This window comes from Borostomias antarcticus (assembly GCF_949987555.1).
Source record: "Borostomias antarcticus genome assembly, chromosome: 16".
NCBI classification, from domain to species: Eukaryota; Metazoa; Chordata; class Actinopteri; order Stomiiformes; family Stomiidae; genus Borostomias; species Borostomias antarcticus.
This window is the reverse complement of record NC_140249.1, coordinates 19,005,177-19,127,676: the sequence shown is the minus strand read 5'-3', so window position 1 is coordinate 19,127,676 and position 122,500 is coordinate 19,005,177. Positions and strand designations below refer to the sequence as shown.

General features: G+C 45.8%; 6 protein-coding genes across 7 annotated transcripts in view; 4 read left to right on the top strand and 2 right to left on the bottom strand.

Annotated features, from left to right (window-relative positions):
* The window catches only part of met (MET proto-oncogene, receptor tyrosine kinase), a 54,490-nt gene extending 52,836 nt beyond the window's left edge, over positions 1-1,654 (top strand). Inside the window, 1 exon segment of the mRNA XM_084450938.1 lies at positions 915-1,654. Within this exon segment, the coding sequence (XP_084307064.1) occupies positions 915-1,176 (262 nt within the window). The 3' untranslated portion in view covers positions 1,177-1,654.
* A 6,082-nt stretch (positions 1,655-7,736) lies between these two features.
* On the top strand, positions 7,737-28,614 carry LOC311319395 (F-actin-capping protein subunit alpha-2). Its single transcript, XM_084450945.1, has 10 exons — positions 7,737-7,822; positions 18,610-18,673; positions 22,420-22,471; positions 22,628-22,691; positions 23,598-23,804; positions 24,150-24,229; positions 25,536-25,614; positions 25,837-25,908; positions 26,113-26,175; positions 27,562-28,614. The coding sequence occupies exons 1-10, from the start codon at positions 7,784-7,786 to the stop codon at positions 27,700-27,702; spliced, it is 861 nt and encodes a 286-aa protein (XP_084307071.1). The 5' UTR covers positions 7,737-7,783; the 3' UTR covers positions 27,703-28,614.
* A 946-nt stretch (positions 28,615-29,560) lies between these two features.
* On the top strand, positions 29,561-77,428 carry LOC311319393 (suppressor of tumorigenicity 7 protein homolog). Of its 2 annotated transcripts, none has more exons than XM_084450943.1 (16): positions 29,561-29,681; positions 40,769-40,804; positions 57,374-57,456; positions 58,258-58,417; positions 61,305-61,359; positions 62,572-62,687; positions 62,891-62,966; positions 64,564-64,718; positions 65,632-65,729; positions 67,055-67,169; positions 68,530-68,602; positions 69,077-69,179; positions 73,177-73,327; positions 73,416-73,508; positions 75,141-75,280; positions 77,147-77,428. In XM_084450943.1, the coding sequence occupies exons 2-16, from the start codon at positions 40,783-40,785 to the stop codon at positions 77,240-77,242; spliced, it is 1,536 nt and encodes a 511-aa protein (XP_084307069.1). In that variant the 5' UTR covers positions 29,561-29,681; positions 40,769-40,782; the 3' UTR covers positions 77,243-77,428. The 2 variants fall into 2 exon arrangements, with proteins under 2 accessions (XP_084307069.1, XP_084307068.1); XM_084450942.1 differs by having other exon boundaries at positions 75,138-75,280.
* Positions 77,429-79,102: 1,674 nt separating this feature from the next.
* Positions 79,103-86,139, bottom strand: wnt2 (wingless-type MMTV integration site family member 2; the record flags this gene model as incomplete). Its single annotated transcript, XM_084450944.1, has 5 exons — positions 79,103-79,308; positions 82,850-83,114; positions 83,474-83,751; positions 85,571-85,791; positions 86,057-86,139. The coding sequence occupies 5 exons, from the start codon at positions 86,137-86,139 to the stop codon at positions 79,103-79,105; spliced, it is 1,053 nt and encodes a 350-aa protein (XP_084307070.1).
* Positions 86,140-87,421: 1,282 nt separating this feature from the next.
* asz1 (ankyrin repeat, SAM and basic leucine zipper domain containing 1) lies at positions 87,422-110,752 on the bottom strand (the record flags this gene model as incomplete). Its single annotated transcript, XM_084451359.1, has 13 exons — positions 87,422-87,553; positions 91,609-91,722; positions 91,968-92,073; positions 94,155-94,267; positions 94,741-94,797; positions 95,282-95,354; positions 97,720-97,808; positions 97,977-98,111; positions 98,244-98,355; positions 105,310-105,421; positions 106,665-106,787; positions 108,313-108,409; positions 110,636-110,752. 13 exons carry the CDS (start codon positions 110,750-110,752, stop codon positions 87,422-87,424), a joined length of 1,380 nt encoding a protein of 459 aa, XP_084307485.1.
* Positions 110,753-116,519: 5,767 nt separating this feature from the next.
* The window catches only part of cftr (CF transmembrane conductance regulator), a gene marked incomplete at both ends in the record, with an annotated part of 28,090 nt that continues 22,109 nt past the window's right edge, over positions 116,520-122,500 (top strand). The window contains 5 exons of the mRNA XM_084450939.1: positions 116,520-116,572; positions 117,289-117,399; positions 119,311-119,422; positions 121,375-121,590; positions 122,150-122,239. Of these exons, the coding sequence (XP_084307065.1) occupies positions 116,520-116,572; positions 117,289-117,399; positions 119,311-119,422; positions 121,375-121,590; positions 122,150-122,239 (582 nt within the window). The remainder of the gene's footprint in view (positions 116,573-117,288; positions 117,400-119,310; positions 119,423-121,374; positions 121,591-122,149; positions 122,240-122,500) is intronic.

The window sequence follows — 122,500 nt, the reverse complement described above, 5'->3', positions numbered from 1 at the left end:
CCTGCTCCATTTGAGCTACGGGCTGCTGTCTGTCCGTCAGTCAGCCCTTCAAGCGAGCGTTGTCAAGGAGACATACACCACAAGTAGAGTAGGTTCTGCAACTTTCGTGCGAGTCAGGTGCAGCGCTGCCTGATGGATTGTGCGACGGTCTTTTTGGCTGGCTGAACTAACACTAGCTTGCGTTAATGTTCCTCCAGCCATCTAAAAAGTGCCAATCAAAATAACAGAAAACAGCAGCTGTTACCATTATAACAGCTGCTGTTATAATGGTAACCTACTGTACAATACATCTGATTAAAATATGTCTATAAACCATATGATTTATGAAGTGCCTGTGTGGTTACTGTTTTATCCCATCCAGTTACATTACAGTTAAGCTCTAGGACTTTACCAGCCTTACGAGATAAGTTAGGCCATCTTCATAGGCCTACTTATAGGAAGGGGACAGGAGAGAGGAACAGGGGAGGAAGAAGGGCGCTCTCCGATCCCCTGCTTTGGTTTCGAAATCGGACTCTTTTTTTCACACACCACCCCACCAAGAGATCAGTTCCACAGGAAACACTGCACAGGCATTCCCACAGTTGTGGTCTTGACTGGTCTTGAGGTAAAACCCAGAGTCCTCTGTGTCCGAGAACGAGACAAGACCGAGTGAAAATGCGGTCGATTCCGAGACCGAGACCTTTAAAAAGTAGTCTGGAGACCAAGACCGGTCTTGAGTACAACACTAGCTCTAGGTGTCAGCATACTGTACAGTAGGTCTCTGGTCTCAAGGGTTAGGTATCACAAAATCACCAGCTTAAAAGCACACCTTTCCACTGCAACAGGACGAGGAAATAGGTCTAAAGCCTCTTCAGTTTCATTCTATTTTCCTACCGTTCTGCTTCGGTGTTAATCTCCCTCCTCACCGACTCCAGGTACAACGTGATGATCGAGTGCTGGCACCCCAAACCCGAGCGGCGGCCCACCTTCTCGGAGCTGGTCGCGCGCATTGCCGCCATCTTCTCCAGCTTCAGCGGCGAGCACTACATCCTCCTCAACACCACCTACGTCAACATCGACAAGATGAGCCCCTACCCCTCCCTCATCCCCTCCTCCGCCACCTCCACCTCCGCCCCTAGCCCCTTCCCCTCCTCCTCCCCCTCTCACAGCACCCTGGGGAGAGACTGCTGCACCTGAGTCACAGAGAGAGAGAGAGAGAGAGAGAGAGCGGGAAAGACGAGAAGAGAGAAAGAAGGAATGGAGAGAGAGATGAGAGGTTAAGGAAGAGAGGAAGAGTGCGGCTGAAGGAGGAGGTGAAGACTGGGGTGGCCTGCCTGGGAACTACTGTATGTAACGGCCAGACACTGGACTCTGTATGCTGAGAAGACACCTTATCAGAACACTGACATGTGCATATGTGTGTGTGTGTGTGTGTGTGTGTGTGTATATATAGTGACCTGCGAACTATGGCCTCTCAAGCATTGCTGGATGACCAGGGCCTCGATGAACTATGAGGCCGAGCTTCCCTTGAGTTCTAAGGAACTTCCAGTGACCTCTGACCCCCTGAACCCTGAGGTCAACCCTCCTGTCTCAGCCCCGGAGTATTGTACAAGACGTGAGAGGGAACTTCTTCAAAGACTTCCACCAACAAAAGCCTCTGTCACGGAAGCACAATGGCGCGGGGGGGGGGGGGGCGGGGCGGCCGGGGGGGGGGGCATCTCGTTGTCGACCGTGTGGATATATGGGGATACGTATCCTCGCATAACTTGGTGTTGAACTGGATGTGCTTCGACGTTCAGTACGCAGAGGTGGCGCGAGCTGTTCGAGGTCCTCTTCACGTCACGCGAACGCTGGAAGGACGGAGCCTGTATCGCGTTGTGTAGATGAAGTGATGCCTGTGCACTGTTGTATCACTAAACGCCACCCACACACTCACCCCCTCCATCCACACACATACACACCCACCCCACTCCCTCTTTCATCGCAGGCCTCTTGGACTGAATGAAGACGTTTTCATGCATTGTTATTAGCGTGCGGCGCCCCAGGTGATGTTCTGACCAGCCAATGAGCATGGTCGTTGCTGGCAGGTGAGAGAGAGAGAGGGGAGGAGAGAAAACACAGTCCACTGGATACTTTATGTGTGTAATTATCTTTGACGATTCCCTTTGATGTCCCTCTGAAACGCCTCGCCGTGAGTCACCTGTGTGGAATCCCCAGATGTTTCCCCAGCGAAAACGCCAGTGTGCATGTGTGGGAGTGTTTTTTGCGTCCTTTGGGTAGCCGGCGTTTTAACAGCCTGTCATAATGTGGACGCGGTAGATGCCATAACGGCGCACGCCTGACAATCAAGCTCGCTCGCTTGAACGTTCAACCTCGAGAAAGATTAAAAACTTGGAGCCGTGTTTGATGGTTTGACGATGTTGGGCATCCTGACAAGGCCACGTCAAGGCCATGTTTACCTGGCGTTTCATTATCAAACTGAATTCTAAATAACCGAAGAATTAGACTGTCAGTCATAAAACATCATTGCATCGTCATGACAGCTACAGTTTTTTGTTATTTTAAAACTAAGCTTCAAATCTCAACGACAGCTTGGCCTTGGCTTTGTGTATTTGTCTTACTTCCTTCTGAACAGCTGCTGTTTCAGTCAGTCAGCCCAGTGATGGACAGATATGAATGTTTAAAAAGTGCTGTATTCTATTTTTTATAATGCCTAAATGAGTCTCAAAGTTGGTCTGATGGAATGCTGAAATCAGTCTAGTGCCACATCAATGAACAAAGCCACTAAAAGAATCTACAATTGAACCACTGCCATATGTAAAAGAGTAATCTAAAAAAATATATAACAAAAACTTAAGGGATAGCATCATCTCTGTGGGTTTTGTCATCTGTGTATGCTTTACTGTGGTAAACGTGTGTATCTATGTGTATATTTGTTTGTGTATGACCATTACTATACTGTAGTTCTACAAACAGAAGTGGAAAAGCTGGAACTACAGTAGCAAGAAAGTTTGTTTCTTTAACTCAAAGACTCAAAGATGTTTCCAGTAGTGGTGAGATGACTTGTAAATTCAAGACTGTCCATGTATCTCTGTCCAGTCCAGTGTGTATACTGTATCTTATGACCACTTTTGTCCATGAAATAGTCAATGAAAGCGATGATGGTACATGTTACTATGTGACGTTCTCTGACTGACCCTGTGTAATAAAGCGATATTATTAGACATGCTCTATGGAATCCGTTTATTTTCTGACGTCCTCGATTTAACAAGGCGACGGATCCATCGATGCTATCCATTTCACGAGGGAGACCGATCATCTGTGAAGCGATGTTGAAACTATATATGTTGAAATGACTGCTTGTCCTTACAGTGTTGGTCTCTGTCTCATACCCTTCACATGGTGGCTGATGGGAATGGATTGTGCAATATCTACCCTCCTGAGAAGTCAGATGCTTTTTAGTTCCGTTGTGAGCAATAAGGGGAGATGTTGAAGTGATATTCAGCTAAAGGTACATGAAAAGAAAGTGAGTCTGAAAGCCTCAATGGTTGTCACATTTCAACATTCATGTCCCGTGTTTGACCAACTTTGACCATATAGACTTAGCCTTTTGTGTCTCCCCTGTTGGCTTTTTGTTCTTGGTTCCACACCCTTCTCGGCTCTCATTGGCTGGTGGTGAACTCTGACCCCTCACCTCCCTCTACCCTCTCCTCTTTCGACCTCTAGGTATTGTTGTCTAGACAAGGCTGACTTTCCCCTGACCCCTGGTCTAGCTGATAGCCCTGACCGTGGCTTTCATTACATGGCCTCCTCTCTGTCGCTAGGCGACTCTGGCTGTTGGGCAATCAGTCTATGGTCTATATGTGGGTTCCTGTAGGGTCTCACTTAAGCAGCTAAGAGGTCTTCATATGGAGCCAGATGGAACCATGAGTGCAGAGGCTCTCTAGCTATGTACTAATCAGTCACTCTGGAATGGCTGGAGGGAACCTACACTCTCACTTTCTGTCTCTCCATCTCTGTTTCTTTCAATCTTTCTCCCACTCTTTCTAACTCACTTGTCTGTCTCTCCTCTCTCTGTCTGTCTGTCTGTCTGTCTCTCTCTCTCTCTCTCTCTCTCTCTCTCTCTCTCTCTCTCTCTCTCTCTCTCTCTCTTACTCTCTGGTTTCAGCCTGCCCCCTCTCCTTTTATCTCCCCCCAATCTATTCTGTATCACACTCATGCAAACACACACACACACACACACACACACACACTGGTTCAAAGAATGAACAGGTGTGGGTTTAATGTGCTCTGAATATATCTCACATCATTTCACAGGTGTGTGTGTGTGTGTGTACAGTATGTGTGTATGTGTGTATGTATGTGTGTCAGGTGAGTCATCGTTGGAATGCATGTTGAACTGACTGCTGGACACACAGTCTCCCAACCCTCAGCTACTGATAAAGAAACGCAGCCTGACCTCACCATCACACTGGCCCACTGAGTCAACACTCAGCCACTAAGCACCTAATGAGCACTCGAGAGAGACCAGAAAGATAGATTTGAAAAGGGATAGAAAACACCTATTAATTATCAACTCCCCCTGCGTGTTTTGAATACCTCGGATGTTTTCCTTTTAGAAAGCAATCAGGTATTCCGTCCAGGTCTCGGTTTGGACAAGGATGAAAGAGTCAACTTTTAAGGTGTATTTTTAGGGAGTGCATGCCCCCTACTGACATTGAACTAATCTTGCATGCTGGTTTATGCAGTTCAAAAAGACCCCGACACAGATGTAATAGAGACCTAAAAAAGAAAAAAAAATCTAAACTTCAGTATTGCAAACTATTGACCCTTTCTTCTTTCTACATTCACTAGAAGGGGCCAAGCAATATTGAGCTGTAAGGCATCAATCCATTATTCATGACTTTACCCAGCCTTTATTAATAAGGACATCTGAAACGCATCCATATTACCTTCAGGCTCCCAGCCAAGGTCTCCCCATATCTCCCAGGTCATCCCATATAGATCTGGACCTGAAGTGAATACGTTGTTTTTCCTCCCACCATTGCTACCGAATGCTGGCTGCCTTGGCACATGAAGACTGGTATGGAAGTCTGCTTGCCATACATCTGGTAATAGCTTGACTCTAGAGTGCAGGCTGGCACACACACTCACACATCTGGAGGTATGGTAACACTCTTGGAACACATTTGTGTGGAATATTCCCATATTTAGTTTTGTCAGACAGGCATAAATGTACAGAGTTGCAGATGTTCCTCCAGAAGGCTATTCATTCAACAATCATGACCACATGAAGGTCATCATTACCCTTCCCCGCTGAAAGTAGAGTGGGGTTTGTGCAGATTATCACAGCGAAGTGCCAAGAAGCAACTGGCTTGTCCAGTGAAATTCCACATAACGCTACAATGGCTGCATTGTCACGTAATGTCGCGCGTGCACACACACACACACACACACACACACACACACACACACACACACACACACACACACGTGCACACACACACACACACACACACACACACACAAATGTGGTCATTTTGACTATCCCAGTAACACAGTGAGAATGAGGAATGTGAAGAAACAAAGGAATGCCAGAGGAGGACTGGCACTACCAGACTGGTGTGAAGTAGCCACACCACAAGGTTCAAACTCCCAAGAGGCCATGGGTACGGGGCAGTGCCCTCCGCAGCCTTGTGCTACTGTATCTTCTGCTGCCGACTTCATTTCAACACAGACATTATCAACTGGGCAGCCCAGACCAGATACTGTCTTGAGGTGTGGACATACTGTCTAACAGACCTTCTATCTCGGCCTGTGGACTTTGATGTACGGCCAAGAATAAATCTCTCACAGTGAAATTCAGAAGAGGCGGGGTTAGAAAGGACACAATTGTTCATAGCCGAAATGATACTTCACATAAAAGAATGTAGCTGTGCCACTCCTCTCAATTCCTCATGGCACTTTAATACCTTTACCGTCCAAACGAGTCTATTCAGTTTTCCGACTGATTATGATCCAAACGGGGACATTGTCACGGGTATCTGCGGGTGACTAACAAGTCACTGTCTGAGTCACAGAAGAGGCCTATTGAAAGGAAGTGAAATGATTTCTAAAGGGGCTTTGGTCCCTGAGGTAATGAGTAGCTCCCATGTCAACAGAAAGGCAGCGGCGTCAGCAGAGGCTACTCAACTTCAGGGAAGATTAGGGTGCTTTAAATCCCCTTTTGATCCTCAAGCATGCCTCATTTTGGATCGGACTCTCTTCTGTGATCACTCATCCAGTCCTTGTTCTGTCTTACTAATGTGATTCTGCACTGGATGCACTATGCTCCATGGTGACTTGAAGAATACTGTATACTGAGTAATGACTCACACACAGTATTGCTGAACCAGTTTAAATAGTTAGATGGTATATGTTCGGTGGCACTGTTTGGTTAGTAGTTTAAACCATGGTCTCAGTTACAGTAAAAGCAGTCGACTAGACATCCGTGTTAACTAGCCACGGGAAGCTGAAAGATGCATTTTAGGCCTGTAGAGAAACATATGATATACACTCAAAGCAATTTTACATAAATGTGTGATAATTCCAGTACTTACACACTTTGAAGGAAATAGTCTGCAGAAGAGTAAAATATGATTAGCTAGAGGTCAAAAGGTGTGTTGAATACTTTGATGCATTATGACAGACTGGATTGAAGTAGACACAATCCCTCTGGGCCATCTATTTCCTGACAAGGACAAAGGAATAAAAGAAAACATGGGAGAAAGACTCAGAACTACCAGGAGATGGGGATTACTATGATCTGTCCGTTTTCTGTCGCAGGTCTATAATCTAAGATTAGTCACAGCAACCTCTCAGATTACTTTAACTACACAAATACAGGAGTGGAGTGTTGGCTCCACATGTTGTCACATCAAAGGAGGGGATATATTACCATCTGTGAGTAAGATTGAAGGGGTAAACCTACTGCATAATGGCGTAATGCTCTCCCCTCACAATTTGTTTCAAAGACTTTAATGTCAAAATAAGGCAAAGCGTCTTAACTAAAAGCTGGAGTCAATGTTGTCATTGTGGGAGATTATTTTTGAAACCTCTCTCTCACTTTCAAGTCCATGCACATAGTTAAGATCTGTCCATATAGTCTCTCTCTCTCTCTCTCAATCTCTCTCTCTCTCTCTCTCTCTCTCTCTTTGTTTCTTTCTGCTGTAGATAAGAAGTCTTAATTATGGACAATGGGAATAGCAGGGAAAGAAAACAATAATAGATATAGGGACATGGGGTGCAGTTTTGACCAATGTTATGTTATGCTAACAGCATTACTATGATCGACTCACAATCACTGATACCGACTGAAACCCGTTTATGTCAGTTCCCATGATGAACCAAGTCTTGAATGCAAGGCTAGATTGCCATCTAGTGGGCCACAAAGGTCACACACGAGGTACAGTTATTGATTAAACACTGGTCACTCAATCACATATTGCACTTGTGTAATCGTAGGGCCTATAGTCTAGGCACTAACCATTTTGCCTGAACATTAATAAAATCAATTACAAAGGTTACAGTGACTGCAATTTCAACATCCTTTGCTATCTCCACATATCAATAGTTTTTGGTAACATGGTGGTTTTTGGTATCAAGGTTGGCATAAAGGTGAATTGGCCAAAATTTTAAATTGAGATGAGCACCAAAAAACACAAGAAACTGCTTGATATTGCCAAGTAGGCTAGTGGAGTTGGGAATCCTCCCATTTCATGACGTCACGCTCGGCTTCGACAAGCTGGTGGTGCCGGAAGAAAAGATGGCGGATCATGAGGAGCAGTTATCCGATGAAGAGAAGGTAAAATTGTCCATTTTATTCTCATTTGAATGCGATAGGGGCGAGAATATACAAGGCCGGGTTGATTATGTTCATGCACGTTGACGTCTACCGAAACTTGGGGTAGAGAAACAGCCGCGGATCCGGGTAACCCTCATGCTAGGCTGGGCTATTATTTTTAGCTCAGTCTCTGCCCAACTTCCGTTCCTTTGCGAATCTCAAATGGAGACTCCTTGTACGGTCCTAACTTAAAATAGGAACCGTACATAATATAAGAAATTTAACCAAGTTAAACTTGTAGTCATTTGAAGGACATCTTCAGCCAACGCTCAGCTGTAGCTGTCATTTTGTTCATGTTTGTTTTGTGTGTGTGACACCAAACTTCCCATGCAGCTAGACTAGCTAACGTTAGCTCGTAAGGACGACTGAATTTCTCGCCCTGTAGTGGTATTTTGCTACATAATGGGTTCGTAAAATATGCAACTGTTGTAGTATATACATTATTAGTTGACTAACCAGTCAGCTGTATTATAGATAGGACGATTCTTAAATTCAATGTTGACAAACAGAAGCTAACGTCAGTAGCTGGCGTTTGTTGGATAGTAGACATTTCTGCTGGAGCGCTTGTAGTTGCAATTTTACGAGTCGGTGCTATGTTTGTCTGTAAATGTATCGTTTCCTTAAAAGGGATGGTAGTAAATGAACCATTACACCGTTTGAAACAATAGTTCAATTCAATAATATCGATCCGCACAGCATATTGACGTCGTCAGAAGTGTGTTCGGGTTTTGACAGGGCAGTAGTGGGTGTGGTTCATTCTTCGTCCATCACATTAGCTAATACCAATAGCTGTTGGCCAACTTCAAAAAAGAAAAGTTGGTTGTGTGTAGAGGGTCTTCTGGGGACATGCGCCCATCATGTTGTCGCGATGTTATGGCGAGCCAGTCACGTTTTCCATAGGATTCCCCTGAGCTGTCAGCTGTCAGCTGTGTTCACAATTTCTATTGCCGCGCTGATGTTCTGTCTTCAAGCTACGGTTCTTCAGACTTGAGCAACTCAACCAAAAACAAACCATATGCCCCTGCCACTCAATCTTTGTTTACAGTTTGGTCTAGTCTAGTGTGTAGCATAGATGAACTAGTGTTGAAAGTTAGGGTTGATAGACCCTATCATTATGTCCTCCCGTCCCTGGAAAGCTTGCCTAGCAATCAGGAAACAGCTGCTTTTATCATGTTGACACAACATTAATGAGCATTTCCCCTCGCATACCAAGTTGTTCTCATGCAAGTGTTTGTCATATATCTTTAAGAGGCCAATCTTTGTCTCAGGGGAATACCTTTTTAACTTTACAACTTTTTAACTTTACAACATGTCACCATCACTGTTATTTTAGGCCAGTTTCCCTTTGGGATTGAACAAACTAAATCTGATTCTAATCTGTAAATGATTCAACAGAGAGAGGAAATTAAGTCACCGTCACACAACTTTGACAACTCCTTGTTTCACTCACTGACAGCTCCTGGCATAACCTAGTCAGTTTGCTCTCAGCGTGTTAGATGGTTTTGCATCCTCTGTATCTAAGCGCTATGCCAACCCATAGGCTGTTTGCGGCTACATCTTGTTTTGGGGATGATTAGCCTATGTGTCCTGTTTGAGTGTTTGAACTTGAACACACCAGTCGGGACGAGCAGGTTGTGAACGACTGGCCTGTAGGCCTACATGATGCCAAATAAATGGAGGTAAAGGGTTTGAGCCTATATGTTGTAGGCCTAGTTTTGTTTAGAGGCCAGGATTGCAAGTAGGAGGAAGTGCTGGTAGTGCCAACATGTAGGCATAGATGATATCACAACCAAGCCCTAAAGCCTGTGTTATACTGTTTAACACGCACACATAGACAATTGCGTGCCGCCCCCGCGACAAGTGCGCAGGGCAACACACTGGTTTAAACTCTGCACAGGCAAGTTTGCTTCACTCTGGTTCATTCCTCACTATGCTGAAAACTAAAGGCATGATGCCCCAATGTCATAGAGCCCTCACACAATAAGTATTATTGTTTACTCACTCACACTTTTTCATCTTGTTTTATTTAGGCTATATTGTATCATGACTATTGTATTGTGAACCCTGCATTGACAAGTACATGGTACGACAAATATGTACTGAGTGTATTATCCCATACCTAGTTTGATGCTCAAAATTTTGTGGGGCAGGAATACAGTCCATGCATGGGGTGACCCCAAGACCCCCGCTTAAAGGGTGGTACTCCAAGACTTGATTCAAAGTTCACAGGTCTGTGATAATGTAGAAAAACAACAATTTTAAATTCGGGACGGTCGGCCACATCCATTTTGGGACAGCTTACGTTGTATTTCGGGACGGTTTCTGGAGGATGGTGAAAAAAGTTACTATATGCAATTTGCATATGCAAATGAGCTCAGCTAAGAGCAACTCAGCAGGCTAGAGAACGAGGGATGTTGACGGCACTTTGCTACCTAAAATATAGTTGGCTAGCCTGGACCATCCACACTCAATGTCACTGTGACAAATGTCATTGTCCTCTCCCTGACTAAACATGATAGTGCCCATGTTATTATCTCCGCGGTTGCAAGTTGTTACCTCTAGCTATATTCACTAGCTAGACACCACCAGGCTATATTCGACTACAAACAATAAAAGCTAGATTCTATAGGCCGAGGGGAATCCAATGATGTCCACTTCTTAACATTTGATAATTTTTAATGACCGCTCGATGAACTAGACGTCTACCAATTTCATTCCACTAACGTTACTCTAACATATGATGAGACGAGCATCCAGGTTGAGGCAAAAGGGGAGTGTGTTAGCTAGCTAGCTAGAATTAGTACTATATAAACACACAGTATAATTACTTACAGTTTCTGCATAATTTCCACGGACAGTTGGTATTGCTTGATCATTTAGAAAGAGTTTATCTGAAAATCCTGCATTGTACTGACCCAGGTTGGAAAAGCAATCGGGCAGAAAATGGCTAGCACAAACTGCCAGTGTTTTGCCAATTTCAGCGGGAAGTTGCCATCAAAAATAAAATGTATCCACTCGGTTCTGCTGTCCTTTGAGCTTGGGACACGATCTGTGCTGCTTAGTCCAAGAAACTGGAGCATTTTCTATGCCAAGACATTATGCTAGCTAGCGGGACTTGCAAATAATGTCAGCCTTTATAGCCAGGTAAACAAACGTAGATGATTGGAGGTATTCAGATGGGGGCAGGATTATTATAATAGGTCCCCGACTGTGAAGTAATTTGACACGGGAGATTTAAATTGCTTGCTTGGACTGACTTGTTTTCTAAGGTTTTAATTTCAGCTGACCACTACAAAATAACTGGGTTGTTTCGCTTCGCCCATCAGAGCCTCAAATGTATGCAAAAACAATGAAAATGTATTTAGTTTTGCAAACGTGGACCCCTTTAAGAGCCCTGGGCTTAAGGCTGTCAGATGTGCACCTCCCACACCTCCTCAACTTTCGGTTTTGCAGTTTTTTAACTGTCTAGTACTCCACCCAGGCTTTTAGTGGCTCTTCACGCCTGGACTATTTCACGTTGCCCAATGCTCACTTTAAAACTGGCTGTATTGTGTGTTCCAGTAGTTAGCTTGAAATTGATGCTTTTATCCTAGATGCTTTTAGGGGAATGCTGTTTTTGAGAATGCTAGAACATTAGTCCATCTGTTGTGGCCTGTTTTTTCTTTAGAAATGTCCTGAACACTACATGGCTATCTCTCAGTGGTCCACCATATGGCTACAGCAAGAAAATCTATTTAGCTTCTCTCGTCCACCTCAATATGCCTCCTATGATGATTTCCTTTGGGTTAACTCAGCTGGTTTAGCCCTTTGTGCATGTGTGTGTGTGTGTGTCTGCGTATGTGTGCGTGCGTGCGCGCATATTTCTGTGATTTTGTGAAGAATGTGAGGCCTGAGGAACGCTTCTCTTGTCTGTACGTGTCTCTTCAGCTGTCAGTGAGGCAGCCTGTAGCAAAACAGCCCCAGAACAGAGCTCTAGTCAGTATGGCTTCAGGACGTCAAATCGTGAATGCGCTCAGAAGCTCTTCCCCCTCGTTTTGCTATTTTTCGCTCTAAGTGTTTTGGTGGGTGGCCCCCAAAGCCCCCAAAGTAACATTCCGAGCTGCACACACCAGTTCAAAGTGGAGGCAAAAGTCTAGGTTTTATTGAGGTAGAGCGCACGGTAATCATGTAACGTTAGCCTAAATGGTAGTTAATATTGCATGTGTTTAGAAATGGCAGGACAGTGCCTTCTGCATGTTTTTTTTGGTACCTAACTTACGTTGCTGCTTACATTCTGGGCTGGACCCTAAAACATTCAGCCTTATTGCCTTGTGTCTGCCCCATAGGGACATGTCATGTACTAGCCCTAGACCTTAGGAATCATCATGCAGTTTCTACCTGCAACTTTCCTTTTGAATTGCCTGTCCTATTAGCCCCTTATCTAGGGAGCCTAAAGACCCATCTTCATTTGGACTCTCAAATGAAAGTTGGCTTGCCAGTCTCTTTCTTCATTGTCTGTGGGTAACAAGCAGTGTCACAAATACACTTTTTGGCTCACCTGCCAAAAAATCTGAAATGAAAATGAAAATCTACTCGACAAGCAAATGATTTGCTGGCCAAAATTATAAATAGCCAGCCATAGACATATTACCGATAACAAATTAGCCTAGGTGCTGCAACTTTTTTCTTTAGTAGGCTCTGCTGGTCTGGCGACAGATTGAGCACCTCGTTGCCTCAGTCAAGCATCATACTCAAGCCATCCTCTACAAAGTCCGTTGTCATCGTAGTAGCCTATCAACTTCTCACAAAACTCCATTGACTTCATGAAACGTCTATTCGTCGTCCTTTTCCTCTGTAGCGTTTCCTTTTTATTGGTGGTTTCACACCTCATAAGTATCACCACATAACATGAACTAGCTATTAGGAGATGTCAAGTAGCTTTACCTGAAAACCAATCTGAGGTAAGCTAATTTAGTGCCTTTTCCTCACAGATCACAGCTTGTGTTCTTGACCTCGCACCAGAAGAACTAGGCTATGGGTAGAAAGAGCATAGAAGTAATACAGGGACTTTATGTAGGCTAAGCGGTTTCTTTCCAGCCATCAAGCAAGATATTGTATACTATTTTGTTTGCAATAATCCGGTTACAAAATGTATCCCACCGCTTGTGTGGCAGGTAGTCTTCCAGATTAACTAACCAAATAGAAAATCTACCTGCATTTGCCGCTCGGTGGGTGTTAATTTCAGACCCTGGTGTCACAAATTCTGATGGTTACATTAAAGGACCCCACTCTGCTTTTATTCATACTTATATTCATACTTAATTTTCCATGATTGAAAGGTGAAAGTCTGTAGTAATGAAGTGTCAAGGTTGTTTGTTATAGCCAAAACCCCACTTCAAACCATCCACTCTCAACGTTCTTGGTGTTCCTGTGAAATGACTTGGGTGTGAGGAGGAGGGTAGCATGGGTGCCATCCAAACCTAGCGCCACAAGATTAAATGTTTCACTTCGCAAAGCACCACACCTCTCTTTCACACAAAACAGCTACTTTTACAGCATACTAATGCCCAATGTGCCTCATCAGTTTGGCCAAGATATTATAATGTTAGTCAGCCAGCCAACAAATCACTTGATTGCTGAAAGCATTTATTCTGAAAAATAAAGACTTTTATGTAAAGCTACCCCGTAATTTCGCCCTCAACATTGTTTCGAGCCATTGGCTAGCCATTGTTAAGCCTAGCTGTGCTGTTCATTTTCTTCATCCTATTGCTATTTTTTACAGTCAGTCGGTACAACAGAAAGGAGTTCATTGGCAGAAGTGGGCCTCTTGGCAGATGTTGTATTTTAAGGAAGTGACTGACTACAAACACATTTTCACTCAGGGAGAGATTGTGGGTTTAACTTTCTGGGTTGTTGTACGCCACCTCAAAAGGAAGTGTGGAAACCAGATTTCGGCAGTTCTCTTTACACTGGGTTCGCACAAGGTGCTTGAAGTAATTGAATTCGATTTTTTTTTGAAAACCAAGTCCTGGTAAATTGAAAATTGCCCCCTTTTTTAACAAGGTGCTTAAAAAGTCCTTGAAATAAGCAAACCACATAGTGCGGTCTTGACCAAGGCTTTGTTCATCAAATCATTACAATTGAACTGCTCAGAATCAGAAATTGCTCAGCTTGTTCTTTTTGTTTGCTTGTTCACATTGACTAGTCAATGTCTCTGTCTCGCTCCACTCTGCGCTCTGCCTCCTTTCTTCCCTGAGAACATTACCAAAAACTAACTAAATATGCCAAAACACCTGTTAGTCCTCAGCTGTACAGCTTATGCCTCAGTTTGAGAACTGAAACAAAATGAACAGGTAAAGTATTTTATTCATGTTAGACGGCTTACTTGCAGTAGCTAGTTACAGCAGCTAGCTAGCTGACACCCTACTACTAGGAGCAATGATACGGGGTATTGCACACATTTTTGTAAGCGTGGGTGAAATGCCGGTGTGATGATTTTTTCTAAACTTCTCTGTCTGTGCACTCTAGCTGTCTTCCTGCTTCGTCTGGATGTTATAGAGCTGGCTGGTTACAAGGGAGGCAGGAACTCGCTAACGTTAACTTGATATTAAACTACAAAACGAGATCTCTGCATTTTACAAGCACCCACAACAAGTGCTTCTCAAGCCATCTTGCATTTGGCACCAAGGCTACCCAAAGGGGCTGTGTGCTATTTCGGCACCATGGACATGGACAGTGCCATGGATTTATCATTAAACAGTAGCCTGTTGATGTAACACAAAGCTAATCTGAGCACCCAGTACACAGCTGTTGATGGGCTATTTCAGCACAATGGTCAATGCCATGGATTTATTAGTGACCTGCCTTTTTTTGCCGCAATCAAAGAGTGAAGTCTTTTAAAATGAAAGAAGTGCTTGAAAAAGTACTTAAAAGTCCTTGAATTTAATTTTGTAATGTTTATATATGAACCTTGTTTACAGCAAAAACACGCCTTGCTACTTAAGACTTTCAATGGAAGCAATGTGACACTCAGGTTTTAAAACATTTGTACTTTCCTAAACAGTCAGGGGAACGCTGTTCCTTAAGCAAGCGTAAGAGAGGAGAAGTCAAAATCGAGCAGTTTGAACCCTGAAAAGATTTCACTTCAGTCGAGCAGTTTCAATGCAGTCAAAGCTTTGAATAGCTGCAGCGCAGACCGTGTGTAGGCCTACATGTGTGTGTGTGCGTTTGTCTGTCCGTGTCCCCAGGCTGTCACACAGCTGTTCAGCTGGGAGGACCAATAGAGTCCTAATGAAGTGCCGCACACTCCTTATTCACACTCAGCAGATGGAGTCACTAACCTTCTGATGAAGACAATGGCCTGGCTCATATTAACAGTGCTGTAAAAAGCCCCTATTTTATGAAAATATTGACTAGTTTAACTTTATTTTGTAGGTATTCTTCACGAGTTGTTTGTGAAAAAACTTTCAACGTTCCAAATAGGCAGTCAAAACAATAAAAAAAAAAAATCCTAAAACTGCCTAAAATCATCTTGGCTGTTGTATACAAACCCTGCTTTAGGCTAAGTATGATTCATATGTCCTTGACTGTTGTTGGAACTCACTGGTTTTCCAATGGGTTGCGAGAGGAGACGTAGGCCTATTGATGAGAATTTATTTAATTCAAATCTTGAATAAGAGCAGATTGAGTTGAAATGGAGCATACTAACAGTCCTCTAGACAGCCGATGTTTCCATGATGGAAAGTTTGTTTACGTCAATCTGGGGCATAATGAGAGGCCTGATTCAAACGTTCCTCTATAGGGATCACAGCAGCATTTCCCTTGGGAGCACGCACGCACACAAACACACATTGCTTTCCTCTAGAGTAGGTACACACGCACACATGCTAATGAACACTTATGCTTAACGCACACAGAGTGCCTGCCTCCCTCTCAACATATCACTCATTAGTAGGGATGCACCGATGCATCGGCCGAACATCGTCATCGGCCGATGTTGGCCTTGTTGACTGCCATCAGCCCATCGGCAAATAAAATGACATTCACCGATGGTAGTGGCCGATGTTATGTGGCAACAATTACGTCTTTTTTTGTTGCAAAACGTGGCCTACCCAGCTGCAGATTCTGAGAAGATCCGCGACGTAACGCCGCAAACGCACGTGTAGTTTGCTTTCAAATTAAAGTGAAATAAAAATCGGCGTTTTGGAACCAAACACTTAATTTCTTTGTTTCCCTGGCACAAAAGAGGGAATAAAAATTAAGTAAAATAAACATCGGCCATCGGCTGGATTGTTATTTTAAGCATCGGCCCAGAATTTTGCAATCGGTGCATCCCTACTCATTAGTGAGAATCAATCTGCAGCAAAGCTCCAAAAGCTCTCACACACTCCACAAATAAGGGCCCGAGGGAGACCTATACTCAAACACACTCTCACACACTACTTACCCCCTTTCCCAGCCTGTCAGGCCGTGGGGGCGGGGGGTCTAGCCTAGCCACTTCACCCTGTCAGTGACTGAGTGGAGGGGAGCACTACTAGACTCCTCAGCACATTTTCATGCCCTTATATGGTCACAAGCCACTTGGGGAAGGGAGGGGCTACCGCTGCTGTCAATTTCACATGTGACCTTAAAACAGGAAGTGTTGTGGTATTGCACAGCAGAAGAGAAGTAGGGGGCAGGAGCTAGATTCTCAGTCATACTGTACAAAGAGGAAGGCTAGGTCCTGGGTTACTAGAGGCTCAGTCATACTGTACAGAGAGGAAGGCTAGGTCCTGGGTTACTAGAGGCTCAGTCATACTGTACAGAGAGGAAGGCTAGGTCCTGGGTTACTAGAGGCTCAGTCATACTGTACAGAGAGGAAGGCTAGGTCCTGGGTTACTAGAGGCTCAGTCATACTGTACAGAGAGGAAGGCTAGGTCCTGGGTTACCAGAGGCTCAGTCATACTGTACAAAGAGGAAGGCTAGGTCCAGGGTTACTAGAGGCTCAGTCATACTGTACAGAGAGGAAGGCTAGGTCCTGGGTTACTAGAGGCTCAGTCATACTGTACAGAGGAAGGCTAGGTCCTGGGCTACTAGAGGCTCAGTCATACTGTACATAGAGGAAGGCTAGGTCCTGGGTTACTAGAGGCTCAGTCATACTGTACAGAGGAAGGCTAGGTCCTGGGCTACTAGAGGCTCAGTCATACTGTACAGAGGAAGGCTAGGTCCTGGGCTACTAGAGGCTCAGTCATACTGTACATAGAGGAAGGCTAGGTCCTGGGTTACACTGCTGAGAGCAGTAAATATGGAAAAAATAATTGAGTGCTAATGACTTCAGCAGCTAGTTAGTTTGGCTTGGGGGGGGGGCATATCTAAAAAAAAAAAAAAAACAAGGACATGGCAGGGATTTGAAATTTCACCATTTTGGTGGGAAGTAGGCCTGTTACAATTATTACATAATTTGTAGCCTGGCTTCACAAAAATGCGAAGGGTCTGGAAACTCAGTTGATTTCTGATTCCTAAGGGGCGTTACCAACAGGTGTAGATCATGCCTCTGGACACAATTGGATAGACCTAACCAATCAGCGAAATGTCTCTATGGTGCTCCTCTGTTCCGTCATCTTATTAAACCCGCCCCACATTAGATAAACGATTGTAATTGGCACTAACAAATTTGAATTTGAGCGGATTCCGTTGGATCGGTTGGATGTCCAGACTGATCTGCAGAGTGAAATCGAATGTGAGCTTGTGAAATCACAGGGGGTACCGAAGCTTAAAAAACAAGCCCCCCGTAGCGGTCAGGACGACCCTGGCTGTCTGCCATGAGTTTCTCAGTGAAACGTGGTTCCAGGTCAGGAATGGGGATGTCAGGGTGAAATGTGGAGGGCAGTGAGTCGGGGTTTCGGGGTTGGATCAGGACAGGCCTACGTGGTGTCATTGCAGTTTGTGGTGGCAATACGGGCCACTAGGCTACTAGCCTACTCACTGCGCGTTAGGCTACACACGGCTTGACATATTTTCAGTAGGCCTATGCCTATTTCTTGTCGGATGGTAATATGGGCAAACATATCAACTTTAGCTATCAAAACTAGATACCATCAAAGAGGTTATGCTAGCTTCCTGTTTCCAAATAAATGTCAAGCTTGTTTGATTTGACTGCCTACATGGGCAGCCTACCAGTCGCAATTGACAGTCAAGCGGTTGCATTTCTTATCTGCAGTCTGCAGGTTGCAGTCTTATATAAATAATTGTGTAATATTTCAAAAGTCAAAAAGCAAATAAAATCAAAAATCCATCCTATCAGGAAAATATTTTTAGGTATGGTAGCGCTCTGCTATTTTTGTCTTTTTGGGTCTTTTAGGAGGGGTGGGAGGTTCTGTTGGCGTGGCGATCTGCCACTCCAAGTTATTGGTAGGGGAAACACTGCATCATCATGGGTGGGGGACAACATGTTTACTGTGCACTCATTTGCTCTTGAAACTGTGATAGATTCCCTACTTCCTCTTCACAATGTATTGAACAAGTGATCAAATCAATCTAGATGAAGGGGAGTTTCCCCTCTTTCCTGATACGAAGCAAATGACCATATAAGGGAAAAGGCAGCTAGGCTACGTTATGGTATTTATTTACTTTGTGTGTGTGAGAAAGAACTCATCTTAGTCACCACTCACCACATGTCCTTGATTTGGAACGTAGTTAGTGTTGACTGTGACATTATGACTAAAGATTTGTGGTATTTGGTCTTTTTATACGTAGCACATGTCTAAGAGTGTCTTCCCTTATGTCTGCAGGTACGCATAGCAGCTAACTTTGTCATCCACGCCCCACCCGGAGAATTCAACGAAGTTTTCAATGGTGAGTGTGTGTGTGTGCATCTCTCTCTCTGTCTTTCTCTGCAAGTGTGTCACTTTGAGCCACCACCATGCCGCCTGCTGCCTTGCAACATGCAATGACAAAATCTGCATTATCTCACAGGAAACATTTCTCAATACAGTGTCCTGATACGGGCATGTTATGTCATTGAACTTGTAGTGCACATAGAATCAGAATTTTATTGGCAGGTAGTTTGTTCGGTCAGTGGTGTATAACATGGACAACATTGGACAGGGTGCAGGGACGAGACGGGACAGTGCATTCACGATTGTAGTGCACGTGCTGTGTGATTCTGATTGTAGTGCACGTGCTGTGTGATTCTGATTGTAGTGCACGTGCTGTGTGATCCTGATTGTAGTGCACGTGCTGTGTGATCCTGATTGTAGTGCACGTGCTGTGTGATTCTGATTATAGTGTACGTGCTGTGTGATTCTGATTGTAGTGTACGTGCTGTGTGATTCTGATTGTAGTGCACGTGCTGTGTGATTCTGATTGTAGTGCACGTGCTGTGTGATTCTGATTGTAGTGCACGTGCTGTGTGATTCTGATTGTAGTGCACGTGCTGTGTGATTCTGATTGTAGTGCACGTGCTGTGTGATTCTGATTGTAGTGCACGTGCTGTGTGATTCTGATTGTAGTGCATACAGTGCATCCAGAAAGTACTCACACCCCTTGACTTTTTCCACTTTTTGTTATATTACAGCCTTATTCTAAAATTGATTAAATTCACCTTTTTCTTATCAATCTACACACAATACCATACCATAATGACAGTGAAAAAAGTGTTTTTTTATTTTTTGAAATTTTTACAAATGTGTATATATATAATATATATATTCAAAAAAATAAAAAGATATATGTACATAGGTATTCACACCTTTTGTACTTTAAGACACCTTTGGCAGCAATTACAGCCTCAAGTCTTCTTGGATATGACCAGGGCTGAAAATTAACACCTGCCACCGGCCAAATGCAGGTAAAATGTCCAATTGGCGACTAGATTTCGGAAGGCTATCTGGGAAAAAAAAAAAAACTTTGCCCGTAGATTTTTTTCATCTACAGTCCCCTTGGCAGGTGACTCACCGTGAGCCAAAAAGTTAATTTTCACCCCTGGGTATGACGCTACAAGCTTGGCACACCTGTATTTGGGGTATTTCTCCCATTCTTCTCTGCAGATCCTCTCAAGCTCTGTCAGGTGAGATGGGGAGCGTAGCTGCACAGCCATTTTCAGGCCTTTCCAGAGATGTTCAATTGGGTTCAAGTCGGGGCTCTCAAGGGCACTCAAGGACATTCACATACTTGTTCCGATGCCACCCCTGTGTTGTCTTTCTGTGTGCGTGTCCTGTTGGAAGGTAAACCTTCGCCCCAGTATGAGATTTTCAAGAAGGATCTCTTCGTACTTTGTTCCATTCATCCTTCCCGTAACCCTGACTACTAGTCTCCCAGTTCCTGCTGCTGAAAAACATCCCCACAGCATGATGCTGCCACCACCATGCGTCACTGTAAGAATGGTATTCTCCAGGTGATGGGCGGTGTCTGCTTTCCTCTAGACGTGACGCTTGGCCAAGAGTTCAATCTTGGTTTCATCAGACCAGAGAATCTTGTTTTTCATGGTCTGAGAGCCCTTTAGCTTTTGACAAACTCCAAGCGGGCTGTCATGTGCCTTTTACTGAGTAGAGGCTTCCGTCTGGCCACTCTACCATAAAGGCCTGATTGGTGGAGTGCTGCAGAAATGGTTGTCCTTCTGGAAGGATCTCCCATCACCACAGAGGAACGCTGGAGCTCTGTCAGAGTGACCATCGGGTTCTTGGTCCCTGGCCAGAAAGCTGTAGGCAGACAGCTCTAGGAAGGGTCCTGGTGGTTCCTAACTTTCACATTTAAGAATGATGGAGGCCACTGTTCTTCGGGACCATCAATGCTGATTTAGATTTTGGGGGGGGGGCTCACATGCACTGGCAAATGCGGGTCATTATTATTTTACATACAGTACAGTAGACAGGTGTGTGCCTTTCCAAGTCATGTCCAATTAATTGGATTTACCATAGGTAGACTCCAATCAACTAATTACTTGTCTAATCACTGCAAAAGGTGCCTCAATAAAGTACTGAGTAAAGGTTCTGAATACTAATGTACATGTGATATTTCAGTTTAACATTTTTAATACATTTGCAAAAATAAAAGTGGGGAAAAAAAACTTTTTTCACTTTTTCATTATGGGGTATTGTGTGTAGATTGATGAGAATTTTTTTAATTTAATCGGTTTTGGAATAAGGCTGTAACAACAAAATGTGGAAAAAGTGAAGGGGTGTGAGTACTTTTTGGATGCACTGTATGCTGTCTCATTCAAGATTGTAGTGCACACATGCTCCATCTCCCTTGTCATATCAAGCCATCCACTTCAAGAGCCACCAGATACAGAAATCATAATCTTTGGTGTCTACACTGACGTTCGCTGTAGTCTTAGCCTGGTTTGTGTTGAACCTTTGCAAACGCTAGAAAACCTTTTGACTGAATCACAGCGATCAGAGGGAGGGCTCACTTCACTTTACAATTTAGGGAACAAGTACGACTCAAACTGTTGCAGCCAGTTCCAAATGGTGACACAGCGCTGTGAAGGGCAGACAGTTGGCAGCTGATGGCCCGTGAACGGCCATAGTGTGTGTGTGTGTGTTCATGTACATATTTAAGGGCGTGAGGGAGTAAAGTCCTCACCATGTTGATCCCTGTGTGCGTGTGCGTGTGCGTGTGCGTGTGTGTGTGTGTGTGTGTGTGCGTGCGTTAATGCTACTGTTGATCCCCCATGCCATGTCCTGATCAGCTGAGGAGTGCTGGGGGGGCAGTCGTCTGCTGCCCAGGCCTCTGGGCCACGCCAGCTCCGTCCATCCCTCTGGGATTCTCTGCCCTATACTGTGTGTTTACTTGCCCGGGTCAGACCAGTGGACTATTGGACTGGAAGGCTTTGTCTCCAAAACAAACATGTTGTTATACAAATCTAGAACTGTCCGTTTTCAGGTCTTTCTAGTTAGGGCTGGGTTAAAAAAAATTGATTCATCGATCAAATGATTTAGAATCGATTCATGAATCCCAAAATCGATCTTTTATTAATGAATGAATGAATAAATGAAGGAATGAATAGTTCGTTAATTCATTCAATGATTCATTCATTCATTTTTGGAAATCAGTATCGATACCCAGCCCTGGTATTGATGTGTTGCCAAAATGCAGTGCTCACTCCCTCAGTTGCTGAAAACATTTGAGAAAGAGTGACTAGTTGCAGCTAGAGGGACCTGCAAAGAGAAATACATTTTTTGACGCTATCTCCCGTCAAAAACCTTTCAACTGATCATTGCCAAAACTGATTGACCCATGTCTCATCCAGTTGCCAACAGCAGCAGTACTGCCCCAAAAAACGTAAATTGTAAAGAGCATAGCAGTGACACAGAGGTTGTTTATGTAGGCCTAAATTTCTCCCAGCCAAGAAGCAAGATTTGATTTCCTGCTATTGTGTTGCAACAAGGAGCCTTCCGAGATTTACTTGCCAATCTACCCGCATCTAGTGCTTGTTTTTTTTATTTGGGACCCCGTGTGTCCGTGTGTGTGTGTGTGTGCATGTCGTGTTTGTGTGCACGCTCTCTTCGGCTTGGATTGCTTTTGTGTGTTTAGCGTCGTCTGTCCACCTGCGTGTCTGTGTTCTATCGCACTCACGTTTGGTTGTGTTCCCCCCACAGATGTGCGATTGCTGCTCAACAATGACAATCTTCTCAGGGAAGGTGCAGCACAGTAAGTCGGCACTCTCTTACCATGCTACTACAAACATAATTCTTTGCTCACTTCATAAGTACAAAATTCCCAAACGACCGGAACATGTCGATTATGACAATTTTTGTTTTGTGATATTGGAAAGTCCTGACCACGGTGTTTTGTGTTCCGTTTCAGTGCCTTTGCACAGTACAATGTGGACCAGTTCACCCCGGTGAAAATAGAGGGGAATGAAGAACAGGTGTGTTGCTGTTGACCCCCAGACAGACAAAAGAACCAGGGTGGATCTCTCCTCGTTTCCTCTGGTCTTGACCGCAGAACTAAATTCTCAAAGGCATTTCATTATTTTCCCTCTTCTAGTGGACAGAGACATTCCAGACTTTGGAGACACACCCACAGTGTTGACTCTTAAGCAGGGTTCAGATACAGCAGCCGTGACGCTAATTTTAGAACGTCATGTTGAATCTTTGATGATAAATAGACAGTTCTCATTCTAATACCGCTTAAAACCATATTGGCTGTTGTATGTGAACTTGGCTTTAAATTTCACCATTAGACGATTAACAGCATGAGGACATTGCCTTATGGATGCTAATGATCCTCTCAGCCGAGCTCATGACTCAACACTGAAACAAACTGAGAAGTGTGGGACTGAACCCAGAGTCACAGGTTTGGAGGGTAACTCTGTGACTCAACCAGACACTGTGTCTTCCAGTCCTCACACTCTCCTCAGGGCTTCGACAGTGGGCTGGGAGAAATGGCTGCTGTGAATGAAATGCTAGCTAGAGATTTGTTACAGCGTTGCTAAGCTATGCAAACAGGTCCCCCTCCCTCCATGAAGTGCACCAGTCAAACTTAAGGCCCAAACAATGAGCAGTGATTTGTGGTTAGAGCACACTGGAGGAAATGTCTATATGCCAACCGGAGCAGATCACCTTTTTCGTTATATGCAGCAGGTTTTGAAATATATCCACTCATTCAAGATTTGTTAATTGTGATATGGTAAATCTCCGAAATGTTGAGGCTAACACCGATTTCTCACACTTCATCCTCTCTCTTCACCCTCCTTCTCTCTCATCCCTCCTTCTCTCCCTCTCTCATCCCTCTCTCATCCCTCCACCCCTCCTCCCGTCTTGCTTCCATCCAGGTCTTAATCACAGAGCATGGCGACCTGGGCAACGGCAGGGTCCTGGACCCCAAGAACAAGATCTCCTTCAAGTTCGACCACCTGCGCAAGGAGGCCAGCGACCCACGGCCCCACGACGTGGACGGCGCCATGGAGGGCTGGAGGAGCGCGGTGGACACCGCCGTCAGGGCCTACGTCAAGGAGCACTACCCCAGCGGAGTCTGCACCGTACGTCATGCATTCACCGCCAGCTCATCCCTGCTTGTGTTCTAACCTGACTTGTGATGTCAGCGCAGGTTCTGCCACTGTTCCTTCAGCATAGACCACTTTTAAGACCACTCATTGTCCTATTATAATCTAGGATTACCACAGTGTAGTGTGCACTGTTTGTACTGTACAGGCCATGTTCTACTTGGATATTGTGTATAGATACATTAGATAAATATAGGCCGCTGAGCTGGGTGGCTTTTATCAAAGCTTGGTCATTAGTCCACAATAGTTTTGATGCAATGCTGCCTCAGTGTGGTAGAGCTGTGAGGGTCTTTTTTTGAGATTGAATGTTATTCTCCTCAGATCTACGGAAAAACCATCGACGGCCATCAAACCATCATCGTCTGTATCGAGTGCCATCAGTTTCAACCCAAAAACTTCTGGTATGTTCCATCTTGATGTAGATGGATATTCTGTGTTAACTCTTTATCTAGCTTCCTTGTGGGCTTGAGGCACTAACAAATATTTATTTTTGAAGGAAGGATGCAATATAGGGATTCAAATGGGCCTTTTGGGAATGTTCTAAAGTGTGTTCTTCTGAGTCAGGCTGCCAACTGTCTCAGCACCACAGAACTGCTTTTGGGTTCTGTGAGATTGGTGGTCTCCATTATCTAGTTGAGCCATCCCTGATCAGGTTAAGATAACACGATAAGGACCGCGCCAATCCTCTTTGTGGGGGGGTGTTACTGAGCTCAAGGTTCTGTGAGTGTGATGATCCCAAAGCTCATGTACACGACCTGAGCTCTGTCTCTATCCTTGTAGGGAAGGTCTGCAGAGTACTTCCTATGGTAGACCTGTATCAGGGCTCAGTGGCATTGCATGAAAAACAGCGCACATTAACAACGTTCAGTCCACTATGTCCAAAACAAAGACATAGTCACCAAAGTGTGGATGTCCAAAGCTTGCTATGGGTCACCTCACTTAGGACCAGGGTTTCCTGCACAATAAATATACTTTTCCAATTCATTTATCGTTGGTCCAAAAACCGCCAGCTCCCAACGCTCTGTTTTTCGCAGTATGTGCATGTCATACACACTACAGTCCAGGGGACAATGGGACAGGCTGTGTGGCGGGGAACTGGCCATGACCATGTTTATTTATTGTGACCATGATTATTTACTGTGACATTTGACCATTTATGACTTTTTATGCTGCTAACGGGAGTGGATTCTGCTAAACGAAGTTTCTTCGTGTTTTAATATGCAATGACAAATAAAGAACTAATCTTATAAAACAACCAAATCATGTGGGTATCCAGAAAAACAGAGCTTTGAGAGCTGGCGGTTTTCGGCCGAAGGATAAATTATTTGCAGAAGTAAGTTTGGACATAGTGGACTCAACTTCGGTAATGTGCACTTTTTTGGTACCTCACAGGGCTGTGTATCACTGAGTCCTGATACAGGTCTATTTCCAGGATAGACGCACCTTACACTTAGTTGAGAGGAACCTTCAAAATACTTGATGAGCCAGACTTATAGTGACTTTCAATAATGGTTGTTTTTCAACTTAGGATGAAGAGTGCTTCAAAACTTAAAGCTCATGATTTTTTTCTTTTTAGAAAATGATTATAAATAATGTTATTATGGTATTTATTATTATTTTCATCATATTATCTGCTACATTCTAGGCAGTCCTTATTTCCCCGTATTGTGTCTCTGTTAGAAAGCTCTTGTCCCTTTCTCTTTAAAGGAATGGACGCTGGAGGTCAGAGTGGAAATTCACCATCTCCCCTTCCGCCACCCAGGTGGCCGGTATCATGAAAATCCAGGTGTGTGTGTCCGTACTCACACACCTATCCTTCACTATGCTCCCTGTCTTTGTGTTTATCCATTCACCTTATATGTGGTCCCCACCATTAACCTTACATATCTTTGTACCGACACTGTTTTGGGTTTTTGTTAACTCTGTGTGCGCGTGCGTGCGCGTGTGGTTGTGCGTGCGTGTGACTGTTAATGCAATGACGGTGTTTCTTTTCTTTGGCTGGTCATAGGTTCATTACTATGAAGACGGCAATGTTCAGCTTGTGAGCCACAAAGAGGTTCAGGAGTCCATGTCAATTTCTGTGAGTACTTCACACAGGGAATTTAACCTGTGAAATATGACCAAAGCGTGTATTTTTCCCACAGATGTAATTCTTATACCCCGAGGAGATGAGATCAAATGAATTGCTCCATACATCAAATCAGTCTCAAAAGTTCATAATTGTATTTTATTATATTGAGCATACATTTATTTTAATTACTTCCATTGTCTTCCTCACTGTCAGAACGAAGCTGCAACTGCAAAGGAGTTCATCAAGATCATGGAGGCTGCGGAGAATGACTACCAGGTGTGTTGTCACCTAGTTTCATGTACCACGTGTATTTCACTGAAGCGATCTGCTGGTTATGCTATCCAATCTAGAATAGAGTGGTGATGTGATGTCAATTTGTAGGTTGAATTGCCATTGGGTTCTGAGTCAGAAATCCCTATGGGAAACATTTATAGGAATTGCAAAAAATGCAAAAAATAAAGTCTTTGTTTAACAGAGATTTCCAGAATAGAGTACGTTTTATTCTAAAACACATCATTGAAGATGGCTTTTGTGAATTTTGATGCTGTTAGTTGAACCTGAGGTCAGTGTTGAGATATGCTAACCATTACTGAAACTGGACTACAGCAGTCAAATGGCTGCCATGTTTTTCATAACCTGAGCTAGCACTATAGATCGTGAGATTTCCCAAAATGAATAAATACCACACATATTAAAATAAAACTGGCTTAGCTAGATCAATCTTGTAATTAAGATATCTGCTGAAAAAAATAATTTATCCATGGACAGATTTATCTACTACGAATGCAAATTTCACATGCATTTTTATAGCTAGTCCAGTAGAAATGGCGGCACGTCAGAAAGACATTCGACTCATGAAGTCCAGTTTCAGAAATGTTTGGCATATCTCGGCAACATCGACCTCAGAACCAACTAAAGGCTTCAAAATTCACAAAACCCATCTTCAATGATTTGTTTTAACTTTTGGAACAAAACATACTCTATTCTGGGAGTTAAACACAGATCTTATCTTTTAGAGTTTTCTGTGAATCCATCATTTCGCCCATAGGAATTTTGCCCATAGGAATTCCCATAGGAATTTTGGACTCAAATGGCAGCGATGCAAACTTTTCCGCCTACAAAGTGACATCAGACCTCACCACTCCATAATTTCTCTACATACCCCAACTACAATACACTTGTAGTCTCTATAAATGTGTGTTGTAACACACCTAAAGTTGCAAAGTTTTCTGTGAACTGTTGAAGAAACATTCGGGAGGGACTTTGCCAGAGCTAGTGCAGTTCAAATGAATGGAAACACTGCTGAAGTGTAACTAAACAGTTCTTTCGGAGAACCTTGTGCCAGAGTTAAGTACAAGTTGTCCCGACAGTCCCAAGATGTTGCATCAATCAAGATTTTACTGTTTTTCATGTCCCCTTCATTTGAGAGGGGTAAAATCACCCACATTGTGCTACTATCCCCCACTGAATAGGTACCAGTTATGTACCAGTGATATTATGTATCAATGTTCCTGATGTATACATGTTATGTATACTCCAATGGGCTACAATGGGATGTATACTCCAATGGGCTACAATGGGATGTACAGTATACTCCAATGGGCTACAATGGGATGTATACTCCAATGGGCTTCGACTCATGGATTCATCTTTTCCCTTCAGACCGCCATCAACGAAAATTACCAGACCATGTCGGACACTACATTCAAAGCCTTACGCCGCCAGCTCCCAGTGACACGCACCAAGATTGACTGGAACAAGATCCTCAGCTACAAGATTGGCAAGGAGATGCAGAACGCTTAAAAAAAAAAAAAAGAAAGAAAAAGAAAGAAATAACCCAACAACAACAACGCATGACTGGATTGTTGTATTGTCTTTGTACAAATTACAAATTAGAAAAATGGGTGCAAAGAATGGTTTGGTCTCACAAAAAAATGTCACATTACACTTAGAAATGTCTACTTTTATTAATGTTTTTTATACAGACACATATCTGTATAATATATAATAATGATGATACGCGTTATTTGGGAAAATAGGATGCTGAGGAAATTCTACAGTACATGGGAGACAGGGCAGATTTTCATAATGCAAAACACCCTGATAAAGTAGCCTGTGTCACGTGTGCAATATTTATTGTGGTGGTGAGACCACACCTTTTCTTTGACCTGCGGAAAAAGCGAATCCAATCGCAATGGCGAAAACAAATATTTTGGATACTCTATAGATTTTGGCCAAAACAGATGAGTTACTAGGTTACTGTCCCCTAGACTTACTAAGTCTGTTGTGATCATTGGCCAATATTGCAGTCACCTTTGTCGACCACATAATGTTCTTATTTCCTTCATATTGGTACTCCCTTCACAGTCAGCCCCACATTGTGAAATATCTCACTCTTGTGCCTCTCCTGGCAAATTAACCCGGACTGCTGAACTGAACCTATTGCAAAGAGAGATGATACCCTGGCGAGCTTCATCAACAAGTCTTTAATTGCTACTTAATGTGCATACTGTTCAATTTACAATAAAACTAAAAGTATCACTCTCCCCGACAGTGCTTATTTTTCTTAAAACAAGACCAGACTGTATTATAACATGGCACATTGTAATATATACCTGTATTAAACAACCTGTCTGTCAGCTTGGTGATTTATTTCCTTGAGATTAATTGTAATTCAGTCACAATAATGTTGCATTAAATGAGAAATTTTCTATTTACTGACTCACTCATACTTTTTACCATTTGTCACTCTAGATTACAAATAAAGCAGCTAGATATTTTCCTCTTCTGACATAATGTTGAGAATAACATGTAGTTACTGTAGTAGAACTGTATCCATGAATACTGTATGTAAAGTGGACAGTATCTCAACGTGTACAATCTGCTCTACATGAAGAAGTTTGATTCAGTCTTTGGGCTTTGATTTCTGAGTGAAGAAGAACCCATTTTACAACCTTACCTGGAGAGACAGGCTGACGGATGGATAGGATAGGGAGTGACGACTCGGGAGTGACAGGGGTGCTTGATGCTGGTGGGACAGCGGGACTAGGCTACTGCAGAAGTGCTCTATTGTACGCAGAACACTTCTGCACTTGTTGAACATTTCGATTCTAACAGATCACAGATATATATATATATTTTTTTTTTTAAACGACATATTTTGCATCTATATACTTGCATATTTCAGATAAACTAGTGAATGTGTACAAACTGGGTTGTTTTCCCAATCTATTTTCCCCTCATTTAATTGTCTGAGAACATGGTGAGGTCAAGAGTATAATTGGCTGGTAGATTCAAGATCGGTTTTATTTGCCATGTATATGATATACATACACACACACACTAGGAATTGTACTAGGGTTAAGGCATACGCTGTTGCAGACGACAGAATGGAGCAGGCTTGCTGGAACAACTGAAGTATTGCATCGTCTGGTCTTGGGACATTTTTGGACTGTCTGGGGTTTTGTAATGCAATTGCTGGTGTATGTTTCACGGGTACCATTGAGATACAACGACAATCTGACCACACGTAAGCCACACATGTCCACATCATTTTATTAGCTTTATTAAATTGTTAACTGGGCTGGCTTCCTAACGTCAGTGTACTTGCTAGCATCCAGCTAGCCAGCTCGAGCTAAGTCCCTCTTCTGTGCAGACACGTCTACAGTCTCTCGCGCTGCTGGGTGAATGTTCTAACTTACTTGCTTGGAGCTTCAGTGGAAATTAGCAAATGAAATGCTACTGAGAAGGAATTAGCGTGCTTTCACGTTCAAACTTTCAAGGTAAGGTTTACTCAACATGGTATTTGTTTTGTATTGGGTGTGTATAGCGTTAGTACAGTCCTTGCCTTAGCCTCACTTTAAAAGTTTTCGGCTTACGTTAACGTTAGCTAGCTATGTACCTAACGTTAGCACATTTGAGTTTGGAGAGCTAGCTTGATAGTTAGCATGTTGTAGCTTCCCATGCTATAGGTAACCTTGTGTAGCCACCGGGGTCTTTAAATTGGTCAGCTTTTGCATATAGCTAGTTTTCTTCTAAATCAATTCGACAAAGTTAGCTCAGTCGGTAGAGCATCAGACAATAATGACCAAATCAACTATCGTCTGTAATACTGTTAGCCTGTAGCGTACAGCAAAGGTCAAGTCAATATATTTCAGTGAATCTGATAATGAATATGCGCAGTCTGAACTCTTAATTCGTGGCGTTTGCAAAGTTACCAATAGGCAGCTAACATCATTTGAGCTAAACCTAGTGAAATGTTAATTAACTTAACTTCTATTATCACAGCTCTCTGTGTGGCTAGAGGAGGTGCAGCTTGCTTTTTGTAAACGTAATACCCTTTACAGACTGATACAGTAGGAGGCACAATCTGCCAGGACGCCTCTCTTTTATAACTATATAATGGATGGGGTACACTCAGGATTAACTCTAGAAAATCATCGGTCTTTTTGGCCGAGGTGAATAGTCATACAATTTCATGGTTTAATGTCAACGTTGGCCTTTGCTGACTCCTTGCAAACAGCGGCTAGTCTCTCCTGTGGAAGAGCGCTGATGAGCTATGGAAGAATGTGCTCTTTCACACAGCCAGCTGGCGTAGACGGCCAGGAACATTTAGACACATGGAGCAAGCAAACTCAGCAGTCAGACATGGAGGGACACGTGTAGTGTAACATCTAAAGGAGTGTGTGTGTGTGTGTGTGTGTGTGTGTGTGTGTGTGTGTGTGTGTGTGTGTGTGTGTGTGTGTGTGTGTGTGTGTGTGTGTGTGTGTGTGTGTGTGTGTAACATAATGGAAGGAGACTTCTGCTGATGTGTTCATGCTGGTGTGTTCACCACATCTTAATTTTGAGTCTGTCATACATCCCCTTTATGTGGTGAAATTCAACTGACAACATCCTTTCTAGACATTACAGTATGTAGGGCTAACCCTTAGTTCCTCTTCACTACCAACTTATCATTAATAGTTCCTAAGTCTTCTAGTTCCTCTTTTCTATATGCATGAAGTGAGCCTGGACATTCCCCATCAACGAGAGTGGAGAATCGGGGAGTGTCAAGCTCAGTGCATGAAAGTGGATGAAAGCCACTTGACCAGGAGGCTGTGTCTGACAGTGTAGTGAAGAAGAGTAGACGCAGCACCCAATAGTTTTTTTTTGTCAAATAGAGAAGGGATATATAAGCAATAACACACTCTAGGTTGTGCTTTATTGTGGTTATTGGCACGGCTATGCTATGGCGCAGCACAGCCGTGCCAATAACCAAGATAAAGCATGACCTCAAGGGTGTTATTGCGTTTACAACAGCACTGCACTGTTGTTGAATATTTTTGAAAAGATTGGTTTGTACTCAATTTTGCTAAACTGCATTGCTTTCATCCTTCCGCATCTGAAATAGTTCTCCATTGTATGCCGTTGCTATAGGCAACCTAACGCCAGCTAGCTAACAGCTAATATAACACACTATGAAAGTGTGTCCCAAAGTGTCTGTCCCATTTCAACTAAAATAAAAGTTTCAATATGTTTATTGCTTACAATCCTATTACGTTGTGATACAATGTATCAAAGCGGAGTGATACTTTTACAGGTGAATTACCCATTGGTAATATTGTTGTTATTGGCACGGCTCCAAATGCCAATCACAATGTAGTTGAAACTAGGTGTTATATAATCCAGCCTGCGGGAGAAAGCACACAAGTGTTTTTGAAGCATTGAGCCCTGGGAAACAGTAAGAAGAAGAATTTTTTATTTGTCAAACGGCATGTGACACACACACTTAACTCACGTGAAAACACAGATGCATTAGGGTTGCCGATGAAATGCTTCTGATCTTCACTCATCTCGTCATCCTTCCCCCAAGGGTAGCCAGGAGCAGACAGTAGGCAGTATGCATGAGCTGTGCCTTGGGACCAACCAAGTGCTCCTGTCCATCTTTGTCACGGACGGACAGCGTTAGTTAGCGATCTGTTATTCTGCATGTTTTTCGTATTGGGTTCTTTGGGAGGAAACCCTTGCGAACACAGGGAGAACATGCAAACTCTGCACAGAAAGGCCCAGGACTTTCTTGCTGTGAGGCGACGGTACTAGGTACTGCGTCACGTTTTTGGGGTCCAGTGTCTTGCCCATGGACATTTCGGCACAATGCCAGGAGCTGGGATCGAACCGGGGACCTTGCGATCCCCACCCGGCCACTGTAGCTCCCAAGCTACATGCTCCTCCAGGCATGGCACTGACTCAAAAGAGAAGTCATGGCCTAATAATATGCGGAAAAAAGCAACAGTAAGTTGAATGGTTGAAGAGGTTTATTGGCTTTTTGTCCTCCACCTGATGAAATTGGGTAGAAGGGACTTAAGATCGACCTTGTACATTAGCTAGTTAGTTCTTGCGTTTATCCGTCACATGTACAGTACCAGAGCCCACCACCTGGGGGCACTTGCCACAGTGAATTTTCCCCATTGCCAAGTACCTTTTGATTGGTGTCAGTAAAATTATATTCATATAATCATATAATCAGGAGGAGCTCACCTACTTTCTAAATCCACAGAGTTCAGAGCTTGAGGTGTTTTCTTGCCAACTCAACTAGCTAGAAAGCCATCCCTCAGCGTTTTGTGGCTTGTTTTGTTAGGAAGTTTGCTGGCTAACAATGTCAACACTGTCGATTTTTTGTCCAAAGTTTGAGAATGTATCTTGGCTAGCTCACTGAATTTGCCTGCCTCTCTTTCAACTCCAAGGCAGTCGAGTCTCACAATGTTTACCCAAATAGCTCCATGCTGATTTGTCAGTCAAGTTGCCTGTACAATGCCGTACAGTACTTATTAGCTGTGATTGGCTGTTTGCAATAGCACTCATGTCCGTGAAGTATCAACATTTGGCACAGATTTTGCAGCAACAAAAAAAAGATACTCAGATACCCAACCCTAGATGTTCTTGAACGGTTCTTGAGAAAGCTGCAATTAATCTGCCCATTCGAAACAGGCAATGTTCAACGGGCACTAGGACCCAAGGAAGTGCAGACAGAGGGCGCTGTGCTGGGAACTGTTTGCAATCGGCCCCTTCCGAACACTTGCGTTTTGAACAGGCACTGTACTATAGCAATAAAACACACACACACACACACTTCAGCTAGATCAGACGGGTGACTGAGCTTTATATAGAAACTGCGTTGGTAACATGAGCACAGAGAGCAATGTTTGCCCTACCTTTGACAGGGCAGGCAGCTCTGCCCCATAGCTCCCTTCTAAAAAAATGTCTGGCTTCAATCAGCAGTGCCAAGTCAAAATGTCAATATTAGCAGCAACTCTGGATGTTGCTTTTGGAATCTATCCACCCTCACCCACCCTTACTGTAGCTGATATCCAGGAGAAGCACCACAAAGCCCATGTCAGCTGGTATTTCTAGAACCTGAGAGCTGGCATCTATGGGTACCACTGAGGAGCGGTTTGGCCAAATGAGGGAAGGGTCCAGGCTCCTAGGCTAGTATTAGGGAAAGTATTGTAACCTAATCTATAAGGGGTCTTGCCTTAATAGGAGTGTTAAAGGGATAGTCTGGAATTTTTTAACTAGGACCTCATTTTAGACTTACCCTTAATGTTGTTCACTGAAGGAGATCATTTTCAGCTGATTCCACACTGTCTCTCGTTAAGGTGTTCACGTTTGCTAATGCTAGCGCAATGGCTGGGCTTGAACTGGCTAGCATTAAAAGAAAACTCACTTAAACACTCCACAGTGCACTCAAATAAAATCAAATATGAGGACAGTCTGTCGGGGGCTCATTTGCGTTTTTATACCCTAATTTTTGAAGTCCAACTATCATTGAACCCATTTGTTTGTTCAGACCTACATGTTACGATACGTAACTAGCAGGCACTATTGTCTTCACAACATCAATGAACAGAAGAGCATCAATGATATAGAATAGCATAGTATAGTCCACTTTTGATAGTATAGTCTATCAACATAAGTTGCAATGGCCAGGTTCCAAAGAGATATGTCTTACTTTGATGAGGAGTTGATTTTGATGAGTTTAGTTTACCTGCCGATCCTTACTTGTTTAAAGTGTTTATAAAGTCTTTGAGTTCAGTTCGACTGCATTGTGCTACTATTAGCAAGACATGAACGCCCAAACAAGAGACTGAAAATGTTCTCCATCAATCGCAATACATAGCGTTTTCTCCGGTTTTCTCGGAACTGCGCCCCCACAGGCTCTGCGAGTAAGTGCACTGTCGTAAAGTTATCAGATTGTCTTTTTCTTTTTCTGGCTTCCTCCGTGATGTTTCGCCTCGGTTTTCTCACCTCCGCCATGATATCATTGAGCTAAACGCTAAACGATATCCATAGATGCCGGAATAGTTGGCTACTACTGTGTTGTTTAAGCACAACGTTGCGCATGCGCACTTCAACTGAATGCTGTGTCACAGGGGCGCGAGTTTTAAAAGGTAATACATGTCAATGTATTATCTTTCTCAGTAGACTGTTTGGATGATTCAGCTTACTTTTAGTAAATCTAACCTTGCGCCTTGAAATTTGACCACATCCGTGACATAATTTCCGCTGAGCACAGGATTGTGGTTCAGAATAGCCAGAAAAGTGTGTTGGCTTGCATACTGCAAAATATGACCAGAAGTAGTAGTAGACCTGGTATTTTTGCCATACGTAATGTGGCATACTATGTCTTGGGACATACTACATCAATTTTTGGCATACAGAGCCTGTGTGTTTTTGTTGTTTGTATTTGTGTAAAATAAATACAATAAAATAAAATAAAAACAATCATTACAGACATAAAATTAATATATAATACATAAGACAACATAACAAAACAATACAAAATATACATGCATGCATATGAAATCTTCATAAGAAAACCAAAGATTTGTATCTTACTCTTTTTTTTTTAGAAGAAGAAAAGAACAGTACAAAATACAATATGCTCTATAGCAGCACAAAATAAAGATAGAATAAAGGGTAATTAAGCTCTTTATCCCAATTTCTTGATATTGCCAAAATGTTCCCTCTATATCTGCTAGTTCTTTTTTTAATTTTTTGACATTATCTTCATTAATAAATAATGATGTTTAAGGAACAGTATAAAGGGCCTCATGTTAATTTTTTTTGTAATTTCAGGCGATCCTTTGCCTCTGCGTCATGTTTTAATAATAAGGAAATTAAACCTTCTTTCTGGGTGTTAGATTGTTGACCAACATCAAAAGAAAAATTATATTAGGCGAGTAAAGGCTCTTTGAGTTAAATAAAGTGCATTCCATCTATATCATATAGTTTAACATTTTACATTTAAATGCATCAATCTGGTGCACTTGGAGAGCAAAATCAAGGTAGAATAACAATTTAATCATTAACACATTTGGTTATGAAAGGGGATGACATTGGCAAAGTCACACCCACAAAGCATGGTAAATGAGACGGGACTTTAATGTTCGGAACATGACCTTGAGCTATTTACATGCATTTTCACATTAACTACAACCTAAATTTCACTCTGCATAAAAAAACCTCACATATACACACACTGTATGTACAAAGACAAAGATAACAAATAAAAATCTACCTTTCTAAAAGATTCCATTTCCAGTATCACAAATAACATGTAGTCACAGTCTAAGGGAGACTCCCATACAGCAGAGTCATCAAGAAAGAGGACAGGGTTGACTTGTGAAAATGAGCAATGAGTGAAAGTGTGTGTGTGTGTGTGTGTGTGTGTGTGTGTGTGTGTGTGTGTGTGTGTGTGTGTGTGTGTGTGTGTGTGTGTGAGAGAGAGGGAGAGAATGATGAGTGTGTATGGCCCCCTATTTGCAAACTTTGCACCCTGAATCTGAGCATTGGATTTTCCTGGGCTTTATCTTTCTTTTTTCTGCCAGAGCCAAAGCGATGAGGCTCGGCAAGTGGCGCCGAAAAACACTCACGACCTGCAAATCAAGAGTACAAACATATTAAGCTTAAGACTTTTTTCAATGATATTGGCCTGACTACCAGCAAACCTATCTAGCCAACGTTAGGTTGTTAGCTAGTTAACGTTAGGTAACGTTAGCCTAGCTAGCTAATTCTAGTTGTCAGTGTCGCTGTTGATAATCTAGTCTAGCTAGCCTGGAAAATTAGCTAACATTAGCTAGCTAGATATAACGTTACATAGGCTAAATTATGTTTGGACTAGTGGACAACTACAGTGACGACGAGTCCTCAAAATACTTCTTTACTTCCAGCTTCCAGTGCAGCACGCGGGGAGGGGCTGGCTGGCTGATGGAGGGATAGATGCTTGAAGTAGCCTATTGCACAGCACAAAACAACGGCGTTCGAGATCTTTTATTTATATTATTATGAGAAGTCAAATACTTTCAGTAGCCTAAATAATTATTTATAATAATACTGATTTATGACACTATGGCGGGACAAATTAGACGGGCCGCCATAGTCTAGGCAATTAATGGGAAACACTTGATACACTGTAACTCTTATTCCCGTATTTTATTTTTCCTGCATTTTGTTTTAAATGTCCTTTCTTTTTTGCATTTCGTTTTATATGACAGGCACTTTGTCTTGATGCTTTTAATGTCTCATGTAAAGCACTTTGAATTGCCTTGTTGCTGAAATGTGCTACAAATAAACTTGCCTTCCCTATAGCGCCCTAGACCTAATTGCTCATTGTAAACAACGAGAAAACGGTGCCAGCTCTAAAATACAGCTCCCTGGTGGACACTGAGGGCCTACGCCTCCCTCATACAGTAGCACAGCAGTTACACAAGCAACTGGTATCAGCAGGTCACATCAGTTCTTATGCTTGAAAAGCACATAGGTGAAATAGGCCTGATGCATAGCTTTGACATAGGAGGGCAGGCTAAGGTTAGCCATATGATTTTACTGTATTTTATTAGCGTAGTGGACTATTCATTCTCATTGCATGGTGTTATTGTCTTCCACAGATTTTTAAGTCTCTTTGGTGTCTGCAAACTCCATGCAGCCGTCTGTATGGAATTCCATCCCTCTCCCAGGCTGGAGGGCTTGGCATTCCTGCATGCTATATACAGTCTCTCCTGCTCTCTCTGCCTCTGGAATAGGATCAGTGCTTGGAGCCAGGGGGACAAGGTTGTGTTTGTGTGTGTCTGACAGCGCCTCAACCGAGGCCTAAATCTCATGATTCTGATGAAAAGCCTCCTCTGGGTCACTCAGCATTTGTTAAGACAACAGAGGTCTCAGCTACCCAATGAACTATTAACCCCAGGCTGCGAGGTTGGCCTAGCAGACAGACATTTGGAATTTCTTTGCAGCCTTTTCAGACAATGAATGCTCAAGCACCATGACCTTTTATTCAACCTCAAACTTAATGAGGAACAGCAATGGACTAATTCTCAAGTCTTGTTGACCTTGCAAGGCCCTTGGTCTGACAGGAGTGACTGTAACAAGTCCGATGGTCAAAGCAGAGGAAAGAGGACATGCACTTCTCCCTTTGACCAGTAGGTGACAGCAGCGACAGAGCCACAGCTGTGCTGACCTAGTTAGCTGAATAGTCCCACTGCATTTGAATTGAGACCCCCATGTAGGTAATAAACCCTCACCGACCATCTTTTGTGGGGGTGTCTTATTCTTCTGCTCACGCCTAGAAAAGAAAAAGAAGTAGAAGAAGTATGAAATGAAATGCCGGTTTGTAAAGTCTTCTTGGTCATGGTTTTTAAAGTCTGCGATTGGGCCGTTGTCTATGCAGCCTGGGCAAAAGATCAGAACCTTGAATCTAAAACGCCTACAACAGGAACATTTGGTCATGCTAAGCTACTGTAAATGCAAATTTAAACCGGATTTCTCATTGTATTTTAGCCTGTGTCTTGCATCTCCTGCTTATCAGTAGCTCCATCTGGCCCAGTATCACATCATGTCACATGGATGCCTTGTTTCTCTCTCTCCCTCCCACACAGTCAGATTCTGAGAGCTCACTGACGAAGTGTGATAGTGGGGTCTAGTGCTGGCTCGTTCAGCGAACAGCCCATCTTCCCTTATCCCTCGTTCCTCTCTCACGCCATCTCTTTCTCTCTTTTAATAATGGCCACACTCCTCTCACGCTTATTTTCAGTTGCCTAGCAACCGGGAGGAGAGGCTTTTCTGGGTGGTACTTGTTCCAGTTCAGGTGGGGGTGGGGTTTTGGGGGGTGGGGGAGTGGTGGGGAGGGTTTGGGGGGCGGGGGAGTGTTGGTGGGGAGGGTTCCGAAATAACTGCCTTGTGAATGTTATTACTTCTGGTGGCATGCTGAATAGATGCATCACGGGGGGGGAGGGGATGCATCCACCCCACTCAGACTCACCTGACCCTTGTGGTTGTTATGGCAATGTTCGGACCTCCTGAAGGTTGCCACGACGGCGAGCGCACGCTACCGTGCCCACATGCCACTGAAGAACAAATCCAAACATCGTCTTAGCTCTTCCAGCTTTGTCTGTTTTTAGCTGTTCTCTCACAGCCCTTCAGCTGGGATAAGGGAGCCTTTTGGTGGTCTTGGTTCGGTTGCCTTTGTGCATTGATGTTGACAATGTTTGAAAGGGCTTCATGTAAGAATCACGATTCTATTATTGACGATTATAGATCGATTCACAAATTCTGAAAAATTAACACAAAAATTATGTTAAAAAACATTCCCTCCCATTAATTGATTTGGGGATTTTATCCTGTTTTCACAATAATTGTTTGTGCCCCTACCATTACAGGACCCCCTGTATTTAATGGGTTACTGCAGTCAAATGGTGAAAATGTAATTGAAAATTCTATCATAATCAAATCGAGAATTGATTTGAAAGCGAATCGTGACCTCTGAAAGCTCTTTGTTCTGCTGTCTCTTCACACAGACCCAGGACCAGTGCAGGGGTCTTGATCAGGATATTTGCAGTATTACTGTCGGAGATTAGCCTAGACTACAGGGAGGCACCAGGCATCCCTACTCTGATTAAGACTGTGATTGCACTCCCAGCTGAGCAGTTGCTGGTCCCAGATCAGAGATGTGTGGAGGGGGAAAAAAAGCTCACATGAGAAGAGATTACACCATCTGCGATTACACAGTTGAGATAGTTAGGATCTGACCCCAGTGCAGCCCCAAAACGACCCCTTCTCTCCTCCTCTCCCGGCACAGTGTTTCAGAGAGCCCATTGTGTAATTAACATGACCCCGGGAGATGTCTTTAACAAGGGGATGGAGGGGTGGGAGGAGGAGGAGGGGGAGGGGGATGGAGAGAGGGGGCCCAGCCTCCATCTGAAGGACAAAGAGACACGTTGGGAGAGGGAAGAGAGGAGAGGGAAGGCGACCATGTGTGAGGGACAAAGGAGAGCCAGGTCTTAAACAGAACACTCCTCTTTTACTCTCTCGACAGAGAGAGAGTACGGCAGCCGGTCTGACCTGACATGCAGTGTAGTAGCTAGCGCACGCATACACACACACACACACACACACACACACACACACTCACTCTTTCACCCAAACCCTTTCACCCAAACCCTCCACGTCCCCTCTGCATCATCATGCTACATTATTAGGCTAACCCATGTGATTCATGCTGGCAGTACTAATTATGTATATACAGGATTGCATTTAATACAGCTAGGAAGTTGTGATGAATAAATGATCCCATTGGCTATTTTAATAGACATCATCAGTCATCACTTTAATTAAACGGATGACAGTTTCAAGTGTGCCTAATTTATCTGTTGAGTGAACAAGCTTGAATACAGTACCTGGCCTGGGCTGTAAATAGTATAGCAATTTTGAGTTTGCTGGTATGATCAAGTTGGATTACATGATTCTACTCGAGTATGCATGCATTGCCAATATACCTGAAATTAGGTGACCTGAGATCTGGTTTGTGTGTGTGTGTTTATTACATTTGCTTCCACGCAGCCAGGTAGATGCACAGCTGTCTTTAGTGTAATGTCTACTATTCATTTCAATTTGTGGAGCTGCCAGATTGAAGCTGGCCCTATCCTCCCTCAACACTGCTTCAATGGGCAGTGGTGTGTGCCTATCTGAAGACTGGGTGTATACGCGTGTGAAGGCAGGTTTAGTGATTGTTGGTGGTGATGGTTTTTTAGGGGGGGGGCATCACATTTTGATTGGCCTGTTCCCACTCCCCCCCCCCCCCCTGTGCTCCAGCCCAGCCCAGCACCTCCTCCATCTCTCCATCCCTCCCTCCCTCACTCTCACCACCACCCCCTCCATCTCTCCATCCCTCCCTCACGCTCACCACCACCAGCAGCATTCAGCCTTTCGCAGGGCTCCTGACGTCACTGACTGTTTGCACAGCCATTGTCTTAACGGGCTGCCTGCCGCGGCCCAGGAATCGCAGTAGCTGCGCTCCGCTTAAAAAAAAAAAAAAAATCCTCCCCCTTTCCCAGGACGGCTCCTCTTTTGCTCCCAGCGGCGTCGACATGTAGGGAAAGAGGACCCAGAGAAGAGCGACTGACAGAAAGAGGGGATTGTAGGAGAAGGCAAGAACAGAGGACAACGCTAGCTGCTACTGCTACATCTCTGGATTTTGAATATATACAGTACACACACGCTTTCAGTGAAGGATCGCCATTAGTTTTTATCTACTTCTCCACTGAGGGCGCTGATTTGGCAGCTGGACGGTGTGTGTGTGTGTGTGTGTTTTTGGGAGCGGAGTGTGTTGTTAGGAGTAGGGCTGTTTAGCGGCTACAGGAACAGAGCATCTGGGCGTCAGAGCCGGGGCCGGCCGGCTGGATGCATTGTGTGCTTTGATGACCCCCGCTGTGTAGCTGCCTGCTCATCAACCCCCACCCCCTCCCCTCTCTCTCTCTCTCTCTCTCTCTCTCTCTCTCCCTCCCTCCCGCCCCTCTCTCCTCCTCTTTCTCCTCCTCTATCTCCATCTCCATCGCAGCTCCCAGCCCAGCCATGTTCGGCACAGAATCCTCATGTAAGTACCACCATTCTCTGGCCTTGTGTGCGTTTCTGTGTGAGTGTGCCGACGGTGTCTGCTTTTCACCACGGCTTTCCCTCTCCCTCCTTCCCTCTCTCTCTCTCTCTCTCGCTGTTCTTCCCGTTGTTTCTCCATGTTTCCTTGTGACAGATTGCACGGCAAGAAGCTGGGATCTACCATTTTGCATAAAGGGCCAATGATAGCTGGTCGTGATGCAAAAATCCATGGCGCTCGCTCATCCCCCCTCCTTCCTGCCTCCACTCCCCTCCTCTTTTCCCCCTTTTTTTTCCTCCACCATCCCTCGGTCTTAATGCACGTCTCCATGTTGATCCCGTGTTGCTGCCGCGCGCGCGTGTGTGTGTGTATTCCCGTCTCTAAATGGAATGGCTCGTTTGTCTGAAATAGGCACCATTAGCGTGTTTCTGTGCATGTTACAGTACATTTGAGTGTGTTCATGACGTGCTTTGCAGATGGATGCTTTTAGTATACTGTACTTTCAGCATCGTCCTGTCTGCAGGAGACTCTGTGTCCCTCTCAGTCAGGTGACATTGAAGGGGTGAATGTAGCATTCATTGCTAGCTAGCTAAGGGGACTCTGGGACAGCACTGATGGCTGGACGGTGTGCACGGGAACCTCACCGTATCCCACTGAAACCCCCAGAGAACACTTGCATATTTCTGCAGATGGCTTGCTGTCCACCCCGCCCCCCACCCTCACCCGTCCCTGTGAGAGGACACTTGTGCACTTTGATCAGTCCCATGATGCCCAGCTCATGCACCCGGTCAATGCCACAAGGACTATGGGGCCGGACTGATCTAATCGAATCTGTCGTGGTCGTACACAGCCGGAGCCAAAGTAACCCCCCCACCCCCAATGGGTTTGAAGTCAGAGCTTGTGGGTTCCAGCAGAAACAGAGGGGCTTTTTGTTACCAGAGGCTTGGCATCAAATCACTCCTGCATGTTTTTTTTTGTTTAATGCCTCATCGGAATATCGTCTGACTTTGATCTTAATATTTGAAGATGTGCACTTATAGTAAATGGATAACTGTATAGCGTTCCTGAGGTATGGTATGGTCGTTGGTCGCTTAGGTCATTCTCTGCAAGAACTTTGCTTGGTCTTTCTAACTCGAGTTCAGGTTGAATTTTACCAAATTAAGATCATTTGAAGGTCAAATTAATTATTTGATGCTTTTCTTTTCTGTCGGAAGAGTGGGCACTGGGCAGTCCAGCCCTTGGTATTTTTTTCAAATGATATTTTTAAAGGCAGAGAGGATAATCAAAGCTAACTTTATTTATATAGTGCATTTCATACCCAGAGGCAACAAAATGTGTTTCACAGAGGAGAAAGGGGGTCTTTATCACAAATTTTCCAGAGGGAAGCAACAAAAAACAGTTCACCCATTTGAGCCGATATAGGAGAACTGTAAAAAAAAGAAATTCCCTGACACGATCAAGCAGTGTCCTGTAACATTTTGACTACTGTATCACTGAAACATATTACAGAGCACATATGCATAGGATAAATACTACATTATAAGAACCAATAAACCAATTGTTATTGTAGTATTGTACAAATAATGGTACATTTTGAACCGTGTTATGCTTTTACTACGCAATCCTCATTACGACGGAGCCTCGCGAGGGCGCATGACCTCCAGGGCACACTGATATAAGAATGCCAGACCTCCAGGGTGCACTCGTTTTCACTCTCGAAGGAATGTAGTTCAAGGCACGCGTCAGAAGATAATAATGGAAATTGAAATTTAGGCTATCCCCGATGTTGTTACAAGTAAGCACTTGTATGTTCAGTTGTCGGAGGTAAGGGCACGTGTCCACCGACAAGCTGTATTTTAGAGCTGGCGCTGTTTTCTCGTTGTTAACAATGGGTAATGAGCTCTAGGGCACTATAGAGACGAGAGCTGTGTTCCAAGCGCTTTTTAGCGCTATTCCGGGGGTTTTTCTGTATAGAGGATTTTTTGGCGCCCCCTCAAAGAGATTTTAGCCAGAGCCAAAGGAAAATCACCAGTCCCAAAATGATAAAAAATTTAGAATAAAAATAGCAATTCAAACCCTCTCCAAATGTGTTTGATACTTAGCTTGTTTCAAGTGCAGCCCGTCCCCTCTTTCTTGCATTGTCCTTGGTTTGGACCGCTAGTAATCAAGATAATTAATTGACAGGTTATCAGTAGCTTAAACATTTTGGCTTCATATCCATTTTGTGTCTTGTCGGGAGATTTTCAGCGATTGTGAAAAGTGAGCTCAGTCAGACAGCGAAGAATATTTTAAAAATGCGTGTGCATCACCTCCCAAAGACCCATTCTGAGCCAGGAAAAACCCTGTATTCGCTTTATTCACTTCAGGTGCCATATTGGTCAGTCTTACGTAATTGGTGGTGCGGATGCGGAAGTGCCCGTTGACTCCAATGTTAAAAGTTCACTATAAAAACACAGCTTCAAGAACCAAAATAGTCAAAATAGCAGGCTGAATACACTATCGGGATTACAAACTCATCATTACCAGACTCTGATTGTTTTTCACTGCCATCGTTTTCGCATTTGTAAATACATGGAAGTGAAGGAGCCATAGTGAGCCGTCAGCTGCATTCACTTCCATATATTTCCAAACGTGAAAACAACGGCAGTGAAAAACAATCGGAGTTTGGTAATGATGAGTTTGTAACCCAGATTTTTTTTTTTGAGTGGTGGCAGTTGTTGCTTTGAAAATATTCACACATTTTGTAAACTGCCAGCACTCCTACAGTTTTAAGAGGTAATTCACATATACATCAACATGTTCACACGATTGTGATGATTCGTACAATATAAGTATTAGTTTATAGTATAGTATGTAGTTTTCGAGGTATGATGATTTGTTCGACTACTATGCTCCCCATTCAAACGAATGGCTCTCCACTCTAACTTTTGTGCTGCTAATTTTGAATTCATACCCATTTTCTAACTTGTCGCCATGCCAACAGTTTCTATGCTATACAGACACATTTTACACCAAAATGTTCATCTGGATCCCAGGATTCCTACGGTGTCAATGTGTAAGCTGTAACATTTATACTTTCTGAGAGAGCTGTCTGAAGCCGGCATGCCTTCTCATTGAAGAGAATAATGGGATGTTCAGAATTTCAGTTGGGATTTGAATTTGGGGACACCGGCAGGCTCTCTTAAAGGTACAGGCACACTTTTATGACTACTTTGGTAGCATTTATATTCCTACCTTCCTTCCTTACTAACTGTGGATCTACCTTTCTGATATTCAAATAATATTCAGAATGACAGTCTTATTCAGGCTGTAAACTCAATGATTTTTGAGTGTTGTACTGGGTGGGTGGGTGCATGGGGATGGCTTGGGGGTCACTGACCTGCCCCTGACCGTCTCTGACCCTGACACCTGACCTGAGGTGGTGGAGTCTCGCCACCATGCCACTATCCACGCCACGGAACCACACACACAGACCCTGAGTGGGCTAGAGACACACAGTCACACGGATGGGTGCAGGTGGGTGGCCCAGAGAGGAGTATATTGTCACCGACCGGCTCTGACCTGAGGGGGCGGAGTCTTGCCCCATGCCACTAACCACACCGTGGACCCCACAACTCAGCCCCTGAGTGGGCTAGAGACATAGTCTTCACCAGTGGAGGCAGGTGGGTGGCCCGGAGAGAGGTACACTGTCCCCGACCAGCTCTGACCTGAGGGGGTGGAGTCTCACCACCACGCCACGATACCCACAACTCGGCCCCTGAGTGGGCTAGAGACACACAGTCTTCACCGGTGGGGACAGGTGGGTGGCCCAGAGAGGGGTACACTGTCCCCGACCGGCTCTTACCTGAGGGGGCGGAGTCTCGCCACTAACCACACAATGGACCCCTCAACTCAGCCTCTGAGTGGGCTAGAGACTAGAGGTCTTCTCGGGTCTAAAATGTGGACGCGAAACCGAGATGGACCCGAGACATTTGTTCCGAGATCTGACTAAATCCGATCATTTTTTTTAAATATGTATACCGGACACGATTTTGTCCGAGAGCAGGAGTAGGACAGAGACCCGAGTCGGATCGGGTATTTTACGGATCCGACAGGCAGTAGTAGTAAGTAGCAGTAGCATTAATCGCTTAGGCTGTCACGGCTGTTGGCTTGCATGCTGTTGCATCACAGTTTGATGGAATTGCGATTTCCTCTCAATCTCGACAGGATCAATCGCTGTCTTCTCAGGCTGTGATGTGGCAGCATGGAAATGAAACAGCTGTAAATAAATAAGGCTACACAAAGCTGCCGCTAGGTTTGACCTCTTTATATTTATTTTCTTTCACCTTATTTTTCACAAGGTAGGCTACTGGTGGTGGCTGCCGTGTCTCCGCTCGCGTCGCGCCCGCGGTCTCACTGAATTCGCATCATGCGTTTCTCTCGGGTATTACGCATAATGACAAACAGACCCGGGACCCAAGGTAATAGAATCGGATCCACCTGAACCCAATTGACTATAATAAAAGCGTGGAAATGCGGACCCGGACCCGTACGGGTCTCGGGTCCGGTTCAGGTCCTATCGGATTTACCCGACCCGTGAAGACCTCTACTAGAGACACACGGTCTTCGCCAGTGGGTGCATGGAGGTTGCCCGGAGTTCACGGCACTGCCCCTGACCCGCTGTGATTTGAGGGGGCGGAGTCTCACCAGAACGCCACTATTCACGCCACGGGCCCCACAGCTCAGCCCCTGAGTGGGCTAGAGAAACACGGTCTTCACAGGTGGAGTCAGGTATGTGGCCCAGAGAGGGGTACACCGTCCCTGACCAGTTCTGACCTGAGGGGGCGGAGTCTCGCCACCACGCCACTATCCACGCCACGGGCCCCACAACTCAGCCCCAGAGTGGCCTAGAGACACACGGACTTCACCGGTGAGGGCGGGTAGGTGGCCCAGAGAGGGATACACTGTCCCCGACCGGCTCTGACCTGAGGGGACGGAGTCTCCCCACCACGCCACTGTCCACGCCACGGACCCCACAATTCAGCCCCTGAGTGGGCTAGAGACACACGGTCTTCACCGGTGGGTGCATGGAGATTGCCCGGTCTGTAGTAGTACTAGCAGTACAGTAGCTGTTACATACTGTACAGCAGCAGCAGCTAGCCCACCTCACATTTTCTCCAGGAAATGTACTTTCTAGTTATAATAATAATTCAGAATCAGTTGAAATTATTGATTAAAAAAATGGCTGTGTGATATGTGCGTACATGTGCATGAACATGACGTATTGCAGATGACTGATCTGCTTCCACTTCTGCCGACTACGAAAGCTATAAAAACTGTTACAGCACATCCCTGTTTGAGCGTATAATGCCTACAATTTTGGCATGGTTGTGACCTGCAGTTATGACAGCGTGGTTTTCTGGTGAATAGGCTGTGGATGCTGTTCTCCCCTGCAACCTGCTTCAGTAAGCAATTCGGGGAACTGAACTATAGTAACCTTCCATATGTTTGTATGGTTACTGTACATGAGATTGATGTCTTAAAGGCATAAGATTAGCTTATGCAGTGAAGATAAGTTTAGACATTGGTGAGTATGAGAATAGATCTAAACTCTGGCCTGGTCATACAGTGGTATGGGTGCCATATGACGTGCTTAAAAGGTTCTCTTTCAAGCTGGATTTATATCCGTCTTCCTGGATTCATGTCATCCATTATTAGCCTACTCTTAAGTTACCACTAGTGCACCACCTCAGAAGTGGACGACCACCACTTGGCGGACATCAGTGTTGTTGTTCAAACAGCTCTGAACCATATGTCTCTTATTTGATTGTTGAGCCCATGGGTCTCAGGAGCAGAGTACTTGCTTGTTTACTGATAGCAGGAAGATAAAGGCGAGCGAACGGCACTCTTGACAGCAACCAGCTGTCTCTGTTGCCGTGGTTACCTGCCGTGAGGGTCAGGTTTCTGTGGTAACTGCTGACTACTGCTATTTATGTCCTGCAAGCTTGACATGGCATGGGTAGAAAGTGAGCACGCCAAAAGATGGTTTCCAACAGGCAAATATTCCCTGATGACCTTTGTATTCCCAGTATCTTGTCAGTATAGCTTTTTGGGTAAGTGTTCACTGGGTCCTTTATCTTCTTGATCTAACAGGTGTCGTTCTGAAATAATTTTACATTAAAGCATGTAGACCTACTCATTTAGACATTGACATACTTGGCAAGGATCTAAACCTGGTATTCCCTGCCTGTTTACTTGTTGTCGGAAGCCCTTTGATATTGACGGAAACAACTCCTTCATTGAGCGCTTAGTGTAGGAATCCAGGAATCCTTGAGAGAAACAGCAGGAATGTGCTGTTCAGTGGTAATTTTATTAACTTGCTCCAAAGCTTGTGGGGCATAGCAACAGTAACTGGGGGGGCGTAACTTGCAGCCTGAATAGGAGAGGTCTATTGCTCTGACGTGGCTGCTTCTCTGGCTGCAGTCACTCCTCTGTGTTCTCGAGCAATGTCCCGCTCACAGCACTATCTGATAGGCTATAACTCCTGAAGTGTAACCAATCAACACTGAAGGCTACTGGGACACAGGCAGGCACAAACGAGGAACGCTCAGACAGCAGAAAGGTCTAACAGTTTCTATCAGTTTCACAGTTACACTGAAAATGCCCGGAAAATGCACTTTGTTGCAGTTAACTATAACGAGATCGATGCATCGCCAGCTTGGCTACCTTAGACCAACTGTGCGCTCGACTGAAACTCGGTCATCATTTTGCTCAACTTTCTTTATGGAAATATGGGATCTTGCTTGTGACTTTATAGTTATGTCTAACTTCTAGGCTTGATAGATCAGCACAATGCTTATGCTTAAATATTAGAAATGAGGCTACTAGACTAACAGGTCAGGTGCCTAATACCTATTATCCTTTGTGCTTAAAGGCATTTCAAGTTACTATACTGTATGTAGGACTTTGTGTTATTCTACATTTTGACACCAAGTTTTTCCTTTTTACTGCAAATGTATATTTGTTTCAAATATTGGTTATCAGTTTCCTTGATTACTAATAAGGAAGGAGGCCCTAAGAAAAACATATCGGTTGATCCCTAATCAGGAGTCGTAATACTATTTGCTCACAAGCTTTGTTGGAGTTTTTATTTTATTTTTATGATTCTAGATAAAATGTTGTCTCTACTCACTAGCACATTTAAAGATCACCAGAATGAGTTATTGGGAGTTTTCAGGGTACTTAACATAGACCATAGACACTAAATGAGACAAGATCTCAAGTTATGACGATTCATACTTTAAACAGTTTTCTTTGGTTGTGAACCAGACAGTTGACTTTGGCAAACCTCAAAATGTCCAGAATGTTGTTGAGACAATCTCCCATGATGAAATACCATACAAGGACAAGTAATTAGGGTGCTATTGGCAAGACTTGGAGGAAGTGAGGTCACCATTTGGCCATCATGGAAATAATGATAGGTTGATGTTCACCACATTCAACAGAGTTTAGTCATATTATATGAGCCCAACACAGTTTTTACTGGAGATGTCTGGGTCAGATATTGTAGATCAGATCACAAAGGACTGCATTTTTCTCACAATTAGGCTACAACTGACTGACTGTGGTCTGCACTTGTGGTGGCTATTTTGGGCAGGAATGGAGTTATGTGTTAGGATGCATTACAAATGGTTGCCTCAATAGCATGTTAAGCCCTCCGGGACTTCCTGAGATCCTGAGATTTGGACGGGAACTATTTGATTGGATCCGGCACCTCGTTTGTAATTATCAAAATCTCAAAATAAATTGTGTATAATATTTAACGGTATCTGCTCTATCATTCTTTTATTTGGCAATAAAGTTACTCGTAAATCACCTGCTTGTCTATTTTGGCAAGTCGTTTTGGCGGAACAGGGTGGCGACAGCACAGAAGGAGGAAGCAGAAGCATTGCCAGCATGTATGTATTAAAAGAAAAAGATTGCTAGGAACGTGATGAGGAATATGATTGGGTGAATTTAGATGTATGCTGGCCAACGCGTGCACAATTTATCCTTTACGTACGGACCGTTAGCCAATGAGCCTGGTGGTTGGGAAGCACTGGTCTAGATAACTGCTTTTACCTACCTATCAACCTCCCTACATGTACAGTAGACATGGTATAGACCAGGGGTCACTAATAGGCGGACGGCGGTCCGGACCCAGACGCCATTTTATCTGGACCCAGACCTATAACCAATAAATGATTTGTTTTTTAGTGTTTCTGTTTTAACCGGTGCAGCTTAAGACACTGTTTTTAGAAAGCCAGGAAATTCACAGACCATTGAATGCGTTGTAAATAATCTCAGGTGATGCTACTTAGCTAATCAAATATATGCCTTTCGAGTGAGCTGCACACACACCAGCCTCGCATCACCAGGCTCTCCGCGGGGGAGAGTGTAACAGTCTCTCCTCGGGGGGAAGCCTGGTTTCTATTCGCTTGGTTTCCAGTCTAGCGCCAGCTGGTATCCTGTCACACAAATGCTGAATCGAGCAGCCTAGTCTCTCCAGTCGATACGAATGAGAATAAAACATGGACGTACCAAACCATAGCCTATTCCAGAAGAAGTTCTTGCTGCATCGCATCGTAGGTTTATGGGTAGGCCTGTTTTTGGACAGTATCCGCATAGACTGGAAACCACAACTGCAAAGCAAATAGGCCCCAGACTAACACACACAGACGAGACGAGACGAGAGACAGCAGTCGGAGAGAGGAGGATAATTTCACATGCTGCGCTCTAAAAAGAGAAAAGTAGATAGAAAGTAGAAAATGGAGCTTTTAATCAAGAATGCACAGACACTTATTCATTCTTCCCAGCCGTGTATGTTCAGAGACCGTGGCAATTATTAAAAGCGGCAATGTGAAGCATCACTATGAGCAAGCACAATCTAGAGCAAACATACTGTACCCACTCAAATCCCAACTGAAGACAGAAAATAAATGTTCTAAGAGCACAATATGATTGATCCACCAGAATCCTAACACATTCATTCACTAATGATAACAAAACAAAAACCAGGCACTGGGAGGGCAGATTCCGGATTATCTGTCACTCACCGGAGGAAATGGGATCGCCTACTCAACTTTACATGCATACAGGCTCAGGATACTACTGTACTTTACGTGAGTATCGCATAGTAACATTATAGCAAACATTTGTTAAGAATGATTCCATCAAATGGTCTTCATTTTGTCTCCTCAAATTCAAATGTTGTTTATTTCATAGATTCCTTGTGTAGTCTACAGTATAATCTGTGAAATAAACATTTGAATTTGAGGACACATATCTATATAATATATAAATCGCTTCAATTCAATTTACACCCCTCCAGACCTTTGCTTCGGGAAATATTTTCCATATATGGACTTCGAAATGTAATTGCATACCCCTGGTCTAGACTCTAGATAACTGCTTTTACTAACCTACCTACCTACCAACCTCCTTACCTAAGCATGTAGACATGGTCTAGACAGCCGTTTTTCTTTCCCCGGGACTCCCTTTATCTGTACTCTTCATTGATAGATTAGAAAAAGCAATGCCGAAAATGATGCCATGCCCTCATGATTTGAAAAGCAGGGTTGCATACAGCGAGCAGTGAAAGGAAGTGGAGTATTATCTTTAATAGAGCCTAATTGTTTCAGAGGGCTCTTGTTTAGAAAATCATCACATGCTTCATTGTCCTCTTCATTCACCGCTGCTATTGAAGTATGACTGAAAGGCTAACATTGTCTAGGATAATTTCATTCATGAGGCACAGCATCTCAGGATCTTATCAGGTTGTTGCAGTAGATGTTGACGCGTGACCCTACTGTAGGCAGTGTTTCATGTATCTATCTGTCTTGTACAGAGACTTGCCATGCAGTAGTAAATGGTCATTGAGGAGTTGTCATGGTTACCTTTTCATGTGAGGTTAAAGGACCCCCCCCTCTCCCTTTCATTAAAATGGAACATCTTGATTGGTGGAGCTGATGATTGCAACCCCCCACTCTCTCTGCTGTGTTACTAGAGAGAGGGCAGACTAGTCATCCGTACCAGTTGGCCTGGCCAGTTGTCACTTATCTACATCTGCCTATCAGGATCTGCGACTAGGGGACCAGGGGCCCCACGACTGAACTGGACGTTCTTATTATGAGTTTTTTTTTCTTTTTTACTGACCTGACTCGCACATCGTGCTCTGTAGCCATTGTGAGAGTAGATGTTACTGAGAAATGGAAGGTGAGTAAAATAATTGTTCATCTGGATTTAGCTGACTGTACCGTAGTTGGGAATTGCTTCTTTTTTGCCCTTTTTTACTCTACTTAGCTTTTTGGTCTTTCTTTTGCGTAGATTACAGCTGGTGGTGTGTAGGTGTGTGTCTAAATTTATGAACTTGTCAATTGGTGCTGTGACATAAGCCTGCTGAAGACTGTGTAGGTGTGTGTGTGTGTGTGTGTGTGTGTGTGTGTGTACAATGTGTTGTGTATCATTGTGTGTGTGTGTGTGCGTGTGTGTGTGTTTCTCTATATTGTCATTGTGTGTTTGTGTCACTATGTTTGTTTTGTGGTGACTGCGCGTGCATCCGCTGTGCTCAACAGGCCTTCAATAAGCGCCAGCTGATATCAGTAAACACAGCCACAGAGCTAGATCACAGCTGTTACAGGTCCACCACTGCTGCTTCACCAAGTCACAGTTTTCACATGAAGAACGAGAAGAAAACGTGAATCTGATCAGCTAGACTCTTAACTCGCACTGGCGCGACCAATGAAACGTTTCACTCGCATTGGACTGAGAAATGGTGGCAAATTTGACCGATTCGGTGGCACCCTGGAGCCCTACCTTACTCAACAGACCTGTTCTTGGTCGTTGTCACGTGGGAACCAGCAGGCGAGGTTACTACAGGGTACATATTCTTATGACTGAGCCTGCCTCTGAGTCACAGCTGATCAGGTTGAGTCACAGGCACAGCAGCTCAGAAGGATGGGCGGTATGTAAACGCGTGGGCGGCCTGTGATGTAGATCGATAGAGCTCTTATGGCTCTCCTACGACTACCCCTCCGTCTCCAGCCATAGCTTGATCAAACATCGAATGGCTTTCCTCCTCCACCTCACTGGGTTTTCTGAAGCTTATTGGTCAACCCTGGCGTGACAGATTCTCACCCGCTTCCTGTATTCCCCCCAAAAGGTCATGGAGGTCGTTAAGCAGCACAATTGGGGCTGTGCGGTGGCCCGTCACTCAAGAGCCAGACCTACGAGCCGAGCAGCGACGCGGGCGCTAATTGTTTCAGCCACAAGCATTTCAGGCCTGACAAGCCAAGTCGGAGTGACACTTTCACTCTGAGCGGAGAATGCAGAGCCCTAAGGCCTCTCAAATTGGGCCCTTGAAAAACTACTCTCAGTTGCTGCCGAGTTGTTGTTTGACATGATAGTCTACCACCTCTGCCAGCGCATTCTGAGAAAGTCATTATGCTACTGTAGGCTTCATAGTCTTAGAATTATATGTCCCTACTAGCCAGCCTATTCTAGCATACATTGTTTTGTGGGGTGTGTAGTAGGCATGAGAGGTGGTTCACCAAAAGAGAATGCTTGGAAGAGATACAGATGGCCTATGGAAAGCCAGTGTCTTTATGCATGGTGCTACTGTAGCTACTGTGTGTGTGTGTGTGTGTGTGTGTGTGTGTGTGTGTGTGTGTGTGTGTGTGTGTGTGTGTGTGTGTGTGTGTGTGTGTGTGTGTGTGTGTGTGTGTGTGTGTGTGTGTGTGTGTGTGTGTGTGTGTGTGTTCTCATCAGAACAGCAGTCACCCGGCTGTCCCCCACTAAAGGTCACCTTTCGGTTGGTCTGCTGTGTGACATTCAGTTGGCTCTGCTGCCATTCCCTCTGGAGCCTGTGCCACCCCCCACCACCCACCCCACCCCACCCTGATGGGCCAGACCCTGGTCACCACACACTCCTCTGCTTCAGTTAACCTAAAGGAAGAACAATATTATGAGTAGCATAATAGAATATCCAATAGCCATTTATGACCGTTAGCAACTGAACAAAATCATGACTAAAAGTTTGTAAAGATGCCTGCATGCATCTAATACACTGTGTTTAGGAGCATACCTATGGCTACACAAACCGAGTACCCAGGTCCCCCACATTCTAATATATCTGTATCATCCCACAGAGAGACAATTCTTTATAGCATCCTCAATCCTGCACCAGCTTTTATAATGATATGTGATACTCTGCTGATTTTTACTTAGTTATTAGCCTATTCAGATTGTCTTTTTAATAGAATCCATAACTTTATAAGTCCTTGACGAGCTCATGTGTGATGACTCTGTCTCTGGGTTGGATGTGGAGCCAGATGGATTGAGCCCTCCACATGGAAAGTGTGAAGCCCCAGATCCCTGCTCTATCCCAGGGATTCACCACCCTCTGTTGCCCCCAGACCACCCTTCCACAAAGACTGGGAGGAGGAGGAATCAGGATTAGCGGGGGCGGCTGTAGCTCAGTTGGTAGAGCGGGTCGTTCAATGATGGAAGGGTCAATGGTTCGAGTCCCGCCTCCTCCTGTCCACATGTTGAAGTGTCCTTGAGCAAAACACCTAACCCCAAATTGCTCCCAATGAGCAGGTTAGCACCTTGCATGGCAGCTACCGCCATTGGGGTGTGTGTGTGTGTGTGGGTGAATGAGAGGCCATTATAAAGCGCTTTGAGTGCCGCTAAGGTGGAAAAGCGCCTTATAAGTGCAGTCCATTTACCATTTAACGTGTATAATTCAGCTCTTGCTTTGCATAATTATTTGGCAACTGGACCAATGACATGAGATACATATTTTTGTGTACATTATTTGCATTTAAAAAATATTTGATCAATTCAAGTCATGTATGATTTTATTCTATAAAACATGTTTAGTTTTAATGTTTTAGTATATTAAAATACATTGTTTTATGTTTTTATCTCAGACCCCCAAAATGTCAGGTGGCGCAATCGTAAATGAACAGACTAAGAAAACTGTTAAAATTGTATTTTAATGATGATAAATTCAATATAAAGAACTGAGCTAACCTGCTCTGGGGCAGGTTCAATTCCAGATTATGGATCAAAACGTATAAAGCACTGCCCGCTGACCGATCAATTCACTTGGAAAATGGCATATAGACGTTAAAATTCCATATGGAACTTCAGTGTTCAGTGTGCAAATTAAAAAATAATCTCAGCGTGCGAATAGTGAGAGGTTCTTTTAAGAAGACTTGTAAACCGACAAAACCCTCTTTGGCTTTCCCCATTATCATATGAAAAATTGCAGAATTACTTAGCTGCTTGAGCCATATTTTGCCAGAACTTGTGTATTTAAAGTCCTGCAGACTGTAGGCTATGCACTGGCTTGCGTTTTATTAGCCTACCTCCAGTTTCATGAAGGCTGTGGGTGAGGCGGAGAACCAAGTAAAAACACTCATTTTTATTCAATTTTCAAGTCTTTCTTGTTGATATGTTGACCTAGCTTCGTATTACAGAGCCCAGCTTCCTTGGTTTCCTGGACTCGGTGTTCCTTGGTTGGGAGTGGATGTGGGCCCACACGTGCACCTGCTACTTCCAGTTCTTGGTCCTCAATGGTGACCGGTTTCTGCTTCAGTTTCTCAATGTGTGGAAGCTCAGCTCTCGGCAGATGTGGTCCATAGACATCAGCCTGTACCACTATGCCATTAACTCCGTGATGTACTCTTTCCAGTGAGTTTCCTCAAGTGTATCGATATTCTCATTACATTACATTACAGTCATTTAGCAGAAACCTTTATCCAAAGCGACTGACAATTACATTTAACGTAGGTAGTCAGTGTCCTACTGCTCGCCAGAGCTCACAAGTGCATCATCTCCTTTGTGACTAAGAGCATAAGCATCTAATGCTAAAGCCAAAGTGTAAGAGTAGCCAAATATAAACACAATAGGTGATTAAGAGGAAGGCTACTTCTTGAAGAGGTGAGTTTTGAGCCTGTACTGAAAGATGGGCAGCGACTCTGCTGTCCTGACGTCAGTGGACAGTTCATTCCACCACTGCGGGGCCCGGACAGAAAAGAGCTGTGATCGGGTAGGCTTCAGATTGCGATAAATTTCACAGGAGAGCATATTGAGACGGGTAAGATAATTAAACCCTGTGCATCCCATCTGGGAAAATGCATTCATCATATATTTCATTGACTACAGCTCAAAAAACAGAGATGACATGTGGGGTTCCACAAGGATCAATTCTAGGGCCCCTACTTTTCAGTCTGTACATGTTACCCTTACGCGACTACAGCTCAATTGACCGCTTGACAGAATGTATTGCTGACACAAATGTGTGGATGTCACAGAACCTCCTCCAGTTAAACCAGGACAAATTAGATTTCTTAAAATACAATACACAACCTGATTTCAACCTGACTCTGTAACTAACTCACTCTGGATAGTAACTACTTGGCGCTTTCCCACCAGAGGGAAAGGGGAAGTACAAGTCCCCTATACTTTTCCCCCCAAGGAGAAAATATCCCTAGAATGTACTGTAGATCGCCTTCAGACAGCAGGGTAGAAGCTCTCTCAACTTGCGCACATGGGGATGGTACAGACTCACCTGCTATATTGAGGCAGCGAGAGGCAACTCATTCTTCGATTTCTGTCAATGGAGAATTTATTTATTTTTTCCAGCAGATTAGTCTTAGTTACAACAAGTTTGAACTGGAAACTTTGTGTTTACACGTACAGTATGGTATTTATTCAGTTTAGTTTGAGAAATCTGTGTGATGCTCTGCAGTAAACACAGAAGTGTTTTGGCTGTGATCACGGACTTATAAATCCCATCTGTCATTGGGAAACAAAAGGTTTTCCATCAGATGTCTTAGTTGAACAGGGAAAGCAGTTTCATGTTTATGTGTGGGATTTATTCTGTTTTAAGAAAATCCGTTTGGAGAATCAACATGATCACTAGCCTAAACATGGAAGCATTTTTGCTCAGTGAATTGAATTATGGCGCCGTTGAAATAAAACTTTGCCAGTAGGCTCCCTACGCCAGGCAGAAATGTTCGGCGTTGCCGCCCCACCCACAAAGTACTATCCCTCTGCAAGAGTACTACCTCGCAAGCAGGGTCTTTTTTAGGGGGTAAATAGACCCCCGCGAACCCGCCCTAAGACCCCGGCCCCTTTGGTGTGAACACAGCGAGTTACCCCCAAAGGTCCGTAGTTCGAGGGGAAAAGTACAGAGGTGAGAAAGTGCCTAATGCTGTTCTCCATTTGGCCCGGGAAGTCGTGATTTACACCATACTACACAGTTTCAACTGAAACACCCCTCTCCACTTGTTTTCTCCACTCGTGAAGTCGTACCGCTCAACCCTACCCCGAGTTAACTCTAGACATTGTGAACAAGATCCTTGTCCAAGTTAAACTTTAGTAATACTGTTTTATTAGCATTTCTGCTTATTTGTGTCTCATTAAATCAGTCGTACACACAGTATTCCCCAACTGTTATCTGGTAAATGTTCACTATCTCTTTTGTATAAGCAAAATACTGCATAGTGCGTTATCTACTGGTTTGGCAAACAAAGCTAGCTAACGTCCATTGCTCCAAGCTGTTGTTGGTGTCTACTGTAATACGGTTACCTCAGGGGTGACATCCTGCTCTGTCTCTTCTACCTCCCATCCCACCACTTGCCAGCCAAAAGAAACCCAGCATAATGCAACACTGTCTTACTCTGTTAGTCTATCTGAGGGTGTTTTATCCTCCTGGCGTGTGTGGCTCCTTGCATGGCTGTTGTATCACTGGGTCCGTCAGGCCTGGCTTCTCCATAAAGCCTCTTTTCTCAGGAGGAAAGAGCCCTCTCCTAAGGCTGAATAGCCCAGCTGCCCAAATGGTGGTAGCTGGCTGTGTGTGTGTGTGAGTGCCCCCCCCCTGCTTGCTCTGTGCACAAGTCTTAAGTGTGTGTTCTCTGGTGGTGAGGAGAAACCCATCTAAGCAGTGTCTCTGTCCCAGTCTCTCTCTCTCTCTGTCTCTCCCTCCCTGCCTCTCCTTTTAACCATCCCCACACCCATAATTTCCCCAAGATCTATAATTGCTCAACCTTACCCCCCCCCCCCCTGGCTCTCAGACCCTCCCAGACAGAAGCAGCCTCCTAGTTAAGAGCTGATCTGGCTGTGAGGATTCGCCACGGCTAACTGAGAGCCTTAGTCTTGGGCTGATCGCCTCCCACGTCAGATAACCTGGGACTTAGCTGTGACGCCTACCACGTAGCTTCTTTGTCAGCGCTAAAGAATTTGAGTCTTTGTGCAACACCGTGGTATAGACAGTGGTGGTTTGCAGCTAACCACAGAAGCAAACATGCCAGTGAGCTAAATTTTGATATGCATCCGGGGGATTCCTTTTCATGGCATCTTTTAATCACAACAATGATGGCGGCACAAAGAGCTTCTGAGGGAGACATTCCTGCTGCTGTGGATGTAGCTTCATGTTGCATGACCGTGTGTCTGTGTACAATTGTAAACTCCCTTTTAACGCTGACTTCTTACCCTTAGCAATGAACCAACTTAACCCTAACCCCGTGTGTTTTTGTGTCTCTACAGTAAGCATGTTTCTCAACACCCTGACCCCCAAGTTCTACGTGGCTCTGACGGGCACCTCCTCGTTGATATCCGGACTCATTCTGGTGAGTTCTCCAACCGTTCATGTTTGTGTTGCGTTGTGTGTACATTCAGTCTACCTCCTCCTGAGCGCTTGGTCAGGTCACCCTCGCAAAAGAGGTTTCTACGAGGGTGCAGCGTACACAGCGACAGTGGAGTCTTGGTTAGAAATAGCTACAGTGGTTAAGCAAACCCATTCCTCGCTGTGGGCTGGCCGGTTGGTTTAGTTGCCTGGAAACAACAATGGTATCGTAATGCCACTGTGTTCTATGAATAATTTGAGTCGGAGCAGATTGCTTGGGGTTGGATATGTTAATAACTAGATAATGATGGATTATACATGTTTGATTTTGTCATTTTGGAAGGTCATTTGGGAAGCCCACAATCAAACTACCCTTTCTAATGCGTTGACATTGTGTGCTCTATGCATGAAGGCAGCTCTGTTTCTGAGGGAAACAGTGTGTGTGTGTGGTGTGCGGTATGGAATTGCTATGTCAGGGTTCACACAGGCATCCTTGGCTAAGCTACATGTTGGGCTTCAACTTGATGTACAAATTTTCCTTTTTACTGTGTCCCAATGCGTTGTGTCTGCATGCAACATGGCATGAATGTGTGTACACACCTAGTGTTTCTTTGACAAGACAATGTCCTGGAGCCTAGCTAGTTCTTTTTGCCAAATTATCTCTGTATTACCGCCATGTTTATATTGACTGGTTGAGACTGTCACATAACACATGAGGTTTGCTTATGAATAAGCCACATGGGTACTAAAATGCAGCAGAAAAGTAAATGTTTTCTAAACAGCCTCCATCTCTTCTCCTTGTCAGATATTTGAGTGGTGGTACTTCAGGAAGTACGGCACATCCTTCATCGAGCAGGTATCAGTGAGCCACCTGCGCCCTCTGCTGGGCGGAGTGGACAACACCTCCCCCAGCAACTCCAATACCAGTAATGGAGACGCAGACTCCAACCGACAGAGCGTGTCAGGTAAGGAGGAGAGGAGTGGGGGAGAGGAGGAGAGAGAGAGGGAGGGGGGAGGGAGAGAGTGAGAGACTGAGACTAGGAACATGAAATTTATTGAGCATTCACCACATGCCATTTACAAAATGGGGCATTTCCTTTGGTTATAACATTTCCTTTGGTTTCATCAAGGTGAAGTAGAGCATGCTATAACCAAAGGAAATGCCCCATTTTGTAAATTACATGGTGAATGCTCAATATTCTTTTATGTTCCTAGTCTCAGGCTCCCATTTTAGGCCTTGATACTGACTTAACGGCATTGTGTTCTTTAGTGTACTTCTTAAGCAAATGTGCAATTATGCAAATGTTATTTACTGGTACTAAATCGATCATTTACAGTTTGCTGCTGTACAAACCCTACTCGATAACAATGACGATAGAACGTACTATATTGTTTTCTCACACAAATTGCGACTGAAATAACACACAGTGTTCACTGTTGTGCAGTTCCCCCGACAGATGTCCAACATCAGAGCACATACTGTAGGCTACTTTAGCCAGACTGTACCTATTCAACTTGACGCTCTTATGGTACTCATAGCCTACGTCAGTGAAACATTGAAAGGTCAGAAGCCCGACGTGAGGTTTTTATGGGCGAGCAGCCATTTTGATTGACCCTGCGACTTTAGTTCTATATCTTCCTGAGATACTCGGGTATAAGGTGCAGGCGTTATTGGGAAACCGCTCAAATTGATTAAAAGGACAATTGAGGAGGATGGATTATATCTGCAGCAGATTAAGTGTGGGTTTTAGTGGATTTTATTGCCCTCCTATGATTTTTGTTTTTTTAAATGTATTTTATGTGATTTCTTATCTTTATCTTTTTTTTTTTTTATTGCGTTTTATCTTCCATCTTATTCGGTAGTTTTTTTTACTCCTCGTGGTGCCTTTAACATTTTGTGGAAAATTGTTAAGACTTGCCCTCGGTGTAACTGTGAGTTTATGGCTAGGGAGATGCAGAATAAAAATATGAATGCATACTCATTGTGCTGTGACATGATTTTAAAGATATTTTAAGGTTTTAAATTATGGTCCGGGCAGTTCTGCTGACAGATTCATGTATTTGTCATTTGTCTCCTCTTCCTCCTACCTCATGCACACATGCACACTTCCCCATAGTTTCATTTATCTTATATATTGTTCTTTATGCAGTTTGTCCTTAGGCGAGTATCCCAGTATATTTTTACTTTGTTGTATTTTTTAAGTCGCACAGAAACAGATGTTTGAGATCATCTAACTTCCGTAGTTTGACGTATTTCCAACTTCAAACAAGCTATCAGGGTGGGACATAATGTTTAGAGGAATTTTCGATAGAAGGATAGCGTTGATTGACAGGTGGATGTCGTGAGATTATTGGCCTAAAATCTAAGGTACCTGTTGTCGTAATTGCACGTGACCTACCGTTTTCCAGGAAGTAAGAAATTATATACTTTGATATAAGATTACAACAAAAGTAGAATTTTGTGAAATCTTTTGGCATACATCGTTGAATAGGTGAACACTATGACCAATTATGTGAACCAAAATGGGACAGAATGCTTTTTTCATTTCTGTGTGACTTTAAAATGTGTCAAGTTTGTCACCCTCTAGTAGGTAAGAAAATGCTTAGTACAGCTTTAAGCTAGATCAGGCCAGCCTGCAGGTACTGTTACTGTCCATCTTGTTTTCATCTTTTCATCCGACCAGTCTTTTGTCTGCTAATCAGTGCTGCTAATCTGTTCAATCCAATCAATTCAGTCAATATGTGAATCTATGCTCAGTCCAGAGTCCCACAACTAATTCCCATCACAGTATGTAGGCCCACTATGTTTATCCAGGATTCCTATGGTGTAAATAAACTGTGACATTTATCCTTTTTTTAGTTAGCTATCTGAAGCCATGCTTCCCTCATATTCACTGCAAAATCTCCAATGTTCATGAAAAAAAGACATTTCACTGACATGGTAGATGTAGATTTTTCAGAATTATACAGTTTCTCATGTACAATTTGACAGTATTTTGAATTATATCCTCATCCTGTTCCCCTCAAACTATTGCTCTCATATGGAAAAATGAACACTCCCCACAATCCTATAGCGCAACAGCACAACCTTCACCAATCAGACGTCGCTGTTGGCAACCCCACCCAACCCCCGCCTCGGACTACAGTACATCCGGACAAATTGATTGATTGGCCACTGATTGAGCACAGACGTTTCTCTGCAATTAGGAAGACAGCCAAAAACATTTTGAACCCCAGCCAGTTTGTCACTCAGTAAGATAATAGATACATACATACCTACATAAAGGCTGCCACATGCCTCGTGTGATTTAAGTGTGTTTGAGATTTTGTAGAACTTAAGACGTTTTATTAGAAGATCAAGCGAAGTCCAAACTGCTAGCTTCTCACTTGGCTCAATAAGAACAGGTCTTTCCCTTGGTGTCTATGGTTGTGAGTTCAAGCCCCGGATGATAAACATGAAACAGAATAAACATGCTAATGCCTACTCAGGCATTGTACTGTTCGGATTTCAGACACATGATTTAAAGATATTTTTGAATTCAAGAAGTTTTAAATAATTAGGGTCCGAGCAGAGACCCTCATGTATTTGTCATTTGTCTCCTTCCTCTTCCTTCTCAAAATGCCCAGCCCCGATCCAGTGCTGTGATGTTTTTATGTTCATGTTATGTCTATTTCATATGGAGAACTCTGCATGTGATTTCCCTGTTGTAAAGTACTTTGAGCTGCATTTCTTGTATAAAAGGTGCTATAAAAATAAAGTTTTACTTACTTGTTCCCCAGCATGGTTATAAGTGCACTTAAGAGACTACTCTGTCTGATTCATGCTTAAACCTGCTTCTCTTTCTCCCACAGAATGTAAAGTATGGCGAAATCCACTGAATTTATTTCGGGGGGCGGAGTATAACCGGTGAGTGAACTGACAACGTGCATCGAGAAATGTTTAGGTTGAATGCATCTAGAAGGATGGATGTATTCAGACTCTTCCATCCTGGTCCTCCTCCTCTCCTCTCTTCTTTCCTCTTTTCTGTCCTCTCTGTCTCATTTTCTTTAGCTTTCTCTGCTTTTCGCCCTGAATATCTCAATTTATTTATTTTACATTTTACCCTCAACTCGTCCAATCTCGTCTCTGGCTCCTGCTGTACCTCGTCCTCTCCTTCCATCCTCCTCTGCCATCACTCCCCCCCTCCGTCTCTGTCTGGCCTTCCCTGGAGAGCTGGCTCTAGGCTGGAGCTGATAGGCTCTCCTGAGGTGGTCTAAAGGCTGGAGCTGATAGGCTCTCCTGAGGTGGTCTAAAGGCTGGAGCTGATAGGCTGTCCTGAAGTGGTCTAAAGGCTGGAGCTGATTGGCTCTCCTGAGGTGGTCTAAAGGCTGGAGCTGATTGGCTCTCCTGAGGTGGTCTAAAGGCTGGAGCTGATAGGCTGTCCTGAGGTGTCACTGTTAAAGGGTGGCTCCAAGATCTTCAACATTTATCTTATTTTTGTACTTACGTAGTTATTACAGGGATTGTAAGCAGAAGGATTCAGATGTTTTGGACTCTGTCCCGGCACGTTGAAGAATCCCTGTTAGCATTGGCTACCTTGATAATGGAAAGTATTAGGTCATGGATTCTTGCATCAAAACGTACCCAAAACAACTTTCAAAGGGTTTATGTCGCTAAGGGCTGAATTCCATAGTCTATCTGCACTTTTTATTTGGAATCTGAAAGCGTCACACGCCTCTGCTCCCACCAGGAGACCTCACTCATAACTTCAGTTCCCCTTCAACAGCTCTACTGCTCCTCTCTCTCTCTCTCTCTCTCTCTCTCTCTCTCTCTCTCTCTCTCTCTCTCTCTCTCTCTCTCTCTCTCTCTCTCGCTCTCTCTCTGTTTCTGTCTCTTTGCTTGTCTCTCTCTATTTGTCTGTCTGTGTGTCTCTCTGTCAGTGTGTCTCTGTCTACAGACCCTCCTCCCACTCTCTCTCTCTCTCTTTCTAACTACTCTCCACCCCATCTTTCTCTTATCTTTCTCCGTGTTTCTGTCTGTCTGCTGCTCACTCTCACACACTGTTTTATAGTTTTTCTAATACTGTGTGTGTGTGTGTGTGTGTGTGTGTGTGTGTGTGTGTGTGTGTGTGTGTGTCAGGTATACGTGGGTGACGGGCCGAGAGCCACTCACGTACTACGACATGAATCTCTCGGCGCAAGACCACCAGACCTTCTTCACATGCGACTCGGACCACCTCCGACCAGCCGACGCCAGTGAGCACCAATAGACACATGCACACACACACACACACACACACACACACACACACACTGGGACTGTGAGGTAATTTAGCGAGAATACATACTTTTCTAGGGCATTGTGATTCATGTCCACAGGTGCTGCGGTGACCTCTCTGGCCCCAGTAACATGACTGCTTGTGTGTGTGTGTGTGTGTGTGTGTGTGTGTGTGTTACAGTAATGCAGAAGGCATGGAGAGAGAGGAACCCACAGGCACGCATCTCTGCAGCACACGAAGCCCTCGAACTTGAGGAGTGAGTAGTACCGTCAGATCCATGGTTAACAATATGCCCTAACAACTACAGTGAGTGACATCTGCACATATCTGTGCGTTTTCAGCCATTCCCAGACATTCCCAGGTTAATTCCCAGACATTCCCAGGTTAATTCCCAGACATTCCCATTCCCTGCCTACTCATGCCCAGACATTTTCTAGTTGGAGTAGAAAAGGTCGCTGGGAGAGCGCATACCTCTGCCCATCACGCATGTCACACAGCTCAAATCAGGTGTTCGTTGATAAGCAGTGGCAATATTAAACATGGCGCATGTCGTCAATACACTTGTTGAATGGCAGTGGAGTGGGCTTTTCTGGTTTTCCACTGCCCTGAAACTACTGAAGAAAACTCAAGATCGTGATTCTAGATGCTCCTCCAACATGTGACATGTACATGCACCATAATACACAAGAGATATTGGGTGCGTTAAGTAGCTGAGCGCTCAGTCAGCGATCAGTGATCAGAATTCACTTAACGGGTTGCTCGGTTACGCTCAGACTGATCTGCTCAGAGCACAAGTGAGCAGTTTTGAACTATGATCTGTTTGAGCCAAACACCACGTCATAATAATCATCACCTGAGCAAAAAAACAAAACAAGGGGCGCGCTTTGGCTTGGGAATCGTTGGGACGCTGCTCGCTAATCACACATGATTGACAACAGGGTGAAAAGTTCTCGTCTCCTAGCAACTCAGCACTCGGTTAGAGCAGACCGTTAACTGGTTTTAAGAACCGCTCAGCGCTCAAAGTGAGCATTCTAAGAGTGAGCGCTCAGCCACTTAACGCACCCATTGTTTCCTATCAAATCAATCCATTTAATCATCATATTTTATTTTCATCCATCTGAGTTTTTCTGTTGCCCTGCTCCTGAGCCAAAGTCCCAAAAATGAATGGAGGTGAATGGGCGGCCATGTGTTTGCGGCCTGTGGCGCCCCCCTCGGGTCGCAGCTGGCAGGGGTGTGTGGTTCGGTGAACTTCGGGCTCTCCCCACACACACCCCTGTCCAAACCCTGTGTCTCTAGCGCCCCCAACACAGGGAGCTTGCTTCACTCCAAGTTTTGTTTTAATTTGTGGATCCTCCCTGGACCATACACCCCTCCACCGAGGTTCAGGAAAAGTGGTCTGGTAGTTTTTGCGTAGTCTTGCTTACTAACTAACAAACAAACAAACAGAATCACTCAGCTACAAATGCCACCAAATATATTACGCACATTCGGAGGTAACAGTGTTAATATTTGAGTGTGGCAACTCTAAATGGTAAAAAGACTGCACTTATATAGCGCTTTTCCACCTTAGCGGCACTCAAAGCGCTTTACAATGGCCTCTCATTCACCCACACACACTCACACACCAATGGAGGCAGCTGCCATGCGAAGCGCTAACCTGCTCATTGGGAGCAATTTGGGGTTAGGTGTCTTGCTCAAGGACACTTCGACATGTGGACAGTCGGAGCTGGGATTCGAACCGCCGACCCTTCGATCATTGAACGACCTGCTCTACCAACTGAGCTACAGCCGCCCCTCAACTCTATTTGTCTCTCTCTCTCTCTCCGTCCGTCCGTCTGTCTCCGCCCCCTCAGCTGTGCGACGGCGTCCATCCTGCTGGCCGAGGAGGAGGCCACCACCATCGTGGAGGCGGAGAAGCTGTTCAAGCAGGCGCTGAAGGTGGGGGAGGGCTGCTACCGACGCAGCCAGCAGCTCCAGCACCACGGCTCCCAGTACGAGGCCCAGCACAGTGAGTACACGCACACACACACGCACACGCGCACACACACACACAGACGCAGACACACACACACAGACGCAGACACACACACACAGACGCAGACACACACGCGCACACACACGCACGCACGCACACACACACACACATACAGACACATGCGCACACACACACAGACACACACACACACACACAGACACGCACACACAGACGCACACACACACACGCACACACACGTGGAGTTCATGGACATATACACATACAGTATACATGTAAATTTAGCTTTTTTGCTAAGACTGACTCATTTACCCCTATGGTTGATCAATGTGTACTGTCCCTGTTCAAAGAAAGAAAGAAATGAAATGAAATGAAATGAAATGGAAATATACACCCTTTAGCACACACAAGTACACACAGCATGAGTCAAATACTGGCTTCGCACACACAAGTACACACAGCATGAGTCAAATACTGGCTTCACCAAAATCCTTTGAATGGCTCATGCTTTGGACTCACCCTTGCCCACCTGTGTGTCCACATAATAAAGCACCATTCATCTCCCTGCGCATGTGTGTCTGCGTACAGTATGTAGCTGTACAGCTGCAGTAGGGGTCTGTTTGCGCATGCATGTGTTTGTATTTGTGCGTGTGTATGTATGTGTCTTGTCTCGTGTGTGTGTGTGTGTACATGAATGCTTGTGTGTATGTGCGTGTGTGTGTGTGTGTGTGTGTGCACGTGTATGTGTGTGTGCACGTGTATGTGTGTGTGCACGTGTGTGTGTGTGTGTGTGTGTGTGTGTGTGTGTGTGTGTGCACGTGTATGTGTGTGTGTGTGTGCGTGTGTGTGTGTGTGTGTGCGCGTGTGTGTGTGTGTGTGTGTGTGTGTGTTTTCATGTCATTGATGGTGTTTGCTGCCTGTCTCCCAGGACGGGACACCAACGTTCTGGTGTACATCAAGAGGAGACTGGCTATGTGCTCTAGAAAGCTGGGCCGCACGAGAGAAGCAGTCAAAATGATGAGAGACGTAAGTACACACCACGCCGTCCAGAGACACACACACACACACACACACACTTATTTTATCGATATCCTACAATATACTCAAGTACCCACATACAGTAACATGCTTGGTGTACATTAGAAGGCCCACTGTACCGTACATAGCCTCTCTCATAAACTCACATTCCTCACACTCATTGTATTCCTCACACTCATTCTCATATTTTACATATATTTTAATTAATTAGTATTTTAATTAGTGGTCACTCTTAGGTCATGTTTGTTTAGGCATAAAAAGCTTTGGAACATAATTGTGTGCCTTGAGCCAAGACAGTTTTAAGCAGTTTTAGAATAGAATGTTTGTTTTGAAACTCGGTTCTAAAACTGTAGAGATTTGTCATGATGATTTCTCAAGACTCCCTTTTTTAGAACAGAGACATTCTAGAACTACAAACATTCTAAAACTGTTTAAAACGGTCTTGGCTGCTGTATGTACCCATCTTTTAATAGAGGCTTATCACGTGACATCACAAAGTTTGTGCAGACATGTTGGAAGACCACTGCTGGAAAACTAAAGTGTATCATTGGAAACACCAGTGGGAGGACTGCCATAGCTCAGCCCTTCTGTCTCCCTAGCAACAGTTTGTACTATATAGGGTGAGGGTTACTATCACACACGCAAATCTTTTTTATTTATTTCATTATTATTATTATTCTTAATATAATATAAGGCATAGGCTTGGCTGTGTAATTTTGCTGAATCAGTTTCTTAATATTGATAAAAAAATCAAAACTATTTTCTTATTATTGTACCCCATATAGGCTACACAAAGCACCACGATAAAGCACAAGTGTGTTATTAATTTTATACAACAGCACTGCACTGTCGTTATTTTTTGGGGGGGAAAAGATGTGTTTAATGGGAAAATTGCACAGAAATGATCTTTAATACCCTATAGAACGTGCTTCCCCATGTTGTCAGTGGTCTTCCAACATGGCACTGGGTGTTGTTGCTAGGTGATTTAGGATACAGCTGACAAGCCTCTACTGTATAACAGATGTAACAGTCGGGAGAGCTTCATATGGAGAGGCCCTTAAAGATGGTCTACTATCAATTAACTATCAACTGCAACTTAGGAGGTGTTAGTGTGTACAGTGGTTAGGATTAATGTTCAGTTGAATGTTTGCAGATAGCTGAGGAAGGAAGGGGGAGGGGTCTGTAGGGTGTTGGCAGGTGAGGGGGAGATGGGCGGGGCCAGGTGGTGGTGGGGGGGCGGGGTCATGCTCTGCTTGTATCTGTGTGTGTCGCCTGTCTGGTATTACATGTAACAACAGTTGTGTGTTTTCCAGTTAATGAAGGAGTTCCCTCTCCTCAGTATGTTCAATATCCACGAGAACCTGCTGGAGTCACTACTGGAGCTCCAGAACTACGCTGACGTACAGGCCGTCCTGGCCAAGTACGACGGTGAGACGGCCACACGCACACACACGTAAACACACACACACACACATACGTAAACACACGCACACACACACACGTAAACACGCACACACACACGTTAACACGCACACACACACACGTAAACACACGCACACACACGTAAACACACGCACACACACACACATAAACACAGGCAAACACACCCACACACACGCAAACACGCACACACACGTAAACAAAGCAAACACATGTAAACACACACAAACACACTTACACACACGTACACACATGCACACACATGCAAACACGCACACACACGTAAACACACGCAAACGCACTTACATACACGCAAACATGTTAACACACTCAACAGCTCCTGTACAGATTGATACAGCAAGTTATACTAGCCAAATGCAATGTTTGAGAGACTCTCTCTCTCTCTCTCTCTCTCTCACTCACTCACTCACTCACTCACTCACTCACTCACTCACTCTCCTGTCCATTTAGTTTCAGTGGGCAGGAAAGCCTTTATGGCAACAGCTGGCGCTGTCATATTTTATATTCATATTTTATGCCATATTCTATAGTCATATTTTAATTTCTATATGTAAGTTTGGAAATGGTACAATATCCTACAAAGTAATATGCTCCAACTTAAATGTAGAACCTGAGTTTCTTCCAAGCAAGGCAAGAGACTCGTCAACTCACGAGCGTTGAGCAGAAAGTTTGAACTTGTATGGATCATTACATTTCACACGTTATACTATGTGATGAGTGTGATAGACAAAGGTTTGAAAACCAGATGGAGAAGTTAATCTGCAAGTTTATCTACTAAGCAGATATGAATCCACCAACCTGAGTGTTAACAAACAATCTAGTTTAATGCCAGTTTGTGTGGGAGAGGCTGTGACAGTTTTAATTTTGCCCAAATGTGTTTATCTTGGCCTGAAGGACTGACCTCTAGCCTCTTCCCTTCTGTAACGCATTATTCATTTCCTCTTTGTTTGCACTTTTATTGCTCATTAGTTCCTGTTGACAGTAGTCCTGGTGACATGTAAGGCCCACTAAGTTCTCAGCCTATTACTAACACAATAAACATAATACTATCATTACTATATTACAGCCTCGGGCCTGTTTCAGTGATAGGAACCAGGTCATGAAAGATTATAAAAGTAACATAATTTAATGATAGTAATACATCTACAACGTGGCTGGTAACTTGACATTCTAGAGCAGTATTCCCTCCGACATCTGTGTTGCCTCCAGAACCATGTAGGACCCCCCCCCCCCCTCCCACCCCTTATCTCTCATTACTGTAACTTCACCTTTTCACAACGTCGCCTCCCCTCTTTCACTGAACAGGTCTCCTCCCTTGTCTCCCCAGATATTAGTTTACCCAAATCTGCAACAATATGCTACACAGCAGCCTTGCTGAAAGCCAGGGCGGTATCCGACAAGTGAGTATCCGCTTTCCCCATCTCACAATGGCACGAGCCGTTTCACACACCTATAGTTGTGTTCGGGAGCTGGCCTACGGGCTGCCGCTGAGACCGGGAGAATGGGCTTGAGTGATAGTGTGTTTAAATGGGTTATGGGTAATTGTGTTGTTTAAACACCCCCCCGGGGTGCGTGGTTGGGTTGCATGGTGGGAAGTGACTGGGAGGAACATTAGTCTGTGTAGTAGTGCACTGCTGCAGCCTGCGGCTAAATGGCTCAACATTCCAGCTAACAGCTTACTCATGCTGTACAGTATACACACTCACCAGCACACTGACATGGTGACACACATGCAGACATACACAACACACACACACACACAAAGTAAGATGCGCAAACAACCAATGACATGCAAGCACTAATGCTTGGACATGCCAGCCCACTCACCCTCCCCCCCCCCCCCCTCTTTCACCCTGCGGTCGCTGTGGTCCCAGGTTCTCTCCAGAGGCAGCGTCGAGGCGAGGGCTGAGCACAGCAGAGATGAACGCTGTAGAAGCCATACACAGAGCTGTGGAGTTCAACCCTCATGTCCCCAAAGTGAGAGCCCCCAACACTCATCAACACCATACTGCTATGACTATCAACCCCCAACACTCACACCATACTGCTATCACCATCAACCCCCAACACTCACACCAGACTGCTATCACTATCAACTCCCAACACTCACACCATACTGCTATCACTATCAACCCCCAACACTCACACCATACTGCTATCACTATCAACCCCCAACACTCACACCAGACTGCAATGACTATCAACCCCCAACACTCACACCATACTGCTATCACTATCAACCCCCAACACTCACACCAGACTGCTATCACTATCAACCCCCAACACTCACACCAGACTGCTATCACTATCAACCCCCAACACTCACACCATACTGCTATCACTATCAACCCCCAACACTCACACCATACTGCTATCACCATCAACCCCCAACACTCACACCAGACTGCTATCACTATCAACTCCCAACACTCACACCATACTGCTATCACTATCAACCCCCAACACTCACACCATACTGCTATCACCATCAACCCCCAACACTCACACCATACTGCTATCACTATCAACCCCCAACACTCACACCATACTGCTATGACTATCAACCCCCAGCACTCACACCATACTGCTATCACTATCAACCCCCAACACTCACACCAGACTGCTATGACTATCAACCCCCAACACTCACACCATACTGCTATCACTATCAACCCCCAACACTCACACCAGACTGCTATCACTATCAACCCCCAACACTCACACCAGACTGCTATCACTATCAACCCCCAACACTCACACCAGACTGCTATCACTATCAACCCCCAACACTCACACCATACTGCTATGACTATCAACCCCCAACACTCACACCAGACTGCTATCACTATCAACCCCCAACACTCACACCAGACTGCCATCACTATCAACCCCCAACACTCACACCAGACTGCTATCACTATCAACCCCCAACACTCACACCATACTGCTATCACTATCAACCCCCAACACTCACACCATACTGCTATCACTATCAACTCCCAACACTCACACCATACTGCTATCACTATCAACCCCCAACACTCACACCAGACTGCTATCACTATCAACCCCCAACACTCACACCAGACTGCTATCACTATCAACCCCCAACACTCACACCATACTGCTATGACTATCAACCCCCAACACTCACACCAGACTGCTATCACTATCAACCCCCAACACTCACACCAGACTGCCATCACTATCAACCCCCAACACTCACACCAGACTGCTATCACTATCAACCCCCAACACTCACACCATACTGCTATCACTATCAACCCCCAACACTCACACCATACTGCTATGACTATCAACCCCCAACACTCACACCAGACTGCTATGACTATCAACCCCCAACACTCACACCAGACTGCTATGACTATCAACCCCCAACACTCACACCATACTGCTATCACTATCAACCCCCAACACTCACACCAGACTGCTATCACTATCAACCCCCAACACTCACACCATACTGCTATCACTATCAACCCCCAACACTCACACCAGACTGCTATCACTATCAACCCCCAACACTCACACCATACTGCTATCACTATCAACCCCCAACACTCACACCAGACTGCTATCACCATCAACCCCCAACACTCACACCATACTGCTATCACTATCAACCCCCAACACTCACACCAGACTGCTATCACTATCAACCCCCAACACTCACACCATACTGCTATGACTATCAACCCCCAACACTCACACCAGACTGCTATCACTATCAACCCCCAACACTCACACCAGACTGCTATCACTATCAACCCCTAACACTCACACCATACTGCTATCACCATCAACCCCCAACACTCACACCAGACTGCTATCACCATCAACCCCCAACACTCACACCATACTGTTATCACTATCAACCCCCAACACTCAAACCATACTGCTATCACCATCAACCCCCAACACTCACACCATACTGATATCACTATCAACCCCCAACACTGTCATGCCATACTGTCCTTTTAAAAAAAATATTTAAATTGAACGAAACTAATGATGCACATCATCAGTTCTGTAGCGCTATATTGATTGGAATGGGGGCTAAATTATAGTGTCAAAATCAATGGAATTGATTTTTTCATTCAAATAAACGTCTTTTAATGTTGGAATCAAATCTTTCAACTATCGGCAAAAAACAATTAATCCTTCATACCACCCACTGATTAATCCATCCATCGTCATCCGCCTATCCGGGGTCAGGTCGCCGAGGCAGCAGTTCCAGCAGGGGGCCCCAGACATCCCTTTCCCTGGCAGCATCAACCAGCTCTGCCTGGGGAATCTTTAGCCGCTCACAGGCCAGTGCGGAGATGTAATCCCGCCATCTGGTCCTGGGTCTACCCCGCGGTCTCCTCCCAGCCGGGCACGCCTGGAACACCTCCCTAGGGAGGCGCCCAGGAGGCATCCTCACTAGATGCCCGAACCACCTCAACTTGCTCCTTTCGACGCAAAGGAGCAGCGGCTCTACTCCAAGTCTCTCCCGGATGACTGAACTTCTCACCCGATCTCTCAGGGAGACCCCAGCCACCCTCCGGAGAAAACTCATTTCGGCCGCTTGTATCCGTGATCTCGTTCTTTCAGTCATGACCCATCCTTCATGACTATAGGTGAGGGTGGGGATGAAGATAGACTGGTAGATCGAGAGCTTTGCCTTTTGGCTCAGCTCTCTTTTCGTCACAACAGTGCGGTAAAGCGATTGCAGAACCGCACCAGCTGCTCCGATTCTCTGGCCAAACTCCCTCTCCATGGTTCCCTCACTCGTGAACAAGACCCCCAGATACTTGAACTCCTTCATTGGGGTAAGGACTCATTTCCTACTCGGAGTGGACAAACCACCGGTTTCCTGCTGAGAACCATGGCCTCAGAGTTAGAAGTGCCGATTCTCATCCCAGCCGCCTCACACTCGGTTGCGAACCTGTCCAGAGAGTGCTGGAGGTCGCAGGTAGATGATGCCATCAGGACCACATAATCTGCAAAAAGCAGTGACGCAATCCCCAGCTCACCGAACTGCAAACCCACCTCCCCACGACTACGCCTCGATACCCTGTCCATGAAAATCACAAACAGGATTGGTGACAAAGCGCAGCCCTGGTGGAGGCCAACCCCCACCGGAAAGGAAGACGACTTACTGCCGAGGACCCGGACACAGCTCTCGCTCTGGGTGTACAGGGATTGGATGGCCCTAAGTAGGGACCCCATACTCCTCCACAAGACCTCTCGAGGGACCCGGTCATAAGCCTTCTACAAGTCCACAAAACACATGTAGACAGGTTGGGCAAACTCCCAAGCCCCCTCCAAGATCCTTGGGAGAGTGAAGAGCTGGTCGGTGGTTCCACGACCAGGACGAAATCCGCATTGTTCCTCTTCGATCTGAGGATCGACTATTGGCCGGACCCTCCTTTCCAGCACCTTAATCAACTGTGAAAAATGGGATTTGTGCACATCCCTAAATGCTATCATCACCCCTATCAACCCCAAACTCTGTCATATACTGCTATCAATATCACCACTATCAACCCCAACACTGTCAGTCCTGTCATACTGCTATCATCACTATCAACCTCCAACACTGTCAGTCCTGTCATACTACTATCATCACTATCAACCCCAACACTGTCAGTCCTGTCATACTGCTATCATCACTATCAACCTCCAACCATGTCATACAATACTGTTATCATCACTACCATCATCATCACCACTATCAACCCCAACACTGTCAGTCCTGTCATACTGCTATCATCACTATCAACCTTCAACAATGTCATACAATACTGTTATCATCACTACCATCATCATCACCGCTATCAATCTCCAACACTGTCAGTCCTGTCATACTGCTATCATCACTATCAACCTTCAACACTGTCATGTAGAGGTTGTATGTTCTGTTCGGCCTTTGCTCATGTGTTTCCTCTCTCGCTCTTTTCTCCGGGTGCAGTACCTGTTAGAAATGAAAAGTTTAATACTGCCGCCAGAGCATATCCTGAAGCGCGGGGACAGCGAGGCCATCGCCTACGCCTTCTTCCACCTGCAGCACTGGAAGAGGGTGGAGGGAGCCCTCAACCTGCTGCACTGCACCTGGGAGGGCAGTAAGTCTCACACACACAAACACACACACACACGGCCTGTTTCAATTCAGTCTGATACTGAGCTGCTGTGTGTTCTCTCTTTTCCCAGCGTTTAGGATGATCCCGTACCCTCTGGAGAAAGGCCACCTCTTCTACCCCTACCCCATCTGCACAGAGACTGCAGACAGAGAGCTGCTACCAAGTAAGAGAAGCTCTACACAGGCACACACTTTTGTTTTACTATACTTGTGTGGACCGCATAAACTTGACCCTAACCCTAAACATAACCTTTTACCCCTAACTGCAACTCTGAACCCTAACCTTTGACCCTAAACTTAATTAACTTGTGCGGACCTTCCAAATGTCCCCAAAAGTGATGATTGTGCTTGTTTTACTGTTCTTTTGGGGAAATGTGGTACCCCCCAAGTATACAATAGCTAAACCAGGCACATACACACACACACACACACAAACACACACACATAGGTGCCGCCACATCCTGTGCTGGTGCCAGCCACTAGCTGAAAAAGTTAGCACATGATGTGGTGGAACCAGAATGTTGCTGCCTCAGTGGGCTACTTGGAAAGCCAAATGAGCGTTTTGATGTATATAAATTTGCTTTGATATCAGAATACATCCACTACAGAAAAGATGCAACAATTATTTTGAATGAACATTACTTGACTTTTAAATAAACAACATTACTGGGCCACCGGCTTTTCAAAGTTACTGGCCTGAACATTGCATACTTTACATAAAGGCCTGCTTAGATTTATATTGTATACAACACAAAAAAAATGTAATTCCCTTTCAATAACTTTCAGACACTGCATCACAATTTTCAAGGACTTAGTCTATACTGTCTTGTTTGAAAGGCATAGCCTATATTGAATAGAGTACAATAGCCATACATTATTGTATTTTTTATACCAGTATACAGCTTACATGAAAATGCATTTTTGATGGAATGGACCCTTTAAGAGACTTGAGACAGAGGCATGAGACACAATGTATTCTAAACGGACAACCAAGCCAGACTTTAAATGGTTAATTCACAGAGATCTTTAATGGATGTGCGCTTTAGCACCTGCCATTACAGGCAGTTCTATGAGAGTTCATTCTAAAATGTTTTGGTATGTTACTGCCGTTTCACCAAGTCACAGTTTTCGAATTAGAATAGAAAATTTTAATCCGACCAGCTAGACACTACTCGTACTGGTGGGACCAGTTAAAAATGTCAGTCGCACTGGACAGGTAAATGGTCGCATACTCAACCAACTAAGGTGCACTCTGGAGCCCTGTACACACACACACACACACACACACACACACACACACACACACACACACACAACTACAGTATGCACTGAACCACACCTAACATGCATTCCATGGCCCTGTTTTTCCTGATGGCATGGCCAGACCAGGTCACACTCTGTGCCTTACCCTGGTGTACAGTGTTCAGTATACTGTACGTGGTTCCAGGCAGTGGCAGGTGGTGCTGTTAGCCTCCAGTGTGTCAGTGAGCCGTCCGTCCACTGCTGGACCTCATCAGCAGCCTCCCCTGTCCTCAGGGAGACTATTAACTCGATTAAGTTGGACAGCAGCCATTCTCACTTTCTCTAGAGGGATCAGCGCATCTAGCATATATTTCACTCTCAAGGGATCTGTGTCCGCATGTGCACGCGTGTGTCTGTTTTTGAGTGTTTGTTAGAAGTGTGATGAGTTGTCTGAGTATGGTGTAGATGTGTGTTTGATCCTGGCTGGTGCGGAGGCTTGAGGGTGTTGTGTGTATAGTTGACCCTCTGGCTGTGTGTTTCTCATGTGGAAGCAGTGTTCCACGAGGTGTCGGTGTACCCTAAGAAGGAGCTGCCGTTCTTCATCCTGTTCACCGCCGGCCTCTGCTCCTTCACAGCCATGCTGGCCCTCCTCACACACCAGTTCCCCGAGCTCATGGGCGTCTTCGCTAAAGCTGTGAGTCCTGCACACACACACACACACACACCTGTTCTACTCTTATCCATGTGTTTATTTTGATTTAACAGCAATAAATCCTTTGGGAAAGTAGTGACAGGGCTGCCTTTTAGGTTCTGCTCAAGTTATGGCCTGAGGACACGTTCCATGTCTGCCATTGGAGGGCCCTCTCCTCCTCCAGTCCTCTCTTCTCCTCCTCCAATACTCTCCTCCTCCTGTCCCCCCCTCCTCCTCCTCCAGTCTTCTCCCCCTCCAGTGCCCTCCTCCTCCTCCAGTCCCCTCTCCTCCAGTCTCCTCCTCCTCCAGTCTCCTCCTCCAGTCTCCTCCTCCTCCAGTCTTCTCCTCCTCCAGTCCTCTCCTCCTGTCTCCTCCTCCTCCAGTCCCCTCTCCTCCAGTCTCCTCCTCCTCCAGTCTCCTCCTTCTCCAGTCTTCTCCTCCTCCAATCCTCTCCTCCTGTCTCCTCCTCCTCCAGTCCCCTCTCCTCCAGTCTCCTCCTCCTCCAGTCTTCTCCTCCTCCAATCCTCTCCTCCTGTCCCCTCTCCTCCTGTCTCCTCCTCCTCCAGTCCTCTCCTCCTCCAGTCCTCTCCTCCTCCAGTCCCCTCTCCTCCTCCAGTCCCCTCTCCTCCACCAATCCTCACCTCCAGTCCCCTCCTCCTCCTGTCTCCTCCCCTCCCTCCCAGTGTTGCTCCTCCTCAGTTCTGCAGCCTCAGGGCTCCATGCCGAGGTCTTGCCCCGCCCCTGGAATGTGTGAGCTCATCCCTCTCCTCCTCCTGATGTGACACTATCAGAAGCTTCCATCTGCTGCTCCTCTGGATGGCTGTCTGGGTGCGCTCCCTCTCTCTCCCTGGGTGCGCTCCCTCTCTCTCCCTGGGTGCGCTCCCTCTCTCTCCCTCTCTCTCCCTGGGTGCGCTCCCTCTCTCTCCCTCTCTCTCCCTGGGTGCGCTCCCTCTCTCTCCCTCTCTCTCCCTGGGTGCGCTCCCTCTCTCTCCCTCTCTCTCCCTGGGTGCGCTCCCTCTCTCTCCTGGCCCCCACCACTGTTGTGTTTGGAGCGCTGAAGCGCTGCAGAGAACTATTGGCACACACACACACACACACCTGGACACACACACACACCTGGACACACACACACACACATTCACTCACTTGCTGGCTGTGTTCCAACAAAGGTAGCATCCCATTTTGTCCACTAGGGGCAAGAGCGAGGGCCCCGTTAAAACACATACTGTAAACCATGCACCCTTCCTCTTGATCTGGTCTGACTAGGCAGGGGAACGCCAACACCTCTCTCCTTAGCTGTCATTCACCCAGGCAGGCCAGGTGTGAAATTCTTGACAGCTTTTTGCAGCACTTAGACGTTTCCGTTCATATTTTCCGTTCATATGCTGTAATAAACTACGGCGGGGCGGAAACACTGAGAAGCTGGAACCCTCCAGACCGGTGGTCCCTCCTGAGATGAAGAGGCCAATTTACTGTAAGAGGGGGAAGAGTGTTTCTAAGAGGGCACCTCTCCCTGTTACCTCACGTGTCAACAAAGCATTCCACCCTCTCTTTTCCCTGACGTCCTTTTATCTGGAATCTGACTAAGCTGTTCACCCAGGAGAGGAGAGGAGAGGAGAGAGGAGGGACTGACTGTTTAGCCAGGAGAGGAGAGGGGTCATGCCATGGAGGTGTCCTTCAGATCATTTCCGTTTGCCTCTTGCATGGTTCAACCAGTCATTGATCTAGATAAGTCAGTGAATGGCAAACAAGTTGTCTTGAGATGGTTACAACTGTGCAGAGCTTTTATTAATCCAAGGTTTGAGTCCGTGTGTGTGTGTGTGTGTGTGCGCACACTAACACGTCTTTCTCTTCTTCTTCTCCATGCAGTTTCTTAGCACCCTCTTTGCTCCTCTTAACTTCATCATGGAGAAGGTGGAGAGCATCCTGCCATCCAGCCTGTGGCATCAGCTCACCCGCATCTGACCGGACAGAACCGGATTGGACTGACTGACACACCTTTGTGCCAAGATCACAGAGAACAGACAGACAGACGGACGAATAGAGAGAGAGTGGACGTGTGTGGACGAGGAAAAGGGAAAAAAAAAAGGAATATGGAATTGGTTGACTTTATTTGATATGTTTTCATTTTTTGGTTTTCAATCTCATGTAAAACCGTTTTTTTGTTGTACAAAAAAAGGTGATCAATTGCCAGCATTAAAAAAGTGAGAAAAAAATAAAAGACTTTTTGTGTATGCTGCAAACCAGCTTCTTCCCCGCCATTTTGATTGTTATATTTCTACCTGATGGGAAGGTGAAGCCCCCTATTGGACCCACAGCCCTCCTTGTTATTGTCCATTCCTGGAGGAGGCTTGGCCTGTCCCCCCCCAACCCAGTCTCGGATGGAACGTTCCGTAAGATCTACGAATGTCTGCTCCAAAACACAGAACAGTACAGTACTCCTACAGTAAATCACTTTAATCATTAAGGATTCGGATGGACGTACAGCAAGTATGATGATGAGACGATCCTTTCTTCATTGTAAGCAGACCAGAGGTACAGAGATGGTGAAGGCAGTGCGATGTCACCCAGATCAGAGGTACAGAGGTGGTTAAGGCAGTACCAGGTTACCCTTCAGCTGACACCTGTCCCTTGTAACATAGAGGGCTTTATTTTTTTTACTGTGCCCAGGGGGGGGGGGGGGGGGTTGTATGATTAATGTCCCTGTGAAAATACAGGTAACTAAATAGTGTGTTTACAAGATTGGACAGACAGGTTTTATGCTTTGGGGAGGGAAAGGGTGTTACATTAGGGGTGTGGTCCACTATTCCAACTATATACACAAACTATACATCTAAACTTTCTTTTAAATTACATAAAGCTTGTATTTACACGTAAAAAATTTGATTACATTTCAGATAGACATTTTACGGTACTCAATGAGTAAATAAATACCTTGGAATGTGAGAGAAGATAGGAGACAGATGACGGTCATTTTGAAGCACAAAGTAGATATGAAAGTCACCCATAGTCATGACATTGTATTTTGTGCTTATTTATCCAATTGGCACTGATGAAAGCAGAGATGAGCGACTCCAGTCCACTGGGACCTTCTGTTTCTCAGTTGCTTTAGACGGAGGCCTGGCTCTCTAGCTGAGGAAGAAACCAAGAGTTTGGCTGCAAAACGAGATACTGTATCCATTTTGATATTACTGTTTAAGATATCATTTATTCGTAGACACATTTTAAGGTAAAACAAAAATGTATCTTAAAATCTGATGACATAGTTCACACATAAAGGTACATATTAGCAATAATTTCTGATAAAATGCAAATGTGATAAATTGGTGGTCATCTCGTTTTGCAACGAAACTCCATAGCCATCCAACACTGTCTAGCCATGGCCTTCAAACAAGACTGGATCTGGACACGTTTGCTCTTCCTGCACTGGGTACGTTTAAGAAGCACAAATTCTGCACAGGTTTGCATACTGTATGACTATAATGTCATCTTGATGCAGTTCTAAAATTATTTCTGTAATTATAAAGGGGTAAAAAAAAAACTTTACATATGCAGAATCTGCATCAGGAATGAATCCCAAGCCTTGTGTTAGAGGGGGTTGTGTGTGTGTGTGTGTGAGAGAGAGAGAGCAGTCATCGGTGGTGGCACGGCCAGGACGGTGTGTGTGTGTGTGTGTGTGTGTGTGTGTGTGAGAGAGAGTGTGTGTGAGAGAGAGAGCAGTCATCGGTGGTGGCACGGCCAGGACAGTGTGTGTGTGTGTGAGAGAGAGAGAGAGAGAGCAGTCATCGGTGGAGGCACGGCCAGGACGGTGTGTGTACTGGCGGGTCACGTCTGAGTCTTGCAGGTGTGCACGTCCACCTGCTGGTGACAGTCCTGGCAGTGCACGGCGCAGCACCAGTGGAACTTGCATTCACACTTGGTGGTCCGGCTGACCCGCGCCGTGTCGTAGCCCCGCCCACAGCACATGACCTCACAGCCGTCCACGCCGCGCGACGTCCTGTTGCACGCGCGACCGCCCGTCCCCACGGAACCTGGAGGCCGGCCGAGAGAAAGGAACGCTTTGTTAAAGAGGACACAGAACAACAATATCCATCTCTGTGTGCTGTTTATTTGATTGATCACTGGGAGAAGGGTGGAGGTGGATGGAGAGAGAAACAGGTGGATCTATCCACAGCCTCAGGGAGAACATCTGATATGACAACAGCACCACACCAGGGCACAGACAGGAGTCAGGCTACTCCACTGACTGGGAAGCTTCTGTTTACAATTCTTAAATCAACACTTGCAAGCAGTTTACCTTCATTTCTTCTTCTTTTTTTTACCCTACTGAACTAGAAAGAACCATGTTTCCAAGCCCTACAGCATCTGAAGAAAGATCTGAGAGAATGCCCACAGAGACCCACCTCCTACAGTTTAGTGTAGAGATGCCAGTTTAGACAACTAACCCTACTACTGGATGGAGAGAGGGAGGGAGGGAGGGAGAGTGAAAGATAATAGGATGAAGGAGGGATGGAGGAGAGATGAGAGATTGATGATAGGAGCTATCAGCTGGTGCTTGCAGTCCTCATCAGGTGTTCATTTCATAGAGGCCTTCACTCTACAGGGATACACCCTGTGTCTCTCTCTCTCCCTCTCTCTCTCCCTCCCTCTCTCGTCAGTTTAGACACACACATGCACCTGCATCTCATTCCCAGTTTCTGCACGTACAGTAGGCCTCAGTTATACACTCAATACACACACACACCCCTTGGTTTTAAACTCAATCCACACACACACACACCTCGATTATACACTGACAGTCCACACGCACTCCTCTGTGTGAGGACTGTGCAACGGCCTGACAAAAGTCCAGAAGAAACCAGCAGAAATCAACATGTGTTTTAATGTGCTAAGGCAGTGTGCGCCATCTTGGAGCGGCTGTGGCTCGGGAGGTAGAGCAGGTCGTCCAATGATCGTAGGGTCGGTGGTTCGAGCCCCTCCTGTCCACATGTCCCTGGGTAAGACACTGAACCCCAATTTACTCCCAATGAGCAGGCTAGCACCTTGCATGGCAGCTGTCGCCATTGGTGTGTGAATGTGTGTGAATGAGAGGCCACTGTAAAGCGCTTATAAAAGCGCTATGTAAGTGCAGTCGATTTACCATTTAGTGCATTCCAAGTATTGGCAAATAGCATTTGACGCAGCTCTACAACCAACCAATACTGTATCCATTCCAATCAATCCATTTCTAAGCCCCCTCATCCCTCCCTCCCTCCCTCTCTCTCTCTCTCCGTCTGTCTCTTCCTTGCTCTCCTCAGCCAGGTAATGTGTCGGGACACGACCAAGCCCCGCCCCTCTCTGCAACGTGCCCGCCCGTCAGCCCCGGTATGCTGCGCTGCCAAGGGTGGTATCACCGGACTCATCCCTCCCTCCCTCTCCCCCTCCCTCTCTCTCTCCCCCTCTCTCTCTCTCCCTTTCTCCCTCGCTCTCTCTCTCTCCCTCTCTTCCTCCCTCTCTCTCTCTCCCTCCCTCCCTCTCTCTCTCCCCCTCCCTCTCTCTCTCTCTCCCTTTCTCCCTCCTTCTCTCTCTCTCCCTCCTTCTCTCCCTCCCTCTCTCTCTCTCTCTCTTTCTTTCTCTCTTTCTCTCTCTCTCCCTCCCTCTCTCTCCTTCTCTCCCTCCCTCTTTCTCTCCCTTTCTCCCTCCCTCCCCCTCCCTCCTTCCCTCTCTCTCTCTCTCTCTCCCTCCCTCCCTCTCTCTCTCTCCCTCCCTACCTCTCCCTCCTTCTCTCCCTCCCTCCCTCTCTCTCTCCCTTTCTTTCTCCCTCCCTCCCTCCTTCTCTCCCCCAGCGTCTGCTTATTGAATTAAGATGAAGGGGCGGCGAAAGATGAGTTTAGCACCTGAGCCTCTGTGGGGCCGGGGGAAATTGATTTCACACTTTGGAGAGGCACAGTGGCCCGTCTCTGTCTCTGAGGGGCTGTGTGTGTGTGTGTGTGTGTGTGTGTGTGTGTGTGTGTGTGTGTGTTAAACGTACATGTTCTGTGTGTACGGTATGTGCGGGGGGAGGGAGTGAGTGCACAAGTCTATTTATTTATTTATTTATTTAACCAGGGAAAAGTCACACTGAGATTTACATCTCTTTTAAAGTTGAGCCCTGGCCAAGAAAAGCAGCATAGTTTCATACAAATAAAACAACAGTCTATGTTGTGTGAGTGTACAGGTCTGGCTATGCACACTTTTATGTGTGTGTGTATCCTGTCCCAGATGACCGGAGCCAAGTCTGGAGAGAGAGAGAGGGAGAGAGAGAGAGAGAGAGAGAGAGAGAGAGAGAGGTTCTCACGACAGGCCCAGATAGCCGGGGAGCTCACTCTGCTTACATGTACACAGCCCATAAAACGCCTTCATTTTCTGTCACTGCTCCTCCCTACACCCCCGCAACCTCAACATATCACAACATCTCTCTCCGCAGAAAACAAATGTCAGTAGATGACGAATTTTTCAATAAAACTGTCTGTCATGTTTTCGATCCAAGGCAGGGATCCAATTCTCTTGCCATTTGCCGTTGACAGTTCACACCTAGCCATTGCCAATATCAACCTAAAAAAACAACAACTAAGAAATGGAAAGGTGACCTATCCTATTGAGGTATATAGTCGCCCAACAAATGTTTTCAAGGGGTGTCATCTCCGCATTAGTCTTTAGGAGACTGAACACCAGATTTATTTCGAGGTGAACTGTCAGGTGATTTGTAGAGACCTGACCATGGGTGCGTTCAGGTAGCCCCCCCATTCTCTTTCTGCTGTGAAGGAGACCGGCCAAAAAAGTTTAATTGGAACATTTAGATGCCTAACCCATCAACAGACCGTATGATCAACCCTGGTTAGGGTTGGTGAATAGTGTACTAATGTTTGTTGATGGTTGCAGTATCTACATCTATAGGGGGACCCTCCTCGATTCCTCTCCATGGGTGAGAGGTGTTGGAGACGTGACCTGGCCCCTAAAATGCCTCTCTTTTGAGGCCGGTGATCCCCTGAGGGCAGATGTGTGTGTCCCAGCAGGGGTAATTTATAGCGCTGGGCCACCAGCTCTGGTTTCAGCCCACAGAACTGTGTAATGGGCCTTAAACGGTCCTGACACCCGATCGTCTCGGATCATCTGTTGCCTGACAGGCATCCAGGTTCTACCGTATCTCTCTCTCTCTCTCTCTCTCTCTCACACACACTTTCTTACTCACTCTAAAAGAAAACAAAAGTTTCTCTCCTTCTCACATACGCACACACACACACATTCTTTCACACAAACAATACAAAATCACACACACAAGAGGTCTGATGTACCAGAGACAGGTCACACTCCGCCAGACTGAAGCCATTACACCCTGTATGAGGGCTCAGTCTATTGGTCTAGACAGCCGAGCAGACGCTACCTGAACGGTGACGTGTGACGCGCTAAAACTGATACCGGTTCACATTCAGTTGATCCTCTCCCAAAAACGTTCTCTGATGGTTCGCCCCCCCGTCATCCGACACAAGCGGTCAGGCCAGGAGGAGAGGGGATCATCAGAATGAGGAGTGGACGGCGTGTGGTTGGACTCACCGGACTCTTGGTCTCGTATGCAGTAGTCCGGAGAGTCCTCGAAGTACACCAGGTCGTTCTTGCTGGGCCGTTTGAAGTGAGTGTGGGCGGTCGTGAAGCCCGTGCCGTACTGGTTGACCGCCACCTGCACGGCGCCGTTGTAGCGCCGGCGCAGGTGGTCGCCGGTGCGGCGGAAGTCGGCCATGGCCAGCCAGCAGGTCCGCACGCTGCAGGAGCCGCTCACGCCGTGACACTTACACTCCAGGGTCATGAAGCGCTTGACCGCCTGGGGGGTGAGTGAAGAGGGGGGGGGGTGTCAGGGCAAGGCTGGGACTGAGGGGAGGGTGTGTGTGTGTGTGTGTGTGTGTGAGTGAGTGAGTGAGAGAGAGTGTGTGTGTGAGAATGTGCATATAGCATAAACATAACCTTGACTTGAACTTAAAACACTAATTCATTCATTTTATTTGTGTGTGTGTTTATGTTCCTTTGTGTGTGTGTGTGTGTGTGCATACAGTGCATGTACAGTAGTTGCCTCATTATCTGTGTGTGTGTGTGTGAGTGCATGTACAGTAGTCTCATCATCAGTGTGAGTGTGTGTGTGTGTGTGTGTGAGTGTGAGTGTGTGAGGCCTGGTCCCCGGCCCACCTTCCTGCCGGCGCGGTTGTTGTGCAGGTTGATGAGGGCGCGGGCGTCTCTCTCCTTCCTCTCCTTGGCGTCCACGAAGGCCTGGCTGAACCTCATGGCGTGCTCCACGTGGTCGCTGCAGCCGCCCCAGTCGAAGGGCCCCTTGGCGTCACGCGATGAGCCCTTCTTGGTGGGGTCACAGGAGCACGAGTCCAGCTCACCCTGGCTGCAGGCGCGCGCCAGCGTGTAGACCAGGCCGGCCGACGAGATGGCGTAGACGAAGGCCGCCTCACGACTGCCTGGCGAGGGAGGAGGGAGGAGGGAGGGGGGCTGGTTTTAACGTCGGCTTCATATGATTGTTTACACGCACCCACATATGCAAACACAAACACACTAGGGTCTGTGTTACGCACACAACGCCACACACGGTGGGTCACACACACACACACACACACACAACGCCACACACGGTGGTTTACACACACACAACAACACACACGGTGGGTCACACACACCACACACGGTGGGTCTCACACACACACACACACACAACGCCACACACGGTGGGTCACACACACACACAACGCCACACAGTGGTTCACACACACACACACACACAACGCCACACACGGTGGGTCACACACACACACACCACACACCTATTCTGTCTGGCAGGGCTCACAGCTGGAGACACACACTCTCCTCTCTTAGTACTTCAAGATGTACCTGCATGGTCTGTGTTTGTTGTTGCTTAAGCCTTTTATTTCATGCCATGGCGCTGCTGCTTTGCTTCATCTACCTCCAAGATGGATAAACGGGTAACCAGCAGTCCCAAGATAAAGGACCCATATCTCACTGTTCTTGTAGCTGATGAAAGTTCTGAAGGATCAAAGACTGTGTGTGTGTGTTTGTGTTGTGAACCCAGTAAAGCAGGTACTAAATCCTAAAAAGTGTGTGCGCGCGCGCGCGTGTGCGGTTGTGCGCGCTCGCGTTGGCAACCGTAGGATAGAAATTGAATGTTTAAAGGGGTTAATGGGGATTAACCAAAGAGAACACGACACCAGAAAAACCTTGTAATTGTTTGAAATTAGCGCACTGACGTTGACAATAAGTAGCTTCACACGGTGCTCCGGCGATACCTAATGGTGCCTGTCAAGTGGGCCGCCTAATGTCGTGTGACACAACCGGAGCTACTCTGGGAGGTCCGAATACCACAGGGCCGATTAGGAGCCCAGATTAGGCCCAAACCAAGACATTTTACATTTTAGTAATTTAGCAGACGCTTTTATCCTAAATGACTTGGCCTACAATATAGTAGGCCAAGTGCATCGGGTAGGGATATAAGTGAACTAGGCTACATCCCGGTCATCGTCAGTAGGCTAAAACCTTCAACAAGTGCCACCACAAAAACTCTCTGGTTAATTTAAGGGATTGGGAACAATCAGATCTTCATATTATCACAAAAACAGATTATAACCTTGTGCGAACTGCAGACGTTTTTCACTGGCCAGTGGGGCTTAAACTGGTGACGGGATGCGAGATGACTGACATCGATTCTAACCTGACAGGTTGCTCTGCATTGAGTTCACATCTGTCAGGTGTGTGACAGTTTGGAGCAGCGCAGTCTGATACCGATCGCAGCAGCGAGCGGGTGCGTCAACTTGATAAATGTGCGACTGTAAAGTGAGACAATGTATGGAATGCGATGCAAGCTTTGGGGAAAACTAAGTCATCTAGCCTACAGTGGGGCGAAATGCTTTACACAATTTTACTCCGATACAGCCTACATGAGAGCCTATTCTTAAATTCTTAAAGCATAAGCCTACGGAAGGTTTCTATGCAGCTGAGGGATATAGCCTACAGAAAAGTCTCACACCAATGCACAATCGCGCTTCCTTTGTATGAACTCCGTGGAGAAATTGGTAGGCTATCATATCTATTTCCAAAGTACCAGCACACATAAATACAACCCAACATTATCAGGCATTTTACACAATGTTCTATGTCTGCCGTGATAAAAGTTAATTCATTAATATTTGCTAAGTTAGGCTCAAATGGTGCATATCAGACATCTGCAGTTGCATGCACCGTTGCTGCATAGCTTATTCGAATACGTACTACGCAGCAGCAGCCGTCCGAACACGTTGTGGTCCCGCGCCATGGTGTTGCAGTTCCAGCGGTGGGTTTGAAACTGATGTTGACACTCGTCGATCCAGTCCTTCATCCCGGCTCCGATCGCCTGCATGACTTTGGGATGCTGGCGGCACAGCTGCCGCTGTTTGTTAACTAAGCCTGGGATGTTGTCGCACATCACTTGCGACCCGAGGGTACCCATGTACCTGCATTACAAAAGCATGAAAGCGTTTTCAATGACTTTGACCACTCGTTAAGCTACGTGAATGTTTGATATTAGGGAACGGCTACTCCACTGCAATATGAGTAGGATTGGAAAATAATCGATAAAGGTTGCACAATAATGCTCTCCAGTGGTAGGCTATATTATGCCCAGTCACCATAATCACCATATTCCGGTCGACAAGCGAAATACATAATGTCAGTGTAATCATAATAATTCAGTTAAATTTAAATTCACTATCTACTCACCACCAAGATGCGTCGACCCCTGAAGTTAGCCAACACATTGCTACAGATAAATAAAAACATATTCCGCTTGGCAATAAGTTCATATTACTAAACTTTGGTCGGTGTGCACATTCGTTCAGGCACCTGTACAAAGCATTTCCATGGGGAAACGGAACGAAGGCTTCTGGGTCGCACAAATCAAACGGCGTCTTGAATTAAAAAAATGTTGTCGCCTAATCATAAACAGTAAACGGTAAGGTCGGGTTTTTGCGCGTAAAAAACATAACGATGTGGGTGTTTGTTTAAAGCAAAGCGCATGAGATCTTGAGTTAACAAAGATTTTCTGTGAAGATAGGGCAGATGATCTGCTATCAGGTTTAAATTGCTTACACAAGGGGTGGGCGCAGTCCTGTCTCAGGAATGAGGTGAAGAAATTAGATGTCTCAAAGTATCTGTTCAGGCTAGCTTGACACCAGACACAAGCTTGGCCGATTTCCAAGCGGCAAGGTGTAGAATGTGGTACAACGTGATGTGCGAAACCCTGAACGTTTTAACAAAAACAATCAAATGAACTGCATACCGCTATGCTATTGAAGAGACCTTTGACAATATTATTCTTTACTATTTATAGTTGGTGTAGACATATGTTAAGAATGAAAATGGTCCCAATGCGAAATGCAGATTCCTCAAAGCCGTCCCAAATGTGATGTGTGCATTTAAATTGGATTATCACATTCTTTTGAACTCGCCTCTCAATCTCTTCGATTGTCACGTTGTATTTCCTTTATCTTTGATCTCGCGTTTATGTAAGCGATTTAATGTTCCCAGCGCTTCTTTGTATTGGGAGGTCCGGTCTGCTGACAGGAGGAGTGGACAAACTGGATTCATCTCCTGATCCCCGTGGAAGAACCGAACGAGAAACCGGGAAATCCATAAAACAACATGCCACCACTGTTACGGGACACATTTAAAGGCTTTATTGAATTTCAAGTGCACTTTGTAGGCTACAGCTAAGAATGTGTTGGCTATCATTATAAGCCGACCATTACACTACAGCCCTGCCTATATTTTGAAAGTCTAAGTTATTGTATAAAAATGTCTGCATCATGAAATAAGCAAGTGGGACATTTTTCTATACTTTATTGTCTTCTAACCAGTGGCTCTGCTAGATCTGCCACTCACCATTTTCAATTAAATAAAAATCTTTTTCACAAAATCAATTAAGAACAAACTATTAAGAACAAAATAGAAAACAAGAACAAAATCTGCGACTTGGGACAGGATTGCTTCTATGCCTTCTGCTCTGGCATCCGTGTCCAAAATACCCCCCCCCCCCCCCCACACACACACACACCTCCCTCAGGCAAACCACTCTCATGGGGCTGGCTAAACACTGTTGGCTCTGGACAGGAGAACACAGAGCAGACCGGCTCCAAGCACGCTCAGCACTACCCAGCCAGCGCCTGGGCCTGGCCTCTTCACCGCCTTGGCCTTCCCACAACCTCCAGCCTGGTCCATCTATGGGTGGAGGAGCACAGTGTCACCAGGGAACACACACACACACACACACACACACACACACACACACACACACACACACACACACTGCCAGCAGCGATACACAGTCAGATAGACTCGTACTACTCAGACACCCACATCCTTTCAAGTGAACATTCAGATCTCACACAGGAGGCTAACCCTAATCCTGACCAGATTGCACTTGTTCTCTGCCAGTTCACCTCACAGAAATGCTCCATTTTAGGGTTAGTAATGGTCGGGAATTGGCTCCATTACTGCGAGTGATTGGCTAGAATAAAGTGGAAAGCACCAGTTACTACCTGGGGAGAGGGCATGTCTGGTCAAATCACATCACATCTCAGAGATGGCAGCGTCTACTGAATCATGAGTCCACTGAGTCATGGACTCATTTACTGCATCCCTCACCACTTAACAAGCAAACAAACAAAGATTTTCATTCTTAACATATTACATAACATATAATATATAACATAATATAATATATACATATATAATATACTATGATTATTATATATATATATATTAACATATGTCTACATCAACTATAAATAGTAAAGAATAATATTCTCAAAGGCCTCTTCAATAGCATAGCGGTATACAGTCCATTTGATTGTTTTTGTTATCATGAGTCATGGACTCATTTACTGTATCCCTTACTCAACAGCCTACATCATTGGGTCTGGTCGTGGTCAACCACCAATATGCCATTTCCGGTAATGTGGGTGGGTTACAGTAAGTGTGTTATAACTTAGTAATGCAGCTGACGCACTTTCAATTGTCGCTAAGAGCATTAATAGAGTTCTACTATTAGGCTACAATTCATTACCATCAAACAACTATGAAAACCCCAATGGTCCCAGAGTTTGGACGGATTCTTACAGTCTGGCAAAAAATATATGTTCCCCATAGTTTCCGTATGAGTGTGAAGAAAGGCATGACTGGCCCTATGCTATGTCTAATACTCACCTACTCCACAGAGCTGACAGACAGAGGTTACTGTCTGACTGACAAAGACAGTTGAACCCAGTCTGGGCCGATAACTCAACCGTTACTGAAGCTGCGGAAATATACTGACATCCACCACAGAACACAGTAACAGAGTAGCCTAATAGGACTGAGTTCAAATGAGAGTAGCCTCACAGGACTCCAAAATGAGAGCCCAGCTCCTGCAGCTGAGATCCGCAGTTTCAGAACTAGACACCAGATGGCAGACATGAGCATGGTCATATTCTGTCAACTGGCATTGTGGAGATTAGGATTGTAGTCTTTCAGGTTCTTTAGATGATTGTGAATCACAAAATTGTCTGTACAATTATTATATCAATCATAAATTACATTTTTGAATAATCAAATAATTATCTAATCAAATAATTATCTACAAATAATAGGCACTAGTCCATGGTAGGCAATCAACTTCAACTTCGAAAGTAGCTGTTGACAATGGCATCTCTCATTACACAACCACCGAGCGTCTTATTTAGCCTGGAGAAAAATCCACAGGTGGGCCTGATAAAGCACTGCTAATTATGATCTGGTTGTCTTGAAATGTCTGAATCTGGAGGTGATCATACCCTGAATTCCTTTGACATACCGGGACAAAATATGTCTGAGATGTCTGATCCTGGATCACAGAATGGGATTTCAAAATCTGATGGATCTGATTTGAGATTAAATGTTTTGAACTCCTGGCCACGGGTAAACTGCTGATACTGATGAAATATGAGTGTCTGTCATAAAGACATGGATCCATATAGCGTTATGTTACTAAAGATGCAAGACAAAGGCCAAAAGGATCCTGAGAGACCCCAGCCACCCGACTGTTCTCTCTGCTACGGTCAGGGAAGAGATACCACACCCACAGGGCGAACACGGAGACACTCAGGATGAGCTTCTTTCCGCAAGCCAATGTTAATTTGTAAACTCTTGTCATTTTCGTAAATTGTAAATTAGTAATTGTAAATTTGTAATTTGTAACAGAGTATTAGAGTTTATCTGTATCAAGCATAATGTTGGAGCCGGCAGCAACGTTTCACTGTGACTGTACACCGTACAGTACAGCACATTACACGTGACAAATAAAGGAATCTGCAAATCTTGGATCTCAAGCTATAGTTTCTAATGCTACCATCAATCACAGGACCCCCTTGCCTATCTCAAGTCAATCTCACTCTTAGCACTTGTGTGTAGGTGTGCGCCCCCGGAAATATGTAAGAATGTGTACTCTAATAATCTCCCAATATGTCATTATACCCAGCACACAGCACTGTAGTGGAAAGTTACCGCTGAGTTACTGCTGTGAATACGCTTATATTTCCTCCTTGGTTTGAGGCGTTGGGAGAGGCAACATAGATGGTGTTGTGAGTAGTTGTTTGCGTTGCCCCTCTTGGTCCACGCCCGAGGCCAGTCGGTCCGTATGGCCTCCATTGGCTGTCAGATTCCTCACGCTGAACCCCTCACACCACCTTTCCTCCCAAGCAACTTCTCCTATCCCCTCCCTCCCTCCCTCCCTCCCTCCCTCCCTCGAAGCACCTCCCCCCCCCCCCCCCCCCCCCCAACCAGCTCAACATCTCCACACTGACAAGCCGCTGTCACACCGCCACTGAGTTATGGGCTGTGAGGACTCTTCCCTGTCAGAACCTTGTGGGTCTGAATCTGAACACACACACACACCACACCACACCACACACACACACACACACACACACACACACACACGTACCACCCATCACCTTATCCTCTTTAAGAATCCATCATGGTTAAGGTGAGAGGCTCAGAGCCAATAAGAGTTGGGGAGCAAAAACACAGTGGACACAAGGCACTCCTCAGCCACCCAAATTAGCTGACTGAGCGCTCAGCTACTTAACGCACCCATTAATAGCACTGGTTGGTTGGGGAGGATCATTTCATCGTCACTTGACTGAGGTGACAGCTGGAGGAGAGGGGGGTCTGTGGAGGAGAGGGGAGGTCTGTGGAGGAGAGGGGAGGTCTGTGGAGGAGAGGGGAGGTCTGTGGAGGACAGGGGGGTCTGTGGAGGACAGGGGGGTCTGTGGAGGACAGGGTGGTCTGTGGAGGACAGGGTGGTCTGTGGAGGAGAGGGTGGTCTGTGGAGGACAGGGGAGGTCTGTGGAGGACAGGGGGGTCTGTGGAGGACAGGGTGGTCTGTGGAGGACAGGGGGGTCTGTGGAGGACAGGGGTGGTCTGTGGAGGAGAGGGGAGGTCTGTGGAGGAGAGGGGGGTCTGTGGAGGAGAGGGGAGGTCTGTGGAGGACAGGGGTGGTCTGTGGAGGAGAGGGGAGGTCTGTGGAGGACAGGGTGGTCTGTGGAGGAGAGGGGAGGTCTGTGGAGGACAGGGGTGGTCTGTGGAGGAGAGGGTGGTCTGTGGAGGAGAGGGTGGTCTGTGGAGGAGAGGGTGGTCTGTGGAGGAGAGGGTGGTCTGTGGAGGAGAGGGGAGGTCTGTGGAGGACAGGGTGGTCTGTGGAGGACAGGGGGGGTCTGTGGAGGACAGGGGGGTCTGTGGAGGAGAGGGGAGGTCTGTGGAGGACAGGGGGGTCTGTGGAGGAGAGGGGTGGTCTGTGGAGGACAGGGGTGGTCTGTGGAGGACAGGGGGGTCTGTGGAGGAGAGGGGTGGTCTGTGGAGGAGAGGGGGGTCTGTGGAGGACAGGGGGGTCTGTGGAGGAGAGGGGAGGTCTGTGGAGGACAGGGGGGTCTGTGGAGGAGAGGGGAGGTCTGTGGAGGAGAGGGGAGGTCTGTGGAGGACAGGGGAGGTCTGTGGAGGAGAGGGGAGGTCTGTGGAGGAGAGGGGAGGTCTGTGGAGGAGAGGGGAGTCTGTGGAGGACAGGGGTGGTCTGTGGAGGAGAGGGTGGTCTGTGGAGGAGAGGGTGGTCTATGGAGGAGAGGGGAGGTCTGTGGAGGAGAGGGTGTGCTGTGGAGGACAGGGGTGGTCTCTGGAGGACAGGGGTGGTCTGTGGAGGACAGGGGTGGTCTCTGGAGGAGAGGGTGTGCTGTGGAGGAGTGAGCCACTCCCAGACCACTGACCGTGCTGAGCAGGTTGCGGAGGCAGGACACCTCCTTCTGCAGGTCCCCGGTCTGGGCCACCAGCTCGTTACAGATCGCCTGGGCCTCCCTCTTAGGGTCCAGAGACAGAACTACCTGGAGGGGGTGAAGAGAGGGGAGTTACAAGGAAGGCAGAAAGAAAGAAAAAACAAAACCTAGAGACACAAAAAGCAGTTCAGTCTGTGTGCAGCCCTGCTGTAGGACTCCAGGGCCCTGTACTACCAAGCTAGTTCAACATTTACAGGACAACTTTTCGCTAGCTCGCTCGAGCAAACCAAACAACCGCAATCACGGATAAACGGTACCACCACGGTGGCAATCACGTAGTACACAGGTATTACCTCAGAGCCTCGCAGGGGGAAGCGATTGTTGACATCCTGCACCGTCTCCGTCAGGTAGCAGCACTGCTGCCTCAGGCTGATCAGGAAGTTGTATAGCTCCTCACTCCTAGAGACAGAGACACACACACACACAAACACACGTTCCTCTTTTATGGAACATGACAGATCGATAAGACTGCATTTGCGACAGTGTCCGCAAGACCGACAACAGGACACCTCAACTCTCCTCTCCACCAACAACCAGTTAGACAAAACACTTAGCGTGGCCGTCTCGGCCTCTCAAAACCCGCTCCGTCTTTTAAAAAGAGAGAGAGAAAAAAAACACACCTCCAATTGATTTGTACCGCTCGCCCTCTTTCTTCATCACTCATTCCCGGGACGCCGACAGCTCTCTGCGTGTTAATGATAGCCCGGCTAGTGCGGGGAGCTAGCACGCTAGCGCTGGGGGGCAGCAGCCGTTTCGCTGTCCTCACACACTGTCAGTGCGGCGTGTAAACACTGTCAGTCAGGCCGGGGCTCCTATCTCCTCTCCTCGGCCCTGGGTGTAAGGCGGTGTTAGTTTATCTAGGAGCCCGCTGAGTGATGTGGGGCCGGGGTCCGGGCCGGAGGTACTTAGGCCTGGGGAGAGGAACGACGGTGGTAGGGTGCTGAGGTGAGGTGAGTAGGGATGATGATGATGATGAAGACGATGGTGGTGGTGGTGGTGGAACGAGGCAGGAATGTGGATGAGATTCTTCCCATACTGAAGGGCATCGGCATGTGTACACAGTGTCACGAGGAAGCGAGGCGTCAGATTGAGACACGGTAACTTACACAAGGCATGGGACGGTCCGGATGAGTCAGAGTGTGTGGGAGTAGTTTCTTTAACTATCGACTAGGAAGGTAGCCACTGACGAGACTCCAATTTTTTAGACACTTCTGAATGCTGTTGATAATGTCGTTTAAACTGAAGAAATTTTTGCAAGGTGACACGTGAAATCCTAAAAGCTCGGACTTGGGATTGCTGTACGCACACGTACGCAAACACACAGATATAAAGGGAAGCTAGTGGAAAGCTCATCGCTACTGCCTGCCTGACAGGATGCTGTAGGGGGTTTGTACGTGTGTGTGTGTGTGTGTGTGTGTACCTTTTCCCACAGGGAACCGACTTTCGTTCAGCGTGAGCTCCAGTCGTCCGCTCTGCCTGACTCGACTGTTTACAGTATGGGGATTTACTCTGTGGAATTTACCGCCTCTCCGGGCGCGCTCCTCTCCCCGACGCCCCCCTCGCCGCGCCGTCCCTCCCGTCCCGCGCCCGTCCCCGGGACGTCCGCGCCCAGGATTCATGACGTGAAAGAGCGCGGAGAGACGGGGCCGGTTTGGCCCCCGTGGCTGCCTCGTCATCAGTCACCGGGGCGGAGACGAGGCTTCCATCGCATCCCACCTTACAAATCATTACCGGCCCCACTTAAACCATTAGGACCCCCCGAGCTCCGCTCGCCTCTGACAGAGAGGATGATGGGAGGAGGAAGCCGGGAGGGAGGGAGGAGAGGGGAGAGGAGAATAACAGAAGGAAGCACAGTGGGTGAGGGATGGCCTCCAGGGAGAAGGCTGAGATGGTTCAGGTCTGGTGTAGGTGGCCCTGGTTCTAGGACGGGAACAGGGTGGTTTTAAAAATGGCTGCGTAGCTCCAGGTGAACCGGGATAGGCTGTGGCGGTGCCACGCGTTCAGGAAGTGCCACGCGTTCGTTCAGGAAGAGTAGAGTTTGAGAAGATCCTTAAAGGTGGGATAGGTAGTTAGCTTTTGGCTTTATTTGGTAAATTTGGCATAATATCCTTTCAGCTATCAGTAACAGAAGTGCTAGACTTGGATCTCTGTGTTTGCCGCTGCCTCTGTATTTTGGATTCAAAGAATGCACCGCGCCCGAATGTACTGACCAATCAGGGTCTCCATCTCGCCACACCTACCAGTCATGTTTGGAGGGAGGGACTACATCATGATTGACAGGAGGGAGGGGCGGGTTCTTTTGAAAAAGATGACCAATCGGAGGCCTTGGTTGACGTCAAACTACCTACCCCACCTTTAATGGTCGGATGGTGAATCAACGGCCATGAAGCTGGGGGGAATCAACTCTAGCTAAGCTAGAAGATAAACAGGACTTATATGATGCGTGTTTTGGGTGAGCTCTCCCACAGTGGCCAGCGTACCCGGTGTCTATGTTCTCCAGCTGGTTGAGTGTGTCCAGGTCCACCCTGTCCAGCTCCATCTCCTTCACAGCACTCAGAACCTTGTTCTGGTCATCAGGGTCAGTGATGCCAATCTGGGAGGGGGGAGGGAGAAGAGCAGGGGTGGGTGGAGAGAGATGGAGGAGGGAGAGATAGAGTGATGGATGGGTGGAGAGAGAGAGAGATGGGAAGGTGGAGTGCAGAGAGAGATGGAGGGGTGGGGAGAGAGAGATGGAGGGGTGGAGAGATGGAGGGGAGAGAGAGATGGTGGGTGGAGAGATGGAGAAGGGAGTGAGAGATGGAGGAGGGAGAGAGAGATGAAGGGTGGAAGGAGAGAGATGGAAGGGGGGAGAGAGAGATGGAAGGGTGGAGAGAGAGAGAGATGGAGGGGGAGATGAAGGGAGAGCGATACAGCTTGCTGCATGTTTTGGCTCCATCTACTGAACACGCTGCCCTATCTAATTCCTTAAGAAGGAAAAATAAATAAACAAACACTGCTGGCGTTCAGGTCCGGGGTGAAGCCAGGTCAGGTGACACACACAGAGCACAGGAGGCTTGTTCACTCTACCTTCTGCAGGTCATCCGTCTCCATGGTGAGCAAGTGGCTCCAGGTGACGTCATTCTGCTAGAGTGAGAGACAGAAGCGGTCATCCTACCGTGGGCCTACCATAACCCCCAGCTGGACCATCCCACCGTGGGCCCACCAAAACCCCCAGCTGGACCATCCCACCGTGGGCCCACCATAACCCCCAGCTGAACCATCCCACCGTGGGCCCACCAAAACCCCCAGCTGGACCATCCCACCGTGGGCCCACCAAAACCCCCAGCTGAACCATCCCACCGTGGGCCCACCATAACCCCCAGCTGGACCATCCCACCGTGGGCCCACCATAACCCCCAGCTGGACCATCCCACCGTGGGCCCACCAAAACCCCCAGCTGGATCACCTGGGCTCCCCCACTACCTGCATGTGTGCTCGTCTGTGCGATGCGCTTATCAACCCGTGCCCAGCCAACCCTGTCTTCATTAATCATACTGACACCAAGCTGATCAGGGTTCTGGAGGACTGTACTACTGTACTCACCGCTGGAGCTTTTAGGAGCACTCACCATCATGATGTCAGCAAGGTGCTCCAGGTTCAAACCGTGGAGGAGCAGCTCCACATCTCCCAGCTTGGTCAGACTGCGCAGGTTCAAAAAGAAGGATTTGGTGATATTACTGAAGTGAGTTTCCTTAGGGTCCATGTGTCCCGCCTACCTCTCATCAAAGCATAGAGAGTCGTCCCATGGGACCTTAATTCGGAAAAAATACATACGGTAGTCAATGGCGATAAACAAATGATTTCTTGGTCCCATTTGAATTGTGCCATGACCATCACATATGGTATTTGTCAATTTAAAACATTATTTTGCAAGTCAAGTTTGCAGGCAAGTCACAGTTTGTCGTAATACTGTAAAACAGTTATTCCAGAATGAGTTTAAAATTATTAAAAGAGGTGAAAACCACTATTAGTCTGGCCATGTTAAGAGCTGCAGGAATGCGAAAGGAGAGTTAGTCAGTTCTGTGAGCTGACATGGGAGATTAAGGGAGATGGTCATGGCACAATACAGTCGAGATCAAGAAATCATTTTTCTCACGCGTTCACCACCATTCATATTATTTTTCTGATTTAAGGTCCCATGGCGGATTTCTCTTCCTGCTTCCACTTAGATACAGTGCAACGCTCCTGTCAACAGCAAAGAAAAAGTGCATTAGGTACAGGGTTGCACAGGGGTGGAACGTTTCTGGCAAATTTCTGTAAAATGACAAGGGGAACATCAGCTTGGGAATTTTGCCCATTAAGAAAGGCATATCTACTGTATCTCTGTTTATCTTAAAACTACTAACAGAGTCTTTAGTAATGCAACTGCTTTGGATTCGCCATACTGCATCTTGCTTTGTTTGTTTTTGTAATCACCACACCAAGTTGTTTTGGTCTGAATGAAATGCAGTGTCCTCCGACATGTTGGATGAGCGGATGACTGGGATTGGCTCCCGCCATTGGCGAGGTAGCGTCATGCAAGCACAGGTCGTACTTCATTCACATGATCGTCAGCAAGACTCAAACAGAGCATCCTCATCCTTCCTGCTCATTTCTCTACACAGAACCATGTTCAGCTTCAGAGCTGTGGAAGCCATTAAAAGCGGAAAGACTTGAGCTCATGTGCAAATACTGCACAAAGCCATAGTGTATGTGAATGTTTGAAAAGTCAGATTTTACCCATATGAAGAGTGTGTCATACACTATATGGACAAAACTACACATTACACCTACAGGAGCTTTTATGACACCCTATTCTAAATTCATAGGCATTAATATGGAGTTGGTCCCCCTTTGCAGCTATAACAGCTTCCACTCTTCTGGGAAGGTTTTCTATAAGATTTTGGAGTGTGTCTGTGGGCATTTTTACCCATTCATCCAGAAGAGCATTTGTGAGGTTAGATTATACTTACAATTCCCATAAATTCCCCTGAATTCCCATGGGAAGTTTCCCCTAATTAGGTAGAACTGACGTTGATTTCAAGCTATAACTTAAGAGACCTGTACCTTAAACTTTAAGACTATAATGTCCCCCCAACTTGAGACATTCCAAGCCATTCCGAGCCAAAAGAAAAAACGCTCAGGTACTCATTTGTTCCACGTCAAACCCTCCCCCTGACTGAGGAGCCCTGGTTAATTTGACGGTTTACTCTGGGGCCAGACGCAATCGAAACATTTACCAGTCACATCTCAGAGCGTCAGATGAACTGTCACATGATGCAGAATGCTGCATCAGCCCCTGGTGGGACTAAACACACGTGAAGGGAGCTTATTATTGTTTATGTCTGGTAGCACAACCAACCAACAGCCCTCTCCCAGTCGCGTAGTTTCACCTCACGTTCACTAGGCTACGTTGTACGTCTCCACACACACACACACACACACACACACACACACACACACACACACACACACACACACACACACACACTGCCTTGCTGGAGCACATTGACTGATGGAGCTCAATTCTGCGTAGAACCCTTGCCGGTGAACCCCTACATACTTGTAGCTCGGAGGGGATGATAGAAAAGCAAAGAAAGTGATGATGGCTCCATCTTGTCATCCCAGAGAAGGTTCAGCAACACTATTTTGACGGGGCCTTTATAGACCACAGAGGTGTTCAAACTGTCATCTGCAATTATGTTGATACAGTATACAACAACTAGTTCATGTTAGTGTATAGTTAGTTCATATTTAGTTGAATTGTTAGTTGATAGTGCAGTTAGTGAATGTTACTTGATAGTGTATCATTAGTTGAATGTTAGGTGATGGTGTATAGTTAGTTGAAAGTTAGTGTATAGTTAGTAATGTTAGTCAATAGTGTATGGTTAGTTAGTTGAATGTTAGTTGAGCATATCTCTGTATCAAACCCAAGGTCCTACCCTACCTGGGAGTAGAGCTGGCCCCTATCCCACCCCCTCAGCTCTCGACAGGTGATGTGGATGTGGGAAGGGGCCGGGTTCTCACCTCTCCTTGGAAGCCGGGGGATCCGGGCCCCGCTTCAACAACCTGCTGTTGGCGAGGGCGTCGCCCGGGCAGGCCAGGATCCTGGCGATCTGGCAAAATGGAAGACGTTCACTTTTCACTGATGTATACATTTGAGGTCAGGGTGTGCAGAGTCACAGAGCCGGCATCAGTGTTTTGGGGGGGAATGTGTGTGAAAGTCATCCTATCAGCGCGGTACACTGTACAATACTGGGGGTTGGGGGTTGGGGGTTTTGTACCTGTGTTCGTTTGAACACCCTGGCTAGGTCGGCCACGTTCTTCCCCGCAGTGGTCTTGAGGTTCCTGTCGGCTCCCAGCTCGAGCAGCTTGAGGACAGCCTGTTCCCTGCCATACTGCACAGCCACTGCTAGGGCCTGGAACACACACACACACACACACTATTCTGACCAAACCAGGCGCGCAACAAAAATGTCTTCCCCAATCAGTGATTGACAAACACAGCCCCCCCTCCTCTGTGCGTCACTCTTCTGGGGTTCTTCTCCTACCGTGTAGCCGTGGAGGTCCTGGACGTTGACCTCGGCTCCGTGGGACACCAGCAGGTTGATCACCTGACTGCAGCCGTCTCTGGCTGCCAGCATCATGGCCGTCATATGGCAGCTGAGGACAAGACACAGAGGAGAGGGGTAGAGGAAGAGAGGAAGAGAGGTGGTGGAAGAGAGGTGGAGAAGTAGAGTAGAGGTGGAGAAGTAGAGAGAGGTAGAGGAAGAGAGGTGGAGAAGTAGAGGAGAGAGGTGGAGAAGTAGAGGAGAGGGGTAGAGGAAGAGAGGTGGAGAAGTAGAGGACAGAGGTAGAGGAAGAGAGGTGGAGAAGTAGAGGAGAGAGGTAGAGGAAGAGAGGTGGAGAAGTAGAGGAGAGAGGTGGAGAAGTAGAGGAGAGGGGTAGAGGAAGAGAGGTGGAGAAGTAGAGGAGAGAGGTAGAGGAAGAGAGGTGGAGAAGTAGAGAGAGGTAGAGGAAGAGAGGTGGAGAAGTAGAGGAGAGAGGTGGAGAAGTAGAGGAGAGGGGTAGAGGAAGAGAGGTGGAGAAGTAGAGGAGAGAGGTGGAGAAGTAGAGGAGAGGGGTAGAGGAAGAGAGGTGGAGAAGTAGAGGAGAGAGGTAGAGGAAGAGAGGTGGAGAAGTAGGGGAGAGAAGTAGAGGAAGAGAGGTGGAGAAGTAGAGGAGAGGGGTAGAGGAAGAGAGGTGGAGAAGTAGAGGAGAGAGGTAGAGGAAGAGAGGTGGAGAAGTAGGGGAGAGAGGTGGAGAAGTAGGGGAGAGAAGTAGGGGAGAGAGGTGGAGAAGTAGATGAGAGGGGTAGAGGAGAGGGGTAGAGGAAGAGAGGTGGAGAAGTAGAGGAGAGGGGAAGAGGATGAGGTGGAGAAGTAGAGGAGAGAAGTAGAGGAGAGAGGTAGAGGAGGGGTAGAGGAAGAGAGGTGGAGAATTAGAGGAGAGAGGTAGAGGAGGGGTAGAGGAAGAGAGGTGGAGAATTAGAGGAGAGAGGTAGAGGAGGGGTAGAGGAAGAGAGGTGGAGAAGTAGAGGAGAGAGGTAGAGGAGAGAGGTAGAGGAGGGGTAGAAGAAGAGAGGGGTAGAGGATGAGGTGGAGAAGTAGAGGAAAAGGAGAGACGAGATAGGGAACAGGAACACTAGACGCCACTAGAGGGCGCCAGACACCAAGCCCAGACTGCTCAGGTTGCACTGTGACTGTTCAATACCTCAAGGTGGCCCATCATTAAACTGACTGCATGAATACATCATTGATTTGCCAAACCGTGCATGTCTACACACACACAAACACCCACATCCAAGGTCTAGGTGGTAATGAGCAAACAGTCGCCCACTACAGAGGGGGCTGTCTAACATGAGTAAGCGGCAATCGAAAACATCTTGCCTCAGGCATCAAAACTTGTGTACATTAACTTATTGTAACAGAGGCATAGTTAGGCTAATTGGCCAATCAATTAATTCAGCAATTGGACTGAGGATGTAATCAGTGTGGGAGTTCATGAAACCTGCCACCAAAATGACGTTTCTCTAAGCTGAATCTCAGGGAGGTGGCACAGCTGGCCTGGCCACAGGTGACCGTCCCATTGTCCCAGGGTCGGCGTGTTGAGTAATAAGTGCAAATAACCACCGACTTTATCACCCATGACTGGTTACAGTGGGTGAGAAAATGGCATCAGTCCAGAGGTGTGGGAAGGTAATTCATCACAATAGCTGACGTTTTCCCAGGAAGAGGGGGGAATATTTTTGTGTTTGCTTGTGTGTGTGTGTGTGTGTGTGTGTGTGTGTGTGTGTGTGTGTGTGTGTGTGGAAAGCAATTCATCACAATACCTGACGTTTCCCAGGAACAGGGGGAATGTATTTGTTGTTGTGTATATGCATGTTTGTGAGAAAAAGAGTTAAATGTGTATTGTTTATGTGAAAAAGAGCGCATTTAAATTCTGTGTGTGTGTCAGTGTGCGTGTGTGTGTGTGTGTGTGTGGCTGGTGACATCAGAGCTCAGATGAGAGAGGAGCACAGCAATTTCTCATCCTGACAGATTCCAACAACTTAGTTCCTCTTAGACCAGCAGTAGACCAGCAGTGAGGTGACAATGAGGATTTTAGAGCCCTGTAGTCCTGTTTTTTCCAAGGGGCACACAAGTGACAAGGTCATTCACTGAGAGGGGTTGGTCGTGTGTGTGTGTGTGTGTGTGTGTGTGTGTGTGTGTGTGTGTACACCGTATGTGTTTCAGTCTAGCGGTTCCCAGACCAATGGAGAATCAATACGCAGTCGAGCAAACAGTTTTCCAACGTCACGACTCTGAGAACAATGGCCTTGAGAGATAAAGGCCAAACCCTGCTTCTTCTTCTGAGGCCACTACAACAGGGCCTGGCTCGGCCGGCCTCTGGTGACCACGCAGTCCGTCTGAGGTCCCCCTCGACACCACGTCAATAACGGGCCTTATCAGTAACAGGCCTTGGGGTTTTCAGCAGAAACTTTCGAGTTTCCTGGACACAAAGTTTCGACACCTGTCCCCCTGACCAGCCTTCATCACACCTGTCCCACTGACCAGCCTTCATCACACCATTGACTGGTCTTCATCACACCTGTCCCACTGACCAGCCTTCATCACACCTGTCCCCCTGACCAGCCTTCATCACACCTGTCCTACTGACCAGCCTTCATCACACCTGTCCCCCTGACCAGCCTTCATCACACCTGTCCCCCTGACCAGCCTTCATCACACCTGTCCCCCTGACCAGTCTTCATCACACCTGTCCCACTGACCAGCCTTCATCACACCTGTCCCCCTGACCAGCCTTCATCACACCTGTCCCCCTGACCAGCCTTCATCACACCTGTCCCCCTGACCAGTCTTCATCACACCTGTCCCACTGACCAGCCTTCATCACACCTGTCCCCCTGACCAGTCTTCATCACACCTGTCCCACTGACCAGCCTTCATCACACCTGTCCCCCTGACCAGCCTTCATCACACCTGTCCCCCTGACCAGCCTTCATCACACCTGTCCCACTGACCAGCCTTCATCACACCTGTCCCCCTGACCAGCCTTCATCACACCTGTCCCTCTGACCAACCTTCATCACACCATTGACTGGTCTTCATCACACCTGTCCTACTGACCAGCCTTCATCACACCTGTCCTACTGACCAGCCTTCATCACACCTGTCCTACTGACCAGCCTTCATCACACCTGTCCCCCTGACCAGCCTTCATCACACCTGTCCCCCTGACCAGCCTTCATCACACCTGTCCCCCTGACCAGCCTTCATCACACCTGTCCCCCTGACCAGCCTTCATCACACCATTGACTGGTCTTCATCACACCTGTCCTACTGACCAGCCTTCATCACACCTGTCCTACTGACCAGCCTTCATCACACCTGTCCTACTGACCAGCCTTCATCACACCTGTCCCCCTGACCAGCCTTCATCACACCTGTCCCCCTGACCAGCCTTCATCACACCTGTCCCCCTGACCAGCCTTCATCACACCTGTCCCCCTGACCAGCCTTCATCACACCATTGACTGGTCTTCATCACACCTGTCCTACTGACCAGCCTTCATCACACCTGTCCCTCTGACCAGCCTTCATCACACCTGTCCCCCTGACCAGCCTTCATCACACCTGTCCCCCTGACCAGCCTTCATCACACCATTGACTGGTCTTCATCACACCATTGACTGGTCTTCATCACACCATTGACTGGTCTTCATCACACCTGTCCCACTAAAGGCTTCAGACCCTGAGGGGTTGGCTCAGAGAGACTAGCAGGCTGAGGGGTTGGCTCAGAGAGACTAGCAGGCTGAGGGGTTGGCTCAGAGAGACTAGCAGGCTGAGGGGTTGGCTCAGAGAGACTAGCAGGCTGAGGGGTTGGCTCAGAGAGACTAGCAGGCTGAGGGGTTGGCTCAGAGAGACTAGCAGGCTGAGGGGTTGGCTCAGAGAGACTAGCAGGCTGAGGGGTTGGCTCAGAGAGACTAGCAGGCTAGCAGAGGACAGCTGGCTATTTCAAACAGGTTAGTAGTCTGGCAGTAGGCAGCCCAGTGGTTAGAGCATCTGACCAGAAAGGTTGCTGGTTCAAGACCGGGCCAGGCCACTTGACAATCATTGCCTACCACTGTGCCATTGTACATATTATGCTGCTTTCCAGTTGCCTCGAGAACTCGGAAGTTCCCCGGCGGAAATGTTATCTGTAATCTGTAAACCTTGGAAACTCGGGGGAACCTCACCTGCCCCAACCACAACTCCTACCTCAAAATCAAAATGGCTGCTCCATGAATCCACAATAAGTGAAAGCTGTAGTAATACTGTTTATTAGCATGTCTGTCTTATTTTTGTCTCATTAAATCAATCGTATACACAGTACTGTCCAACTTCTATCTGCGGACAGGTTGCCACAGTGTTTGTGTGCTCAAAATACCGCATAGTGCGTTGTTATCAACTGGTATTGCCAACAATGGTTAACTTGGCTAACAAAGATCAGGCTAAAGTGGGTTTTTCGACTAGTTGTAAGTGGAAGGCGGTAAACTGAGGTGTGACGCCATACCCAGCACCGAATGATGACTTCAGAGGCAACTGGAACGCAGTGACCTTACACCCCAACACTAGCTCATAACATTGGAAGTCACTTTGGATAAAAAGACTCTGCTAAATGACCAAATTGTGGTCTTCCCAGAGCCAGCCTTACTCACTATAGTACTCTTGCTGTGTGGGTCTGGACCCCACATCTTGCTCCTGAGCAATGATTCCGTCAACAGAAAGCATTTGTTTATAAGCAGACTGGGGGAAATGCAGCTGGTGTAAATTGCTGGTTTAGAAACTCAGACGTACAAGTGAGGTGTGTGTGTGTGTGTGTGTGTGTGTGTGTGTGTGTGTGTGTGTGTCTTCGGGGGAGCAGGGATGTCAGTAATGTACATAGCCCTTGTCCACGTAACCTCTGTCTCTTGTTACTGTTCTGCAAATATTTTGTCTGGAGAGGAAACAATCTATTTTGTACCCTCTTGTTCTGTAGCTGGCGTGTGTGTGTGTGTGTGCTGTTACAGGGTGTGTGTCATGGTAAGTAACAAACTCTGTGAGGGTGGCCAAGTGGACATGGAGGGGGGGGTGCAGGGCTGGAGGTAGGAAGGGCTTCATCCTTGGCTTGCCATGAGAAATGTCCACAGATGATGAGAAAGGCTAAGTGGTTCCAGAATCAGCGCTCTCCCTCTTCTCTCTTTCTCCTCCCCCCTTTTGATCACTTCATCCCTCCTCTCCCCCTCTCAGTCCAGTCTTTGGTGTCTGGTATGGTCAGTGTTAAGTTAGGACTGTACAGGGTGTCTGGTATGGTCAGTGTTAAGTTAGGACTGTACAGGATGTCTGGTATGGTCAGTGTTAAGTTAGGACTGTACAGGGTATCTGGTATGGTCAGTGTTAAGTTAGGACTGTACAGGGTGTCTGGTATGGTCAGTGTTAAGTTAGGACTGTACAGGGTGTCTGGTATGGTCAGTGTTAAGTTAGGACTGTACAGGTGTCTGGTATGGTCAGTGTTAAGTTAGGACTGTACAGGTGTCTGGTATGGTCAGTGTTAAGTTAGGACTGTACAGGGTGTCTGGTATGGTCAGTGTTAAGTTAGGACTGTACAGGGTGTCTGGTATGGTCAGTGTTAAGTGAGGACTGTACAGGGTGCCTGGTATGGTCAGTGTTAAGTTAGGACTGTACAGGGTGTCTGGTATGGTCAGTGTTAAGTTAGGACTGTACAGGGTGTCTGGTATGGTCAGTGTTAAGTAAGGACTGTACAGGCTGTCTGGTATGGTCAGTGTTAAGTTAGGACTGTACAGGGTGTCTGGTATGGTCAGTGTTAAGTTAGGACTGTACAGGGTGTCTGGTATGGTCAGTGTTAAGTTAGGACTGCACAGGGTGTCTGGTATGGTCAGTGTTAAGTTAGGACTGTACAGGGTGTCTGCCTCTCAACAGACATGTAAACGCACTGACCGGGGGGCGGAAGGATCAGAGCAGGTGGACAGAGAGAAGGAAGTCATGGCGAGGTCAGTGTTGAGCAGGTAGACAGAGAGGAGGAAGTCATGGCGAGGTCAGTATTGAGGAGGTGGACAGAGAGGAGGAAGTCATGGCGAGGTCAGTGTTGAGGAGGTGGACAGAGAGGAGGAAGTCATGGAGAGGTCAGTGTGTCGCTGGGGGACAGAGAGGAAGTCATTACGAGGTCAGTGTGTCGCTGGGGGACAGAGAGGAAGTCATGGCGAGGTCAGTGTTGAGGAGGTGGACAGAGAGGAGGAAGTCATGGCCAGGTCAGTGTGTCGCTGGGGGACAGAGAGGAAGTCATGGCGAGGTCAGTGTGTCGCTGGGGGACAGAGAGGAAGTCATGGCCAGGTCAGTGTGTCGCTGGGGGACAGAGAGGAAGTCATGGCGAGGTCAGTGTGTCGCTGGGGGACAGAGAGGAAGTCATGGTGAGGTCAGTGTGTCGCTGGGGGACAGAGAGGAAGTCATGGCGAGGTCAGTGTGTCGCTGGGGGACAGAGAGAAGGAAGTCATGGCGAGGTCATTGTTGAGCAGGTGGACAGAGAGGAGGAAGTCATGGCCAGGTCAGTGTGTCGCTGGGGGACAGAGAGGAAGTCATGGAGAGGTCAGTGTGTCGCTGGGGGACAGAGAGGAAGTCATGGCCAGGTCAGTGTGTCGCTGGGGGACAGAGAGGAAGTCATGGCGAGGTCAGTGTGTCGCTGGGGGACAGAGAGGAAGTCATGGTGAGGTCAGTGTGTCGCTGGGGGACAGAGAGGAAGTCATGGCGAGGTCAGTGTGTCGCTGGGGGACAGAGAGGAAGTCATGGCGAGGTCAGTGTGTCGCTGGGGGACAGAGAGGAAGTCATAGCGAGGTCAGTGTGTCGCTGGGGGACAGAGAGGAAGTCATGGCGAGGTCGAGGCCATGCTCGGGACAGGGTTGCAAGGCAACAAAAGATGATTTGCCAAGCAACGAGCAAGAGTTTTACAAACGTTTTCCCAAGCTTACTCCAAAAACTGAAAAGTCAAGGTACACAGAGGACATGATAGAACAGACAGTCAACACACACACACACTTCTCACCTGTTCAACATGTTGGGATCTGCGTTTCTGGACAGAAGAAGCTCCACGCACTTGACAACCTTGTCCTCGCTGGTGGATGATGTGACTGCAGCCATTAGTACTGTGTATTGGTCTGTGTGTGTGTGTGTGTGTGTGTGTGTGAGAGAGTGTGTGTGCGTGCATGTTTGTGTGTAAAGGGAAGGGGGGGATACAACTGCATTAGTATCAGGAAACATTTGAATTTTGAACAGTCATACTCATGTCCATTAATCAACGATTCATATGGTTCAGTGACCCATGTCAAAACCACACAGTCCATGTGGACTGCAGACTGTGTGTTGCCCAGTGGGCACCGAACTGACCTGGATGAGACAGCTCATAGACAAAGAGAGCTGCGAAACTGGACAGGTGCCCATTTCTGGTGATCAATATTCCTTTATCTCAGAGCAGGAACTATGGCTTTCTGTATGGATCAGGCTGCAGTGGAACTGTCTCTCTCATATCGTGTGTGCGTGTGTGTGTATGTGTGTGTGTGTGTGAGAGAGAGAGCAGGTCTGTACGGCAGAGAGCAGACTGCCGGTTTGTGTCTGTGGTGGATGGGGAAAAATAAATAAAAGACCCCGGTTGGCCTGGCAGAATGACGACAGCTTTACCGCCCCCCCCCCCCCACTCTCTCTCTGCAGAACACAAATCAGGAAGTGGCCGTAACCCTCCTGTTTAACTGTTTCCTTTGAACACTCAGGATCCATCAACCTTGTGTTGTAACACTGCCTTAAATGATCTTCTTACGCACGCGCACGCACACGCACACACCTACGAACCCCCTACAGCATCCAGCCATCCCAAGTCTTGTATTAGCCAAGGTCCGGTCCTAGATCCATGACATACCTCCTCTTTAACCCTCTCCCTGTCTCTCTCCGACTCTCTTCTTCCTCCCTCCCTCTCTTTCTCCGGATCACTAGATCCGACAGACCCCTCCAGAGACAGGGAACGAGAGTGTAAACTGAAAACACACCGGCGGATTAGAGGGATGTTTTGTGAGAGTTCCTCTTTGGCGTCATAGCTATTAAGTAATGGCAGATGAAGCAGAGTGGCGCGCCATCTAACTGGTTCCCACGTCCTTGGCCGGGGCACGTGTGGAAATTGAAAGAAGGTGTGAGAGGGAGGGGAGGGGAAGCTTTTGAGTGTGACACAGGTTGTGTTTCATAGAGTGAGTGGCCGATTGAGGCATTAGTCACAGACCACGCTGGTGGTGTTTGACATGACAATCCTTTCATTATTCTGAAACCCGGAATCCTTTCTGAAAGCCGACCATTTCCCGATCTGAAGTGGAAGTGATCGTTGTTCTGAAGTGGAAGTGATCGTTGTGGTCTTACTTTTACTGTAGTTGGCGCTGGCTCCTCTGTCCAGCAGCAGCTTGGCCACATCATGGTGAGCTGCGTGAACGGCACACATGAGAGGCGTCCAGTCACAGCCCAGCCTCGTCTCCACGTCCACACCTAACACAGGTGGTATATGGGCCTGGTTAGCTTACATCTCAGCAAACTACATCTAACTGCAATAAATTCATTCATGAAGACCCTTGAGCTTGTTGGCTGTTTTCATCAATTCAGTTTCTCAACATACTGTAGGAAGATGTTACTGCCCGGTGGCTGTTTAAATCAATTCAGTTTCTCGACAACTGTGTTAAGATGTTATCGTGTATTTATTACAAGGCTCTCTGAAATACTCAATTCTGATTGGACAATCAACACATTCTACAGTCGATTATTTCTGAATAACTGACACGATAGAGGCAATGGAACAATAATGACCTCTGCTAGGGGTAACATTGTTCAACCGTTGTTATCAAGCAAAGGTTTAGTTCATTCTCTGGCGAAAGAAAAAGTCTAGGCTGTTGCTAGGTCTATTAAAATGTTTAAATTTCCCTTTCAATGGAAATTACATAGTTGTACATAGTTGGCTATGTACTACGTAACGTTGCGCTGTTGTTATGGAGCCAAGAAACTGCAGCAGTGTTGATGGTTGATAGCGTAGCCAAACATTTTTTTTGTTATAGCTACAAACAAAATAAACAAGTGGTTCTCAAATGGGGGTACGCATAACACTAGGGGTATGGGGGTACATAAGACTTTTTTTCTTCTTTTTTTTAAAGTTACTTTTAAAAATATCTATTATACTATAATAGGTTCAATGAAGACATTTAAATATACATTTTACATCCAAGTTCGAGAAAACACATTTTATATTCAATAGTCACCACAATATCAGCCAAAGCACAGTCTACTCTTACGGCCGCCATAAGAATACAGTAGACTGTGCCTCTCAAATCTATGTTTGATCTTTGAAATGTAGCATTAAAGTGTTTTTCAGTTACAAGGTTGGTATTTAAATCAGACATTGATGGCGCTGTATTGTACATCTTTAGAGCCTTTTTTTCTACCAAAAATGTTTTGCGCTGGTCAGGGGGTACTTTGCTGAAAAAATATTGGGGGTACATTATCAGAAAAGGTTTGAGAACCGCTGTTCTAAACAATATTTTGTCTCTATGTATTCAAGATAACGTATGGCCAGCCGGTCATTATTGAAAAATAAGAGCCCGAAAGTCTACGTGCTGCCCCACAAGGTAACTCATTGAGAGTTGTATTTTCAGCACTATGTGCAAGTAGCCATTGATAAGACCTACCATTGATCACACCTACCATTGATCACACCTACCATTGATGATCAGACCTACCATTGATAAGACCTATCATTGATAAGACCTACCATTGATCAGACCTACCATTGATCAGACCTACCATTGATAAGACCTATCATTGATAAGACCTACCATTGATCAGACCTACCATTGATCAGACCTACCATTGATCAGACCTACCATTGATCAGACCTACCATTGATAAGACCTACCATTGATCAGACCTACCATTGATAAGACCTACCATTGATCAGACCTACCATTGATAAGACCTACCATTGATAAGACCTACCATTGATAAGACTACCATTGATAAGACCTACCATTGTCCAACAACTGCTGAACTAACTGGATGTTGCCCGTGTAGACGGCTTGTTTCATCGTGCCGTCCTCTGCCTCTGGCACCACTGCATCTGTGCCCTGGACACAGGTCATAGTTTCATTAGAAATAAGAACAAATCAAACACTAAAGACGCTAGATAGTTCTATTTGAGTACTCAATAGTACTACCTACCTGCCTAACTGGTTTGATTTGGGGTGGCCTTGTCTTACACTACAGGGCCACAGAACACAAACACTACAGGGCCACTAAACAACAAATACTGCCTATCTAGACACTGCCATGGTCACCGTGCTTGGAAGGGTTTTTTCTCCATTCAAATTTGCGAGGTGGCCATGGGTGTATGAGGTGGCCATCTTGGGGTTTTTCTAAGCCACCTTGCAGATTGTATTTCATTTTAAAAATGGCGATAACCCACTAATTTAGGTTAAGCCTTGTGCGTTTCCCCATTCAGTGGCGCTGCACACGCAGCAAAGACCTCCATTGATGACTCTTTTTTTGTCTTCCACATTTGCTCTGATGAAGACTGTAGTACAACTGCAAAGACAACATTAACAACAGACTGTAGTACAGACTGCAAAGACTGACTAGCATATAGAAATAGCTTGTCATTAGCCAGCTAGCATTTAGTTTTTGCCAGACAACATGTATGATCACACACAGCGAAATGTCATCCATGATACCACAATCACAACAAATGTCAGAAGAAACCCCAAATATGCTATTTTGCATTAAAGTATAGGAAGGCTCCCTTCCAACGAGTCATCGCCAAGGAGGTCCATCGCTCTGAACCCATGGCCAGAAGCAGTGGGTGAGTTAAATGGCTGGTTCCCCTTACATGAAAGTAAATCAACACAGATGTAAAGGTATGAGAATTTCATCATGATTATAGTCACCAAAATGATCACGGTTATCGGTATTATCACAGTGTAGGTGCTGATGTGTGGAGTACAAAAAGTACAGATACACACTGAAATAATTTCCCCAAGTTTTATACTGAAAAGTATTGCCCCCCCGATCAATTTGGATAGGCATATTTCAGTTACCAATTTTGCTTGAACATGAAAGAGATTCTGAGAGAACTAATGCTGTACAAGTGAACAAGGAACCTTCTAACTTTGTGCATTATTATTAAAACCATTAAAAGAGTAATTGGTAGTGGAGTAGTGGTATTTGGCATCATAAGCTCGTTTATTTACAATCATATACAATGGTCAATATAAAAATCTTGACGAATTGGGCAGTCTTTAGTGCTCATTGTTCATGTCACAGATAAGTACACAATGGATCTCTATGAGCATATATCTATATACTGGAGGTTATGAAAATAAAATAAAAAAACAACGCCTACACTTAGGCCTAGTTTAAAGTGTTTTCAAAGTCAAAACAGACATGTCTCTACATGGTATAGGTTGTTTAATGTAGGCTACATGTTCATCACCCTTTGGGCCCTATTTTGGTGAATCTGACGCTGTCGGTGACACAGATGCAAAAGTGAGGATGCTGGAGCTTTGAAAGGGGTAGTGTGCTATTTGGGACATTTAGTCCTATTTGTGGTCTGTCATGAACCTGAAATAATAATTTCACTGATCGTTCCAGTATTTTATAGGTGTTTGGCATGACTTGCATATTGAGACCAGTAAGATTACACCCTGTGCTTCCTGTCTCGGAAAAGCACATTTATCAGTTTTCCAACGCATTTCTATGTGTCATTGGCATTGATAGGAGAAGCCATGCGAGTGAATGGCAGAACCCAGAGATGTAGTGTAGAGAAAAGATGAGAGGACCCAGGGCAGTCCCTTGTGGAACCCCTGTAGTCGGAGTACGTGGTATTACTATAGCAGACATCAACCCTCTCCATGTCACCTAGTAGAAGCGGCCCGTCAGGTAGGATCATGGATGCAAACAGGGAGCGTGCAGAGCTAGGGTGAGAGGCTAGGGTCAAACCGCGGAGGGCACGCGGTTTCATTTGCTAGCTAGTGAACGTGGCCTGATAGCTATGTAACTGGCGGAGGTCTGCGTGCACGCTAGCATTTAGATAGCAAGATAGCTACTAGCTAAATTCGAGCCAGCCAGTAGGTAACGTTTAATGTCACGATGTCGCCCGTCAGTATCGCTTCCATCTACACTTTGCCCACGCTGGGTTTGAACTCGTGTCCCCTGACTTGCCAACCGACATGACAACCTTCATAAACACCGCTTTAGCCAGCTAGGGCCTACGCCGCTGAAAAGCTCGCAATTCAATGCCGTGGGTGGGCGGTATTTCTACTCCGAAGTGAGTAGAAATACAACTCGGTTATCTATACCTGCAATACCTTAGTGTAGTAGTCTGTTTTCGACGACGAGAATCCGATATCCCATTCTTCATTGCTCCCGTCGCTTTCATCTCCAGCAGGGAATGCGTATTCCACTTCGTTTATCATGTTAATCACTTCACTTACGCTTCTGTCCTACGCACACTGTACGTGAGCTAATCCTCGCCAGCTGCGCGATCATGGATGTATTGATATACTGCTGCACTGTGGCGCACGTGACCCGCGGGTTTACTCACCGTGACCTTGCACTGTAACAAGCCTCCCATAATCTGAGATGGGCAAATATACATGAAAATATACCGTTAGGCCTATCTTGTTACAAAATACCTCTCAAATAAATGCATCAAAATAAAATACATAATACTGGTGCCAGAAAATGTATCAAGAAGGTTATCTTGTAAAATATGTATTTTTATTTTAAAAACACAGGAAAATATTTTTTTGTCCTCAATATGAACAGTTTATTATTATTATTACTGACGCCTTATGTTATCATACTTTTCAAGACCCATTTTACACTGTTGGTGTTACACTGTCCTGTTGTAAGTAGTCACATGACAACATTACTAATATCAAAAGCTATTGGTTCAAGTTTTAACCGATGGTAGGTGGTTTGCACACTGTACCTTTTAATTTGGGGCAAAAGGCCCCCGTGGGTGAGGGGGGGGGGCTTTTCCCCAAGAGTGGGGTAATAGGCCCCCTTAACAATTTTTTTGTTTTTGTACTATAACATAAATTGTATCTACTGTCCCAACATATTACTCTTATAAACAACAGATGAATCTGTATTTTACCCTGGCGAAGACGGACAGGAGCACTTGGTTGGCCCCCAGGCGCGTCCCCATGCACGCTGCCTATTGTCTGTTGCCCTGGAGGGCACCCATTTCCAGTAGGGGGCACTCTTACCTCTGATCTTAGGAACAAATTGCCTTTGCGTGGGCAATGATATAGGTTTTCTATGAATTAGGATTGGTTTAAATAGTTAAGTGTTGAATTCAACTTCGACTACTGGTCACTAAAAATCTGCAACTGACAACTTGAAACTAATTTCCTTCCTTGACAGAGCCTAAAGTCTAAAACTTATCCGCGTAAAGTCCTCACTGCGACATCCAACGTATGACCTTTACTTTACTTGTACTCCATACAATTCTTTCTTTTTTTTGAGTCTGAACTCTTTCAATTTGTTGGTTATAGAATTGTGTATGGTCCAAAATAATGTAGGCTCTGTCATCACAATGGTCCGCTAGAGACAAGTTGACTACGTTGATTTAGGAAGCCTATACTGGCAGACAGTGGAACACATGGTTTGATTGACAAATAATGAGCCTACTGTATACTCAGACTTCACTTTGAATATTTTGTCTATTTGTTTTGCCTTATTTGCAACTGAAACACACATTGGCCCAAAGGGTACACCCAACTGTCTGTCCCATAACATCCTGCATTTGCATTTGAGGCCTCCACAGATTGCAGTACATTTACAGTACACACTCTCTCTCTCTCTCTCTCTCTCTCTCTCTCTCTCTCTCTCTCTCTCTCTCTCTCTCTCTCTCTCTCTCTCCCCCCCACACACACACACACACACACTGACTGACATTATCTGACAAATGAAGGAGAAGCCTCATTGCAAAGGCTAAGCTAAAATTCATTACTCCATCATCATGCTCTAATTGAACAATTGTGTAGTGGAGGATACTATAGGTTATATCAATTTCTTTAGTCACTACAGCTCTATTGACAATGAATGGAGAGAATTTTTCTCTCCCGAGCATAAGTCCAAAAAGTGTACTGCGGTGAATGGCAATGGGGGGGGTTATATATTACACTTCTGTTAATGGCCTGTCACTTGGGTGTGTGTTAGATTGTAACCTATATAGTATGTAGAAGATTTTGTTAGTGGCAGGGAACTAGTATTGAAGTACAGAATATACTGATACTCTATGGATCTGTAGGGGATGATTAATATGTGTTGTGACCGTTTTAGCAAATCCAAGAACAATCTTACCATTGTTGTTCACCTGTTTACAAATTAAACTATGTTTAATGTCCTCACCACAGTAATTAACTTAATGCAATACAACATTGTGCACTACTTTTGGAATCCTATGGTGGCTAGAAATATTTGTAACATATGCACAGACCCTTACACCATCAACAGCTTTCACTACCCTACAGTACGTTAAATGCAATTATTGTAAGTCGCTTTGGATAAAAGTGTCTGCTAAATGACTGTAATGTAATGTAAGGTGTAAATCTGGCTCTGAGATGTTCTGTATGGTCAAGTCTGATCCCTTATAATGTGGTCTTCAATTACCTCTTCACACAATCATCACCCCTCTGACCAACTGGCAAGCACACATTTGTGGGCGTCATGGATCTGGGGGCAACACATCCATGGCGGATGTCTTTTTAAGGAGAGGTCACGGCTAATGTAAACCGTTTTTTGGGAGTTTAGTTTATAGAAACATCAGTTGTACAGAATATAGGTATGTATTGGTGTCTGAAATGAAACAAACACCAAAGGAGGGTACATCAGTCACCATCAACGCATTTATCCTACAAGAGAAGATTTAGTAACCATCAATCGTTTCCTTGCAGTACATGAAAGGTTTGCTTCGCCTCAATACTCAATTGCCCTGGGATCTTTTCTGTGTAATTGGAGATTATTTAGATATCGCAAAAAAATAAATAAATATATATATATATATAAAATAAAGACCCCCCAACAGCTTACCCCAAATAGTTGTTTGACATATATCAATAAAATATCAGAATAATGTCATCACAACATGTTATTGTCTGACGGTGCAGGGCGAGAGGTAATATTTTCAGTGTTGTGTGTTCGTTTGTTCAGTGGTTTGTTAGCAGGATTACACAGACAATTTTTCATGAAAAAGAGGGATGTAGCATGGTCCAACTTGGAACCCATTCAATTTTTGGGTGGATCCAAATCACAGGGTGGATCCACATGCCGCCCAAACATGACCTGCCAATCACCTCCATTCATTTTTTGGACTTAGCGAAAAAATCTCTCCATTCATTGTCAATGGGGGGTATTCAAAAGGCCATATCTGGACATGGGAAGGTCACAGAGACCCAGGGTTTGGACTGGCTCTCGACCTAACAAATGCAACAATATCAAACGTGTCCTGCTCTCACGCTCGTGCACGCAGACAGAGTTACGAAATGCATTCACGGGCGGAGGTCTGTGCTCTCTGAGCACCATTTCTAGTTATTATTTTCCAACACAGTAAAACTAGTACTTTTCAAATGTTAATATATATTACTCTGTGTATGATCAGAGTTTGGTCTGTGTGAATAGTGCTTCAATTTGATTACAGTAATAATGTTGGCACATGGTGGGTAAAAGGAGTACTTTTTAGTTCTGTCAGTCTGTAAAAACACCAGAGGCTGTTGTACTGTGCTGCTTATCAGATGTGTGATGTCATTGCAAACAATAGCCCCTTCAACTTCTGGGGCATGGGGTCTGAAAAATGTAATCTGATCCACCATTGGTCCTCAAAAGGGGTATATTAACTCTAGAAAAAATTAAATGTAGTCACCAAAGTCATTACATCGTCACACCAAATACACTCTATCATACAAATACATTCTTATATTAATTAATGAATTATCATCATGCATAGACTGTAACATAGTCATCTATCAGTATCAGCACATACAGTATACTGTATCTCAACTGTTCTTGAGTAAATCATTTGTACCAACCCAGAGTAGGTGATCCTTTTATTTTGCATAAGTCATGATTCTGATCGAAACCTGTATAACTAGTGAGAAGCCTTTATTTGGCTAAAAAGTGTCCTTGACATTGCCCCTGACTAAGAGTTAAGTGTATCTCACAAACGGTTGAATGTCTTTGCAGCCACCACTCACACACGCACACACACACACATGCACACACAACACACACACACACTGACACTGGGGAAAGGCTAAATCCACGGTTTGGTATCACAATATCAGGATGCACACAGTACTATAATGCCAGAGCTTAAGTCCACATACACACACACACACACACACATACGTATACACACAGACCACGGTCACACACACACGCGAGCACACACACACACACAGTTTTATTTTGCATAAGTCATGATTCTGATTGAAACCTGTTGAAAGGCCTTTATTTGGCTAAAAAGTGCCCCGGTAAAAAGTACAGTACAATGATTTGTCTAAACGTATACTACATAACCACAGACATTGCCCCTAAGAGTTAAGTGTATCTCACAAACAGTTGAATGTCTTTGCAGCCACCACCCACACACACAGCCACACACACGCATACACACACATACACACACACATGCACACACAACACATGCAGACACTGGGAAAAGGCTAAATCCAAGGTTTGGTATCACAATATCAGGATGCACACAGTACTATAATGCCAGAGCTTAAGCTTAAGTCCACATACACACACACACACACACACACATACATATACACACAGACCACAGTCACACACACACGTGAGCACACACACAGCCACACAGACCAAGGCATAGACACACAAAAAACTGTCCTTGTATCACTACTCCCCCCTGACCAATCTACCTGGGTGGGGGTCAGGTCTGGAGCACACACTCACACACACACACACACACACACACACACACACACACACTCACAGACACACACACACACACTCACAGACACACACACACACACACACACCCGCCCACACACTCTCACACACACGCACACACAGACACAGCCCCTGGGGGGGGCAAATTTGCATAATATGCAAATTAGGGTAGAGTGCCCTATTGCTCCATCATCATTCTCTAAATGAACAGGGGTGTAGTGGAGGATACTAGGCTATACCCACTTCTTTAGTCACTACACCCCTATGACTGAACTGGCGGCCTCTTCCCAAACCAATATTTGCTGAAGAGATTTGCCACCCGAAAGAAGTGAATTAATGTGACAAATGCTCTATTGTTATAACAACCAATCTGGTTACTGTAAAGAATATACAATGTGTGGAGTCATTCATGGTTGGCTAAGGCAAGTTGTTATTGTGAGTTAATAGTGATCCCTGTTTAGGGACTTCGGTGGGTTTCCACAATCTGTGTTCCATAATGGAATGTCTTGACATTGTCATCCTCCCTAAAACTGTAACCTGAATCCGATAGAAAGTTTCAAGTTCATTCAGACAAAAATTCAGTAGGATAGTTGCTCTCTCTGCAACTTCGTTGTTCGGGCGTTACAGCAGCAGTGACACAAGAGGTAGGCCTACTTAATAGAGAATAAAGTCAATATAGGCGACATTGCACAGTGCACATAGTATAATAACATTAATAAACACGTGAAGCAAACGAATTATATATATGAAACAAATATTTGTATTAATCATCCTATTAGCCTACAGCTATAGTCTACTAGACAGGGGAGGGGATTTCTCGGAAGCTTGCCTGCTGAAGCAGTGCCACTAAGATCCAGTAGTTTATGTCTTTGCAAATTGTGTTGCCACAATATGCGACCCGTGTCATTTCTTGCGGAGGCTTGTCAGTATGGAAATGACGTGGGAACTTCGGCGAGGCCATAAAGGATTCTCTCCCAAACCTCTGCGCTCTCACTGTCAGTCGGACTGGAGGCGCAGACAAGACAACTCGCGGTTTACGCTCACACTGAGCCACTGGGGTGTGAACAGAGCACGGTGTAATTTAGTTGCCACCGCTTTGACTTGGGAAGAGCCTGCGAGTGACATCACCACGCCTTTACAATAGACTCAAGGTGGATAGCTACCCGGCGGTCATCCTCGCAAAAGGGAAAGCGTGAGGGACACCAAATGTGAGCGACCGAGTCACAGGTGCAGTGAAATCAAACTGGCGGCGCGTTTAGGATGCAGAAGTCACCGGTGGAAGATGCAAACTTCCTCTCCCGATTTTTTTTCTGGTAAGAAATACATTTTTTAAACCAGGGTTTGGGCTCTTGGAAGCGTAAAGGCATTCGGAGACATCGGGGCGCAGTTGCGCATTTGGAGAAAGCGCGTTTGAAGTCTAGTCAGGTGCACCGTATTGGACGAGCATTCTCCAGAAATTGTAGGCTAAACATTATATGTTAATAACGACCTCAATACTACGTTTACATTCGAAGGGAAATCCCAACTTTGCCAAGGACCATGTCCTGTTTGCTTCCAAAGGAAATTACACTATTCCATTGCGCTCCCACTGCACGTCACGTTCTGAATGTCTTGCGAACATAATGATATCTTTGTATGAAATACCATCGATACCGATGCATCCATCTTCTCCCGTGTGTATAATACATCCAACACAAAACAGTATAATGCGCACAGCAGCACACATTCAAACATACGGTAGTATATATACGCACAGGGATTATATGGGAGGAAGTGTAGCATCCTGTTCCAAAATGTAGCCTATTGAATATATCCAGCATTAGCAATCAAACCGTTATAAAGAAACGGGAAAAATGCGTGCGTCTTTTTTTTGATGACCCTTTCAATCAGCGCTTGCTGATATGGTTTAAATGTTTGAAACATTGAAATTATATTGATGTAGCCTACTGTATGTAGCCTAAATGTACAGCACAGACCTCAGTGGATGTGGCAGGGATGGGCAACCAACTGAAGTATGCTCTGTTTGCAGGTGGACATCACCATTGTTGAGGAAGGGCTTCAAAAAGAAGTTGGAGTTGGCAGATGTTTACAAGGCACCTTCGTATGACCTGGCTGACAACCTCTCAGAGAGACTAGAAAGGTTTGTATTTGACAAAAACGGTACCTTATAGCCAACATGTCTGGTTAAATTTGCATTTTCAACATCAATAATGTCACTTCTATTTATCTCTGTATTTCTCAACATTTACAACTTCACATGTGTGCCTCATCTTGAATAGACTACATTTGATTCTGTTTAACAGTTCTTTCCCTTGAAGAAAATTCTGCAGTTTGATGATGATGATGATGATGATGATGAGGAGGAGGAGGAGGAGGAGGAGGATGTGGATAGTTGTGATGCAGCAGAAACAGTTCTTGAATAGTCTTTCTTTAGATTTGTCTGTCCCTTCTTACAAACTGTCCTTGTGAGTGGAGTGAGGTCGGCTTTTCTCTCTGCCCTTCAATGTTATTTAATGTTGAATTTATTTTATTTAAAATAAAAAATAATTTACTCCAATGGTTAGCCCGTAGACCTGCCCCGTGATTCGGATCCACTCCAAAATTTTATGGGTTCTTAGTTGGACCATGTTACACGCTTACACCGGGTTTCATGAAAATCAATTTAGTAGTTTTTGCTAAACCTAAACAGTCAATTTGGTAAAACCTGCTAACAGTCAGACAAACAAACAAACGAACAAGCAAACAAAAACACGCCTCCAAAAGCATTAGCCTACCTCTCGCCCTGCGCTATCGCTGGGGCAGAGGTAAATATAGGATGGCATTTGAAGGTGGCCAGGCATAAATGTTGACATGATGTCCCAAACACACACTGAGCAAATAGTAATGGGGCTATGTGGTTCCTCTCTCTCTCTCTGCCTCTCCTTCTCTCTCTCTCCCTCTCTCTCTCTCTCTCTCTCTCTCTCTCTCTCTCTCTCTCTCTCTCTCTCTCTTTCAAGAGCTCTATAGAATACTATCGTCAGAACTGAGTAGAATGCTTTCTTTCCAGAATTCTCTAGAAACCTTCCTTCACTTTAACTCTGTCTCCTTGACCTGTCTTTTTCCCACTGTGTCTGTCTCCTTCTCTCTTCAAACGTCCCCCTCCCTCTGTCTCCACCTCTTCCCTCTCCCCTCCATTCCTCTCTCCTCTGCCCCCCCTTGTAAGAGTGAGTAAATGTCACACCTTTGAAGGATTTCGGAAAGAGAAAAAAAAAGGGGGAAGATCTTAGAACACCCGTTAAATGCCACCTATGTTTTTGCCCCTGAAACGACACAAACACAGTGTGCCACATGCTGGTCCTGCTGCAGGGGCCCCTATTGGGTGAGAGGCAGGGGCCACGTCACGGTAACCGATGCCAACCGATGCTAAACCGGCGTAAAAGTCGACCTTTGAAAGGGCCAGATGCCCGCAGGGTGATGAATGATCGGGGGAAATACTGAAGCCTGCTGGGAATTTGAACTTTACCTTTGATTAGCAGAATAGGGATGGCTGCTTCACTGTCTCGTACTCGTACTATTTTTTCTGTCATTTTTTGGGTCCTGCTCTCTCTCTCCCTCCCTTTTTCTCTACCCCCCCCCCCTCTCTCTCTCTCTCTATCTCTCTCTCCCCCTCTCTCCCTATCCCCCTCTCTCTCCTTCTCCCTCACTCTCTTCCACTCTCTCTCTCTCTCTCTCTCTCTCTCTCTTTCCCTATCCCCCTCTCTCTTTCTCCCTCTCTCTCTCTCTCTCTCTCTCTCTCTCACCCTCTTTCTCCCTCTCTCACTCATTGGTTCTTCCAGCCTTCTCACCGTCCCCAGCCCTCCCCACAATTTGTTGGATAAGTCAGCCAAATCACCCAGGTTATTAAGGAGTCACCCTGCTGCTTTACTGTAACTGTTAGCCAACCTGTCTGAGTTATTTAACAGTAGGTGTATTCTCTTCTTACTGTTATTGTAATTAATGGTCTTCTTCTTTGGTTCCTGGTAATGTTTTCTGCCTGTGTTTTGAAACTCTTCTTCGTTGGTTCCTGGTATAGAGAATGGGACCGAGAAGTTGCATCGTCCAATAAGAAGCCTCGGCTCATGCGTGCACTTGCTCGCTGTTTCCTCTGGCCTTTCCTGTTTTATGGAGTCCTGTTGTACTTTGGGGTAAGTCTTTGGGATGGTCATTTGGGGAGATGCTTATAAGTCAAGTATGCCAGGTCTGGTTCCCTCCTAGCACAAATACACCAAATTTGAGTACAGAACAAATCATAGTCTGTTTGCATGAACTATGTTCAAGCTGTGCTGGAACAAAAGCATGCACACTCAACTGTGGCTTAGATCAGGTCCTGGTCCAGGTTGGTATACTATTCAGGGTTATACCCGGTATGCCGCCCTGCCAGGGACCATTCATTGCACCATAGACTTTTTTAACTCGGTCTAGAGACAATATTATTTTGTTACCCCTGTGAAGACATTTTTGAAAGATTAAGCCTTTTCTCTGAGGTGCCTATAGTTGTAGCCCTCCACCTTTTATATAAAACACTTTTTGCACTTAAATAGCACATATCCACCGATGTCCACAAGCCTGGCATGGCAACCCTGATCATGTGATCTCTCAGCACAGAAACAGCATGTGAGATCACGTGATTAGGGTCGCGAAGCCAGGCTTGTGGATACCATAATACCTGAGTGGATAATGGATATCGGTGGATATGTGCTATTTAAGTGCAAAGTGTTTCTTTTCATATAAAAGGTAGGGGCCTACAACTGTAGCCACCTCGGAGAAAAGGCTTTAATCTTTTGAAAAATGTCTTAATCTCAGTAAGTAATGAAATAATACTGACTGTAGATGCAGTAATGTAGACCGATTGAAAAAAGTCTGGCACAATGAATGGTCCCCGGCAGGGATATACCGGGTATAGTCCTGAATAGTATACCCACCTGGACCAGGGCTATCTTGGACCAGAGTTAGTCATTCCTGGCATGTCCAAACATGTCCTCAACAAGATACTGCCCACATACAATACCACCATCACCACCTCAACATCCCCATGCAAGATGGATTTTAAAGGTGCAGTATGCGGTTTGTGATTTCCTGTTAGAGTTAGGAAAAAATTGAATAGATGTATTTTTATATTTATTACAGTCCTGCGACTTTCACAGATTGTGGATTTATTTCATTTTAGTGTCAGAAAACGTTATGTATTGATTCCTGTCGGAATTTAGTAAGAAATTGCAAAAAATACAACAAAAAGTTCTTCTGAGCCAAACCGCAAACTGCACTTTTAAATCAAGTTTTTGATCTGACAAATATCCACCTTGAATTGTGATGTCCCCACATCAACCTACTTCATGTCACCACATTACTTAATGTCACCACATTAAAACAGACGTCTGGGCCATGTAGAATTCATATGGCGACAATCCTTATAACCCTATCATAATTCCTTATATAACTGTAAACGTGAGTGAACCAGAGGCATGAGCCATGTGACGACATGTCGCCAGTCATTGAGAACACAGCGCCGTGCCTCTGGACTGGTAGGTGGTACATGCTAGTGAATTAGCTAATTAAATAAGTGTTTCAGTGGTGAGGTGGGGTGGCTCCATGCTAGAGTATAGAGCCTTCTAGAAGCATCTGGCACTAAGGTGTTGGTATCACAGGTATCCTGTGTGCGTGGCTCTTGGGGGGCGGAGCTGGCTGGTGACATAACCTCACGTGATTCACCGTGGCGATAAAGGAATGTTGATGCATTGTTGAAAAATTGAATGACTTTGAACTCAATTTATCCTCAATTGGATGCTTCTTGCGTCACTGTTCAGCATGTTAGAAATGAGACGCATAGTAAAACACTTTAGGCACTGTGTCAGCCTACAAACTTTGCAAACATCCTGTCATTCATTCATTCATTCATTCATTCATTTATTCATTCATTCATTCATTCATTCATTCATTCATTCATTCATTCATTCATTCCAATACATACAAATGCCTCTCACATCCTCCTTCTCTTTCTCTTTTCCTCTCTCTCTCTCTCGCACACACATACTTAAGGTACATAACAAACCTTTCTACCTCCATCCCCCCCCCCCCCTCTTTCTCTTTACCCCCCCAGGAGGCCTCCAAGTCGGTGCAGCCTCAGCTCCTGGGTCGCATCATCGCCTCGTTCGACCCGTTCCACGCCCCGGAGCGCGAGCAGGGGTACTACCTGGCGCTGGGCCTCTGCCTGCTCTTCACCCTGCGCCTCCTCCTGCTCCAGCCCGCCATCTTCGGCCTGCACCACCTGGGCATGCAGATCCGCATCGCGCTCTTCAGCCTCATCTACAAGAAGGTGAGTGTGTGTGTGTGTGTGTGTGTTGGGAGGGTGTTTTGAACGGTGAGTGTGCATGTTTCTTTACGTGCTATGGGAGGTGGGGGGGGTTAGTGTGTGTATGTGTGTGTGTGTGTGTGTGTGTGTGTGTGTGTGTGTGTGTGTATGGGCGTGCACATTCTTCGATGTGTGTGAGCGAGGGAATTCTTGGGTGCACGTGCATAGTCACGTTTTTCTGTATGCGAAAGTGTGTAAGTGATCATGTACAGTAAGTGATAAACAATGACAATATGTTTTTCTTCATCAGTAATGAGCACGCCAAAACTCATAGATCGGACCATGTCTACTTGTATCTGCAGTATGGCATTAAACACTAAGAACAAATGGCATTTCTGAAAGTTCGGAACGCCCCCCCCCCCCCCTTCCCCCCCATCCCCTTGTAAATCACCGCACACTGGTGTGAGAGGTTGGGACATGTACAGTATCACACCCACTGTGACCCCCCCCCCATCCCACACACACCACACACACACACCGCTGCTCTGATGCCACTCTGACCTTTGACCCTTTGATCTTCCAGACTCTGAAGCTGTCCAGCCGGGTGCTGGACAAGATTAGCACGGGGCAGCTGGTCTGCCTGATGTCAGCCCACCTCAACAAGCTGGACGAGGTAAGAACACGTTCCAGAGAATGGAGAACTATGTTCTAGGTTCTCACTCACTCACTCACTCACTCACTCACTCACTCACTCACTCACTCACTCACTCACTCATTCACTCACTCACTCACTCACTCACTCACTCACTCACTCACTCACTCACTCACTCACTCACTCACTCACTCACTGCCAACTCCATAGCGCTCGTTGACCCACAGGGCAGCATAGAGACACCACTATTCAGAAAGAGCTTACTCCAATGGATGGTAAATG

Bases quoted from the DNA above. Each gene is read 5' to 3' on its own strand.
- LOC311319393 (XM_084450942.1), top strand. From the start codon at position 40,783: ATGTTCGGCACAGAATCCTCAT. The intron at 40,805-57,373 runs GTAAGTACCACC...GTGTCTCTACAG, and splicing joins GTTCGGCACAGAATCCTCAT to TAAGCATGTTTCTCAACACC. The intron at 61,360-62,571 runs GTGAGTGAACTG...TGTGTGTGTCAG, and splicing joins CGGGGGGCGGAGTATAACCG to GTATACGTGGGTGACGGGCC.
- LOC311319395 (XM_084450945.1), top strand. From the start codon at position 7,784: ATGGCGGATCATGAGGAGCAGTTATCCGATGAAGAGAAG. The intron at 25,615-25,836 runs GTGTGTGTGTCC...GGCTGGTCATAG, and splicing joins CCGGTATCATGAAAATCCAG to GTTCATTACTATGAAGACGG. The intron at 26,176-27,561 runs GTGTGTTGTCAC...TTTTCCCTTCAG, and splicing joins CTGCGGAGAATGACTACCAG to ACCGCCATCAACGAAAATTA.